The sequence below is a fragment of the Dryobates pubescens genome, chromosome 25 (genome assembly GCF_014839835.1).
Source record: "Dryobates pubescens isolate bDryPub1 chromosome 25, bDryPub1.pri, whole genome shotgun sequence".
Taxonomy (NCBI): Eukaryota; Metazoa; Chordata; class Aves; order Piciformes; family Picidae; genus Dryobates; species Dryobates pubescens.
This window is the reverse complement of record NC_071636.1, coordinates 54,024-191,986: the sequence shown is the minus strand read 5'-3', so window position 1 is coordinate 191,986 and position 137,963 is coordinate 54,024. Positions and strand designations below refer to the sequence as shown.

Sequence of the window (137,963 nt, the reverse complement as noted above, 5' to 3'; positions counted from 1 at the left end):
GTGGTGTAGGAACCTGATGACACTTTCACACACGCTTCAGGGACTAAACCCACTAATTTTAATCACTGCTGCCCCATTTCTGGGTTTTAGGAAAAATAAGTGTGCCAGGAACACCCTGCTCCCTAACAGGTTCAGGCAGCTTAGGTCTTAGGCTCCTCAGGAGCTGCTGTGTCAGCAAGCCCAGCCGTTTGCAATGACAGGCATCACGCTCGGCTTAAGGGCCAGGTGAGCAAACTCTCTGTAACCAACCCGAGCCGCTGCAAAGTAGGTTACTCAAACACGGGCAGGAAGGGGACTGCTGTGCACCGATAGAAGGCCTGCAGATAGATGGGCACGCTCGACTTCAGCAGGGAATGAAGCGAAGGGCTCTCCCAACAGGCACTGGCCAACGTACGTTCTTACTAGAACACCAGAGCTCTGGCTCTGGGGCTGATTACTCCAAGGCTAATGGAGATAAAGCATCAATCCTTAAGGGAAGAGAAGAGTAGGAACTGCAGCTCAGCCAACAGGAACAAAGCCAGGAGAGGAAGGAAAAAGAAAGCAAAAACAAACAGTGACCTCAAACGGAGCCTGTTAAAAGCCAGCTGAGAGACAAGCAGCTCGACAGGGGCAAGTTCAGCTTCGCCCAAACCCATGCTGGACACAAGGCCATCGGCCCCCGCAACCTCTCTGCTCACTCGCTCATGGCTGCCCCGTTTCTTTCCCCTGAACTCAAATGCCACTGAGGGGCCGCCGCTAACGGCCTCAACCCCCCGGTACGTGGCTAGACCCCACTCTCGTTCCCGGGCCGCGCCGCCGGGCCCGTTCCGGCTCTTACCGCCTTTGGGCTTAGACTCCCCGGCGGCGGGCCCGGCCGAGGCGGATCGCGGCTGCTGCGTTTTGCTGCCGGCCGAGGAGCCGGGCGGCCCGGAGGCGCAGGGGCTGCTCTTGTCCATGGCGGAGGCTGGGGCGGGCGCCGCGCCGGGCGGGCTCTGCAGCATCAACGGGCGCCCCGGCGGGCGAGGGGCGGCCCTGGACGGGGGGAAACGACGGGCGCTGGCGGAGCCGGTGGGGGCCCAGGCTCATGGCCCGCGGGGGCGACCGGCGGGGGCGGCGCAGCGCGGACTCGGCCTCCTTCATGGCGACATCTTCTCGCTGCTCCGCTCGAACCGGGGAAGGCCGCGGAAGGCCGGGCCGGGCCTGCGGGGCTCCGGGGGAGGAGAGAAGGAACTGCTCAAGGAGCCCCGCGGGGCCCGGCGCTGCCTGCCGCCCGAGTGGTCGGCACCACCCAGGCCCCCACCAGCTCCTCGGCGCCGCCCCGGCCCCGGCTCGGCCGCCGCTGCCCTGTAATGGCGACGAGTCGCCCGCAGCAGTGGCCGGGACCCGGATGCAGCCGTTCCGGGCGGGCCCCACGGAACTCGTAGTCCTCGCCCGCCGCGAAGCACGCCGGGAGCTGTAGTTCCGCCGCGGACACCCCCACGGCCCTCGGCGCCATCCTGCCTGCGGCTCCGGCAAGACCTCGGGACCCGACCCCAGCTCCGCCGGCGCTGCCCCGCAAACAGCCCCGCACGGGGCCCCGCGCGCGGCGGCTTCACCCAGACCGAGTCAGCTGCTACCACCGTCCCGAGTGGCAAAGTGAAATGATGAGCTGGGGGCCAGGGTAGAGCTTGTCCTTTATTTTCCAGAGTGGTTCTCCAAGGGGCATCAGCAGAAACAGAGCTCACGCTGGGGGGGCAGTACATCCAGCAGAACGAGAGGGGGGGGGAAAAAGTGTCAAAACACAAATCAGAAGAGTAGGAAACCTTTGGAACTGAAAGAACTAAACAGTGTCACATCTTAAGCAGGTAGAGTACCAGAGATTAAGCTCCTGAACAGAGGCCTGAAAGGATATAAAGAGCCAGGAGTTTCCACATGTGGCACACACCAGTGAAAGTAAAATACAACTCTACCATGTCTGATTTAAAGGATAGTTTTAAACTCTTCCTGAAAGGAAAAACAACCCCCAACAAAGCAACAACAAAAATCCATCAAAACCCCCAACCCAATAAAGTAACACAGATTAACCCTTAAAACAATATTGAGAGCTCTGGAACACACCTGCTGATCTCTTTCACATTACTTTAGGGATGACAGTTTCCGACTCAGTGGGAGCACAGGTCCCAGGTTTCTCACAAGAAAATCTGGGGATGAGCTCTGCAAAAGGGCAGAGCTGCTGTAGAATATTTTAGAAGCCTCGTACAAGTCCTTCTTTTAACTCCAGTTTGCTCCCTGTTTAGGTCTATTCTTCTTAGAATTACTGACCAAATTTCAAGGTTGTTTTACCACAGTGCTTAGATACTCTGGGCTTGAGAAAAGAAGGTTTCTAACAGAGCCATCCACATGTGCAGGGAAATAGCACGAGCAATACAAGAACAACAGCAAAAAAAAGGTAGATGTCCACAAAACTTTTAAAGACAGAATGCCACACTTTTATTAGCAAAGCAGCTGTGGAGAGAAAGTAAATGCAAGGAAATTGTGTGGTGGTTTGTTTTGGTGTTTGGTTTGTTTTCTTTTTTCCCCCCCAAACTACAATAAAAATACCCTAGAAAAATCCCTGCCCTTGAAGGCCAAGGTCTGCTTCCTCAGTACGGCTGGAGGCACCAGGCTGACGCTGCTAGTGCAATTCAGTAATTACACAAGAGTTTGAGACTCGGGTAATGGCTCTAAGCACCTTAAGAAGAACAGGAACAAAACCCAGGCAGATGAGGGTGAAGTGATTATTCTCCTGAGTCACAAAGTTGCTTCCTGCATTGCCCTGCCAGGTAGGATTCTATTTCCTGTCAAACTCTTGTAGAATAGACCACCTGGAACTCGACATTACCATTCAAGCACTGTCTGTGGAGAATGGAGAAAAGGACTCAGAAGGAGTTGTGAAAGAAAAGGGAAAGAACTGCCTAAATATGTACAAGGGGTACGGTAAGGAATGTTAAGAGCCCCAGCCTAGAGAGAAAGTCTGGCTGTATCATCTCGTGTCAAAAGAACTTCCTGCCCTAGATCTGCTTACCAACAAACATTTTTGCTTGGCTGTTGAAGTCCATACAGAGTTCAGTAGGAAGGTGAGCAACCCCCTATGCTTTTGACATGAGCTAAAATGGCACACTCCACACTGCATTCTCCCAGACTGAATGGCAGACTTCACAGCATCCTGCTGCATCTCTGCAGACGTGTCCTTTGTCACAGCTCACTCATCACCTGTAGCTACCTGTAAAATACAAATAGTTCCAAGCTGCAGGAGCCTCTGCCTGCCAGGGCCACCTGCCAAGCAGTCACACAGGGACCACCATCCCCAGCGAGGCTGCAGGCCTGCGCTGTGCCCACAGCCGGAGCTGTGCAGCAGTTTTGGCCAGGGGTCAGAGGGGCAGGCGCAGCCTGTGCTCAGAGCCAGGAGCAGCGGCTTAAAGCCCGGCCGCCTGAAGCAGCTGCTCCCCAAGCGCTCCCAGGGCCCGGAGCCACGCAAGCCCCGCCGGCCCTTCGGCAGCTGGGCGGCGGCCCGGGAGAGGGCGCAGCGGCTCCAGCGCCCGGCCCCGCCGGCCTTTCTGCACCGAGAGAAGCGCCCAGGCCCGGCTCCAGCCTTCCCGCTGCCCGAGGCCGACCTCGGCCCTTTTGGGAGCAGCGCCACGCCGAGGCCGCGCGCCCAGCCCTTCCCCACCGCGGGGCCGGCGCTGAGGCCGCGGGCCGGCGCGCGCTCCACTCGGCCGCGTTTTAACGGACCCGCGCGCGCCGCCCGCGCCCCGGCGCTGCCTGTCCCGCTCGGCCGCAGCCTCCGCCGCCCCCGACCGGCCCTTACCGGCCTCCAGCTCACAGCCCCCCGCAGCAGGCCCGGGCGGATCGCCGGTGCTGCCCTGCGCTGCCGGGCGCGGTGGAGCTGCAGAGACGGCTCTCGCCCGTGCCCATGCAGCACACCCATGGCTGCGGCACCAATGACAGCGCCGCCCTGCGCCGCTGCCCTGTAATGGCGACGAGTCGCCCGCAGCAGTGGCCGGGACCCGGATGCAGCCGTTCCGGGCGGGCCCCACGGAACTCGTAGTCCTCGCCCGCCGCGAAGCACGCCGGGAGCTGTAGTTCCGCCGCGGACACCCCCACGGCCCTCGGCGCCATCCTGCCTGCGGCTCCGGCAAGACCTCGGGACCCGACCCCAGCTCCGCCGGCGCTGCCCCGCAAACAGCCCCGCACGGGGCCCCGCGCGCGGCGGCTTCACCCAGACCGAGTCAGCTGCTACCACCGTCCCGAGTGGCAAAGTGAAATGATGAGCTGGGGGCCAGGGTAGAGCTTGTCCTTTATTTTCCAGAGTGGTTCTCCAAGGGGCATCAGCAGAAACAGAGCTCACGCTGGGGGGGGCAGTACATCCAGCAGAACGAGAGGGGGGGGGGAAAGTGTCAAAACACAAATCAGAAGAGTAGGAAACCTTTGGAACTGAAAGAACTAAACAGTGTCAGTACTTACACAGCAGAAGTAGTAATCAGCAATACTGTAGATTGCAATAAAACTCCCAAAGGCAAAGCTGCTCCAATAGCTCTACTAGCAAAGAAGCAGCTGTCCGAAAAAAAAAATAAATACAAGGAAGACTTTTTTGGCATTTTTCCTTTTTTATAGCCACACTATAACATCCTCTGCTATAGCACAATCCCTGCCATTGCCCTTGAAGACCAAGGACTGTGTCATCAGGAAGGCTGTGGTAACTAGTCAGGAGTCAGCACACAGTCCTGTAACCAGGTGCAAGGGGCAGTACCAGTCCCTGGCTCTAACCAGACTTGAACAGAAGAATGGCAACTTGGCCGAGGTAGAAGTAGATGAAGTGCTTGGTCTCATGAGTCACATAGCTGCCGAAGTTCCTTCCCACGATGCAGTGCCAAGTGGGATTGTATTTCTTGTCAAACTCCTGCAAAACAGATCATCAGAACTTCAGGTCTCTTCTAAACAGGTATTCCATTTCTGAGCAAGGCAATTAGAGCAAGAGCAGATGCTCTGAAGAACAAGGATTATCTTATTTACATCTTACTGTTCACCTGCTGTTTAGTCAGACAAAGAAGACACACAAAAAGCCACAGTGCTTCCCATCTGAACAGCAGTAAATGTAAAACATTAGTTTAGGGAAAGTCACCTTTCTCCCTCTATAATTCATAATATTCACTGAAACTACAGCCCTCCAGTAAAACCTTCAGCACTAGTTTTACACCCACAGAGACTAAGCCATAATTTAGACTTAATTGTTCCTCTGCAACAGGAGTGCCAAAGGGAAGTCATCAGGTAACATTCTCTGCCATATTCTGTAACACCAATACTAACAACAAATCTAAGACCTGGTGTTTTACTTTCATTCAAATCCTCTACAAATTCCTAGTGGTTATTACAAGAAATCTCTGAAAAATACTCTTGTCCACTGTCACAGACACTTCTTGCAGTGGAGGGGAGGGAAGCAAAAAAACCCACCACCTTTCTCTATTGTGGGCACAGCAGAGCCGCTAGAGGAATATTAAAGCAATCCTTCGGCTTAGATCAAGTGCTTTTGAAACAGCTCTTCCACTCAGATCTCTCTAGTTTCCAGCGACACTCCTGAGCTGATGAAGCAGGAAATTTAACCAGAACTAGATCTTTCCCATGGTCAGAACTGTTAATCCAACATGAAGAGCAATACAGAAGTTGGAGACAACAGTCAGCGTCACCAGGATTTCTTTTGCGGAGCTTTTTAATCCTGCTTTGTGCAGATCGTTCCACAGGGAGAGGTGTGATTGCAGTGGACCTGAAGAAAGCCACTTTGCCATGCAATTTTTGACCCAGCTGGCCAGAACTGTGAACAGATCCTTAAGATTAAGTTCAATAGAACTGAAACCAAGGACTATGTAAAACAGGCTGTCTCAGAGGAAAACCATAGGAGAGCTCAATAGAGCTCCTGTGTTTTGTAGCAGCTCATGGGTCACAGGGACAGTCAGCTGCCACTTGCCATTCACCTGCACAATGGGACAGAGACAGAAAAGGCTTGAGTAGAAGGCACTGCAAGAGAAAAACAGAAAGACCTGGAAGAGTTCATGGAAAAGGTGGGGAAAGGAACATGAGGACAGCAGCCTGCAGAGAAAGACCAACTTGATTATCTATCGTTTCTAGAACTTGTTTCTCTAGAGCTACTTGCTCAGCAGCATTCTCCCTGCTTCATTTCCCATGTGCATAAACATTTCAGGACACTCCAAGCACACATTTACCTTCTTTATGTGAGCAGCAATATCCTTCTCAATATTGTATTTTTCTAAGGCCTGAGTAGCACACTCCACAGCATCCTGCTGCATCTCCTCTGACATGTCTGCATTCTTGATCACTGCCTTTCGATCACTCATGATTACCTGTGTCGAGCAAAGAAGAGGAGAATGCAAAGCTGCAGGAGCCTCTGCCTGCCAGGGCCACCTGCCAAGCAGTCACACAGGGACCACCATCCCCAGCGAGGCTGCAGGCCTGCGCTGTGCCCACAGCCGGAGCTGTGCAGCAGTTTTGGCCAGGGGTCAGAGGGGCAGGCGCAGCCTGTGCTCAGAGCCAGGAGCAGCGGCTTAAAGCCCGGCCGCCTGAAGCAGCTGCTCCCCAAGCGCTCCCAGGGCCCGGAGCCACGCAAGCCCCGCCGGAGCGGTTTGAAGCCCCGCCGGCCCTTCGGCAGCTGGGCGGCGGCCCGGGAGAGGGCGCAGCGGCTCCAGCGCCCGGCCCCGACTGCCTTTCCCTGCGGAGGGTGCTGCATGAAGCCCGGTGCCACCGGAGCTCCACAGGGCTTCCTGGGGGGGATGCTGCAAAAGCAGAGGCGGGTTCCACAGAAGGGTCCTGGCAACAGAGGAGACGCTTCTTGCCCCGGGCACCGGCTACCCGGCCTCAGCCTTCCCAGGTCGCAGCTCTCCTCCAGCGGCAGCTGCCCCACCCCATGGTTCGAGGCCCTCAGGCCGCTCTCCTCACCGTTGGGCGCTACCGCGGGACCAGCCCTGTGTGGAAGTGAGCGGGCGCGGCTCGGAGCAACGCGCACAGGCAACTCCCTCCGCGGCCGCGTCGGTTTAACCGACCCGCGCGCGCCGCCGTCGCCTCCAAGCATACCCAGCCACACCCACTCCGTACTGTCCGCTAGCCATTGGTCAGCGCTACCACCCCCCCGATCGCTCATTGGCCAGAATCCGGCGATCTCGTAGCATTTTACTTCAGCACTTTCTTTCAGACCAGCATGCCTTGCGCCTGCCCCCGTTCCCATGGCTACGGGCAGCCGCCGAGATACAGACCGCGCTTAGGCGAGGCGGCAGCCAGGCGGCTAAGGCGGTCCCGGGTCCCCCGGAGGCTCCAACGAGGCGAGTCCGGGGCCCGGCACATCCGCAGGACCGTGCTTGCGGGCATGCCCGGGCTGGCTGCTTACAGGCGGCGCGCAGCCGCTGCTCGGCCCTGCCTTATATTCCGTCCCGGCTGAAGTACCGGGGCAGGGCTGGTTGCGGAGGTCTCTGCAGTGTTCTGCGACCGCAGCGCGAGAGAGGCTCTCCGAGTCGCTCCGGTGGTAGACAAAGATTATTTCACTATCTAGTTGAGTCAGACACAGAAATACAGCCAGAGCACAGAACAAAGCTCTCACCCAAACAAGCTCAGAACATCGTATGTGATGCTCTGCAAGCTGTCCTGCAAAGAGCACGGAGGAGAACAAAAATTCAGACTGGGTTTTGATAAATTCTGCAGCTACGGGAGAATCGCGATGGGGCTGGCGATGGTGTTAATACATCTCAACGAGGAGCAAACGTCTTGGCAAGCGAGACCAATCCATACTCGTGGAGCACAGCCTCTGCTCAGATTTCCTAACTGATTTCTCGTGAGGACAGGATCAGGAACTCTGCCTACGAAGCTGAGAGTTTCTGGATGATTGCAACAGCGTGGTGAGTGAGGCATCCTTTGCCAGCCTGCAGCAGGACAGCTCCCTAGGTTCTAATAATGCACTAACTTCTTAGGTGCTAATGATCCTATCAGCAATCAGAGGCAAACTTTTCGCTTCTCCGCTCAGTTCATTGGAATCCACAAACCAACCCCCGTGAGGTTTGCCTTTAGCCTGGGAACTGTGGAGTTAGATCTGGAGGTTACAGGTTACTCGCAACATCTCTCCAGCACGCGGCGTAAGGGGTGTGTGGGGGATCGTCCCTGCCGAGGGTCTTCTTACCAGGACAGGCTGGGCTGCTCGAGGAGTTTTAGGCAGCACCCACCAGGCTTTGGAAACCCGCCGGCGTCGGTACAGCCGAGCAGGGAGCCCGGCCCCGGCTGGGCCGCCCCGCCCCGCCCCGCCCCGCCCCGCCCCGCCCCGCCCCGCCCCGCCGGTGTGGCGGTCGCCGCGGTGCCCGGCGGGACGGGGCGGGCGTTGTGCCCTTGCGAGATGGCGGCGCTCTGCCCGTGCCAGGCGCTGCTGGCCCGCCGCGGCGGGGCTCTGCGGGGGCTCTGCGGCGCCGTGCGGGGCCTCGCCGGGGGGCCGGAGACGCATTTCGGCTTCCAAACCGTGACGGAGGCGGAGAGGAGGGAGAAAAGTGAGGCCGGCGGGGTCGGGGCGGATCCGTGCGGTCCCAGGGAAGGGCCGACTGGACTGGGCCGGAACGGAACGGTGGTCCTGGGCAGCCGACGCGCATCGGCTCTGGAGGGGTGCTGGGGATGTGATGGGAGCTGGGCCCTTACCGGGAGTCGCAGTGAATAGTGTCAGTATTGGTCCGGCTGGGTTCTTCCCCTCCGCTCCGTAGGGCTCGCGGACGGAGGCCGTGTTTCTCCAAAGCGGCGTCTGTCGGGCAGCGTTTGATCGTCCGGTTTTGAAGGAGTTTTTTGGTTGCAGGTAGTGACAGACCTTCAGGAGGCAATAAAGGACATGTCTAAGTAAATTGCATCTCATTCTCGTGTTGGGTCCTTTGCAGTTTACCAGGTGTTTGAAAGTGTGGCCAAGAAATACGATGTAATGAACGATTCAATGACTCTAGGGATTCATCGAATATGGAAGGATATCTTTGTACGTAAGATGAACCCTTGCCCAGGAACCCTTCTTCTTGATGTTGCTGGAGGAACAGGTAAATAATTTTAAGTCCTGCATGACAGTGCCACACCAGTTTTGAACTGTTTGAGTCTGCTCAGACTAGAGTTGTGTGTCTTTTCCCCCCTCAGTTCTGTCTTGAAAACTAGTGAAGCATCTGCTTAACATTGAGAGAGCCATTGAGAGCTGACCTCTTTGTTTCGAACTCCCTTGCTCCAAGGCTCTGGAAGTGTTACAGCACTGAAAAACTGTTTCCATTTGTAGGCAGTCAGAGTCCTTGCTTTTAGTGTGTTCCTTTTCCATGTGTTTATACACACGCTGTACACTGAGCTGAAACTTAGGAGTCAGAAGGCATTTCAGAGCATCTCTCTCAAAACAAACGCAGGTGACATTGCCTTCAGGTTTCTCAATTACGTCCGCTCGGTGCGGGAGGGCCAGCTCCGGCGAAAGCTGAGGCAGCAGCAGAACTTATCCTGGCAGGAGATTTCCGAAAGTTACCAGGAAGACAACCTGAAGTCACTAGGGGACTCCCAAGTGGTGGTCTGTGACATCAACAGAGAGATGTTAAAAGTTGGGAAGGAGAAGGCACGGCATCTTGGCTACTCGGAAGGTAGGTCCTGCTCTGGGTGCTTCAGTGGCACTGGACACGCTGCAGCTGTCATACCAGCAGCAGGTGAAGATGAGGATGTCCTTGTGCAGGCAGGATGTGTGCTGTGTGCTTGCAGGTTTGCCAGCACTGAGTTACTTTGGCAGTCCAAGAAAAATGCAAGATCGAAATCTTGCATTTTAACAATCACCTTAATAATCATTTCCTTCCGGATTAAGTTCTAGCGTTTCTGGAGCAGTCTGAGTTACATAAGGCTTGTTCAATACCACGTCCTTGGCTTTCATTACAGGTTTGTCCTGGGTACTTGGGAATGCTGAAGAGTTGCCTTTTGATGACGAGAAGTTTGATGTTTACACAATTGCTTTTGGGATCCGAAATGTAACTCGTATTGATTTGGTAAGTCACTGCAGTGCTTCCAACCTGGAATGCCTGTGATTCACCTGAGCCTTTTTATTCTAGCACAGGAAGCAAAGGAAGAATTGCTTTGGATAAAGGAATAGCTTTGTTTACTCCTGAAGCATTTGAAATGATGCCTTGTCTGCACCCTTCTTTGTCCCTTGGGAGCACGAGAGTTGAAGCCAAGCAGGTGTACAACCTGTAGAGGTTCTTGGCTACAACTCTGAAGTGCTTGTGTATGAAAAACCACACAGTTGGAAACAGAATTCTGTCTTGATTCTTCTTAAGCATTTGGTTTGGGTATAGGATGGGATTTTCAAAGTAGCCAGGGATTTTCTTCTCCTCTCTCCTTCCTTCCTGTTCTCACAGGCTGCTCATGCAAAGTCCAGTATCATTTCTCCTTTGATCCTTTGGGTGTGCCTCACACTTGAGTAAAATCTTTACTTTTGTTTTAAAAAAATGAAATCTTTCAGGTCCTCTTTTCATTTTCAGCTTCCTGGAGCTGAAGATCCTTCTCCCTTTTGGCCTTAGTCTGTAATTGTAAGAGCTCTGCTGGCAAACATTTCATCAATGAAAGAAAGTTGCAAGCCCTGCATCATAGTCTCGACACAAAGCCTGGTGAAAGTCTGTTAATGCGACAGCAGGAGGGTTTGGTTTGGTTTTGTTGTTTGGAGAGGTTTTTTGTACTTGTCTTGGGATGCTTCTCCACAAGTAAACAGTAAACAAGTAAACTCAATCAATGAGTTGCCATCGTGTGATGTGGTAATAGGCAGGTGCTGTTCTACACAAACAAAACGATCGGCATCTGCTTTGTCTCAGGCACTTCAGGAAGCCTATCGTGTGCTGAAACCAGGAGGAAGATTTCTCTGCCTTGAATTTAGTCATGTCAGCAACCCTGTTCTTTCCAGGTAGGAAGATGCTGATGCTTTATGCCATGTCACAAGGCTCTGTAGTTTGTACTCAGCCAGAATAAGAGAGGGAGACTCTTGGAGGCCGCCTCACTGTGCACTTTAAAAATCAGATACAGCTTCCATAGTGTATTGAGGGAGAGCTCAGCTTGTGTTGCAGAGGGCTGGCTTCAGATTTGTTTGTGCTGATCTGTATTTGCTGTCTGTCTGTGCAGGCTCTATGATCTGTACAGCTTCCAGGTGATCCCTGTTCTGGGTGAGGTTATTGCTGGGGACTGGAGGTCTTACCAGTATCTCGTGGAGAGCATCCGATGCTTCCCCCCTCAGGTCAGATGATATTCCTCTGAACTCACAACACACAAAACAGTCCCAGCATAATCTAGCAAGGAGCTGTCTTTGAGGTCATTAAAATGATGGAACTGTTCTTTTTCAGGAGGAGCTGAAGGCAATGATAGAAGATGCAGGCTTCTTCAAAGTGGACTATCAGAATTTGAACTCTGGTATTGTTGCCATTCACTCAGGTTTCAAACTGTGACTCGGCTACGGAGCAAAGCGCAGGAAGGGCAATTCTCCTGAGGAATGTGAAAAGCATGGGATTTTAAGGTTATCAAGACTGACAAGTTCTAAGAACTTGTGCAACAGGGACTTGCTCAGCAGCCAGACCCAGAAGAACATCAGCTACCCTTTTCCCCCCTCAAGAAACCTATGGATGGAGTGACTCCTAAGGGGTTTCTTATGCTGGCATTGCCCTTCAGGTGAAACATAAAGGACGTGGCCAAAACTTGGTGGTGCCAACAAATAAAGCAGATGCAGTTGCCAGTGGTGTTGATGCAGAAATTGACTGACTGGTCTTTGTCTCACAGCAGTGAGAGCTTGGGTTTATTAGATTTTGATTAAGCTGTCATTATCTTTGTCCCATGGACTTTTAAGGGTTTTTCCCCATGATTCCTGCTTTCAAGGGCAAATGGAAGGCTGGCAAAATAAACCATCTCTGCCTCAACTGGCTTGGGCTTCAGATGCTCTGGACTGGGGGAGGGCAACAGAGGTGGGAAGGTTCCTTTTTCATTCACAGCAGAATAAATAGGGTAATGCAAGCACTAAGGGGGCAGAGAGGTAGAGAAATTGTTAAAGGATGAACTTCCAACAGTTTTACTAGCAAAGAAGGCATCTTTGCAAAGAAAATAAATACAAGTAAGACATTTTTGCGGTTTTTTGTAGCCACGAGGAAAATATCAGCTGCCACAGCAAAATCCCTGACCCTTAACAATGCAACAAGAGACCTGAAGATCACGGCCTGCTTTCTCAGGAAGGGTAATGGTAGGAGGCTGTTTTGAGTTCACATGCAGCCCTAAGACCATGTGCAAGGCTCAGTAACAATCTGTGGGTCTAACCAGACTTGAAGGACAGTGATTTGGCCCAGGAAGAAGTAGACACTTGGTCTCTATACATCACCTAGCTTCCAAAGTTCCTTGCCACGATGCAGTGCCAAGTGGGAGTGTAATTCTTGTCAAATTCCTCCAGGAAGAGAGACTTAGAGCAGCCTTTTGGTGAGAAGGGTACCAACACTGTCTGAGAGGCTGGGGTTTGCAGTCATTCATTAGCAAGGACAGCTCTGGGGAGAAGGCAGCAAGGGAGCAGCACACCCCCTCAGATGCAAGGACCATCTGATGAGTCAGACCCAAAACAGAAGTGCTTCCAAACTAAGCAAGAATAAGCTTAAAACATATGTTTGGGGAACTAACTTCTCCCCCAAAAGTCACATGCTGGTCTCAAGCTGTAACTTGCAAGAGCTTCACCTGTTGATCTGCATGTCTACAGATTGAGACCTTGCCTCCATTAGCTGTGTTCATTTCAACAAGGACAGTGAAAGGACTCTGTTGAAAGATCTCTGCCACATCCGTGATATTACGTCACAAGATAATGTTCTTCCTCCACAGTGTACTCAGGAGCCTGCGCTGACTTTGAGATAAACTCCTGTGTGCAAGGCAACCGTGACTAAAACAGTGCAGACAGCAGTTACCTACTTCAGGATCTAACACCTGCCAGCTGAAGAGATTTTGTGAGGGTGTACAATAGTTTGGCTCTGCTCAATCGAACTTTTCCAACTGTTTGCAGCTCAATGAGCTTCCAGTGAGAGGAAGAGAGACAATCTGACAAACTGTAAACTATGGACCATCTGTTATGTGTTAGCAGAGCAGTTTGTCTTGCACATAATGGGGAAGAAAAGCAAATCCTCTTATTACCACTTCCCATTAGCTGCAAAGAGCTCCTGTGTTTTGTAGCAGCTCGTTGGTCACAGGGACAGTCAGCTGCCAGTTGACATTCACCTGCACAATGGGACAGGGGCAGAAAAGGCTTGAGTAGAAGGCACTGCGAGAGAAAAACAGAAGGACCTGGAAGAGTTCATGGAAAGGGTGGGGAAAGGAACATGAGGACAGCAGCCTGCAGAGAAAGTCCTACTTGATTATCTATCGTCTCTAGAACTCGTTTCTCTAGAAACTTGCCCCAGTCCCGGGGCAAGTCTATCCGGGGGGGGGGGGGGGGGGGGGGGTCGCCCTTCTCTAGCGCCCCGCTCCCTGCCCGTACTGCGGGCGCTGCGAGACCGGCGCTTTGCAGGCAGCGCTCCAGTTCCGCCCCCCGCGCGCCGACCCCCAGCTATTGGCCACCGCGACCGGCCCCCGAGCGCTGATTGGCCGCGGCGGGGCGTACTCCCGGGCTTTCGCTGACACGGTTTCTCTCGGATGCTTCGCGCCGCCTCCGTTCCCATGGCGACGGTGCCGCGGCCCTTCGGGCTGTTCCGGATCCCGGGCAGGAAGGCGGCTGTCATCTGTGTATGGAGAGGCTGCAGCCCCGGCTGCCGAGCTACTCGGCTCCGATATTTTCTAGTGAGTACCTCGGTCTCCAGTGGATTGTATTGGTGTCCATCAGTTTCTACAAAACAGCTTTCCACAGCTAGTGGCTTGCCCCCAAAGGCAAACTCAGTATTCCTTGTTTATCTAAGCATGTTTCCATGCCTAACCCTAGAAACTGGACCAGAAGAAACAGAGCATAGGTGATGACAAAGCTAAATCTTTAGTATTTTAGCTGAGGAGTTTTCTGATATTCTTGAGTCAGACAGCTAGAGGAGAGGGAACACAACCATTTGTGCATGTCCCCATGCACACACAGCAGCCACTTCAGTCTTACAAAGATATTTTTATTTAGCAATTGTGTCTTCAACAGTCATTCCATTATTAAGATTTCTCTTAAATAGAAGTTCAGCTTTCCATAAAGAAAAGCTCTCATTAACAGAAATGGCTTTTGCTCTTTTCACCTCCTTTTGTGCAATGATGTAGAGGGAACAGCATGCTTAGCAGAGCCAGCTTCTTCCTCATTTTCATGGGGACGCTTTCTAGTGGTTGGCTAAAAGGAAGACAGAGAAGGATGGCTGCAGGAAGCCAGCTAAGGCAGAGCCCCAGAGCTCACTTGCTACAGAGTTACAGGTGTTGGATAAAGCCTTTCTGTCACCAAAGCAGCAGCTTGACTGATGTTTCTGTACCAAGATCTAGCTAATTATGTTTGATCCTCCTCTCATGGGACACTGCCCCCAGCTTCATCTTCTGCTACTGTTTAAAATTCTCCTAATTTACTTCTGGTAATGGCTGGTACAACACCATTCTAAACTGTCACTAACAGGAAAACTTCTCCTTGAATACCAAACATTCATGACTTGAATCCATCACAAGCAAACACATTCAATAACTTAATTGTAAATATATCACTAATTCTTTAAAGCCTGGGAGACTGTTTCCTATGCATCCAACGTGCCTTGCCCAAGCACAAAAGGAGAGGTCACTAGCAGACTGCTGCACACAGCCAAAATGCACATTTCTCTAAGTCACCAAAATTAATTAACTGTCTTATTATGGACTACTGAACAACTTAGTTTCTCTCTGCAGCAAGTGTTAATCTGCCAGACATACCATTTTCCATGTCTGTGGAGGGTTCATACTGGCACATGTCTGAGCAAGGAGCTGTTGAAATGTACTCTTCATATCTTCATCCTGTGGGAAAAAAAACAAGGCAGCAGCTCTCAGTAGGGCATGGAATATTCAAGGTAAAACCCACATTTTGGCTAATTAAATGGATCAGCAATTATCAAATGAATGAATGATAAAGAAGTAAAGGAGGCTTCCCCACATGCCCCCAGATAAACACCTGCCTAATATGACTTTACCAAGGGTAAGTCTTGCCTGGTCAACCTAGTGGCCTTCTGTGATGAAACAACTATACCAGTGGACAAGGGAAGAGCCATGGATGCTGTCTGGACTACGTAAGGCCTTTGACATGGCTTCTCACACCATCCTCTCTGAAATGGAGAGAGATGGATTCAATGGACGGATTGTTCAATGGTCAACAGCTCAGTGTCTGGATGAAGGTCACTGATGAGTGGTGTCCCTCAGGGCCAGTACTGTTCACCACCTTCATCAAGGACATAAGCAGTGAGATTGTGTGCATGCTCACCCAGCCTGCAGGTGACACGCCTGAGGGATAGGATATCATTCAGAGGGACCTGACCACATCGAAATTAGTTTAATCTTCCTCCCACAAAGAAAAAACAGCTGTTCTGATGGAAAGGCCTGAGGTGACAGTCTGCAGGAGCCCTGGCACACTGCTCAGCTGAAGGGGAATAACTGGAACAGGGCCTAATTCCTCAGTTCCTACCTGAAGCCAAGGATGCTCTAAAGCTCCCTCCGTTGTGAGACGCTTGCTTGGATCCACTACTAAGAGCTTCTTCACAAGGTCCAGAGCTAGGATAACAATTTTTGGTTAGATTCACTCGTCACTGTATCTAACTATGCTGTTACACATCCCATTAGGATGAGGCATGACCTTAGAGTATGTGCCCACAAACTCTATCTTCTGTAGTTAATAAAGCTAAACATTACTAAGAATTCTCTGCAGTGAAAATGTATCTGTTCTAATGCTTCAGCTCTGAACTCGAGAAGCCAGAGCACATTCTGCAGAGCCTACTTTAAACTCCAACCCAGCAGCATGCAGTGTGCCACACAGCTGGAAGGAGTCTAAAGGCAAACACAGATGTTCTGCTCTGCACCGCAAGGGAGCCACACCTGTGTCTGAGACGTGCTTCCACTCTTTGGCAATAAAGATGTATTCTCCACGAGTGATCTGATCTCTCAGAGACAGCTGAGTGTTCTGCTCATTGAATGGTGGATATCCACACAAGCTAGAGAGAGGAACAAACCAAGTTAGCCAGCACAGGTTCTGCCACAGCAAGGGAACACCGAACTCACGCATTTGAGACCACCTGCCACCAGTGTCCTTTACACGTCCACAGCCAAACGCACTCTCACTTCCTGATAAAGGTTCTGGAGTGGCCAGTCTGGAGCCATGCATGCCAGTGCCTGCCCAATGAAGCTACCATCAACACAAGATCTTACCATACAAAAAGAATAACTCCCAAACTCCAGCAGTCCACAGCTCGGCTGTATCCAGCAGTCCCAAGTGAATTTAGAACCTCAGGAGCAAGATACGTGGGAGTACCACATAATGTTTTCATAAGAGAAGTTTCTCCAAGAATCTTGGATTGTCCAAAATCTGTAATCTTGTGTTTAAAAATGGTAACATCACATTACACACTGGGATTGATGGTACTAGAATATGTCATACTGCCTACATGCATTCAGTTTCTTCCTTCCAAGTCAGTTCCACAACAAGAACATGAACAAAATTAACCCCAAATACCACAGAATGCTTATTCAGTAAACAACTGAGAATGGGAGAGGAGAAGTAGGAAGAAATATTAGAGGACCATGCTTTACATTAGCAAAAATACTCTCAGATTTGGGTGGAATTAGACAGCCACAGAATAAAGGAATTGTAGCATAGCAGAAGAGATCGCTTCAAAGATAAGCAGTGCAGCATGCAAATCTACCTGAAAAAGACCCTACTACCCCAGCCCCCCCCCCAACCTCCCCTCCCCCAGAACAACAAAACCTCCCCAAACCAAACAAACAAAAAGAAGAAATCCTGTCAGTCTGTACAGCCTGGCTGTTTGTGGAAGTGCTCTTTGGAATGCCAAAATTTAGATGCTATTTTAAAAAAAGCCAGCAAACATATTGACAGCTGAAGCTGTGCACACAGTCAAGTGCTCCACGAGCACAACTGCTGTCAGAGAAGCCTTGGAGCATCTACAACACAGCACTAAAACCACACACAAAAAAAATCCTCAGCGTTTTAAGTTACTTTGTAGCTTGTACAACTCACTCCACCTTCCCCCCGCCGCGAACCTTTAACTTAATACTGGGAGAAGTGGGAAGGAATACTCCCAAAGTGCTAGCTGGAGAATCTCAGCTTCCTTACCTTTATAAGGCATGCCTCTTCAGGAGATGACAGCAGCACGTTCTCTGGCTTCAGATCTCGGTGTATAATTCCATTGTCGTGAAGATACTGGACAGATGCAGACAGGCAAAGACAGACTAGTAACTAAGTGTAGCCTCCCCATTTGTACTGCAGCAGGGGCAGGGTAACTGAAACGGCCCTGTAAGAGGCATTTAGTGCCAGGACTCCCTCAAAAAAACCCAGCCCTCCCAACCCCCCTGCAACCAGCCCTATAAACCATTATGCTTCAAGTGTCAAATGACTGCAAGCACAGCAGGCAGGCCTGACTAGGCCTGGCACCCTCCCCATTCTCTGCAAGCTTTCTTCAGCTCAGTAAAAGCAGCAGAGCTAAGGAGAACCAAAGCTCTGCCTTGGCTTTGGAGGAACTCTGGTTTTCCATCCTTCTCTCTTTCAGTCTTTTCTAGTGTGATCACACCCAAGCTCACATTTCACTTTGCAGAGACGATGAAGCTCACCATGCCACAGCTGTCCTCACACTGATAAAGAGCAGGCTGAGGTAAGGAATCTTGTTAAACCAACTTGTTAAGAGTGCTGTGCTGATTGCTTGCACAGGTTTCAGAAGTGCCAATTGACAGAAGAACTTATCTGGCTGATGTTCATGTGCAGAACCCTATTTTTCTGGATAGAATTCACCGTTGTGTACCTTTACTGCTAGCAGCATCTGATAAAAGTACAACTTGCAGATAGCTTCTTTCATCTTGACTGGCCTTGACACTCGGTCATACAGTTCTCCTCCTTCCATTCTAAAGCAAAGGCAGGTAACAAGTCAATATTTTACTTCCAAAAGATTAATCTTGTTAGGTATGACAGGGATCAAACATTTGGCTATTTTGGCTACAGAGAAGGAATACATTTCCTGCAAATGAGTGAGCAATGCCCTAACCACAGCACACACAGTACTGAATTAGGTCTAATCTCCTCAGTCTTCACTGGGAGTTGCTACAAGACTCCACTTACAAGCTCAAAAAAGTAGCAGCAACCCACAAGAGCAGCACAGTCGGCAAGCAGGCCCCGAGTTGCCTCAGAGTGATGCCTCCTGGTGATCCTAGTTCCTAGTGTGCAGAGGTGTCAAAGAACAATGGAGGCAGCAAAGGAAAACCAAACCAAGCAAGCAATCAATCCCCTCACCCAGAGTGCAGAGACAGACACGTGGCTTTGTGGCTATGGGAAACACTTCATTTTATGCATTTGCTTTCAAACAAGGTACTTACAGTTCCAAAACAATGTAGTAATCCTCTGCTTCAAAGAAGTTTTTGATCTTGATTAAACAAGGCTAACAAAAAATGGAACAGAAATGAACACAGAGTAGAATATTTGTAAAAATCAAGATTATCAATAGTTTATCATCTTAGTTTTCCTATTTCAGTATAACTGCAACCATGCCAGTTCAACAAACACCTAGCACCCCAGGCTTTGGCAAACACTTCATGTTCAAGTCTGTTGTCTTCTGCCCCTGTAGCCCTCCCCACAAAAACATTCATCTCCTGCAGGGACAGATCCACAAGCAACCTTGCTTTCTGCAGGTGGGAGCTACCCACCCCTCACCTGCAAGAGCACACTGGGGAGCCAGGGGAAGTTCACTGAGCTACACCAGCTTCCTACTTCACAAATGTGGAAAAAAAATCCTTCTCAGGGCAAGGGAGGATGCAGGGGGAAAGGGGATCCAATAACTGCCAGTCGAGTCTAATCTTTGTGTAGGGTTATCCAGCAGTATTTGCAGAAACACACACAGAAAGATTTTGCAGCAGTCGTTCAAGATAAAACCTCTCCTGTGATGTTTCTTCTCAGATTTACATTTCAGTTAATCAAGGTTCTAAAACCCCAGATCTGAGAAGATGCAGTGTGCTTGAATGAAGGAAAAGGAACAACGTTCAAGGTTTCTTCACCAGAACAAAATACATGCATCCTTTAATGTATCTTCTAGGCAGAATTACTCCTCAGCTACTCCTCTTAGGTCAACGAATTACAACAGCACAGCAGGCAACGAAAAGGAATAAAATGTACAGTAGCACTCACGTGATCTATTTTCTTCAGAATTTCAATTTCTGTATTGATATTGAAAGCTGGGTTCTGTTAAAAGAATCAAACACCAACACTAGGTAAGACAGTGCTGCTGCTCTGCAGCAAGACACAACAGAAAGAAGAGACAGGACCACAAGAGCCATCGCTACTTGAAGTGACCAAAACACACAATCTTTTTCCATATTCATCAGGTGCCTTCAGGGCAATAAATGAACAGTCCTGCTCTCATGCCTGTAGCAAGATGTAGCTCCAGACTAAGTCATTTCACTGCAGGTCAGAAATCTCCACCTATTTCCAAACTATAAAAAAAAATACCTTGGCAAGTGTGTATCAGTGTTGCTCTTCAAGTAAAATTCCTCCCTCCAGATTGCTTTCCCTATGGGCTAACCCTAAAACTACTCTCTCCCAGCCTTTATTTCACAAGACAACATAAACAGATTGTTTTAATCTGTGGCTTAGACTCAGCTCACAAAGTCAACCTAGCAGTTCGGGTTTTTTTTTCCTCTTCTAATCCAAATCAATCACCTTTGAACACACAGGACTAAAGCCATACACAACATTCCAGATGCAATCCTATTGCCTATCCAGCTGGCAGCCAGTCACCAGTGGTGTGCCCCAGGGATCAGTGCTGGGCCCCATGCTCTTTAACATCTTTCTTGATGATCTGGATGAGGGCATTGAGTCCATCATCAGTAAATTTGCTGATGACACCAAGCTGGGGGCAGGAGTTGATCTGCTGGAGGGTAGAGAGGCTCTGCAGAGGGACCTCAACAGGCTGGACAGATGGGCAGAGTCCAAGGGCAGGAGATTGAACACATCCAAGTGCCGGGTTCTGCACATTGGCCACAACAACCCCATGCAGAGCTACAGGCTGGGGTCAGAGTGGCTGGAGAGCAGTCAGGCTGAGAAGGACCTGGGGGTGCTGGCTGATGGTAGACTGAACATGAGCCTGCAGTGTGCCCAGGCAGCTAAGAGGGCCAATGGCATCCTGGCCTGCATCAGGAACAGTGTGGCCAGCAGGAGCAGGGAGGTCATTCTGCCCCTGTACACTGCACTGGTTAGGCCGCACCTCGAGTCCTGTGTCCAGTTCTGGGCCCCTCAGTTTAGGAAGGAGGTTGACTTGCTGGAACGAGTCCAGAGAAGGGCAACAAAGCTGGGGAGGGGTTTGGAACACAGCCCTGTGAGGAGAGACTGAGGGAGCTGGGGTTGCTTAGCCTGGAGAAGAGGAGACTCAGGGGTGACCTTATTACTCTCTACAACTACCTGAAGGGAGGTTGTAGACAGACGGATGTTGGTCTCTTCTCCCAGGCAGCCAGTACCAGAACAAGAGGACACAGTCTCAGGCTGCGCCAGGGAAGGTTCAGGCTAGATGTTAGGAAAAAGTTCTATACAGAGAGAGTGATTGCACATTGGAATGGGCTGCCTGGGGAGGTGGTGGGGTCGCCATCACCGGAGGTGTTCGGGAGGAGACTTGATGGGGTGCTTGGTGCCGTGGGTTAGTTGTTTGGGCGGTGTTGGATTGGTTGATGGGTTGGACGCGGTGATCTTGAAGGTCTCTTCCAACCTGGTTTATTCTATGTATTCTATTCTATACAATGGCATTTCTTAGTCATTACAATTAAGACAGGTCTTAATCTCTATTTGAAAGGCTCCAAAATTGCAGCATTCCTGGTAACCAAATGCTCCAGGCCCAGTGCAGATGGCCAAGAGACAAACACTCACCACCTCTTTAATGCCACTGGCCATAAACTTCCGTTTATTGATTATCTTCACTGCAACTTTGTTACAGGTGCTCTTCTCGAAGGCCAGCTTGACCTCTCCACAGGCACCACTGCAGGAAAGCAGAGCAGTCAGTGCTTACAGACACTCCTCACCAGCCTGCACAAGCACAGACACACATCCAAGCATTGCACCACACCTGGCTTCCAGCTGCTGCTTTCTAACCCTTTGAGCACTGCCTGTGGCCAAAGCCTTCTCAGAAAGCACTTCCCATTTAGGCAGTCCCATTAAAAACAACATGGCCAGGGCCACCTGGTTTTGGTGAGGTTTTTGGTTTGGTTTTTTTTGGGGGTATTGTTTTTTAGTAACAGGAGCTCAATTAACACTTGATAGTAATTCCAGCAGGAGATACTGAACACAGCAATAAAACATGCTTCATACTGTGGAGAGCAGGATGCTTACCTTCCCAAAGTCTTTGACATGATGTAGTTCTCTCTGAGTTCTCTAGGAAATGCCAATTGATCATCCACCATAGGATCAGAAAACACAAACACTAGGGAGATGAGTGGAGAACATTTTCCTGTTATCTCTAAAATGGTTACAATGAGCAGGTCAACAACAAAACAGGAGAAAATGCTGCCTGCTAGATGAAAAAGTTGACTGATGCTGTCATGACATCAGCTATGGGATAGCAAGGTGAAACCTGACATCCCTGGTGTTAACTTCACACCAGTGATTAATCAACTAACACTGCATTGAAGTACTGCATAGGCAAGAATTCCAGTGTCACAGTAGGAAACAGAGAAGTGAGAATCAGATTCTTAGTGGGAAGGCAAACCCAAAGAAACAACCCCACAACCCTGCTCATTTTTTAAGATTTTTTTTAATCATCATGCAGCATCTGCCAGGCACTTGGGTGTTTCTAACTGCCCTTGCATAGTCTGTTTCCACCCTCGCACACACAGCTACTGAAGCACAAAGATTGTTTCAATAATAGAACAACTAAATCCCTACTCCAGTAAGGTGGTTCCTGATGCAGCTGCTTTTACATTTTTTTTTCCCCCCATTTTTCCCTACAGTTGAGGTGGATACAGATAATTTTTATGTGAGTTCAAAATATCAATTCATAGCTGTACTTTAACAGCACTCATGAAGGAGCTCAACTTGCCAGAAACATTCAAATCACTGCAGAAACCACCTCTTGGTCAACAAGTGAAGCACCTACTCATGCCACAGTACACATTACCCTTATTAGTCTGTACAGACAGTGCAATTTCAGAGTTGTGAGTCAGTGGAAGCCTCTTCCCCTTTCCAACGAGCTCTCTATTAACAAAAGTTCCATTGGCACTGTGGTCTTCAATGTAGGCAACATAGGAATTTTTTGGACCCATTTCCTCAAAAAGGAAAAAAAACAGGAAAGATAATAGAAGGAAAAAAATGTAAAGACATGTCAGACTAGAGAGATCTACTGTTATTGGCTCAGGAAATCAGACTGCTGAGGCTACTTCACAAACTGGGTTAATGGAGCATTGCCTAGAGCCATGTTAAAGGAGTCAACAGTAAGGGTACTTAAAGCTGGCTGTCCTTAGGATGCAGCCCTGCCCAGAGTCACTGTTTCTCAATTAAGCCAAGAAGGAAGAAGGTAGTTCAGCTGTTCAACACCTACCCTGAAAATCCGGAAATGCTTCTTGCTGTAGTTTTGGTAGAAGCCAGTCTCAGACAATCCCAGCTTAGAAAAACTATAATCACAACTTTTGTCTCGCCCAAACCAGTATTCATCATTCACACAGTCTGCAGAGCACAGGGAGTAAAGCAGGGAGAGAACACAAAGTTGCAGGAAGTTATTAATATGGCACAACAGAACAAAGCCAAATGGCAGCAAGTAGAATAATGAACCCCAAGATTATTCCTACACAGTCAAGTTTATTTGTCTTGATTTGGACAGGTGCCATACACTATCAGCACCCTGCGTGAGACTTTAATACTTTTACTCTCTTTAGTAACAGCAGAGTTTTCAGCTTACCTTCAGCAACATAACAGATCACAGAATGGAAAAATGAAACAAGGAACAAAGACCACAAAAGCCTCAGATTCTCTCCTGTTTTACGGAAGTCGTGTGCAGGGTACTCAGTATAAGCACTGGGATGCAGCATGGAACAGAGCACTACTGCAGCAGCTGCAGGCTTGTGCTTCAGTGTGACCCTGCTCAATCTGAACAGCCACTGCTCAGAGCCTTCCTGAGGCACAGCAAACGGCCCCGAGGGGCTCAGCACACCCTGCACATACCACAATTGCTGAAGCCTTTTCCAAGTGCAAAGAGTCGACCCCAAGGCTGAGGAACGAGCTCTTCAGACTCCTGGTCCTCAGGGATGGGCGGAAGCTCCTGAGTGGGAACAGTGTCCAAAGAACTGAGAGTCCCGGAACTTGAGGAAGACTGACTCGTACTCTGTGACCCACTGGAAGAGGAACTGGTGGCACCCTGTGACTGCTGGGCACCCTGAGACTGCTGCGCTTCACTTCCAGTCTCTCGAGACATGTTGGCTTCAAAGAGGAAGTTTTAAAAGCCCATTACTACAGCAAACCGAAACACGCGAGAAACAAAAGACTACACACCGACACGTCAGTGCCAAAGCCTGTGCTGCCTTCAGAGGCAAACTGTCAGCCCAAGACTCGCTGCATGCAAATCAGCGAACCGGGCAGCTTTTCCCGTCCGGAGCGACCCTGCTGCTGTACAGCCCAGAGGCGCTGCAGCTCCGGCAGAGCCTCCGCGCCAGAGCGGGAGCCGCTGCCGCTCCCCCGGCACAGGCACCATGGAAGGGAAAACAAGGGCTCCAAAACCGTGCTGAGGCTGGAGGCGACCTGAGGAGCCGGCACAGCGGGAGCCGAGCCAGCGCGGGCTGAGGCCCATTAACGCCGGCGGTACCTCAAGGGCTGTCAGCGCCCCAAACCGCGCCGGGCACACCCGGCAGCTGCTACCGGACAGCGGCACGGCACGGCACGGCACGGCACGGCACGGAACGGCCCCGCGCCCCGCGCCCCGCGCCCCGCGCCCCGCGTGGGGAAGGACCGGCTGCCGGCCGCCCCATCCTCAGAGCCGCCTCAGCGCCGGGCCCGCGCTCCGCGCCGGGCCACAGCGGAAGTCACGCGCTGAGCCGCCTGGCGCGCTGCGCCCCCTGCCGGCCCGCCCGCGCACTGCTGTCCCTACCCGCGCACTGCTGCCCCCTGCCCTGCTAGGCGGCGCGGCCAGGCCGGTGGCGGCCGGCACCCCCGAGGCGGGCGACAACTGGGCCGGGCCCGGTACCCGAAGCAGGGGATTCGAACTCACGGGTGGCAGGGCCCGTGCAGCTCGCTGCGCGGCCCCGATGCCGCCTTTCCCGGCGCGCATGCTTCGCACCGCCCCGGAGCCGAGCGGCGCCAACCAGGGCCCGGTACGGCGCGGGGGCCGTCGGGAGCTGCAGGCCGCGGGATGCAGACGGCCCTCCGGCGGCTCGCAGGGAGGCGCTGGGCCCTGCGCACTCCCGAGGCGACTCCGCGGCCCCGCTGCGCCGGGCCGGGCTCCGTCCCAGCCCTGCGGTGCTGGAGCTGCGGCAGCCCCCTCCCTGGCGCCGAGGGCCCGCCCCGCTTCTGCCCCGGCTGCCGGGCCCTGCAGCCGCCGGAGCACCGGCCGGACCTCTTCCGCCTGATGAACTGGTGAGTGCCGGTGGGGTGGCCGCGGGCCCCGCCGGCCGTGGGCCTTACTCTGCTTCTGTTCCCGCAGTGACCGCTCCTTCCGCGTCGATGCGCAGCAGCTACAGCGGCGGTTCCGGAGTCTGCAGCTCGCCGTCCACCCCGATCGCTTCGGGCAGAGGCCGCCGGTGAGTGCCGGAGCAGGGGTGCCCGGGCTGGCTCTGCTGGGGCTCGGAGATTGCGCACAGAGCGTGCGAGCACCGCAACCCTCCCTCTTAGTGCCGGCTTTAGCTTTGCACACGCGTGTGGCGGGGATGTCGTTTCTCTGCAGGTAAGGATGGGACCGCTGTTAACTTGTGACTGTTGTGCCTGGTCTGTTCGCAGAAAGAGCAGCGTTTCTCCGAGCAGCACTCTTCCTTGATCAACAAGGCCTACCAGACTCTCCTGAACCCTCTCAGCCGTGGTCTCTATCTAGTAAGATGTCCGTTCGGTGTCCCACCAACACTCTCTGATGGCAGCTGGTGGGGCTGCTGCTGGGCACCTAACGAATTGCACCCCTGACTCCATCCTTAAGGAGCTGATTTGTGTTCCTCTGAAGAAGAGGACTATGAGATTGAAGAGAGACTGAAAACAAGCTTGTCTGAAAATTAGCCAGCTTTCCCACTAGCTTCTGTAACTTTGTACTGATCACCATCTTATTTGCTGCTCATGTTACACTAATTTGTTCCCTGTTATGTTTGGCTATGGCTCTTCCCTTCAAATTTCAGTCTGGTCCTCTGCAGCCTTTCTGGCTTTTTTTTTTTTTACCTTTGGTAAACTTTATTTTATGGTCCACCTGTGGAGTTAATTTTAAGACTGTCTCTATTTATGCACATATAAATCAGAAGCTTATCAAATACGAATCTGAGTGAACGCTACTGAAGGACTTAACATTCAGGAAAATAGTTCTCTCTGAAATAGACCTAAGAATGTGCATTTCCCAATTCCCATTCTCTCCACCAGCTGGAGCTGCATGGAGTAGAGCCGGCACAGGAGACAGACTATGATGCAGACTCAGTGTTTCTTATGGAAATCATGGAAATTAATGAGAAGTTATCAGAGTCTGAAAATGAGGATAACCTCCAAGAAATGGAAACTTTAATTAAAGGTAGGTTATGACTTGAGGGATTTGTGCCCATTTACTGCCCCTTGTGTCACAGGAGTCTCTCTGCAGACTTAACTTTTTCCAGCACATTTCTTTTAGGATCTCTCACTTGCAGTACTCTTAGACTGACAGACTGCAAGAGCTTCCCCTCTTGAAAAAATACTGTCTTTACCAATTTGTGCCACCTAAACATCAAATCTACCTAACTGCACTGTGCTGGTAGTAGAATAGGCACAGGTATTGTGCAGAAAAATGAACTGCTTCAACCTGCAGCAGATCAGGGCAAGCAAACTGTTCTAAGAGATAGAACACTCAGAGTGAAGTTTAATAACATGCTTGAGTGACTACACCAAATGTCATTTATACAGATCCTGTGTTTCCTTCTTCACCTTAGCAGTGATTATCATCCTTACAGCAGCACCTTTCTTGTTTCCATTGTTGGTGATACCCAAAATATTGCCTGTATTGGTGTATTTAGTTCCTTGACATAACAGCAGCGTGCCAAAAACAGATAACCAGAATAAAAGTAGAATAGAAGAAAAAAATAGAAGAAAACTAGCAGGGCAAACTGATACACCAGAATCATGTTGGATTTCTGGGAAGTTAGTGACTACTGACTTGCACTGACTTGCTGTTTGTGAGGCTGTTTAAACAAAGATGCCTCTCTGAAATCATAGCTTAAAAACCAAATGCCAGCAATATCCTGAAAAGCTCTTTTAGCTCCCAGAAGACTATGAGACTAACAATGAAGTTTCCCTCTGGGACAATCAGAATGCAGTGGTATTCATAGGTGGTATGGATGCTAAATAGGTAACAAAAAGTGAACAAAGCTATTTGTTTTACAGCTAAACAAGAGGAGCTGACCAAAGAGGTGACTGCAGCATTTGAAAGAGGTAGCTGTTTCTGTTTGGTGTTTAGCTGCCACCCGTGCCACGTGTCAGTGCTGAACAGACACGTTCTCTCCTTGGCAAATGTCAGGAATACTGCTTAAGCAGTGAGCTTTGGGTGGGTGTTTAAAGTAAGTGCTGCTAAGGTGACCTCTGCTGAGGCAGGAAATCCAGGCCTTCACATTAAACCCTTCCCCACAACAGGAGCAGTTCTGCTGCCACAGAGGTTATCTGGCAAGAGGAGCCTTGATGCCCCAATTACCTGGGGCTTTTAGGGGCTTTATTCCACAACCAGTTGTCAGCAGGTGAAAAACCACCTTCCCCCAGTTGTGTATTAAGGGCAAACTGAACTGATGCTGTCCCTACCAGGCAAAAGGGTTGTTCCCTACAAACCTTTTGCATTTTGCAGTGGTGGCAGCTGATCCAATTACATACATGAAAAAAGTCTGTACTTCAAATTCCCAGTGGCATTCCACAACTAAGGCACCCCCCAGCACAGTCATCAGGGGGTGTCTTTGTCACCAGTCTGTACTGAACTGTACATTTGAACCTCTCTTGTGTAACAAAAGCACCCCAGATGCAAAGAAGCAGCAACCTGGTGTGAGTGAGTGTGCAGCTCTTGGTACTGCCACAGGTGCTGCCACTTGCAATCTTGAGATTTGTGTTGGAGATGGAAATTCAGCCCTCTGTAAACCAGTAATGTTTTATTTCATTTCAGATGACCTTCAAGAAGCTAAGAAGCTTCTAGCCAAAATGAAATATTTTGCAAACTTACAGGATAAACTAAAGCAGAAGAAGATCCCTTCCTGATACTGCCTCCTGTACCATTCAGAGTTAATGTTATTTTCAATTAAACAGCCGATTTCCTAAAACTGGGAAAATTACGTTTGCTTCCTCTGTTTTCATTAAAAGCTTTAACTCTGAGAGAAGGAAAAGAAACATAAGATTCAGTGCTTGCTGTAGCACTTCAGTAGCAGATGGGAGGTGCTTACAGCTGGGAGAAGATGGAATAGGTAAGGCAGGACTGCAGTCCTAGCAGTGACAGGCATGGCAGTGAGCACTGGAGAGGCACACAAGTACCACAGATAATTAACATTTCCTACTTCTTGACTGGTAGAGTAGGAAGAATTTATTTGAAGTTAAGAAAGAGGCCAGGACAAAATGTGGGAGATGAAGCAGAAAGCTTGTTCAGGCTCTCTGTCCTCCCTGTGTGTGTCCTGTCAGACCCTCCTGAAAAACTTCCCAAGGTGGAAAGTGTTTAGTTCCTGTTGTGTTGTCTCTGCTACTTACTGGGTTTTGTGACACTGATCTCAGTCTGCCAGGTACTGATCTTCAAACCCAGAAGAGATTTGCACAGTTAAAGTGTTAAGAGGTGAGGTTACGGAAACAAATAACCCCAAACTCACTCCCCAGAGGTGTTCATTAGCACTAGGAAATGAGGCTTCTAATCGATGACAAGTAACAGTGACTCAGGTGGGTGCTGTACTGCCTTTGTACAGTTACAGCACTAGGACTAGATGAGTAATATCCTTAACCTCTCAGAGAACTGAGACATGGCAACTAAACACCTAAACCAGAATATTTCCAGTGCTGGTTTCTCAGCAGGTCCATTCTTGTTTGGGCTTTAAGGCCTCAGAATACTTTCCTCAGTAAAACATTAACATTGCTTTGTCACCCCCTCTGAAAAAGGTGCTTAGAAACAAGAGTTATTGGATTGATTAGCTGAAGTAATCTTGCAGGGGGAGAAATCATTGCACACCCTCCCTGGCATCTCTGTGTCCCTACCACACTGAGCTGTAACTAACAAAGCCTTGCGTGACACAGCACAGGTGGTTAATAGCATCGCAGCAATAGGTGTTTAGCAGCGCTCCAGAAAGATCAGCTTGTCTTGATTAAACTCCCCCTAAACACACAGCAGGGTTTAAGCAGCTACTTGTTTGTGCTGTACACTGCTAGTTTAGAAGAGGCTGTTACTAAGTCTCATTAAGATTCTGTTACAGCAGTGAAATTACAGAGAATGTTTAAACTCCTCACGAAGTTGTCTTCTTTCATTCAGTTCTGTTTCCTTTTTCCTGCTGTTTCTTCCAAAGTTGAGCTTGTGAAACTCCTTTTTGATTTCCAGAAAAGATTTGTTTTTTGTCTCAGGAATCACAAGGAAGATGAAAGCAGCAACTGAGGAGCACTCCAACAAGAACACCAGAAAACAATACTGCTTCAGTCCCTTCTGAAAGGAAAATGTACTTCATTGCAACATATTCCAAGCATAGCAGGGTGTGTGGGAAAGCAGAGTGTGTTTTGTTTCCATCCACACCTACCAGTGCTGCTAGGTGTTTTAGTAACAGGACACCCAGCCTATCCTTCCTTTACAGGTAACTTCATTCATTGCACAGCCCTTGGCAGTCTTACCTACCCTGGGCAGTCATTTATTAAACCCCAAACAAATCAGCCATTTAACCCCCCTCCCAAGCAGTGTAATAACAAGGCAGCATTTGCTGCTTAGCTGTCTCACACTGTGATGGGAGAAAGATTTCTCTCTGAATGTCTGCAAATGTTTTCCAACACTATACCTTAAAACCCAACTATCCTATTGATGAGCAGAGTTCAGCCAAGAAGAAAGGATTGTTCACATCAAGGTGCCCTGCTGCCTGCTTTCTGCATGCTTTGGTCTCCAGAGGAAGTGCTAGAACAGAACAAAGCTAGAACTTCATTCCTGTGTTGGTTTTCCTGTTCAGAGCCTAGAGGAAGTGGGAACCACCTGCCCCAGGCACTGCTTTATTTTGACATCAAAGCACAAGCCACTACAGTGAATCTCAGTGTCTGTTTTTCTCTCTATTTTTCATACCTTCACCTTTTTGATTTCTTTAGATCTGAGCAGTAAAACTACCCCCATGCATTCTTTTTACTTTTCCTTTATCTTAGTTCATTATTTTTTATTGATACCTACAAAATACTTTAAGAGGGACTGAATCCAGTTGGCTGAGGGGCAGAGTGCAGCCTGTGGTTAAGTGTTACTGGGTAAGGGAAAGCAGTTTGATGGAGCCTGAGAGAAGATGAAATGGTAGGGGGTGCAGTCAGGAGAATTTTGGGTATACTTACCACGATAAAAGGAAAGAGCATCCCAATTGTGAAGAAACTAACCCAGCTAACAGCCCCTGCTATCATGTAGGCAGCAGGACGTGAGGACTGTATGAAGAGCTCAGCTGTCAGGGTGTTGGTTATGCCCCCTGGGGAAGAGGTTCAGAAATGAAATAGGTTAGTATGCCAAATGTCCATCTGCAGTGCATCCAACCACAGAACAGCCGAGGTACTCTGGAACATGCCACTAGGTGATCTAATTCTACTAAACCCAACATAACTCTTAGCAGCACGTTAGAGAACCCACTGCCCACATGCCAAGAGTCCTCCTGAGAAGGGACCCCATCAGCAACGCTGCTCAGGGAGCAAAGGTCCTCTGCAAGTCTCTTGGGCTGCTGCTTGTAGAACTGGCCTGAACTGAAGGCCAGCACTGAGATGCCACCACCTCTCAAGCAGTTCACAATAAGCCTCAGGTTCAAGCAATGGGCACTAAACTGTTCTGATGGGATGAGCCCACTTGTGCCCTTAACCAGGGTATCAGCAGCCCCACAGCTCATCCCTTCTGCCAGGCTCACCCCCCACCAGCTGCTGACGTGCCCTGGCCCCAGATATCAGCCCTGCAAAGCTCCATTGGTGTCATACCTGGCCCCAGCCCAAAGCTCAGGATGAAAGCAAACAGAGCTGCCATGCTCATGTAAGGCACCCACGGGTATAGCTCCTGCAACAGAATTGGAAGGGTTAGTTCAGATTCTGAGATCCACTGTTAAAAGTTTGGCTTAGCAACTCCATCTCCTGTTGCTGTTTTATTGCAGCCAAGACCAGCAGTCACTCGTGGCTGCTTCCCAGCTGATGTATTGAACGGGACTGCTTCAGAGGAATGAACAGTTGTTCATTTAACAGTTTCAGTGTCTTTAAAAAACAGAATAAATGCTGTGTTGTCATCAGTTTTGTCAGCATCAAACCCAGCTGCAGTTTTCAGACCAACACATGGTCAAACTGTATCTGAGAGCATTCTCTCATTTTGGGGAGCTCTGACTGCAGAACTATTCCATCTTTCAGCTGCTGCCATTTTTTAACTTTAAGCTTAAGACACCTCTTGTCTTCCATCTTTCTTTGAGTGTCTCTCACTGGAGTCCTATCACCTAATATAAAAGAGCCCTTCTTCACACCTGGTAGGTCAGGGAGAAGGTTAGAATGATGCTCCAAAGGGTCATGAGGAGATAACCCCCAATGATGAGGTATCTCCTTCCCACGTAGTCTATCAGTAAGCCCTGTGGACAAGACACAGTTTCCTGTTACCACCTCATAGAATCATTGCTCTCTGTGGCAGGAGGGAGAACAGATTGCTACTCACACAGGTGAGGGCTGTGAGGCACTCACAAGCTCCAGTACCAAGCGTCACGTAGGGGATTTGCTCTGATGAGATCCCAGCTTGTTCAAAAATGTAAGTTGCATAGAAATAAATCTACAACAGGAAAGAAGAAAAACAGCTACTCATTGTATTCCTGGCAGTTAAATAGTCACCTGAAAACAAAAGCAGGGCGATACCAAACACACAGCTCAAGGTGTCCATTGTGTGAATTTCAGATTTGCCATAAGCAGCAAGAGGAACCTGTTCAATTTGTGTCCAGGTAACATGCACTGCTGTTTTCAAACACCAACTCACTGAACAGCAGACATAATGGCACAAGCTGATCCACCCTTATTTACCTTCTCAGAGCAATGTGAGCACAAGCAGCCAGTCACTCCTGAGAGATTCTTACATACTAGAAACACAGAAGTGACCAAAGAATCGACAAGAGAGAGCAATGAGACAAAGATGCTCCTCCTCACTTGTCCCCTCACTCCAGGCTCCTCTGCATGGATCCTGTGTGTGAGCAGAAGGCTGGGAGTCAGAAGGGAACGAGACCCTTCCGGCCTCCTGCAGGGCTGGCAGCTCACCGCATTGATGCCACTGAGCTGCTGGCCCATGGTGGTCACAATCACAGTGACCAGCTGCCACCTCACACCACGGTCATGGAACAGCTGCCAGGGCTTCTTGGGCTTCTCCCCGTCCAAGGCACAACATTCCCGCTGGATATCCTCCATCTCCCGCCGGTACTCTGAAGAGCCGTGAAACCGCTTCAGTGCTAGGAACAGGATAAAGCCTCTTGTGGTGACCTACTGACCACAGCTCCAGGCAAATCATCTCTTCCTAGAACCATCTGGCTGTTGCCAGGGTAGGAAAATCTGCTTTAGGAAGCTGGGGAAAAAGTAATTCATTACCTTTGGCACAGCTCAGCTCATCACCTCTGTCTATAAGGAGGTATCTGGGGCTTTCAGGAAACCATGGCAGGAATAACAGTTGGGCAAGTGCTGGTATACAGCTGCTGGATAGCAACAGGGGCCAATGTGTTTCTCCACCCAGTAATTCCCTGGGAGGGGTGTGGAAAAAGAAGGGGGGAAAAAAAAAGCTCCAAGCAATTAGCTATTGATGAGTACTCAGAAGACTTATGGCAGCAAAACGTTTGTTCTTTGAGAGATACTCCCTTGTAACCAGTCCCCCAAAGCTTGTGAGCCTCAGCAGAGAGAAGCTGGGAAGGTACCTCCCAGCCCCTCTGAAAGCAGTTTCACTCAGGAAGAGATAAGCAGTGTTGCTTTCCTTGCTGCTCCTAGGCATCACTTTCAGACTGGCCTAGCAAGGCCAGGACAGCAAAAGCATGCAGGCCTCACCTGAAGGCCAGCAGCCTTTGAGGACTGAAAAGAGCCCAGGAAGGCATCTGAGACTGCTCCTAACAAGGTGTGCTGCACAGGGAAGAGTCACTACAATGAGTGCCCTTAGCATGAGACTGGCCTTAGATGAGGTACTGTGGGCAATGTAAACTTTCTAAACTAAAAGGGGATGTTGCATTTGAAACACTGACCCCAGGCTATGAAGTTGAATTTATGTTCTACTAATGTTCTGCACTTCCCACCTGAGATATCCAGCCAGATCAGTGAATTCACAAGCCAGTAACCAGGGCAAGGAAAGAGAAGTCTGAGTGCTTTTGGTAAAAGGACAAAGCAAGAGGTAACTAACATTGCTGTGACTCAGGCTGCCAGCAGCTGCTCACAGGGCACTGGAAGCACTCTAGCAGACTTCATGAAAGAAGCTTGGAACAGCTTAAGGTGCAAGTGGATACAGTCCATACCAACTTCATCTGCTCTCACAAGAGATAAAACCAGCAGCAGTGCTGCCAGACAGAAAGTACCAGGCCTGTGCTCTCACGTCCTGTCTTCTGAACCTTCATCCACTGTCTCCAGCAAGAAACTGGATGAAAATACCAACTCAGAAAAAATGTGTCTGCTTTGCTGATGCTGTTCTGGCCAGCAGCACTTAAACTGAGAACACTTTTCTGGGGAGACAGCACATATGGTTTGAGCTGTAGCAAGGAGGTGACAAAAGCCAGGTTTCCACCTTAGAGGCAGACCTTCTGTGAGAAGCTGATTCAGTATTGTAACAATGGCCCCAGTGAATGTTTTGCAGAGAACTGCAGGGAATTGCAATTCTTTGCATGCCAGTAACCCAAGTCAGGGAAAAAAAAAAAAGCATTTCTAACCTCAAGCCAATTATTTGTCCTGTCAGAATCCCCCCAGTCAGAAAGATGGAAGTCCCCATGGCCATGCCGCCTCTAAGATGTTTTGGGGCAACCTCTCCAATATACAGAGGCTGCACACAGATCCCAATACCTGGAAGAAAATGGAAAAACATTTTCCTATTAACAGATTTTGCCTCGAAAAGAGTTACTGAACCAAAACATGGAGAAAATCAGGGCTTAGCTGATTTCCTATTAATTTAGCCACTCTGGGATGCCAAGGGTTTTTGTTACCGTGTCCACAAAGCAGCATACACACACAGTGCAATGCTGACAGTCACCAGTAAAAACAATTCATCATTCACTGTACTTTATTCAAAGGGGGAATAGGAAATGATTCACCTGAATTTATGCCAATCAAAAACCTTCCAGCAATCAGCAACTCAAACAATCCTGTAGGAAAACTGATGCCCATTAAAATGGAGGCCAGTATTGCTATGAGGTTATTCATCAGAAGAGCTCCTTTCCTAAAGGGGAGAGGGAAAAAAACCAAACACATTAAGAAAACAGAAAGCTTTCCTGTCTGGTAACATGGAAAGCATGGGCTTTACACTGCAAGGATGTGCTGTGCACTGGCAGTCCAGGTATCTGACACAACCAGTTACTCCCACAAATCAGACCTTCTCTGTGGCCAGGGGCTTGTCAGAGCAGGCTGAGTTAACCCAGGACAGTCCCTGTCAGACCTCAGGGGCCAAGGTCTTCTGAGAGCACAAGGCTGCAAACAGGGACCTGTGTTCCCTGTTGCACCATGGGTGCCTGTGCTCATGTAGATAAATGCAATGGAAACCCCAGACTGGAGGTTATTATTCAGGACTCATCTTTTAAACACACATTGGAACAAACTGTAAAATTCTACTAGAAAACTCTGCTTTGGAGTGAAAAAAACTTTTATAGTCACCGAAGGTACCTTTCCCCTCATTCTTTTTACGTTTATTTACTTTATGTTCCAGTGAGAAAGTGGGAAAAGAAAAGAAGCTGCTGTGCCTGCTGCTGTAACTCACCTGCCCAGCCAGATGGCCATGCTGCCTCCCATCAGGGCTCCACACAGGCCTCCAAGTGAGAATATGGAAGCAATGACAGACCAAAGAAAAGTCAGCAGATCAGGGTTGAGTGCCTCGTGGTACCGCCTGGCCCAGGTTTCATTTAAGAACTTGTGTATGTGCTGCAGCAGCAAAGAATGAGGGATGCACAGCATTAGGTGGAGCCCTGCAGCTCAGCACTGAAAACAGCTTGCACCTCAACCCTGAAAGCTAATTCTAGGCACTAACAAAAGGTATCATCTCAGCTGTGTTAAAAACACCAAAGACTGATAGAACCTTCCTTGACCACTACACCATTTCCCAGGCTCCCCACATCTCAAAGACTGCTGGGCAGCTCTTCTTTTGTACTCCCCCTCAGCAGAGGCTGCGTTCCACCAGAGGAGAAGCAAAACCTCTCCACGTACTGCTGCGAGAGAGTTCCGAGGGCCTTCTGAATGGAGGGGGAACAGGGTGGGTAAGTCCTTCTGGTTTTTAGGAGCATCTCAGAACACAGAGGTCTCATGTAGTCTAAAAAAATTTTTACAGTCAGGCGACTCATTCTGGCACTTGATTTAAATCTTGCTGCCTTGGTGCAATCCAACAATTCACAGTAAAACCCTTTCTGCAGCTCTAACATTCCTCTGCCTTTCTTACAGTATTCATGTGTCAGAACTCAAACTGTTCCTCCACATGCTTTTTTCCTAGGAAACTCCTAAACTGACCTGTGTCTGTAACCAGAGGCTCCTGCTCTTTGCCAGAAAGCACAGACTTAACAGAAGAACAAAGCTGGACTCTCTGTTTCCAGCATATTACATCTTCTTTCACAAACAGCTTACTTTAGCCTTTGTAAAAAGCATACAAGGTTGTAGAAAATTCAGTTCCACAAGGGAAAAAAATATCTGGCTACAGAAAACATTGCTAATCACTCTCACAAGATCCACTCCAGTCATCCACGAAACACATAGAGTCCTCAAGGCCAGAACAATAAAAGTAGATGCAAATAAAGGAAATATGAGGAACTCAGACACTACAGACTAAGATCTTTCTCAGCAAGCCTTGTCGTGGACAACTGTAACTATCCTCTTCCCTGTCATGCAGTGATGGCAGCTATGGGAATGACTCCAAGCTGTGTCAGGGGAGATTTACTCCTGACACGAGGAGAAACAGTGGTAAGATTTTACAGGACAGGTGGTCACATGCTGAAAGAGGCTGCCTAGAGAGGTAGTTGGTAGCCCAAGACTGTCATTAGAGGCATCTGGATGATGCCCTTAATGTGCTCTAGCTCTTGGTCACGCAGTTGGACCAGCTGATCATTGTAGGATCCTGACAACTGACAATGTTCTGTTCTACTCCATTCTGCACTGTTCCCTTCTTAATGTTCTGGGCTACTTCAGTCGAACGTGCACCTGGAAGACGTTACTGACTCAGGTAATTCTTCTAAACCAGACTGAGGTATTTGTGTGGCACACTTGGCACTTTTATCTGACACACAATACCTCTCATGGGAGGCACTCGCACACAAATTCACATGAAACCATTCTGGCAGTCAGCAAGAGGCCTTCAGATGAGAGGAAGATTGCCTTGGCCCCTGCAGCCATGGCAGCGAGAACACATTGGGCCACTCAGCCAGCTAGCCAGGACACCTCCCGTGCTGTAAGCAACTCTGTGAACAAGGGAGGGTATTTTACCTGGGTGGGTGCATTGATAATGGAAACATTATATCCATACTGAAAGGTCCCTCCGATTCCAACAGCACAGACAGCCAGGAACAAGGTCCAACTGGGGAACTAGAGCACAGAAGAGAGTATTGGCCATGAAAAGCAACAGGGCCTTGAGCCAACATGCATACAGTATCCAGGAGAAAACCCTGGTGAAACACAGAGTGCAGTTAGCTTTGAACAGTGAAAATAACAACTTAGAAAACTGCATAAACTCTCACATGTGTGCAGCAGCACTCTGATCATGGTCACGAGCATCTTTTGGAGATGCAGCTCCAAGCACACCCCTGCCCTGCTTCCAGTGTGGTCACTGAACTGGTTACGTGATCTGGGCGTGAACTGCTCATGGGATCCATTTTGGATGAAAGAATGTCAGAAATGCTCACGGGTGGTGCTAGAGGCACCACTCAGTACAGAATGAACCAAATCACAACTTCTAAGGCTGGGATGTGAGAATTAACTTTATTTTCTGTCCCTCAGCAAGTCCCTAAGTGAATTACTGGATGCCTGTTAGCAAGTGCTAAACCATGATGTTTTAGATCAGCACATGCTGCTCACTGATAACAGCATTCAGTCAAGAGTCTGTTGCATGCCTTTTTAACATTTTCAGCATTGAGCACCTAGTTGCATACCTAAATTGGAATTTAGGAATTAAGATTAATAGATTCACAGGCTTTTAGGTTTTAAGGTCAACAGGAACCATTACTGTGGTACATTCTTATCTCAGGAGAGTTCCAACTGGTCATAAAAAGGCCTCTGAGACAGAGAAGATCTCCAGAGACTTATGCAGTGTCTGGTTCTGTGATGCTCCTCAACTCCAGCTTTTACTGAATACAACAGCACTAAAATCCAGAAGAGAAAACAGGCTAGCAAAAAGCCCCAGAATCATACACTCCCCCCTACCCCCCCTCATAACTTAGGCTTCATTAGGGCAGCTCCCTCCTTCCTGCCCAAAGCAGCCTGCTCCTTACATTCACATGTGTGTCCCACTGGAACTTGGACCCCCATTTCTCAGAGCCTGATCTGTTCTGCAAGCTGCTTAATTCCTGACAGCTCATAAACACTTTCACCTCACTTCAGAAACACATCACAAAAAAACCCCAACAATTTACATTCAATGTCAAACACAAGAATCAGAAGATGTGCTTTTACAGCTTCCATCTGGGAACACCGCTGGGTGTCTGAGGAAAACAAAATTTTAGCAACTGGATCATTTTTATTTAAAAGCAAACACAAAACAATCTGAGAATTTCACATCTGTCACCACTGTTAAAGCTACAAACTCTGCAGAACTTATCCTCGGGGCCAAGGCCATTCTGCTTACCTTGCTGTGCGTGCTATACCCTCTCAGCAAGGGCTGGTGCTCCATTTGGAGTACGGGCAGAGTTTCATTTCCTTTGCAAAATTTAGTAAACTACACTACAGGAATAAAAGGTGTCAAAGGAATGGAGTTATTATTGTATTAAAACACAACTTTTGCCTTCTATCTCTAGCCACTGGGATTCTTCTCAACGGTTCACGACTTCTTCACGCCTGCCGCGCCCAGCTCTCGCCAGGCTTTACAGCGGCTGTGCGGAGCGCTCCCGCCGCAGCCCCGGCACTTTCTTCGCTGAAGCCAGAACAGAAAGCAGCGGCCGGGCTCCGGCAGCTGCAGCACTCAGCTCCTACCGACACTGGCAGGCGATTACCTGGGGCTTCGGTGGCATCTCCTGGCAACTTCCGACGGCAGCGCTCGCTCGCCTGCCCGCTGCGTCCCTGCGGCGCAGCCCGCAGCTGAGGGAAGGCAGGGCCCCAGCTCCTCACCTGACTGGGATTTGGCTGCTGCACGGCAGCCCCCCCCGCCCCGGCCCCGCGGCCAGGCCGCCGGCGGCGGAGGAGATTAGCCGGGCCGCGGACAAAAGCGGCTCTGTCTCGCCGTCCCATCGGGAGCTGAGGTTGGGCCGCCGCCGGCGAGAACAGCCCTGCCGCGCACCGCACTGCCCCATGGCCGCCGCAGTACCGCCCCGGCTCTGACGGGGACTCCGCACCCCGCGGGCCGCCGCCGCCGCCCGGGACTACAGCTCCCGTCGTGCCCCCGTGGGCCGCCGCCGCCCGGGACTACAGCTCCCGTCGTGCCCCTGCCTGCCTTCTCCGAGCGCGGCGAAAGGCCTGGAAAGGACCTGGGCTCTGGCGACGTCGTCCCGCTCCGGGCCCGGCCCGGCCCGGCGGTAAGTGCTGCGCGGGCAGGCGGGCGGCTGCTGGCGGCTGTGGCACCGGGGCGGGCAGCAGTGCCGCGGGACAGGGTCACCTGCGTCGTCCAGCGGCGCCGCTCTGCGCGGCCTCCCCGCGGGGCGCCGGGCCGGGCCGGTGCCAGCAGCGGGAGAGCGGCCTCGGGCCGGGGCACTGCCGGAGCACGGCGGAGCGGACGGCCTCGTTCATGTTCTCTCTTTCTCCGGCAGCAGGAAATGGCAGCGCTAGGAAGATCCTGTCAGGGCATTCCCTCGGGCCCCGCCGTGGAGTTCCCCCAGGTCCCCGCCGGGGCCCATGACCGTCACGGCCCCGCGGCGGCTGTGCGGGACGACCTGCAGCCCGGAGCCTTCGGCCACGACCGTCTGCCGCCGCCCATGGTGGTAATGGCAGGGAACGGAAACGACGGCGGCCGTTCCTCCGGCCTGTACCTGCAAAGCGGCTTCGACGTCGCCTCGCTGGCCGCGCTCGGGAGTTACAACGAGGGCCTGCCGGTGGCCCCGGTGGGCTCCTTCACCAGTGCGGCTCGCCCGCACAGCCTGCACCTGCCGCCGGGCCACGGCCAGTAAGTGCCAGAGCAGCTGCAGTGGTCGGGGAAGGGGGCAGGTGTCCGGGCACGGCGGCAGCCTGACACGGGTGTTGTTTTCCGGGCGGCCTGTGGTTTCTTTGCCCCTAGTAACGCTTGGTGTGTACCGAGCTGGGCTGGTGCTGTGTGCCTGCCAGAGTGGGCTTGTGCTGTACTCATTGGAGGGGGGTGAAGGGGCATTCAGGAGGAAAGAGGTGTGATTAAGATGATCTGCCTCTTGATGTGCTTTTAAGCTCATGTACCTTTTTGTCCTTTAAAATTTTTTTTCTTTCTCATGAGCACAACAAGTTTAAATTGTTCTGTGAAAGGTTGCTGCTGGGTTGTGTTAATTTGAGTCTGTCACTGTGAGACAGTGTACGAAGAGGCTGAATCTGTGTCACCAGTTACTTCTTGATGCATTTGAATTTTAGCAAAAATTGATCTTACCCCTTGTGGAAAAGAGACTTTCCCATATATTTTTGTGTTATTTAGCACAGGATTCTGCTTGAAGAACTGAGCTATTACAGCTTTTTTTAACTTTCTGTAGAACAAAGGGTTTGTTTATTGTCCAGAGCTTCCACTTCCTTCACAGCTGCTGACCTACTGTGACTGTGGCTCTTAGCTGCTGGTGACATTTTAAAAGAGAGGGAAATACTGTTTATAAACCCCAGTGTCAGTTGGAAGGTATAATTAGAAGCTAAGTAACCATTTGCTTTCTTTTACAGTGTCTCTGTTCGCTGTGGAAAGAAGCATAAGCTGGAAGAAGAGGCAGAAGGGTAAATTAAATTTGTCTTTTATGGCCTGAAAAACCCTAAGTTGTTTTTTGTTTTCTCTGAAGGCCTGGGCACATCTCATCTACAGCATACACAGGAAGAGAGCTTCTGTTGTTGCTGCCATTTACAACTCTCTCCCATAATTGCACATGAGCCCAAATCCATTTCAGTTAATTAGGTGTGAGCATTGGTTTTCTTGCATGAGCATCTAGGATTTTAATCCGAGCATTGTGGATTTGTCTCCTTGGTGCAGATTGTGTTTCCGTCGTGTGCCCAGGCTTTGGCAACGCTCCCGCCGCTTGTAGCGGTTTGCCCTGCAGAATGCCACCTTCCTCTGTTGACAGCTGTGACCTTACTTTGTTTCCTAGTTGTCCTGTGCGGAAGAAGAGGCTGACAGGAGCCGAAAATTGCCCTTTGAATCCCAGCACTGAAGAATGGATTCTCTGTGCAGGTCAGCAGGCAGCTGGGGAGGTAGCCAATCAGTGTGGTGGCAGCGGTCCTGAAGCTGCCACGTTAGAAATTCCCTGTGAAGAAATGGATCAGACACTGGGGGAACAGCAATGCGAGGTTGCTCGCAGGAAGCTTCAGGAGATTGAGGACAGGTAAATGCAGGGGTTGAGCAGACTGGCTTTGAGCTTTCCCTTTTTGGTGGGCGTTGAAGGGTTAACATTAGCAGTGTGATCACACTGCTGTAAGGCTGAGATGAGCCTTCTGGGCAGGGTATCTGGAAGTGGCGGTGCTAGAGCAAGAGATGCTAAACACAGAGCTGCCCTTTGGTGATCACTGTGCAGCGCCAGTGTGCCATAATTGGGTTTTACCCTCTCTCGCGAGTATTCAGAGCTCAAATTTTAACTGATGTTTCTTGGTCAGACTTGAGCTTGGCCTTTATCCCCCCAAACAGCAGCAAGTTCTGCGATTGCTGCTTCTGAGTGCTCCAGCAAGTGCATTTGTCAGTGTAGAGCAGCGTGAACCAGAGAGCTCTCTGCACACCTGCGGCAAGGCTGAGGTTCATTTTGCTGCTGAACACCAGAGCCTGGTGTCAGGGTACTGGGGTAGCTGTGGGTGGTCTGTGGTAGTTACTGAATGAATGTTCTGTGCATTTTTGCTCTTGAAAGATCTCTGGGAATGTCAGGTGTAGACCTCAGCTGAGTCCAGCTGAGCTAGTGTGCTGAAAGATCTCAAATGACCACTGTTGGCAGCTGTTTGAAGAGCCAGAAGTTCTATAAATTGCAAAAACAAGATTATTTTTTTTTTGAGATGATTACTCCATAGATGGGTGAAGGGAAGCAAGGTACTGTTAGATTATTTTATTTTGTCCTGGGTAATCAGTCAGAGCAGTGATGTTTGTCTTTACTACTTGTCTAGATCTGCTTTACAAAGAATTGTTCCCCACCCTTCCCAGCTCTTGCTGAATTTTCTTTAAAAGGTTTATGAAAACAAAGGAGATGCCTCCATTGTGTTGTAAATTTCTTCAACTTCTGGTGCCCCTTTAATCCCTGACATCAGTAAAACGTTGAGAGCTGTACTCAGTGGCTTTACAGCAAGGCTCAAATAGAGCAGGTGAAGCCACTGCACAGCTGAGGCTCTCTCCTGTGGCATGGCTGAACCCTGCAGCTCCTCTCAAGGGACTCCATTGGTTTGCTGTTGGTATCTGCTTCGTGTGCTGCTGGGCAGTGCAGGGGTCACATGGCCAGCTCAGGTACCAGAAGTGCTGTGGCACAGCTCTTCTCAGGGTCCTTGGCCCAAGAGCTTCCAAGTCAGCAGGGCCCTGCTGCTTCTGGTACCATCTGAGGTGAGGTCTGCCCCATGCAGCACGGAGCACCTGGATGGGACTGTAGTCTGCAGTGGATGTGCCTGCTAACAGTGTGCTCAATAGTGTTTATCTCCCTCTTCCCCCTCCCTTCCTAGGATAATTGATGAAGATGAGGAAGTTCATGCTGATGGAAATGTTAGCAATCTGCCCACTCTTATCCTGTCAGATACCCTTAAAAAAGGGATGAAGAGGGATTTTGGTGAAGTCCTGACAAAGAAAATAATAGAATCTATGTAAGTTCTGGAGGAAATCATGGTACTATGTAGTTAACGTGCAAATGAGAAGAGAGACCCACTCTCTGTTTGTGGAGATGTCTTTAATTACTGCGTGATGCAGCCAGTGCTGTGTAACAGACCGTTTCTTTGGTCAAGAATAGGAAAATCCATCTTGATAGACAAGAGAAGTGTAACTGTAGCGGTCGTCAAGCTGCCTGCTGTGTAGTCCTCATTTGTTCAGAGTGACATTTGTTGAATAATCCATTACATCTCGACCTGTATGTATGTGAGCTTCTAAAAGAAGCTCCTGAAGCATGACTGACAGTGGTCATCAAGTTTGGTGCAACAGAGAGAAAATGCAGGGTTGGAATTAGAAGCAGTGGAATTACTTAAGGAAGGGGAAACTTAGTAGAGGGGGGAAAAAAAAAAAGGAGGACTCTGGAATACGCTTCCAGGCTAGCACAAAGGATGAAGATAATCTCTGGTCTTCTGCATTGAGTAGCTGTGATTGGAGAACTTAAAAGTTTAACTGAGCCTCTGTCCCTTCTAGGAGCCGTCCCTCGATGGAGCTGGTGGTTTGGAAACCTCTTCCTGAGTTTCTCACAGATAAACTGAAGTCTGTTTCTGTTAAGAACATCAAGAAGCAAAGTACAGAAGGGTGTCAAGCTGAGCCACCAGCACCAAGAGCTGCTTTTGCCCCACAGACTGACACATTCCCCGAGTCACGACAGACTGCCATGTCTCCAGATCCATATGCTAGTTTGGGAATCTCTGGGTGTGCAGAAGAAGAAATGGAGTTATAGATGCCAGATTTTAGGAAGTGGTGAGCTTCTGATGGTTTTTGTTGCTGTTTTTCGATTTCCACTTTCTGCCTGGTTTGATGTGTGAATCTGAAGTTTTGATGTTTGCTTTTGGTTTTCCTACTAACAATCCTAAGAACAGGGATTGGCCAGACACGACTTCATGGCGCCGACCCCCGCCACTTCTGTACGCAGGTCTTGTTTTGACTGAGCAGGTAACCCAGAGGCCTTTGGAATGCAGATGTAGCTTTCCCATCTTGCTTAGCAGTGAAACATCCTCTTAGTTGTCCTTGGTAAAGTATAAAATCTAAATATTGAATGTAACTGTGGCTTAAGCCACGTCTCTCACTTACTGAGCCATTAAGGACTTTGGTGCACATACTACACTTGTCAGTTCAATTTGAGTTACACAGAGGTGTGGAAAGGAAGGAACAATTCAGAGTCCAGTCACAGCTAGCAAAGCAACCCCTATGGAAATGCAGCTTTTCACACTGCCCCACCTGTGTCTGGTTTGTACTTGATGCAAACATGTGGTGATAAAGGGAGTTACAGCTGAGATAAGCCTCTTGCTTTGTAGAAGCTCAAACCAGCTGCCAACCTGCAAAATATTTACTCACTGTAGTCATCTCTGGGTCCTTGGCTCCTGCATTGTGGGGCTTTTGTGCTCCCCTCCTCACATGACACAGAGTGTGCAGAAAAGTGGTTCTCAGCCAGCTGACTGACATTTGACCTTGTGCTGTAGCTCCTTGTGTACATCAGCTGGCAGTCTGTGGCAGGCTGCATTAGTGCTGCTGAAGTAAAGGGCATGGTCAGTGCAGCAGGGAATAGGGAGCTGGCTTACTCTGACATGAAGAGGAGTAGATGCTGATTGTTGTCTGTAACCAAGCCCCAGATTTTGAGACTGCTGATGGTGTAGTGTCTTCCCCTGTGGGACTCTGGACTTCAAATTTAAGTCAGAAAACGTGCCATGGACATAAATTACATACAGAAGGATGCCAAAAGGATTTTGTACCCTGCTTGGAGTGTTAGAGAATCTTCAGAGAGTTACTGCTTGTTCCTTTCCTTAATGCACAGCAGTTCCATTATCCTTAAACAAAGCAGAGCCTTCTCTGAGAAAGCTCAAGGGCTTAAGAGCTGTGTGCGAGTTGAGGCTTTTCCTAAGAGATCCCTCTCCATCTGATAGGTTCTGTTCAGAGTTGTAGTGGTGCTGTCTGGTTTTAACATCTGCTTAGGGTAAAGCCAGCAAGCATGCAGCAGTGCAGCTGTTGGTGAGAAAAACCTCTTCCTGTGCAGGGCTCGTGGGGAAGCTTTGTGCTCACATTCTTTACTGTTGGAGACCCCAGAGCTGGTACTTCAGAGCTGAGCTGCTCTTTCTGCAGTCACCCTTTCTTTTCTCCTAGCTGCCAGCAGCAGCTTTCTTCAGAGGGTGTCCTGCTTGTTAAGTGCTGTCTCGCTGCTCTTCTCCAAGCTTGGGTGACACTTGCTGTCTCTTGCCAACATGTTTCAGAGCTCCACTAAACTCATTCCAACACTTGAATAGGTACTACTGTGGAAACTGGCCTATAATTGTGCCAGTCTGGAAGCTTTATTAGCTTGGAGAATGCGTGCAGCAAGCTTTATTAGCTTGGAGAATGTGTGCAGCTTTATCTTGCCACTGTGGCCACTTTTGTTTTAGGGTCTGCTATAAATCTCTTGCATGTGGTATGTAAATTTGCCCCCCCCCCCCCATATTATTATTATTACTAAGCTGCTGAACATGCTTAAAACCCCACAGCCTCTGATTTGCTACATTGCTTGAACCTAAAGCAATGCTGTCTGGAGAAGACTGTAGTCAGAGTGATTAGAAAATGTGGTCCCTCCACAGCCTGCAGGATTATAGTGAAAGTTCAGTGTTGGAACTGTATTAGTTGACAGCTCTGAATCCCAAATAAACTGAAAATAAAGGATTGAAAGTTTTGATTTAACCATCTCAGCAACACTAAAATTGCAACAGAGGATGTAGAAAACTGGGGGCAACCTTAGTATGTCAAACCTCCATTTTGCTCTTGACAAGACAAATGAAATGTACAGATTGCTTCCAAGCAGTTTTTCCCCTTAGGTTTGTACCAAAGGCTGACTTTCAGAGGTGTGTTTCCTCTTAGTCAGTTGATGGTAATGTGGTATCCCTGACCCCTGTTATTCTGCCACCTCAAACAGGAATGTAGTACTGGGCTGCTGACAACGACTGAGATGGGGAAAACTGTCCAAGACACTTGCTTTGGGAGGAAACTTTTTTGGGGGGGTCATAATTCATTTCTGCCCTTGTGTTAGGAGAGGACAGGGTTCAATCTTTTATATTTGGTGAAGAGCAGGAACCAAGTCTCCAGGAAGACTGAGCATGAGCCTTGCTGTAGCAGTCATTTGGAGAGGGTAAGAGAACTTTCACTGTGTTCTCGCTCTTCTGTGTTTGTAGCAATTTGCTTTGTTGTTGGGTTCCCTGAAAGACTTCTAATGCTGCTGTTTGCAGGCAGGCAGATGTAACACAGTATTAGGGAAAAACTTTATTTTGAAATACAGAAGATCTGATTCTGGTCTGTGTCTTCTTGGGACCAAATCACCCTTTGTATGTCAGTTTTCAATAAATTTTCTAAAATATTTTTCACATGGCTGTGTTTCATTCCTAATAGAAGGTAAAACCTCAAGGGCTCTGTCCAGACCCTCAGCTGGAGGGTGCAGTGTTCTTCTAGCCTAAGAAGAGTTTTGATTGAGCTGCATGCCACTTCTTTCCTCCAAGGTGACCAACTGCACTGGGGGACAGCAGCAGGTGGAACAGAGTGCAGGTAAGATAGAAATGTGACTCTTACAGAATCTTCCATGAGTTTTCTAGAGATTAAAAAGCGTTGCTGATCAAGACCCACAACGTGTTGAGCTGTAAGGGAGGCTAACTGCTGCACTCCTGAAGGGGGCAGTGCTATCTGTGCCTACAAGCAGGCACTGCTACCAGCATTTGAGCTGGCAAAGGGCAGCTGGGCAGCTCCTCAGGCACCAAAGCATGGGAGCGAGTTCCCAGCAGGCAGTGCTGAGGATTATCTACTTCACTTCTTGCATCACCTTCACAGTTCACCCAATACATGTTCACCCTTTGAATTGTAAATTACTTACTGAAAACAAAGGTCATGATTTTCCCAAGAAACCTGTTGCAACCAGTTTGAGAAATTTCTCTCCTGAGCAGGTTGCCAGGAGAGCTCACACTGTAACTCTCAGCTCCACAGCCTCTGTTAATGTTGCCATGACTTCACCTGAGCTAGCATGAAAAGAGCTGCCTTAAGCATTGCTGGAAAGGAAAACACAACTGTGCAGCTATCAGGTGTTGGTCTGTGAGCTTTGATCTGCCTTTGATTTTGGCCTCAGTTGAGGTGTAGAAACCCTGTCATTTCCTGAAGAAAAGATAAAAGCCAGAGACAGCCCAAACCAACCAGGGAGGGCCACAAAGAGACTCACATGTTTTTCCAGGGGGGTTCTGAAATGCACAGTGAAGCCTTTGTGCTGTGACACTGTTTCTTGCTGTACTCATCAAGCTGAAACTCAGCTAAGCCAAGCAACAGGAACACTTGCCCTTAGAATATTTTTTGTAATAGAAACTGGTTTTAAATCAGCCCTTAATACATGGCAAGCCCTCTTACCTCTGGTCACTCTCTCCCCAAACACCTTAACAAGGGATAAAATATTAGAAAGCTAAGCAGAAGTATTAACTTCATGCACTTGATTTCATCAATTAGTTGTTTTGGGAAAGGCCTTCTTGCAGTAGCTGTTCAAATGGTTGGTTAGCTGCTGTTACACTTGGAAAAGCGCTCAGACTAGTAGTAGCTCACCTAGAAGCACAGGAACTGCAATCCTGAGTGCCTGGAGGGAGACGGCACACATCAGCAAGACTTCCCCTTCTACAGCTGGGATCACACAAGAGCAAAGAAGAGCCTCTTACAGAACACACTGGCTGGGTCACAAACAAGAACACAAACCTGGCCCAGGTTCCCAGCAGGAACAGCTACTGAGTGGCCCATGGTTACTCTTCTAGTGTGGTACTCTTTAGAGGCCAGATGTGTGAGACCTGGAGAAACAGCTGCACCTCTCTGGTGTGCAAGTCTCGACCTTCCTCTAGCCCCAGGGCAGGTGTGTGAGCAGCCCTTCTGCAGGTGCTGCTTTCAGCTGCTTCTACTCATGCCTCCAACTTCCAGGCCAGAATACATAAAGCTGAGTTCTAGAGAAATGAAACTTCTGCTCACACTGTTCTGCTGTACTTCATTTCAATTTCACATTAGGTTCCAATACTACTGACAAAACCAATGCAGACCTAGGATCCAACTGTCAGCTCTCCCTTTGCTTTTTGGCCTTACAAAACTCATCACATCCTAAAGGGTCCTCCTGCAGTCAGTTCTGTTTTCCAGCTTGAAAGTAAAGCAAGGTGGACTGCTTATTGGTTTTTTTTTTTATCCAAGTTCCTGCTGTATTGCACAGTTGTGGGTTTTACTGCTCTCCAGCCATCAGACAGAAGGCTTTGTTGCACCAAGCTAGGTTACTCAAGTCTGTAACCCCAAGCTGGCCTGCCGCCTCGACTGGCAGTGACCAATACCCTCCCCCTGTCCCACCCCTATTTCCTGCCCTCCCCCATGCCAAGTTATTTTAGTCCAAGTTTAACACAAGGGCTGAAATAGCACCAAAACCAAGAACAGTTGTGCAACACCCAGGACAGCTTCCATGTTCAGGGTAAGATTTCAACAGTGTCAGATGCTCCTAGGAAGCAGTTGAAGCATCCAGCTGTGTACACCATGGAAGTGCTGCTGGACTGCTGCAGTAAGGTGGTACAAGGACAAGACATTGAGAACTACTCTCTTCAAAATTCTGTACTTTCAAACTTTGCAAGGCCCAGGAACTAGTCCCCTCCCCACCGAGATCCAAGACAAAAAAAGGTCAGTGAGCCGCACTGCACTTTAATTGCACAAATACAGTTAAATATTAAATGGAGAAAGCAACTCTACATAGCAAATGGAAACCAAGCATTTACACAGTGATCTGGGAGGGGTGCAGACTATCCAGTCCTAACCCAGCTGTCCCTGCATATGCTGCTGCAGCATAAATTATTTTCAATGCAAACCAAAATGTTCACTTTTAGGTTCATGTAGAATTGGCAAGTAACTGAGACACAAACTGTCCTCCCTCCTAAGCCAACCCTGATGTGAGGGGAAGGGAGGACAGGACAGGCTCTCTCATACCACCAGGAAAGTATTGGCCATGACCCTTTTGCTAGCAGGGGCTGAAATACACACCACTTCCCTGAACACACTGGATGTCCCTCCTACCCCCACAAAGGGGCAAATCCTGCTCTTCTGCCAGGACAGCTACACAAGGGGAGTTAACACTACTGAGTTAGACACTGATCAGTTGGGGAAAGAGTTCATTGGCAAAGCTATCTTCCCAGGCATGGTCAGTGGCAAGTGGAGAGGACATGTCACTGAAGGGCGATGGGGACCCTTCATACCCAGAGTCACTACAGGCATCCAACAGATAGCGTGAGGCTGCAGGGCTACGATGAGAAGAAAGCAGATGAGAGAAACCCAGTTCAGGCATGAAGCTGTCTATAGGTTCCTCTTTCACAGATACTGGGACCTCAGGGATAGCTTTGTCTTCAGATGGAGAGAGAGATGCTTCTTCAATTTTCACTAGCATGTTGGTTTGGTTGCCCATTTTAACAGGAATCTCCAGTATTAGGGGCTTTGTGTACACGTGATCAAACCTTATCAGTTCATTAATGGCCTCCAGCTTAGCTGATGGGGACCCCAAAGAGGGAGAGGAGGAGGGTGGTATGGAATTTGTTTCTCCACAGATCTCTTCCTCCAGCTTCTCCAAACAGACTGACTCCGGATCAGCACATTTGAGAAACATATCTGGGTCCAGACTGTCCAGAAAGCCCAAGAGCAGATCAGGCTGCAGAATGAAACACTGTTTTAGAAAGACAGCCTACTCCTGTTACAGCAAAACATCAGCGGTGGCAGCTACTAACCCTGAACCGGAGGTTAACGCAATCAGAGAACCAGAACAGATATGCAATTATGTGAACAGGCAGTAGAGGCAGTTATCTTTCAGTTGCACTGGCAACCACTACAGAATTCTACATGCATTTGATATTCACAGCCTCTACTAGGAACTCCAGCCTGGTTTTTACTGAGCAACTACAGTGCCTGCTGGCCTCACAGAGCAAGCAGCAGAGCTTTGCTCCAGCAGCCCTATCCTTGCACTCCTGGAAGCCATTCACAATGGGCAGGCTCCAGGTCTGAGCAGCTGTGTCAAGTGCCAGCCCTTCAAAGTGATCAAAGTTTGCTTTCAACAACAGCAAAAGCACAGCATGTTTCTGGTATTTGTGCATTGCTGCAAGGAGCTGAAACACTGCCTCAGGCAGTACCCTCCCAGGTTTTATGGGAGCTGGACTTGAAGACGTGGCACAAACTCCTGCACACACCAAACAGCTGCTGATACAGCTGCCTTAAGCCACAAATATGTATTCTAAGCCAGCCAGCTGGGGATGACTGCACATCGTAAAGTTACAACACGAGTGTTGCATTCACACTGATTCCAAACATTACAGGCACTCCGCACAGGACTGGGTGCTCACCTCTGAGTCTGAAGAGTCACTGCCATCAGAATCCATATGGAAGTGATCAGGAATGGTGACTGCTGGGCCTGCACCTGCTGCAGAGGAACACGTAGTCTGAGTGCTGCGGACTCAGCGGACCCGGTCACCAGCCTGATCTCATCCACCTGTGACTCTGTCACAGCCTGTGCCAAGGGAAAGAGTCCAGTCAGCTACCAGCTGTGTAGGCAACAGCACAGAATCCCAGAGAGCATGCTCCTTCAGCAAAGGCTTCACAGTCAGATTCTCCACTTGCTCGTGCAGCAGGGATCTGAAGGCAATGCCACCTCCAATCCACTTCAGGCTTCCACAGATTTACTGATTTATTTTCTTCACCATTTTTAAACGGGAACCTGACTCCCCCACCCCGTACTTGAGTCCCTGCTCCCTTGAGACAGGCACATGCACCTAGAAAGGTTAGCACTACACCTCTGTAAAATACTGCAGAAAAACTGATGAAACAGCTTTGGAAGAGCTTGGAACCACCACCCCACCACCACCCATGCTGTCCGTGGCACCCACTTAGGGCTCTTCCAGTCCGGCCTGCGGGAACAAGCCACACCGTTCCCGTCCCCACCGCACAGCAGCGAGCTCCCGCCGGGGCTACTCCTCCCCGCCCACTGCCACGCAGCTCACTCAGAGCTGGGCAGTTCCTAACAGGTTGCGCCCAGGAGAGGGAGGCGAGCGGCAGACGGCTCACCTTGGATTCGTTCTCTTCTTCCGTCTTCAGCGCATCTAAGCCCAGGCGGCAGCGAAGCTCCTGGTTCTCCAGGGTGAGGTTACACGTCCTCTCTCGCAGAAACTGGTTTTCCAGCAGGAGCTTCTGGTTCTGCGGAGCCAGCCGTGAGCCAGGAAGGCCGCAACACAGCTCAACCCCGTCCCACCCAACCCCTTGCCCGGCCCCTCACCTCCTCCTCCAGTTCCACCACCTGCTGCTCCAGCTCCGTCATCCGCGCCTTCTTCCTGTCCCGGGCGCTCTGGGCCGCCACGCGGTTCTTCAGCTTCCTGCGGGACGGCACAGGGCAGGGCGGCCGTCAGCGCGGGGAAACACAGCAGACAGACATCACCGCACACCACCACAGCCAGGCGTCGCCGCCGGCCGCACTCACCTCCGCAGGGCCTTCTCCTCCGGGCTCAAATGCGTGAGCCGCTGCCGCTTGCGGGTCGGCTGCGGGGCCTCTAGGCCCGGAGTGCTGGATGCGGCTCCTGCTGGCAGGACCACGGAGAGCTGCCGACCCGCCGCGGGGCCGGGCGGCTCGGCCCCTTTACCAGAGATGAGAAGCAGCCGGGGGGCCACGGCACCGGGCAGCGCTGCCATAGCCGACACGCACACAAGGAAACCACACGCTGCCCTGCGCCACGACGCGCGGCGCTCTGCGCTCCCCACGGCCCCGCCCGATTTTCTACTATCGTGGCTCTTCCTCATTGGCCGGGACGGCGTGACGTTGCGCCCAGACCAGCGTGTGATTGGCCTGTGGCTTAAAGCAAGCAGGGAAACGAATTGCATCAGATGAGGGGCAAGGGGCGGAGGTCAGGGACACAGGAGCTCGTGACGAGCGGGAACCCCCTGGGCTCGGCTGCTGCGTTGCAGTGGAGGCCCTGGCGGGGGTCGCGCCCGGTCAGAGGTAGCAGGTAAAGGTCTCTTGGCCACCTTTCTAGAGGCGAGTGTCCTAAAGCTGCCCCGAGCAGAAGCCGCGGGAGATGCACAACTTCTGTGGGCACACAGGTGCCAAGAGCGGAGCTATCGCAGGTGCCGTGAGACTGGGCTGAAAGCTGAGCTCAAAAGAATCAGAAGCAGTGAGGAAGTCAACGAGTTATGAGCGGGAGTTGTAGAGAGCGTGCAAAAATACCTCAGGGTTGTTCTCTGAGCCCGGCCTGCCCCTCGGGCAGCAGCCGTGTGTGAGGAATGATCTGTGCGCTGCTGGGGCTATCGGTGGGGAATCTCGGCGTACCTCGACGGGTCAATGCCGGATCTGACAGGCTTGGGGCCCAGGCAAGGACAGGTCCTGCCCGGGGACCGGTGCACAAGCTGTGCTCATGGGCATGCTGCTGTTCATGCCAGCAGCAACGGGCGGCCCCTGCGGGCTTGGCCTCAGCGCAGTGCCTGACACATGCCATGCTTCGCAGGTGGCAGCTGCCCACGACCTGAGTAGTTATGAACTGTTGAAACTGCGGCTGTTTTCAATTAATTCTGAAATCCAGTGCCGCTCCGAGTTGAGATTAATGAAGGCGTTAAGCTGTAAAGGGCAGACGTGAGCTCCTAGAGCTCGGAGGCACTGGGTGCTGGCTTGGCAGGACTCCACTGCTGGACCTCGGCCAGGCTTTCATGATACAGAGAACAAACTGCATTTGTAAGTTTGTATTTGTTCTGTCCCTGCTCCGTGCAGCCTGACATTCAGTTAAGGCTGGGAGTTCACCTTTTCTGCTTTGATACTTTTATGAAACCCCTGACTTCTGATAAGCCCTTCAGGCTGAGTGCAAAAATGTTGTTGGTTCTGGTTTCCACCATTGAAAAGTAACAAAATGCAGGTCTAGTATGAATACTATTTTCTGATTTCAGGGTGGTGAGACTCTGGAACAGGCTGCCCGGGAAGGTTGTGGATACCTCCTCCCTGGGTGTGTTCAAGAGCAGGCTGGATGAGGCCGTGAGCAGCTGAGTCTAGTTGAGCTGTTCCTGCCTGTGGGGGAGAGGTTGAAGCAGATGATCTGAGGTCCCTTCCAACCCGAGCCATTCTAGGATTTCACATTGCCTTTTTGTACAGCAAACAAACTGCCCCTGTTTGTGCTGCTTTGTGATATCTGTGGCCATGCTGTTGAGACCAGCTGTAAAGACATTGGTCATATGGATATTCATACTTCTTACCACTGTGGCTGTCTGTAAGTGGTGTACTTTTCCTGCCTAATTTTATACAGAACCAGGGCACAAGCGGGTTTGCCCTTTTGTAACAAACAATTGTGATCATGAATAAACTAAGTGCAAGGACAGGCATACTGGTAGCAGTGGGTGAGCCATGCCACAGTGATGTGTGACCAAGCACAAAGCTGGAAGTTGCCCTTGGCACTGGCAGTGTCCCCTCTTACTGAACACAACAGTGGCAATAGGAGGTGGCAAAGGAAGGGCCTGGCACCCTGCAATCTTGTCCTGCTGAGTCGCTAGGACTCGCTGTGGTACAGCAACTGAGGATGTTTAGGCTCACAAATATCATGGCATTCTTCTTAAGATACATAAAGTCTTTTATTAGATATATGGTAAGAGTGGCAAAGGAAATTTCTGTAAAGCTGGTCTTGCACTGACATACTCAGAGAGCTTTAACTGAAAGGCTTCAAGTTTAATTCTTACTTCTACCTCTTTTTTTTTTCTTTCTTTTTTCCTTTTTTCAAACTCTCTGTTTATACATCCTGTTTTTTCCATTTTTCCTTTTTTCTGTTGGTGGCTTCCAGCTCAAGATCCACATGACAGTGCTCTAGTTCCTCAGGAATGCTTCTCGCTTTGCCTTTCAGTTCAGCACCATGATCCATCCAAGGATGTGCTGATGAGGATACTGTTGGTTGTCCTGCCAGAAACAACATTAGTTCCTGCTAACACAGCTTTCCTGTGTGTTCCAGGTGGCCAACCAACCAAAGGAAACAGTTTTGTTTACCAAAGATTTGTTTAACAAAGGCTTTGCCCTTGTGTGATATCTGATACAGAGAAAGGAATGAGTTGAATGCTATCTACTTATGAAAAAGGGAGAACAGAGAAGGAAAAGAAAACAGAAGGAGAAGGTATGAAGACAGTTTAACCAAAAGGCACAGTCTGAGAAAGAGTTTGTTTGCCCAGTGTGTCTTGAAAACACTTGGAATGTGGCCCAGGGCCTCAAGCTTGTGTCAACAGCTGGAGTATTCCCATATCTGTACCACTAGCTGAATAACTGAGAAGGGGAACTGTCTGCAGCATAAAAGGAGGTTAGTCTAAGCCTGTAATGTTTGTAATAAACTCTGTATTAATGTCACTTGTTCTTAAATTTCATCCTTGCACACAGATTCAAGAGTGCAGCTCTCAGAATTCTCCTGCTCTTAGTCTCCAGGTAGAAAGTGACCCTCACCTTTCCATAAGAGACTCTGCTAACCTAGCTGCTGAGCTCCTTGTCAGCTGAACAGGGGAAGAGCTTCACTTTGGCCACCTTATCCAGTTGTCTGGCCAACACTTCCTTCTGGTCTTAACAGCTCAGGCTCTTTCTTCGGAAACATACACGGGGTTGGTGCTGCTGCTCTTGCTCTTCGTTGCTGTAGTAGACGGGGACAATTTACAGACAAGAACTTTTCATCACTTTTCAGCTGTTCTGGTAGCCTGGCAGGAACAGTGACACATCTTTTCTTCAGCAAAAAGGCAATCCTGCTAGGCATGAGGAATCACACAGGCTCTGTCCTTTGCCTGCCCTGTGCTGCTGCTCACCTGCCCACCTGCTGTGGCACAGCATGTGGGCTTCTCCCAACACTGCCACAAGCAATTCCTGCAGAATGTGACTCTTCCTTCATCTATCATCCCTTCTCCATTAGTACTTAGAAAGTCTACCTCAGTGGACTCTTATGTTCCACCAGAGAAGTGTGGAAAAGGCCCAGTGAGCCCAGCTTTGAACTCTGAGTCTCCTGCAGGCATCTTACAAACCTGTACACCTTCCATCCCAGTTCCTTGTCTTTGTGTTCCAGCTCACATACGTTACTGGTACCTATAGCTGTCCAAAATGACAGGCAACAGTGGGCAGATCTGTTTCAGTTCCATCTTAGATCTGTTTAGTGGGTCACAGGCATAGGCTGGAAATTCTTGCTTTGATTCTCTGTGGCTCAGCCCTCCGACCTAGCTGATTTTGTGGTGAGGCAGAATTTCTATCCCAGTTGTACCACGAGTGCCTTCTGTTCCTTCAGAACTCTGTGCTGGAGCTCTTGTCTGTGTTTTCCCCACAGCAGTGTCCTAGCCTCTGCAGGCAGCATCAGTTGACTCGGGCAGTGTTTATCTTGTGACAAAGATCACATGCCCTTGCAGCAGGCTTTTCTCTCTCTCTGTCCCAAGACAATTTGTTCTCCCATCAACACATTAATGAAGTCTTGCTCCCAGTTCACCAAGAAAGTGTTTCTGTGACAAAGACATTCTGAAAGTTGGCCAGAGGTTGAGCCTCTTACAAGGCCTTTTTCCAGGGGAAGAGGATCGCCTGTCAGTGTCCCTGGAGCTGCCAGCAGCCACAGGCACAGCCACAGGCGAGCTCAGCTTGCTCCTCTTCGGGGCAGCTGCATTCAGAGAGGCTGTGCGCTGTTCCAGGTTCAGCGGCCATTGGCTGTGTGGTGTCTCTGGGCATAGAGGCAGGTGGGAAGCACACCTCCCAAAGCTGTAGATGTATGTACAGCAACTGATTAGCTTAATTATGCACAGGGGAACTCCCACTGATGCCCTCTCCTGTACTAACCTTCCTGCATCACATACTTTTTGGGAGCAAAGGTGAAGGTAATGCTCTTAGTTGAGAGGATGCAGTGAGGACATTGCTGGGGGTGATGTTGCAGGACACGCTTGGCAGATACAAGAGGAGCTGAGCTTTTGCTGCCCCAGTGAACTGCCTGCCTATGCTCTGCACGCCCTGTGTTTAACATGTTGAGCAAGCTTTCTGAAGCCAGCCAACTGCTGAAACCTCACATGCCTAAAGTTCCTGTTCCAGTAAGTTGTTCTGTTTGCACATCCTGGTTCAGAACTGGAAAACACTGCGAGGTAGACAACTGTGCTTAAGAAAACTTCATTAAGACTACTTCCTATTGGCAGAAGTTAGGTCATCTTTGGAGCAGTGCCAGCTTTTGACAGAAAATACCTTCTGTTATTTCTTAGTCATTCCCTAGGCTTTGAAATGCCTTTAGAAGTTCAGGGACCCTGAGAATCCTTTTGGCTTTATTGTTTTGTACATTTAAAATTTTCTCCTTGTATTCTTCCCTTTGGGTGCCTTCACCCAGTTCTGCCTGTCATACACAGAAGCCTCTCTCCAGCTGCCATAAGGGCCCCTGTGTGACAGAGAGGGAGGTCAGGAAATGCCAGGTGAGGAATCAGTTCTGTCTCGACAGAGTTTCATCCAGACTGGGAGGCTACTGTCCAGACCCTGTGTCTCCTGCCTGCTACGTTACTGGTTTGCTGGGGACAGGTGGCAGCTGGTGCTCACAGTCTGCCACCCTTCCTTCCTGGCAGCCTCATTTGTTTGCTCTGTTAGCACCTGACTTCAATGATAACTCTTACGTAAATGATCAGGGACAGCTGAAGGCCTTTATATACTAACTAAATGGATCAGATGCTGTACTTGAGCATGGAAAATGCAGTGCTGTAAGGTGGTTAATGGCAAGAGCCAGCCAGGTCTGTAATTCAGTGAGTCTTTAATACAATAGAGAACCTAAGGTGAAATAAATTCCAATCTAAATAGTCGCTTAGCTCACCTTCACGTGAATGAACTAGTTGTTAATGTGGTAATGCCTTTGTTTTGGTCAGTCACATTGTAAGGCTGTAATTTGCTCTTGGTACTCAGAAGTGGTCCAGTCTCTTTGTTGGCTTCAATCCTAGGAGCTCCTCACATTCCAGGGTTTATCCTCTGCAATTAGTGTTCAGTGTGCTTCAAATGTATCTGGCGTGGTTGACACGCTGTTCACTTTAAAAAGCGCACTGCTTCCAGCAGGGCCGCACGAACAGCACCCTGTCCCGTAGGCTGGCTCCCGCAGCGGCAGTGCCGGTGCCGAACTCACGGCAGAGCGGCGGCGCTCGGGCGGCGCTGTCCCGGACGTCTGCTTGGCTCCCGCGGGCTGCGCCTGCCAAGGGCTTGCTGGGCCGAGGACGCCACCTGCTGGCTGCTCTGCCGCACTGCACCTCGGCAGCTCTGCCTGGGCAGCGGCGTCGCGGCGACCTGAGGAGTGATGGAGACAGCTCCGCGTACCAGCGGATGAAACCGCCGGTGCTGCTTCGGGAGTGGAAACTCGGAAAGCGCTCAGATATCTGTGAGGAAAGCTTTCGATCCGTCCTGGGCATTTGTGCTGTGCAACCGTGTCTCCAGAGGCGCAGAACAACAGCTTAACATGGTGATGAAAAAGGGCAGGCACATCCACGGCCTCGAATACACTTGGTAAGGGATGGCTTGTCTCCATCGCTTACTGGGAAGCACAGCAATCTCCTTTGCTTATGAAATAAGCTGCAGTAGTATTGGCCTCTGCAGAGCACCGTGTTAGAACCCGTAGGGAACATGGACAGCAGTCAGTTACTGAAATAATCTGGAAAGGCAGATGTGGGGGTGTCAAAGGGACAGACAGCTCTCCCTAACCTGCCTGTGGGCACTTGATCTGCTGTGAGGGCTCCTCAGGTGCAGTTAGCTGTAAAAAGAAGGATCTCAAGTGTAATTTAAGAAATGCTTCAGTGAAAAACTCTTTGTTCCTACCTGCCCTAAGCCTCCTTCTCACACTTTCTTCCCAGCTCTCCAACACTGCATTGTGAGACAGAGTTATATGAACGTGGAGTAGCACACCTCATTAGAGGAAGCCCTCGAATTTGTTGGTAAGTGCAAAAGGAAGTTGTGCCCCTGCTCTGTCCAGAGGGCCAGGGCAGGCAGCACTGCAAGGAACTGGACAGCATTCCTGCCTGTGGGATGGTCCTGCCTGTGGGATGATTCTGCCTGGACTCTTGAACCCCAGAGGGACTCTGACTGCATGCTTAAAAGCAGTTTTTCGCAAGCTGTAGAACATCAGCTGCAGTATAAAGTACTTCATGCTGCAGTCTTTCCAGCTTTCTTCAGGCCACTGGTTGTAATCTGTTCATAAAGTTCTCATTTTATTCCCCTGCTCTGAGATTACCAAACCATATTTCATTGCTTGTGCTCTTCTGCCTCACAGGGATGTCAAGCATGTTTATGGAAAATACATCTCAGACAAAGATTGTGTTTTAAGGAGTCTTTTTATGTGGCTAATCAAAAGTAACTGTTCTAAGCTCAGAGACATTTCACATAGAACTCATCCTTAGCCACAGCCCCTATTTGATGCTGTGTGTTCAGAAGATTTTTATTAGTTGGACTCAGCAGTGATGGGCTGGAGGGATGGTGGCACATCAGTTTGGGTTTTGGTTTTTGAGGGCTTTGTTCAATTTGGTTTGGGTTTTTAAGTGGTAGCTTGTGAAGCTTATACTGAATATCTGGTAGTTAAAGGGAAAGCCAATCTCTCTCTCTGGGGGTACAGTGTAATTTGCAGGTACTTGGCAGCCTGAACCTGAAGAGGTCACCCATGGGCAGAGGCAGCCCTTGGGCTCTGCAGCCACAGGGTACCCTCACTGTTCTGAAGGAGCTCCCCATTTACGTGTAGCCTTGCTGGGTTATCTGCTGTTATTGGGAGGAAGAACCACCTCTTCTTACTGCTTAACATATCTGAGCAGCCTCTTTTAAGAGATTTTCTTTTCTCTTTACAAAGTGAATGAGAGATGAACTGTGTCCCAAACAAGGTCTGGCTGATGCTGGGGACCATGTCAGGCAAATAGAAATTAAAAATTCACAGTAACTGGAATACTTTCAATCCATGCTCATTGGTTAGTTTCTTTATTTGAAAATGGGTCATAATTTCCTTTGTTATGCTAGAATCTAAGACAATATATGAGGGAAAAAAGGTTTATTTAAGAATTGGCAGTTACTGGCTGAAAGTTGTTTTTGCTATACTTATGGCAGACTGGATCATCAGAGCCTAGCATCGCTGGAGACTGTCAGGAGGCTGAGCTTTGGTGATGTGTCTTTGTGACCGTTTGAGGCTGTGCCTTTAAGAAAGGGGCACACTGGCTAAATGTTTATAAAATATTTTGGTATTCTAAACGAATTTCATTGGTAGAATTGTGGGAGGTGAGGTTAGTCCTAGTGCAGCTGGAACTTTCTCTCAGTCTTCCTTCCTTTGCTGTCCCTTTTCGCTGGATCTGCTTCTTGCCTTGGCTTCTTGCCAAGAGATAAGAACTAACTCCCTCCCTGCAACAGGCCTGTCCGCTTCTTTCCCTGTCCTGCTAACCATTCTCGTCTCTTCTTCTACCTCTTTGGGGGAGAAGGGAGGTTGGGGGGTGAAGGGGGCACAGGGGGAAGCCCCCTCTGTGGGGGGTCTGGTCTCTGATTGTGTTTATTTGCTGCATATTTCTGTATATATTGTAAAATACCTGTATTTGTTGTGTTACATATAATCTGTTTCCTTGTAAAATATAATCTCATTTCTCCGACTGGGTTTAGCTGTGGTCTCTTTCTCAGTGGGGGAGGGAAAGCAGAGCCTTTCCTTTCAAACCAGTCTTAAGAAAACACTTAGCTGAAAATTTACTCTCTGCTATACCAATAGCTGATACTGGGTGTTGGGGAGGGTCCCTCTGTACTAGAGGACAAACAGTTTGGTGCCTAAACAGCAGAGCTAAAGATGCTTCGGTTCCAAGATATTTTTTTCTTAATGTGCCTGGGCCCTTGCCCTTAACATCTCCCTTCAATAACCTGAGTTCTTCTTCCCTTCCTTTCACATTCCTTCAGCATCCTCACCAGGCAAAAGACAGCACATGCTGTGCCCTCTCTGCTGTTAGGCACAGGTGGGTGTGCTGGTGACTGTCACAAAAGATGTGTGGCAGCTGAGCTCCACCAACCTCTGCCATGCCACCAAGAGACACTGTTCTGTTCCAAACATTTCTATGCACACACATTCACTTTATGTCCTTTCATGACACTAACCCCTTAACATGCAAATATAGTTACATAAGTTCCATGTTAATGAAGTGGAATACAATTAGACTGGATGTAAAATAAACCCCAGAACGTTCTTCAGACAGTCGAACTGAAAATGCTTTACTTATGTATTTTCCTGCTGCCCTAGCTTTCCCCAAGGCCTTTTGGGATGCTGCTGTAGTACCCAGCATCCAGAGCCTCTGATTTTCACAAAATTGGCAAGAATGCTCTGCCCTTAAGCTTGGTTAAAATTAGCCAGCAAGTTCAGAAGAGCGAGGAGGCTGACAGGCAGAGAGCATGTGTTTGTTGTGGAAAGAGGAGAAAGGAGGCTCTAGAGAGTGCTCTCCAGGCTGCTGTGCTTGTGGTGACTGCAGAGCTATGACACAAAGCAGCCTTCAGATGTCTTCAGCCAGGAAAACTCTGTTCCTGCCTCATTTGATGGTGAGAATGGCTGATGGCCGTGACGTGAGTGGTTACTCGATGTGGTTTTCCTCTTGCCTGATGCACAGAGCTGTGCTCCTAGTGAAGTATTTGTTCAGGGCTGTTTTGTATAACATTTTGTATAACAGTGGCATGTTGGTGCTTCACTCTTCTCAAGAGCAGCATGAGGAAGGAGGGTTCTATAATATCCATCTCTTTGCAAGGGGAATGAGATGTAGGAAGATTTGCCTCAAAATCATTCTCTAATGTTGATTGTTCTCCTCTGAGGTAGAATCCCAAAATCATTTAGGGTGGAAGAGACCTTTACAAACATTGAGTCCAACTCTTAACCCAGCACAGCCAGGTCAGCACTAAACCAAGTCCCTCTGCACCAGATCTACAAGTCTTCTAAACTCCTCCAGGTATGGAGACTCCACCACTGCCCTGGGCAGCCTGTTTCAGGGCTTGACAACCCTTTTGAGGAAGAAAGTTTTCCTAAGGTCCAATCTAAATTTGTCCTGGCACAACCTGAGGCCATTTCCTATTGTCCTGTCACATGTCACTTGGGAGAAGAGACTAGGGCATGCTTTCTCTGACCAGTAATCTCATCATGTTCAAACTGTGGCTCTTGCTGTCCTCAGCTGCAGTTAGAGATGCCTGAGACTTCTGCATTTCAGACCCAAAGCCTCAGTTTGTTATGTAGGAAGGTCTATTCTATTCTATTCTAGCTCATTAGAAATACTGGATCGCTTTAATGATGGACAGTCTGTTCTCTCCCTGCAGCCTGGATTTCTGCTCAAGCAGAGGGAACTTGGTGACCTGAGACAATATGCCTCACACCACTCCTCAGCATCCAGCTCTGCGGCTACTGCAAAAGCAGTTGTGCTGTGTCTGTAGGCCAGGGGCATGGAGAGCTTAGTGAGGTGGATCCAATCTTCAGCAAATTTTATTTTAGGGGTAGGACATTGCCCTCATGCCCATATTTTTTGCTGGTTAGTTGACAGACTTATTGGGCTGCCATTTCTGCATTCCTAACTCTCTGCCTAAGCTGCACAGGCCCTACTTCTCCTCTGTCTCCTAAGGAATATGCCCAAAGTGCTGTCGATTCCATTAACAACAGAGGCAGGGAGCTTACCTATGACATTGCTTTGCTACATTGCTTTTTATCTCCAGTGGAACCCTCCTGGGAAGCAAGACCTTGTAGGAAGGATGTACCCATGCAAAAGTATTTCACAGCACATGGGGTCAGGGCACAAGATTACTGTTGAATTGTCTAGTCTGGGTAATCCCCGATTTCTTGATAATTCAAGTTGAAATCTAATCATATCTCAAGGTGTGATGTTTATGTAATTTTGGAACATTTAACAGGAAAAAAAAAAGAAAAAGAGGGAGAATGAAATGTCTAGTCTTCACTGATGCCCCATGAGGGGCATTTAAGTTTGATGCAATAAAACTTATAGACCGTTGGCTGTCATCTGAGCCCCTACTCTGCTGAAGCTTTATTGCCCAGAAGGAAAGGACACAGCATTCTTGGCTTTTCAGTTTCACAACTAAGAATCGGGAATCTCAGGACTAAAACTGTGTGCTCCACACACACTGAGCTCTTCTCTTGGTTTCTTAGAACTCCTATATTTTCAATTCCCATTACTGCTCCTGGAGCTGCTCTTCCCAATACTATTGTAGCTTGTGGATTGAGTTTGAGTTTAAAAATAACTTTCTTCACTCTGCCCCTGCCCCTCTGCCTTTAGGCCAGGTCTCTTTCCTTATCCAGTTTGCTACACAGAAATTACCTTGGCATGAAACAAATGGATGAGAGCAGGACAGCTGCAAGACCTTGACCTGCAACAGCCCAGGACATGAGTCTTTTACCTTTAGTGACAGAACATTGACAAGTCTTGAGTACAGTGGTGCAGGGACCTTTGCAAGAAGGAAGACATCCTGAAGCTGAGGTACAGGGTGTAAAAACCTGCCAATGACTGCCAGGCACCTGCTGGTGGCTCCTCTGGAAGGGATGAGAGTACAGCAGGTAAAAGAGTCTGGATATCATTTGCCTGAAGCACTGAAGTGAGTGAAGAAGAGAGAGACTTTGTCCCTCTGACACCTGCACAGTTCTGGTTAACAGTGACACTCTCACCATCCCCTCAGAACCTCTGCCTCCAGCTCTGCTTTTGCTGCAGGTTGTGAAATTTCACTGAGTCCGCAGGGAGGAAAGCTACAGATGAAGAGACTGGAGCACTGCCCTATGAGGAGAGGCTGAGACCTGGGGATGCTTAGTCTGGAGAAGACTGGGGGTGGGGGGTGGGGCCAGATCTAATAAATGTTTATATATATCTGAGGCCTGGGGGTCAAGAGGCAGGGCACAGGCTCTGCTCAGCTGCACCCTGCCATAGGCCAAGGGGCAATGGATGGAAACTGCAGCACAGGAGGTTCCACCTCAACATGAGGAGGAACTTCTGCACTGTGAGGCTCACAGAGCCCTGGAGCAGGCTGCCCAGACAGGTTGCAGAGTCTCCTTCTCTGGAGCCTTTCCAGCCCCATCTGGATGAGTTCTGTGTGACCTGTGCTGGATTCTATGGTTCTGCTCTGGCAGGGGGCTTGGACTGGATGACCTTTGGAGGTCCCTTTCAACCCCTAACATCCTGTAATTCTGTAACCTGTTCCTATACTGATGGGTGATGTAGAAAACCCTGTGATAAGCACTGGCCATTTAGGGAACGTGAGGAAAATCAAGCAAGCTGTTTCCAACACCAGATGCTGTGCACTTCTGAAGTCCTAGTGGTACACAGCTGTCCCCTGAAACTGGTACATGCTGGCCACATCTGCTGGCACAGTGCATTTTCTGTTGTTGCTAGGCTGGATCAGCACAGCCAGCCCGCTGCCAGCTCCCTTTCTGTGCACACCATACTGCTGTGGCCTTTCATCTGCTGTGCTCGGGCCTTAGGTTTTGTAGGGTTGTTGTAGGGCTTGCGCTGGAAGTGCAGAGTATGTTCCTTTGTGACACTTCCTCACTGCAGATCGCACCTGTCATTTGTTAAGCTGATGTGGCTATCTCAAAGGATGCCACTATCTTCAGTGTGACAAACTATAGTTAGGAAAAGAGCTGGCAATTTCTAGCCCTTCTGCCAGTTGTTTAGAGACTCACCCGAGCCAAGTTTGCTTCCAAAAGCTGTGCTTCATAACAAGGGCTCCCACTGATCTCAAGGTATCTGTTTAATTCCCCATTATCACTAACTTGTACTTTTAGGCAACATAACATCTTGCGTTAGCGAGTTTCAAACCGTGCGCACTTCTAAAGCTAAACTCTTGCTGCAGCCTAGCTCTCGTAGCGAGATTGAAGGAACTCGTGCAGGTTTCCGCGGCTCGCCCCCGCGGGTCGGCCAGAGCGGGCTCCAGGGATGCGGTCTCCGCGCAGCCCCACCTGCGGAGCATTGGCTCCGCGACTAGGGACCGCCGTGCCTGCCCCGAACAGCTGTGAGGAGCCCGCGGGATGCGGGCAGGCTGCAGGAGATGGCAGGCGCTGGCGGAACGCAGGGGCGCCGCACAGCAGCATCTCTTCAGAGCGAGCCAGGGACTGCGGCACACGCCGTTACCGGAAGGGCTCCTGCCCGCGCCAAGCGGTCCGTCCGGGACGGCAGCCGTGCCGCGAGCACGCCTGGCATGTTATGCCTAACGGACTCTGGCATTGCTCGGCGCCGGAGAGGGGCTGGCTGGCGGCAGCGAGCAGCAGCAGCGTCGGGATGCGGCTCCGGCCGGCGGACCTCGGCCCACGGCGTTCTGCTCCGGCATCCAGCCCGAGGGCCACGCAGGCCGATAGCCTCACTACCGGCGGGACGGGTCCCGACCGACGCGGGCCCGGCCGTGCGCCACAGGCCGCCCAGGCCGCCACTCGCGTCCCGGGCGCGCCCGGCCCGGCCCTGCAGGCCCGGCCGCGTGGAAGGCCGACTTCTAGCGGGGCCTTCCCGGGCGCCGCACCGCTGCCGGCGCTCTGGCCTCACGCGTAGCCGCGGCTACGAAACCGGGATCCGCGGCTGGCCCCGGCCGTGCGTGCGCCGAGGGAGGGCCAGAGCGGGTCAGAGCCGCGCGGGGGGCGGGGATAACCCCGCGGTGGCCGTCACGTGGAACAGATGAAAGGGAAGCGGCTTGGCAGGGCGGAGAGCAGCCGGGGCGAGGGACAGGCGGCGCGGGGCAGGCGGCGGCGAGGAGTGGGGCGCAGCGCGGCGGGAGGGCTACTGCCATGGGGCGCTGACCCGCCCAGGACCCCGGCCCCGGAGCTGGAGCCGCTTGGGAGCGATGTGCGGCGGCGGGGCGCCGCTCCCCCCTGCCGCGCGATGAGGGGCTGCGGGGCCGGCGCGGGGCTGGCCGTGCCGCCGCCGCTGCTGCTGCTCGGGCTGCTGCTGGCTGCGGCGCCGGGCGCGGCGCTGGGCAAGGAGACGGCGTTCGTGGAGGTGGTGCTCTTCGAGTCCAGCCCCAGCGGCGACTACACCACCTACACTACCGGGCTGCAGGGCCGCTTCTCCCGCGCGGGGGCCACGCTGAGCGCCGAGGGCGAGATCGTGCAGGTGAGCGCCGTCCGGGGGGTGCCGCCTGCCCCAAGATGGCTCCGCGGGCCCGGCCGCCCGTCACCTGGAGGCACAAAGCCCGCGCCGGGCCGGGCCCGTCGCCCCACGTGCGCCGCGCGGCCTGGGGGCGCCGCGGGCACGGTGACAGATCCGCGCTCGCGCACAAAGGCCGTGGTGCCGGCGTGGCCTTCCAGCCCCGGCCCTCACCTTGCCGGCGCGGAGCCCCGCGGAGCGCGGCGCCGCCGCTCGCCCCATTTGACAGCCGGGCGTGCGGAGCGACGGGAGCGGGTCGGGCCGAGGGGCAGCGCGGAGCCGAGGGCCGCCTCCGCGCGCGGCCGGTCCCGCCGGGCTCTCCGCGCGCGCCCTCACACCTCCGGCGGCGGCGGGGCGCGCGGTGCCCTCGCGGCAGGGCGGGGGCAGGGACCGGGGCCACCGCGCGCTCCGCGGGGGCGGGGCCCGGTGTGCGCGGGGCGCCGCGGACTGCCGGGGTGGGAAAGCGCTGCGCGAGCCGCTCGTTGCCGGTCCTGGCGCCGCGTTCTCAGGGTACGGGGTCCGCCGAGGTCCCCCGGGGTCTCGCGTACCTGCGTCCGCTGTCCCCGGAGCCGGTTTCCAGGGATCCTTACGCTGGGTAAGGCTGGTTCTAGAGCCGAGCTCGCCTCGCTCGTCAGAGCCATCACCGGCGTGCGTTTGAGTGCAGCCAGGCTTCGCTCCTGCGAAACTCCGGAGCTGCTTATCTCAGGCCTTTGTAGCCGCTTGTAGTTGTTGACTTTATTTTTTTTCTCCCTTTGGCTAAGTAAAGAAAAATTACTTAAATGGTGTTTTAATAAGTTTGACTGTTAAGCAATTGCCAATAGCAATCCTCCTATCTTATTAACACCGAGGAGTTTGTTTGCTTGAGTTCTACGTGTGTACACACAGACCCACACACGCATATATATATATACACACGTACGTTTAAAAAGCATTAGCTGGGGGCAAGTAAGTTCGAAATACACCTGGTAAAGCTCTAAAAGCAGAAATGCAGTAATGTCGAAATTGGTTATTTTTCATCTTTTAAAGTATCCTGCTTCTGAGTGCTTGTTATTTTGAAACAGTTTCCACAGGGAGGTTTGTTATAAAAGTTTGCTTGTGAGGAGAAGAGCTGTGAGGAGCAGTTGCTGACAGAAGGGTTTTATTTATTCTTCAAGAACAGAGAGCTTGACCAGTGAGTTGTGTTCCTGACATCCCATGAAGGTGGTGCTCGCAGGGGCTCAGGCAGGCGTCGGGGGTTCTCTGCTTTTGGTGCAATATCAAACAGTGCCTCTGAGACTTAGCACCTTGCCTTTGGGCTTAGCCAGAGTCTCTGAAAGTACTCTCAGGTGACAGTGTTAGGAATGAGGTAGAGGCCATTGCCTGAGGTTGTGCTTGCCTTGAGTTTTTGAGTCAAAGTGGAGAATAACAAGACTCAAATTTGCACAACTTCAGACAAATGTATTCCACAGGCAACATTGTGTAGCTCTTGTGATGTTGTGACGTCAGCAGTCTGCTTCCTCCTCATACCTAAGCAGACAGCCTGCCTCTAGGAAAAGCTACAGGAGTGGCTGAATTTTGTGGCAGGTCACTGAGAAACTGCTCTGCTTGTTCATCTCTACATGTGTCACGATGCCGTATGTCATGAACAGGCCATTTCTTGCGCCGAGCCGGACTGTGTGCTGGGTTTCTTCAGAAAAGAGAATGTGGCAGATACTGTTGCAGAGCTGCTGGACTGAATCCTGTCCATCAGAGCTTCAATTACATGCAGCATCTCTTGTCAGTGTCATGCTTCAGTCCCCTCCTCATGATGGGTTTTTCATGGACAGAGTTTGTAAGAGTTTTCAGAGCCGGGACTCGCCTCCCTTTATTCATCTGGGCTGTGCGTTTATGGACCTGTGTGAATCTGCTGCTCTGGATCATTGAAAGCTCACTGTGAGCCTTAGGAAAGGATCGTGTAGCCAGTGCCACTGAGAACCTGTTCAGCCGCAGCTGCTGGTGGTACTCAGTGAGGGAAGCAAGCTCTCCTTGTCCCCACATACCTTGTTGGTGCACACAGCTCTTTCAAGGTTAAGACGTGTTTTTCTATAGAATGAAATATTGGAAATTCTTGAAAATCAGGCACACATTAAAGAATGGATCAAAGGAACTGTGGGTTTGGGATTACACAAAGACTTGCTTTTGTTTATGTTAATAGCATCAATTACTCATTGGTCTTGGAAGTCTGAACAAAAAAAACCCAAACCAAACCCCAACAAACCACCATAAGAAACAATGCACTTTGAGCTTTTGATAGGTCATGCACTCATTCCTAAGCTGGTTACTGGTCAGATTCCTATCCAGCAGTGGTATGCTTCTATATTGTTTCTCATGTTGTTGTGAACAGGTCTTATTAGGGTCAGCTGTCTACCCAAACAACTCTTCAGAGAGATGAAATGGTTGTGTGTCCTCTTTCATGTGGCCACAGTTTGTGTTCAGCAAAATCATCCTCAGGTTGTTGTGTCAGCTGCTTCTTAGGCTGCTGGAAGTTATAACCAGCTTGGTGGTAACTGGCATACTGCACTGCTATGTGTTTCTTGAGGCAGTATCCTGGCCATTAGTATGGTGGAGATTGGAAATGGAAAACATCTGATTGGAGAGTGACTGTGGAAACAACTTTGTGAAAACTCTAAAATGATATTTTGCTTCAAAACAATTTGTGACTGCTGAGCTAATGGTTGAACCTTGTTGTAGCATTCAGGCCAAAAACTCAGATGTAGTTCTGCATCAGAGGAGATTCTGCCTGGCCACAGACCTGCAGTGCTGGCACAGTAAGCATCACTGATGTGACCAGCAGTGGCTTCTGTGCCCAGAGCGGGAGTGTGAGTCTCAATCCTGCTGCCAGATGGCAAGATTCAGTTCCTGTTGCTTGTTCTGCTTTATCACTGAGGTGTGGAGCATCAAATGCTGTGCTTCTTAGAAAGCTGTGGTGGTGATGGTACTGCTCCAGTGAGATGCTGGGAAAGAGGATCAAATTTAACATGTTTTAGGTTGCATAAAACCCCTTGACATGTCAGGTGTTTTTCTGTGGCTGTTGTTTCATGAACAGGCAGGTTAAGTTTCTTCTTGCTCGAGTTGAGTGCCTGAAGGCCATTCAAATGGAGGAAGTGGAATTATTTGTGGCTTTGAGTCACTGTCTTGTTAGATGTTTTCTTTGTTAGCTCTCCTCTTAGAATATGAAGACACCTGTGACTGGGTTTATGTTGTTCCATGCTTGTTAACTGTAAAGCTGTGGCTTATAGGAATGATCCTGAGGACATCAGGCATAATGCATTTCTCTGGTAGAATTGAGTTCCTAGTACCAGTTTTGTGGCCTTCAGTTTTGCATTGCCATTATGTCCTTGGAGTGAGCGGTCACTGACAGGTGGCACTTTTATTCTGATGGCAGACAAAGAGCTGACACCCTGTGGATGCTGAGAAAGGGATGAGAAGGGCTGCTCAGCACTTGCTGTCTCTCTGGTTGGTACAAAGACAGGAGACCTGCAGCACTGGGACTAGGTTACAGGCTGCATCCTCTCTGATGTTATGAACAGACGCTCACAATTGGGCTGTGTTGTGAGGCAAGTGAGAACAGTCATCTCCGAGATGTCTGCCTTCAGCTGTTGAGGCTGAGACTGTCCTGCTGGAGCTGCTTGACTGAGCTGGTGTCCGGCAGAACTGGCAGTCCTGTTGCTGTTCTGAAGGCTGCTGAAAGGGAAGAGTCTGCACTGAACAGGTAGCAAGGATGAATCACCAACAAAAGAGACTTTAAACAAATAAATCCTGAGCTTTCCAAGTGTTTATTTTGGGGTTTAGTTTGCATTTGCTAGTTTCACCGCGGCTCCCTTTCGGTTATCACAGCATCAGGGGTGTCAGTGAGTCATTTCTCTGCTCCTTGCTTTGCTGCCTTGGGCATCACAAACCTTATCCAGTTGAGGCTTTCAGTTCTGCTGCTTTCTGGTTGTTGTTTTCAGTCTTGACTACCTCTCTGGTAGGAACAAGCCTCTTCTATACTCCAGCCTTGGTATATGCATAGAATAGCAAAATAGTTTACAAGTTTGGGTTGTGCATCTTGTGAAATCTGATTTCTTTAAAGCATGTGGCCAGGTTCTGGAAGCTGAACTGGATGCTGAGGTTTTTCTATGAGTTGGCAGGGCTTGGCCATCCTCCCTGTTCTGGGAGAGAGTTGCTAGAGTGAAAAAGAAAAAAAAAGATTAAAAATGCAGGTTCAGTCCTGTGGACAGCAGGCTGCTCTGGTTTCTATGGTGTGCTGTGTCTCATCTGAGCTTGTTTGGTGCTTATTCTTCAGTAGTTTCCGACAGAAGAATGAAGGTTACCCACGCCCAGAGCTGCTTGGCTGCTTTCAGGGCTGGAGTCTCCTACTCCATGGCTGCCAGTTGAGTTTTTCATGCTGTGAAAGGAAGGTGCATTGTGGGACTGCAACAGGTGTCTACAGCCCTGGATCCTTTATGAGAGAAGGCTAAGATGATCAAGGGAGGGTAATTCACATTTAAAATAAGTTCTTGAGGTAAAGACTTGCACAGTTAGTGTACCTGGTCAGCCTTTGTGGAGGGTGTAATGCAGAAGCAGCTTGCTTGCAGCAGAGGTCTTGTCCTGGCCATCATCTCATGTTCGACCAGTCTGCCTTTTCCCAGCTTCCATCCCTCCTCCTCTTTTTCTTCAAGTTTAGTCATGCTTCTGTCCCTGGTATGCTGTGCTGTGGGCGGTGGAACATGGGGGCAGTTGGAGGCAAGCCACCCGAGTGCTCTGTGAAGTCGCTCATCCTCCTGCGCTGTTTTGTTGCAATGCTGGGCACCATCTTCAGACTGTGAGCTCCAGCCCAGCCCTGCCTTTCTGCTTTATGTCACGAGGAGTTGCCTGTTCTCTTTGGCTTCCCAATGCAGCATCTAAAATAAGGATCTTTGGTTTTTATTAACTCTTCAATATTGCAGTATCCAAGATCTCTTTGAGAACAGGCTTGTTAACTCTTCCTGTCCAGCTGTTGTGTGATGTCAACTTGCAGCTGTAGTGCTTTGCTTTGAGGATCCTGTGCTTGTGCCATCCTCTTGAGGTGCACACTGTAGGAGGATTTAAGAGGACAAGATTGTAGTTAATTGGTACCTGGCTGCTTAAACCTTCTGCAACAACTTCCTTCTCTCTCCTTCAGTTGGGCAGTTTCATGTCTTGTGGCCTATCTTTTGGAAAAAGAAACACCTTATGAAGATAGTTAATATAACCCCAAAAATTATCCTGGATTTTGAAGGGCTGGTAAATAATACTTACCTATTTGAAAACTTTGGACTGTGAAGCTTTAGACTATTACAGTACACTATAACTATGAATGGAGAGTTAAGGGCACCTGTGCAGAGCATCTCTAAATGAGCCTATGGCAATACTAAAGAAGTGTTTCTAGGTGTTACTACAAGGGAGAGGGATGCTCATAAGGTACCGACTTCAGTGAGGAGTTGCTGGCTTTGGAGGAGGCTCCAGGGTCTGTAGTAATGCCGGAGTTCTCCTACCAGCACCTTGCCAGCGTGCAAGGCTGGGACGGTCCCTTGAGGAGAGGGTGGGAGGTGCAGTATAAGAAAATGAGGCAAAAGATATCGAGGTACGGAGGAGAAGGGTCAACATGGAAAGAGCCAAAACCCCTAAAGTCATCTATTTAGAGGAGTAACAATAAAGTAGGTTACGAAAGCTAATGGAAGCAGAAGGCTCACAGCACTGTGTCTTCTTGTACTCAGGCCATCCAGAGCAATTTCTGGCTGTTGGCAAGTAAAGGTGCAGGGAGAATCAGGTGGGGGGAAAATCAGTTTGTGGGAGTTCGGGTAACCTTTCCATGTAGTCTATGAGATGCTTATCTAGGAAGAAAACCCTGAGAGGAGTGGCAGGCAAAAATTATTAAACATGGAGCCACTTGGAGAACTTTTGTCCATTGGTCTGTGTTTATGTTGAGACTGCATTCTGTGTGACTGTAATGGTTTAGGTATAATTACAGCATGCTGCCCAGTGTTAGCAGCACTTGTGCCAGCTGTGCCTTATGGCTGGGACTGGGACAGGGTCACTTGGGTTTGATTGCTTGGCCTGGTGAAGGGCTTCTGAAATGACTCCAGGTGAAGAGTGCAGAGGTCATAGTTTAGTGTGGCATAACTTGGTGAAAAGGAAGCAGGGACAGCTTTCCTGCAGGCAGAGCTCACAGGCAAGTCTCGAGGAGTTTTATAAACCCCTTGATTAGCACACATAGTAATTTTCTTCCAGTTTATACCATCTTGTGGTAGAGCATCTATTTAAAAGTGCTCCCTTTTTTATTACAGTCTTCCAGTCCTTGTTTTGGAATTTCAAAGTGAGGCTCTTCTGGACCAAAATAACTTTCATAAACATAGTTTTTCAAAGTGTGAATACTTCTAAGAGGCCAGCATCTTACTGGTTAAGGAAAGGTAAGAAGTGGGGGCAGGAATCTGCTGTAACTCTCCCCAGTTCTCTTGGTGGTGTGTGTATTTGCATTAACACACTTGGTACATTAGAAGCGCTCAATTTAGGAAGTGTTAAATATTAACTTGCAAATATTGTCTCTTCTTTTGGACATCTGCACTTCAGCATTCAAATGTGGTCAGGCCAGAGCTTGTGGTATCTACATGTGAGAACAGAATGGGTGCACGCTGAATGCTTGGCCTTATTTCTCATGTTTCCTGGCTTAAAGGGAGAGCCCTTCACAGCGAAGGAGATTGTTTTGAAACAAAGGCTTGTTTTGAAATTGTTACAACAGCAACAGAAGATTCATATAAAAAAACATTTTTTCCCCCCCGCATTTTTCTTCACTGTTTGACACTTGAACTAGAGGTGACCAAGGGAATGTGGGCCCAAAACTGCACTTTGCTGCGCTCAGCCCAGCGGTAGAGCTGCGCTTATGAGACAGGGTCTGGTCGCTTCGGGTGTCCTCTTCACAGAGACAAATTGCTTTCATTCATTCTTTCCTGTTTGTTTCCTTTTCATGCTGCCTTAAAAGACTTTGGTTGTTGCTCTTGGCTTGGAGATGAAAAGCCAGTTTGCAAAGGTTGGTGAGGTGCCTGTTAGGTTCCAGACACAAGTACCTGCAGCATCTCTGCTCTTCCCAGGCCCACGTCACTCTGTGCACTGGTGTGAGCATTTTGGGTGTTTTCTAAAGCCGTTGGTTTTCCTGAGCTTAATCTGTGTTATTTTGCATTGTTTTCAGTAGTAAAGCAAACTGAAGGATCCATGAGGAGATGAGTGGCCTGACAAAGAACTAAGGGGCATATTTTAGTCTGCAGTCATGACTGGAGTGCAAGTGTTTAATTAGTTGTAGGGGCATGCACATTGCAAATACGTGCCTCCTGCCGTGAGTTTATTGCATGTGCTTGGTAAGCAGCTTTCAAATGCTCCTGCTTGTAGTGTTTGAAAAATTGCTTTTAATTTAGGAAAGACCCTAGTGTGTGCCAAGATCTGTTCTCCTACTTTAAAGCTTTTGATGCTTTTCCTGCTTTTCAAAACACACAATAAAAAGTATATTAAGTGTGGGTGGGAAAAATCCTTCTCTGTTTCTCTCTATCCACTCCCCTCAGCCCAGCAGAACTTCTTGTTGAATTCACTTGGACAGATGAAGAAGTGCCTTTTTACCCACTGATGGGTCAGTTCTGGACCTCTATAGTTTTTGGAGAAGAGCCTCTTTTAAAGGCTGTGGGTTTTTTTTTAAACCTAATTTTTCCCCTGGCAGGGGCTGCCCTTGCAGATGTACAAACTTACCTTCTTGGTTCAGGGTTGGCTAGCAGTGGCACTCGCCACTGAGCCCTGGTAGGTTTTCCCTTAGTGACAAGCACAGTGACAGTCTCCACATCTCACAAATGGGACATCAGTGTTGTGTAGGTACCATGTCAGCTGGGCATGCTGATGCTGGCTGTTCTTGCTGCACTGGAGCTTTGCCTGTCCTTGCTGGCTTTGGGGATAAGGGTGGATGTTGGGATAAGCAGTGTAGCAGCTGCTGGCCTTTTCTTTGGCAGGTCAGGTTTTCTTCTAGGGCAGGCTTTAAAGGGTGTGTTCTGCTATAGCAGGAAAACAGAATCAAAGAATGGGTTGGGTTGGAAGAGACCTCTAAAGGTCACCCAGTCCAACCCCCCTGCAGTCAGCAGGGACATCTTCCACTACATCAGGTTGCCTGGAGCCCTGTTGAGTATCTCCAGGGCTGGGGCCTCAACCACCTCCCTGGGCAACCTGCTTTAGTGTTCCAGCAGCCTCCTGGTGCAGAACTTGTTGCTCACATCCAGTCTCAATCTGCTCTCATTTCAAACCATTGCCCCTGGTCCTGTCCCTGCAGGCCTTTGGGAACAGTCCCTCTGCAGCCTTCTTGTAGCCCCCTTCAGGTACTGGTAGGCTGCTCTTAGGTCTCCCTTGGAGCCTTCTCTTCTCCAGGCTGAACAGCCCTACCTCCCTCAGCCTGTCCTCACAGCAGAGGTGCTCCAGCACCCTGATGATTTTCATGGCTTCCTCTGGACCCTCTCCAGCAGGTCCATGTCCTTCCTGTGTTGGGGGTTCCATATGTGGACACAGCCCTGCAGGTGAGGTCTCCCCAGAGCAGAGGGGCAGGATCCCCTCTCTCCATCTCTGGCCACTCTGCTTTGGATGCAGCCCAGGCTGACATTGGTCTTCTGTGCTGCCGGTGCCCATTGCTGGCTCATGTCCAGTTTGTTATCAGCAGAACCCCCAAGCCCTTTTCCGTGTGGTTGCTTTCTGTCTCCTCATCCCCCAGCCTGTTCCCCTTGCAGGGCTGCATTTTACAAGGTCCATCAGCAGGCTTTCTCATACCTATTTTGTATTTATGTAGAAGCCTGTTAGAGCAGATACCGCCTTGCATGCTGTGAGGATAAAGGGGAGATGAACTCTCTGTGGTCTGGATGCCAAGCTGGCAGATGTCCTGAATGATGTGTAGCAGGACTGGCAGCAAGATGAACTCATGAAACAGAGCCAGGAGATGCTACTGAGTTCAATATTTACTAGTAGCCAAGGGCTGGAGACCTCTCTTTGCTCAGGGGCAGGGTATCCCCAGTCTGCTAGCTGGCAGTGTTCTGCCTCTTTGAAAGATACTATCTTGAGCATCCCCAAGGTATCTGAGGAAAAGGCACTGTGAGGTAGTAAATGCAAAAGAGCTCCCAAGGTGTGATCTCATTTGGATTTTTCATTATGCTGTGCTGCCAGATCTCCTCTTTGCCCACCACATCTGTAACTTGAAGGAATCATCTTGGTAGCTTTTGATCCTGGGAATTTGCAGAGATATTTCTGTAGAGAAATACCAGGGCTGTAGTTGCAGGTTAGGATAAATTTCTCAGCCCTGTGTATTTCATTTGTATTCAGTTGCCACTGGGAGCTGAATCTCCTCAAATAGCAGAAGTCAAATGAGGTGACCTGGTCTCCTTTTTTCTGCCTCTCTTGTTATCTTCAGGCAGGCAACTCTGGGAGTATGATGAAGATCTGAAATCTTTTGGGGCAGCTTTAGTATGAAATGTAAATGCCTTGTGGGGCATAGTCACCAAATGTCTTCACAGCTCTCTGTGTGTGGTATGAGTAAATTCAAATTATACTAAGGTGAAACCAACACAATTTTTGCTGTTTCTGAAGATTGCATGGAATAGAATAGAATAAACCAGGTTGGAAGAGACCTTCAAGATCATCGTGTCCAACCTGTCATCCAGCACCACCTAATCAACTAAACCATGCGACCAAGCACCCTGTCAAGTCTCCTCCTGAACACCTCCAGTGATGGTGACTCCACCACCTCCTCGGGCAGCCCATTCCAATGGGCAATCACTCTCTCTGTGTAGAACTTCTTCCTACAAACCCTATAAAGGGTTTGTTTTGTTTGGATAAGAACCTTCCTGGAGCCATGCCAGCTGTGGAAGTAGCTTTGGGAAGAAACTGTTGTCCTTGTCAGTAAAAAGGCTGAAGTGTCCCGAAAGAGTTAAGCTCTAATTAGCTCACTCATAAGGTATTTAATATCCTTATTAAACTCAACTGCTGGTTTGCTTTTTCCCCCCCCTTCCTATGGTGAATAAAGTTTCTTGAAGAGCTGAGGCTCTGCCTCTCAGATCAGAGGCTCACATGTTGAAGCTGGCAGTGCTAGAGGCTAGTTCCTATCTGTGTGACAGCATTTTTAATTTAACAAGACCGGCTTTGATGTGCTCAAATATTTATAGGCAGCTTCAGATCCCTCCAGTCTGTATTCTTTTTAACTGGAGCAGAAGTTCCTCCTCACACAACACAATTTCTTTCCCTCTGTTTACTCTTGGGTCCCTTTTGGATTTGTAGTCAGAGTGGTTTTATGTTACAGAAATACTGCTTAGATACTTACTTGCAAGAGGAACCACTTAATTTTCTTTGTAGTTGGTACAGCTTGGAGGTAGTCTAGTGACTGCATCCTAGCTCCTCGTTGGAGCCTCCCTGCAGACACTCCCATGGTGGAAGGGCCAGATGCAGAGAAATGGAGTTTGATAAGAACAACTCAGGTGTGCCCACAGGGGGTCAGGCCTGAGGTCCACATTGGTCGGAGCTGTTCCGGGCTGCCTCAAAGACAGAGGTGCCTCTCAGACACCCTATAACCAGTGCAGCTTGTAGCCTTCCTTTGTGGTTTAAAGAGGAACTGAAAACTTCGGGTTAAGTCTCTCAGTGGAAGGTGATCAGAAGTGATGGTTGAAACTTGCTGAGTTATTAAAATGCATTGTTGCACTCAGGGGTTTACTTGCGTGGAACTGACCAAAGTGGGTCAAGAATCCTAAAAGAGGTCCCTGGTGGGGAGGCATGGTGGGGCTTAACCTCATCTTAGCTTTCCTTGCCTCACTGGCTTGCTGGACACAACATCCCTGACTCCAGCCCATCTTGGGTGTCTGCAGCTCAGGATGTGGCTGCCTCGGAGCTGGTGCTGTGTGTCCTTTCCAAAACAGAGATGTGGGGGTTTCTGCCACTTCAGATTCCCTAGTTTTGGTGTCTTAGGCCTCATTGTGGTTTGACTCTTTGCCTTGATTGTGCCACAGGAGGAAGTGTCTATGTCGTAGGAAAGCATTTCCTCAGATGAGTTTTTGTGGTAGACTTCTCTTGTTCCTCTTTTCTATGCCATGATTCTCTTCTGCTGTGTCCTGCTGGCACTCTGTTGTGGATCTCTCATGCACTGTCTTGTCTTTGATGTTCCATCCCAGAGAGACTGCCACAGGGAGGTGGGACATGAATGCTGTGGAATTTTTCCCTGGAACTCCTCCATGTGGGTGCCAGAGCTCAGGCAGATGTCTGTATCCCGCTCTGCTGTGCTTACTGTCATCTGTGTGGTTGGCATCCCTCGGTGATCTCCTAACTGGGGTTCTTTTCTTGTAGCCTTACTTGGAACTCTGCTGTTGAAGTGGTAGACTTGTCATGTACTGATTTGGATGGTTTCACTTGCAAAAACTCTCTTTCAGTGATGATGATTTGTTTTAATGCATGGCCTGCAGCGGAAAGGATTTGTGGGTTTAGACCTTCCTGCTCTAGATGCACTTCTGGGCTGGTTACAGCCTTTCCTTGTCCAGCAAATGAAAGCGATTGTGCCACTGCCTACATAGCTAAACAGTGTTGGGAAGCAACCATGGGAGAAAAGTGCTTGGTTGTCTGTTTGATGTGAATGGTTTGCTCAGAGATCAGGACCTGTTCTTGCTGTGAAAATTCAGTAGGAAAATAGAGACCTGTAACTTGTTGCTGTAGCAGTGGACGTTTCTAATGGGTGCCAGTGAACAGGACTTTACTGACATACGTAAGTGGGGAAAGATCCTGACACTGCTTCTTCCAGAAGAAAAAAACACCCTGCCTGTGGCATCTAAATGCCCCTCTTCCACAGTTCATATTAAGAGACCTATTCAGAAAGTGCAGCAACTGTGTGTTCCCTTCAGGAACTGAGTTTCATATGTGTTCTGCTCACGCTGATGTGAGGTCACTGTCTGAACTGTGTGGCTACATCTAGGGATGGGTGGATGTGGCTGTGACTTTTCGTTAGTTCCCTCCTCCAAACCGTTGTTAACGAAGGTAGGTTTCCTTCTCCCTAATGCCCTGCAGTGTCCTTGTGAGTCAGTATGGAAATAGCTGATGTTCCTGTCTGTGTGCCACTGTGCGTCAAGTGCTGTCCTTCAGCTGGGAAGTTCTCAGATCACATCTTCAACTCTTCCCTAGTAAAATGTCATCCTGAAGCCACTGCAGTTGTTTTCTCCTGGTATTTAACTAGCTGCTTGAGCTCACACCTCTGGAAGGGCTTTAGGAGTGCCAGACATGGGTTTGTGGCAGTAACCCCTTCTCATGGAGGCTGCTTCCTCTGCACGTGGGTGATGTGTGGCAGTGTTCATGCTCTGTCACTGAGGCAGATGTCTTCTCATCCTTGTTCAGATGCGTGCTGGTCCCTCCCTGCTGCTGGGCAATCTTTCCTGAAGTCCTCAAAACAAAAGGCCCAAATGCTCCTTAGGTCTTCTGGCATGTGGTGAGCCACTGTATGAAGGAGGGAAGGAATGGAGCCACTGTGGTTGAGTAGTCTTCTTCCTATCAGGTTCCACCCTGTGAGTGCTCTGAAGGGCACGTGCTGTGCTGCAGGAGTGGTGCTCTGCTGTGCTGTTCAGCGAAAGACTGGACTTTGGAAAACTCTCCTAATTTGGAAGGGTTACTGCTGTCTGAGGAAGGCAGTGGAGCAACTCCTATGAGTACAGAGAAGTTAGTTTGGAAAGCACAATCTTCCTTGAGAATGTTTTTTGCTTGGCTTTAAACTCCTGAAGCTGTTCTAAGCATGCCTTTGTGTGGCTTACATGACAGAGCTGTCCGCTTTCTGACCCAATGTGTTTGGTCAGCTCTGCTTACACTGTTCTCTTAATTTACTGTGATTTTAGTGTCACTTAACAATATCTCCTTCCACCCTTTCCTTGTTGGATCCTTGTCATGCACAGGTCAGAAGGCTATCATGCACTTGCTGTCTTGCTGTTCTCTAACTGGTTACCTTAGGTTAGAGACTTCTGACTCTGCTTTCTTTCAACTGTACAGATCCCCTGACATTCTTTCCAGTGAGGGTATGAGCTCCAGTGTCTCGAGCTTATCAGCAATAGGCCTCTTGTTACGAATTAATGTTTGTATCTTCTTTTAAAGCAATTCACAAGGTGCAGGCCCATGTCTTCCCTTGAGGATGTTCTGTGCCATCTGTGTTTGGGACAGGAGTGACAGTCAGGTGAGGGCTTTAGAGATGCTTACACCTGGACTGATGTGTGGGTTTGGCCCTGCCAAGACCCAAAGCTGAGGATATTTTGAGATGTTATGGGTCAGGACTGATGGTGTAGATGCTGGTAGTCTCCAACAACTTTTAAGTAGGCTCTGTTGTTTTCAGCTCTTGTTGTGCTTGTGAGTCAGGAAGAATAGACAGGAGCATGCATCTAATTCAGTATTGCAAGGAGCTTTTTTGCAAATAAAAGAAAAATTATTTCAAATCACTACCTTGCAGCTGGCATCTTTGAATCGGAATTGGTGAAGCTAGGAAAGCCTTCCCTGTGTAGGTGATACAAGTCACTGTTGTTGATATTGCTAGTAAATAGCCTTCTAGGTGTTAGACTGTGTTGCAGTGCCTAGGAAGTTGAATTCATATTTTTTTAGCAGTTGTACTATCAAAGTGCTACTGAATCTTGAAATCTCATCTTTAAGAGCATATTCCAGATGAAATGGGCAGTGCAGTCTTCAAAACAGACCACAGAAATAGATGCAGGCTGTTCTGGAAATTGATGCCAAACATATTCTTAAGGCAGCAGGATTCCGACCTCGTTTAGGACCAGTCCCGTTAGTTGGGAAAGGCTGAGCAAAGGAGTAGGGATCCTGAATATGGCAAGGCATGGTTGTGGGGCAGGCAACTTCACTTTTTTTTTTTTTTTTCTGTAGCATCCTTGCCAGAAAGAGAGTGATAAAATCTGTTCAGAATAACAGAGAGAACCTGACCAAGTCTCAGAAGAGAGCCATCCTGAGGCAGTGTCTGGGCACCCGACCCCTGCAAAAAGTGAGCAGCTGGAAAATCCCTGAGCGCTCTGAGTGCCTGCAGGGGCATGGGGGCTGCAGCCGCCCCGCTGCAGGGAATGGTTCATCAACTTGGGGCAGAGGATTTCATCTTTGTATCAGTATGATAATGTGGCATATCCATGCCCAGCCATAAGGCTCCCGTTCTCAGTGCAGAACAGCATTTCCTAGGCTGAGGGGGAAGCTGCAAAGGAGTTAACAGATTTTCACTGTTTGTGTTGTATGGAACTGAGACCAAACTGCGCCTGTGGGAGGAGGAGTTGGGTTTGCTAACCTTTGCAAACTGAGGCTGCTGGAAGAATATTGCATTTTATGTTATTTTTTTTAAAAAAGCTTTCTTAGAAGTAAAGTGACTTACATTTGCATCAAAAGTGCAGTTATTTTTCAGAACAGTTTCAGGCATGTTCACTGCTCCTCCTTCAGCTTTTAACTTCTTCATAATACAGCACAGTCATTTTGAAACCAGTCAAGAATGTGCCATTTGCATGGAACTTTATGGTCACCTGTGGTTTTGATCTTGTTATGTTTTGTTTGTTTGTTTTACTGTCTATTTAGAAGCTGGTCAGTGTCCTTGCAGATGCTGACGGATGACTGCTAACAGTGGATGAGAGGTGGATTATTGGAGGGATGAACAAAATGGATTAGAAGCAAACGTGCTTTGCTTTGCTATGGGGAGCACATGCTGCCTGCCTGAAGTGCTAAAAAAGGAGGAGTTCTGAATTGTGCATGTTTTAGGAAAGTATTTGTAGTACATCTTCTGATGTTGACCTGTTCCTGTCTCTTATTAGCTGGTAGGGAGTTGCATCTCTGATGTTAAGACTCTAGGATCATATCTCTAATACTGAGGCAGGTAGTGGGTGAATAAACTTCATTCATGCTGCTTACAACTTGGCAGCTAATCCTGGCAAAGCAGCAGAGCTTCTCTGCTGTCCTCTGGACGTCCAGATTGCTTTTCCAAGCCCACATTTCTGCTCTCCCGGCTGGAAGTGGTGTCTCAGCCGAGGGCAGAGGGGAGCAGCTTTCTGAAACAGGTTGCTCCATGGCCCCTGGTGGCAGGGCTGCATTGCTGCTGGGGCTGGCAGCATGGCTACAAGAGCTCTGATGGGTAAAGAGGGAATGACGTTAAATGTGGATGGGTGAGTAAGGGATTAAAAAAAGTCTGGGCTTGACCTCTGATTTCTTTCCTGGTGTCTTTTTCTTACCTTTGATTTCTCACTTTCTGATTCCTGTGTGAGGTCTCAGTGCATTACCTTCAAGCACATGGTACTGCCTTTGAAGCTGACTTGTAAGGTAGAAGGTCAGTTAAGTTCTAATACCTTTGCATGAGTCTCAGTTAATTGGATAAATAATAGATATTAAGAGCCAAGACAGCTGTACAAGGAGTGTGATAAAGAGGAATGGTGGATAACCAGTGGTGTACAGGCTGAGCTCTGACACAGTGTGACTCTGGAGCTTTTCATGCTATGTCTGATTTGGACATTGCTAATGAACTAGAAGCAAAACACAGAAGCTCTTTAGCCGTGTAAACGAAGAAACTGGCACCAACGCGCAGCCAAAACAGGCTAAGAAACACAGCAGCAGACTCAATAGGGTCTCTTCTTGCTGTCCAGAAAGGATGGTGGAACAGTGGAGAAAGATTGAGGTACAAGGCTCTGTATCAGAGGTGAAAGTATGGAGACCAAAGTTTTCTTTTAGCTTGTGTTGTAAAGGGATAAAGGACTGACTCTGATGTGACACCTGCTGTGTGTCAGTTGTTAGCTGAAGATGGGTAAGTGCCAGACCTGTGTTCTGAGTTACTGTGGTTCAGTCACAGTTCTTGTTCCATGCACGAGGGAGGTGACCCTGGCAAGGACACACCTGAAGGTGATAATGTGACTTAATGGGTTCTTGTTCTGTAACATTTTTGTGGAAGGTCTGAGATGAGGTCAATTTCTGGTGCGAGAGGACAGTTTTTATATGCTTTAGCTGTGTGACAGAGCAGGCAGACAGGCAGCATAAATGTCCTATTTCTTCAGTGCTACCAAGCTTCCATAGACATGTGGGCAATTTCATATGGAAGGTTATGTTTACTGGAAAGAATCTAAGCTGTGAATCACTTAATTTCTTGATACAAAGATGCACTGGAGCAGGCAGTTCTAGAGCAAGGAAGAGTATCAAGGTGATAGGTGGGATTTGATGATCTCAAAGGTCTTTTCCAACCTGGTTATTTTGTGAAGGAGTCAGGTGTGTTGTGCTCTTAATTTAAACCTGAGGTTCTGTAGGACAGCATTTGCAAGTGTTTCCCTTGAACAGTGAAGTACAGGACAGGAAGAATGATAATAACCTCTAACTAGTTCAGAGTTAATCCTTGTGTGACTTAGTGAATTTCTCTTTCCCTTTGTTTCTGAGGGTAGAGAAGGAAGCTTTGATTTGTTTTGAAATGTGGTATCTTTAATCTCATGCAGTTGGAGGTATCTGATACAAGTGAGTTGCCTTTGTTGTATCTAGGCACAGATGTGCAGTGAAGAGAATTAAGCAGAGATTTTCTTACACGTGATGCTCCTTCAGTGGCATACTTCATAGGATATCTTATCCCTGGTCCTTTGATGTGGACCAGGACACTGAAGAGAAATGCCTTGGCATTCTCAGCCCAGCCCTGCAGGGCCTGTTGTTAGAATAATCACTGGTGCCTGAGTCATGGGTAGCCTTCCTGGAGATTTTATAGGTGGAACTTTCTGCCACATTCCAATATTTCATGTTGAGGTTCCCTCCAGATAGGTTGCAGGCAGAGAAACCAGGGTTGGTATTTCTTGCATCAAGAGTCTTTGCTTCTCTTGATTAAAGCTAATTAGCAGTGCTTTGGAGATAATTTTTGTGCACTTCATGAAGTAAAAATTAGGGGTTTAATAGAGAGAATTAAAGTTCAACTAAAGCAGATACCAAAGGTAGCTCCTTGGGCATGCATGTGTCAAAGGTCCAGCAGAGTTTGCCATTGTTCTGCTATAGTGTTGCACAAAGGAAGGGTCTCACATGCAAAGAGATGCATCAGGGTGCAGGATACTGCTTCTGTATCACAGAAAGCTTTCCTTTCGTTGCAGACTTAGCAGTCTGAAGTGTTTACCTGCTCGCTTTCCCCAACCTCTTTGCCCAAGCCAAGTTTCTGAAACTGTAGTGGGAGATTGTAACCTGCATCTTGGATTGAAGCCAGGTCTCAAATGAAATAGACAAAGCCAGAGCTTCATTTTCCCACAATTAAGTCTTAAAAACAATCTTTTAACTTTCAAAATATGACTTAATGGCTCTTTTGGACCTGACTCATCCCTTGCTTCAGTTGCCCTTGGAAAACTGTTAATCTGCAATGCATTTTTTTTTTCTTTTATTTTCCTCCTTTTTCCCACCCATAATAATTATTCTGCTCATAAAGGCTGCCTGTGTAAACTTAATACTGCTCCCAGGTAATGGTGATCTCCTGTTATCTTGCCAAAGATTTTGCATTCAGTCCTGTCTGCTGGTTCAGTACTGGTAGGGCTTGGAGCATGAGAATCCGTCTTCAGCACCATGCTGGACAGTCAGCCACAGATGCCTCTGCACGACTTCCAAATTCCTTCTGTCTGTCTTTCTCTTGTAGTTCTCTGTCCTGGCACTGCAGTTTGGCAAGCATCCACAGCTGTGTTTTTCATGGTGTATCTCAACTGAGTTCCCTCTGGTTTATCTGTGCAGGAAACCTGCTGTATTGGTTTGTCCAAAGCTGCTCTGGTAATTGTTGGAAGAAAGCAGCAAAATTGTAGGGCCTCCTAATGGTTGGGTTTGGTTTGGCTCTTTGGACTCTGCCAGTGAGTGAGTGGTGCAGCTGCTGTAGATTTTAGCCAGTAATTGGGAAGTAATCCAGCACCTGGAACACAGAGTGTTCTGAGTTGTGGTCATATCTCTGTGTTCTGGTGGGAGCTGCCTAGGTTTTGTAGAGAAGGTTGCTGAAGAAGCTGTTTAGACAGCCATGTGATTCAGGGTACTGTTGATCATGATTCCTGCACAAGATTCTTGCAGTGCTTAGTTAACCTGTTTAGTTGTAAATCACTGAGTCTGTGAGCCGTCTGTGCTCAACATTCTGCTTGGGAAGTAGGAAAGATGGAGATGGCTGCTGCACCTCTGGAGTATGGGAAGGAGAGCGATGACTGACAGGAAGGGGTATCTAGAGACTTCTTCTGAACCTGTAGGACAGGATGACCCCCCAGAGGGCAGTGCCAGAGACCATTCTCTCTGCAGCAGTTGCCTGAACAGGCTACCAAAGTGCTATTGGAGACTGACTCCATACCCAGAGAAATGGGAAGAGGCAGCCTGTGGGCTGAGTGTTAATGATTCTAATAGTTTGAGAAGCAGAAGTCCAAACTGCTCCCATTCAGTGGGTTCAGATGTAGAGCAGAGGCACTCAGCTGTGCTTGGTTGTTCAGCCCACCCAAAGGATGCTGTGGTGTGTTATTCCTTGTGCTGCCCACAGGCATACCTGACTGCCCCAGTTACCATTCTGTCCTGCTCCTGGGGCTCTGGGACTCTCTTCCAAGTATCTGAGACTGCTGAAATGGAAAGGGAGGAACAGAGACACTGTAATGCCATCAGGCAGGAGGCGATGTGGGAAGCTAGCTGGCTTGCAGTTTACTGTGGCAAATTCTGAATCCTTTTAAAAGCTCTTCATAGTAGGTTCTGAGTGAGCAGCACTCAGGATGGAGGATGATAAGAAGTCCCATTTGCCCCTGCCCTGCAGGTGGTGGTGCAGCCACAGCCATGCAGCAGGGTACCTGCTGCAGCACAGAGTGCTTGGTTTGCCCCTTTCGGAGAAGGGGACTTCCCTGCAGCACTCTCCAGAGGAGCCCCTGTGCCACGCTGCTGGTACTGGCGACACCTGGCACAGCAAGGAGGAGTGGAATGCATCCCAGCTCTCAGCCTGTCTGTCATTACTTGAAGCACTAGCAAAATGTACGAGAGGAAAAAGCCTCATTTCAGAGCTAATACATCCAAATGAAAACTGCAGATATCCTTCCCTGTGTGGAACTCTGGAGGAAGTGTTTGGCAACCTATCTACCCAGGCTGTGAGTGCTCCCAGCACAGGTGTGCCTTAGTAAAGAAGACAGTGCTGTAGTGTGAGGGTAACACTGCACATTACAAAAGTCAGACAAGCTCCAGTACAGAAAACAGAATACAAGCATAATGAAAAATAGCACGGATGGCCTCACTGTAAGCAAGAGTTCTGTGTGTCAGTAGTAGACAACCTCTGTTGTAATAACCGTCACAAAGAAGGTTGGGTCCAGTAAATGCTGATGAGTTCTGCAGATGCTGTAACTGGACAGACTGACTCTGACTGGACAGGCTGACTGTAGCTGCTGACATCAGACAGAGTGAAGCAGCTTGTGTGGGGCTGGAGTTTGCCCCTCACCAGCTTTCCCTGGGTTCTGTGTGTGGATGGAAAGCCAGGCAGAAGTGTTTGCAAACCACTGGCTGCCAACCAGCTTGGCCTGAAACAAACCTGAGAACCGAGAGAGCAGAGGAGGTGGTGGGCAGTGGTCCACTGGTGTGCCTCAGGTGGTGGGGAAATAGCTGCAGAGCACAGGAATGCAAATTCCAGGAGGAACTCCAGAACAAAAGACTTTATTGATCCCATTTTCCAGTAAGAGCATCATTTAGTGTCTTTCTGTACCTTTGCAGTTGTCTCTCAACAGAAAGGAATCCGTCCCATTTTAATATTTTCTGCAAAGAGTACTTTGAAGATTCCTTTGTGAGGAAGCTGCCTGAGCTTGTCACTACCACGAGAACCAGTGACAGGCTGGGGGTCAGGAAATGTACCGGAGCTTGCAGCAAAGTGCTGAATTGGTTGGGATCTTTTGGTTCAGCTCGAGAAGGGATTTGGATGTTTGTAGCTTAACTGCATTACTGAGAGGAGCATCTCTGCTAGCCCTTCAAGCAAAAAGTAGCTGTGTGACTCTCATGAATTTGGTTTAGAAGTTCTTCCCTCACAAAAAAGGGAGAGGGGAAGCTCACTGTGGGCGTGTTGCTTTGCAGTGAGGTCATTAACAAAACAAAAATTTTTGGCTGCTGGTGATTGTAAGTTTTTCCCTGTACACACACATCCCCTGCAAGGACATGGTGCACTGGGTACCGAAGGGTTAAATCATCTTGCTTTGGAAGCAGCTGGGCAGTTTACACTCCTTGCTGCGCTGTACAAAAATACTTTGCCTTTGAAGTGCTGGGAGGAGTGGCTGAGGGTAAAACCTGGAGTGGGGCTGCAGCTAACAGATCGTAGTGGGCTCAGCTGGGAGTAGGCAGCTGCCTGCAGCTGCAGTACGAGGGGGCGGGGGACGGGCAGTCACATCCTCACTGTGAAGGCTTTCCTTTGAAATTCTTCAAATGCTATTTAGTTCTTGGAAAATTCTGGGATTGGGACAGGTTGTAGGGGATATAGATTGAAAATGTGCTTTCCCATAAAGCCAGGCCAGATATTGGGGTCCTTTTGGAAGTTTTGGGGCTGCTTCTGATTTGATCTGGTAGTGAAAAACATCCTGCTGCAGCCTGGGATGAGAAGATTCACCTCTGCTGAATGGAGGGAAGGAGGCCGCAGTTCTTTAAACAGTGCAAGTTCTGGGAAGAGCTTTCAGAGGTCCTTTTCTCGCAGTTTGCTAGAACCTGTGAAAAGTCAGAGCAGATGCCATGCTGAACCCTGGTTAGCCATAAAGGAGCTGGGAGGACAGCAGCTCTGGTACTTGCCCCTGCTGGCTGAAACCAAATTGGAAGTCATCCTGAAAAGCCTCTAGGTCTGTAGTGCTGTCCAGCAGGGAATCTTCTCTATTGTGTGCAGTGTGCTGCATGATCATGGAGGACATGGCTCGACAGAGCTTTAAAGCAGCTCTTGGCACAGGTGAAAGCTGATGCAGGCTGGGTTGCAGTGCACTTGCTGCTTCCTGCCACTGCCAGCAGTGGAACTCTAGAGACTAACCGAAGCTGCTCCCTGGGTTTCTGTGCTTACACTTTCCCTCTTGGTAAACAATGTCTTGATAATATTTGTATGCATTTTTGGGAAGGTCTGAATCTGAGGGGTCCTGCTGTTAACATTATGTGAGACTGAGCAGGCAGTGCCCCTGAAGGGACACCCAAAAGCAGCTTCCCCACTGGCTAATGAGTGGTATCTTAAATGCCTGGCTGTGTCTGTTGGGTAGATGATGACAGTGCTGCATGCCACATCTCCAAATTTCAGCTTAAGTTTATCTTCACTGCCTTTAATAGCTGTGTCCTTTCATCTTTACTCATGTAAGGATCTGACCCTGAGGTAGGATCTCCTGCTTTATTTCCCTGCTGGACTTCTGCTCACTCTTTAGCTTCCTACCTCTGCCATTTTACTGAACATGAGAAGTGTCAAAAAATTGGTTGCTAAAATAAGCAGAATTTTCCTCTGGGGTTTATACTGTTGTATGAGTTATATAAGGAGTTCTGTCCTTGAAGTGCTTGCTCATTAATACCTGAAGTAACTTGCTTCCCATTTAATAATGCAAGTGCCCGGAAAATCTATGATGATATAGGTCTAAGAATCTCAGAGAACAGACTTCATCCTAGAGCTGCTGCAGAAAACCTTTGCTCACAATCCACACCCAACACATTCTTTTGATAGATAGTGAGGGTTAGTGCCATGGCAGAAGTGAAAGCAAAAGACCTCAGAACCTTTGGATTATTGTCTTGTATTTTATTTTCTCAACAAGCTGTTCCATGTGTCAGATCCCTGATTGCAAACAGGAGTTCCTGGCTCCTTGTGTGTCGGCTGTGCAGAAGTGAAAGAAAACCTCCAGCCCATTTGTCACATTGGGTGATTCCTGATAACTGGCACACTTCAGCTTGATGTCCAGGATGTTTCCCACATCTGTGTGGCAAGAGACGTAAGCTGGTGGCCCTCTAAATACCCTGAACAAAATGGAGTCTGGAGAAGTGAGAAGGCAGGACAGTGTCTAGGCTGTGTGGCTGGCACATGGTGACTGTGCACAGCCAGAGGGCTGGTGAGAAGTTGTCCCCCCAGCACTGCTCCCGGAGCAGAAGACACATCTGTCCCAGAGTCACTGAGAGGGGTGAAGGCTCTGGCTACTGCTGCTCTGGGGGCACACAGGCTGTGTCAGCGCCTTGGCAGAGCTGCCCCTGGACAGGAATGGGTGCTGCTGCCCTTCCCAAAGCTGTGCAGGCAAAGCAGATATTATCAAGTGCTGGCCCTGGGGCATAAATGGAAAGATCAAAGCAGATGGCAGCGGCACACAGAGGCTCTTCAAAGCCCGAGTGAGGCAGGATTGACGGAGAAAGGAGAACTCTTGCTGATGTAATCGCAGCCTGGCAGACAGGTTGTTTTGTTTGTTTTGTTTCTCTCTAGTTAAACAAAGACACAAAGCCCGTCCTTGTTTGTTTAGAGAGGTGAAGCATGTGCCACAGAGACGGAGCAGGAATACCTGAGTGTACAGAAGGTGTTAATTGCAAGCAGGAAGCTCCAGCACTTTGTAACTGCAAGCCTGCAGTTGCCCTTACTCCCTTTGCACAGCTCCCACCGGTGCTGAGCTCTCACTTGTGGTGTCCTTGTGGGACGGAGTAGCGCAGTGGCAAAGGAAGGAATTCTTGTTCTCAGGCTGCCTTCCTTATTAAATAGGAAACTATTTTGTTTTCTTTTGAGAACTCCAACTAAAGATTTCTGGGATTCATATGAAGAGCAGTTGAGTGCAGGCAAGGTGGAGTTAGAGGGAGGTTGGTAGAACTTACTGCTGTTGAGAGGCAGGGGCTCGTTCAGACACACACCATGGGTGGGAAAGGAGCAGCTCTGCTCCCCCCTTCCTGTGTGTGGAAGGGAGTGAGAGAGGTGTGACTTTCCTGGAACAGATGTGCAGGGATGGAAGGAGTTTCCAGTCTTCTCCTTCAGAAGTCTTGTATCTCTGTAGATGCAGCAGAAGTATGTTTCTGAACCTTCATTTTGACGATAAAGTTGAGGGATAGAAACCATCTTTGGGAAGGGAACCTTGTGACCCTGTGGGCTAAGGACATGGCATTGCAGCTCTCCTGTCCAGAGGTGTCTGTACAGTGTCTGGGTAGTGACCTGCAGCAGTCTGGTGTCCAAAACCTCTGTGTCCTTGCAGGAACCACGCAGAGCCCCAGGAAACCAATGTGAGATCAGTTAGTGTAGCTGCTTCAATTTCATATGTGTCGGGAGCTCAGGCAGAACAAACACCTCTGCCTGGATGGTGAGCAAGCTCTGCCCGCATCTGCTCTTGGCATAGACTGAGGCTCTGTCTGCATGACAGAGGGCCCAAGCCAGTCCCTGCCTGATGGAGAGCTGCAGCCCTTAGCCTCTGGGAACTTGTTAGCTCCAAAACCGAAACCCAGCTGCACCATTCTGCATTGTTTCACTTAGGGGTTGTTTTAGAAGAAGGATCTAATGGGATTATCTCAATCCCAAAATGTATTCCAGGGTGCCAGAAACCACAGTGGTTATTTTTGTCTGGCAGAATCTCCAGTTTTCCTTCCCCCATAACCATGAGGCTACTTGCAGCACGGTTCAGATCAGTACCCAAAGCTGTGGCACACTGAAGCCTGAAAACCTTACCAAGAGGGAAAGGTGACTGCGTACATTGTTCACTTCCATGCTCTGGGGTGGACACTACACTTATGGTCTGCTAAATGAGTTTATTACTTTAATAAGAGGTCTCTGCGCAAAAAGCAAGGCAAGCTCTTTATTGTGGAGTATGTGGGATGCTATTGGCATTCTGTGTTTTCTCATGTGGAAATCTCTCCATTTGCTGGTCGACATCAAAACTACTTCTTTCCACCCCCATGAATCGCTCTTGGGCTGTGCTCCTTCCACAGATGTGTCTGATTTGATACTTGACACTAGTAGAAAGAGCTTCAATACACTTGAAATACTCTTGATTTTTGGTTTCTCGTTACCAAACCTTCAGGCACTGGGAAGTGTGCACATCTTACAGAGCTCTGGGATGGGCTCTGACATGTCCTTTTGTAACTGCTGCAGGCACTTTTCCCTCATGGTACTGAGGGGCTAGAGAAAAATTCTGGGCTGGGAACTTGGATATCTGCTATAAAATACTTCCTTTTTGGGAATCCCACCCAAATGTGTGGCAAATAGGCCATTTCAGCCTGCTGTAGTAGACAGCAGATAATGAAGTAGAGGTTCCCCTACCCATGGAAGATGAATTGGAGGGTTCTGCCATGTCTTTGCTTCTAGTAAGCAAGAGAAGGAGAAGTTCTGACCTGATTCCCATGTGCTCTGCTGAGGTTGTACAGCTGCTCTTGGCAGCAGAGTCCGTGCAGCCAAAGGCATTAGCACAATTGCCATGCCAGCCAGAAATTTCCTCTGCTCCGGTGACTCTGGCAGAAGCCAGCGGCAGAAACGTCTTCAGGAAGATTAGAGCAAGCACATGGTGAGGGCTCTGCAGGACATGCTGCCAGGCTCCAGCAGTCTGTGCCTGAGGACTGCCTGTGAGCACCGACTCCTGCACCAGAGCTCTCCGGGGCCGTTTTCTTCTGCCTTTCCCCCCCACACCATTACATGACCTGAAGCCTTGCTGGAAGCTGGGGCAGCCCAGGGAAGATCAGTCTGGGTTTTGAGGCCCTTGTGAGGGTTACTCCATCCTGTGGCATTGCACTTACCCTCACTTTTGGAGAGCAAAGCAGTTGGAGGTGGTGAGTGTAGTGCAGGAAGGCTAGGAGATGTCTGGTAGGCACCCAGTTAAATTGCTCAGGAACAGAGGGAAGGCCACCGAATCTCTGGAATGTTTCTCCTCCTCTTACTGTTCAGCCTAAGTTCTGTAGAGGTTTTTTTGAGCTGCAGGGGGAAGAATGTTGTCAGGAAATAATTGTTCTTTCTGACTCTAATTCTGTGTAGCAGCTGCCTCGTCTTTAGCTGCTATTAATGTTCAGAGCTCTTTGAACAAAGGGGCTCGGGGCTGATGTAACTTCTTCCTCTGTCAGACATTCCCTCTAAAGCCATCTTTTGTCTTGATGGCCCTATTGTAACCATTCATACACTGATGAATGAACAGGAAGCTGATGATGATAGTGAGCAGATGAGTTTGATCTTGAACAGGTTTTACTCAGACCACAGCTTGAGGGGGTTCATAGGAACTGAGCTGTGCCACTGACTGCAGTGTCTGATTTGTTCAGTCAAATTTTCTTTTGTTTAATGAAAGATTAATAGTCCAGAAGCAAATGTGCTTTTTATACTGAACAACAGCATGGAAGGTTCCAGTGCAGGAATAGTGCCTGTAAGCTCTTTGTGCCAAGAGAGGGTTACTGGAGTGGCTGCATGTTTATTTTTGTGATCCTGAGTCCTGTCGGGTTTGACTGGAGGTGATGTCCTGAAGATACTGGGGGAGATAAATGATGGCACTTCAGGTGGCAGTGATCTGTGCGGAGGAAGAGAGGGAGAGCTCCTTCCTCCACACACATTTTAAAGCATGCTTCTTTAGGCTGATGGCAAAATGTGTCCCTAAAGCCTAACAGTGTGAGATGTGCTGGAGGTCTTTTCCTTTTCCTTCTGCTCTAGGAGGGGATAGCAAGAGTTGCTTACCAGCTGAAGTGCCAGCAAACATGTCTACAGTGCACAGCATTAACTAATTACTTGTGTGAGGCTCCTGGGGCTGCCATTGCTCTCTGTTTTGGCAGTGAAAGGTGAATTGGAAGTCAGTAATACATTATTTTAGTGCTGTGGTGGCTGTGATGGTTTGTCCTCTGAACAAAAAGGCAGAGCTATCTTGGCATTTTAGGTACTAGAAGGAAGTAAAAATATGGTAGAGGATGTTTGAGCTGGATTGCCTGAAGGCCGATGATAAATACTTCTGTCTGTTGTTAGCTGCCTGACAGAGGCCATGCACAGTGTGCCAATCGGCAAAGCATCCTTACAACAGCTCCTGTTCTGGCTGTATCATCTGCAGTGGGTTCTGGATCAGTGCTGATCTTGGTAGGGACCTTGTTAGCTGCAGTGCAAGCTGGCAGCATGCACCAGGAAGAATGGAAGCAGGATGGTGAAAGGCTTCTCAAAGCTGTGGCTAAAGTTTCTTCTTCTTCCCAAGAATAATTGTGAAAACCTTATCCTAGTAGAACTAACACTAAAAATGTAATTTTATTTTTTCATCTTGCTGTTACTAGGGAATACATAGAATACATAGAATAAACCAGGTTGGAAGAGACCTTCAAGATCATCGCGTCCAACCCATCAACCAATCCAACACCACCTAAACAACTAACCCGTGGCACCAAGCACCCCATCAAGTCTTCTCCTGAAAACCTTCAATGATGGCAGGGAGGGACCAGAGAGCAAAGCAGAAAGACCTTGTGGGCACCACTGGGATCCCAAGAGCTTGAGTGTTGTGTGCAATTCAAGTCAGTGCATTGTAAAACTGGAAAGGGAGACTAGGAAAAGGAGCAGGCAGATCAGGAGCTGTGGAGCAGCCTCACCATGCAGTGGAGTGACTGAAAGAGGCTGAATTTTACCAGCTGTGAAAAGAGGCTGTTGACAACAGCATGATGTGGAGACAGTGACTAAGGAACAACTGCTGAGGATTGCTCGCAGGATAAGGACTGTCAAAGAGTGCTTAGTGCAATTCAGAGAGCAGCTCTGAAGTTAGCAACAGAATGTGTATTTAAAAAGAGTAGAGTGTGTTGTTACAGGATGGTGTAAAAGCCAACAGTATGGGTGTCAGCCAAAAGGTGAAGTCACAAAACAGATGCATTCCTTGCAGCTGGAAATCTTTTTATCACTGGTAGCTGTAATTGAGGCTGTATCAAAAGAATAAATGTTCTGTATCTGTTCTGCTCTTTCCTTTCTCCAAAGGTCTGCAGTTGGGCACTGCTGGAGATAAGACACTGTGCTGGTTGGATTTGGGTCACACCTGCTGTAGCTGCTTTTATGACTTGCCCAATGTTGCATAGGAGCTGTGTGGCAGAGGAAGCGATCAAGTCCTTTGGGAAGCATTCAGCTGCTTTAGCCACAGTGCTATTTTCTCACAGCATCTCACCTTGTTCACTGCACTATCTTAACTTTTCTAACATGGGATTGAAATGTCCTGCAGACTGCACTTGTTTGTCCCACACCGCTGCATTCTTGGAGTACAGTTTACAGCATTAATTTCCCAGTCAGTGAGGCATACCTCAGCGGTGAGGTGTGCCAGCAGTAAATGCACAGCACTAAGGTCAAGCCAGCAAGCTCTGCTGGACTTGGTAACGCATGTGGGCTGCATGCCAGGGCTGCAGGAGCTGGCTTAAGGAAAACAAAACAGTAAAAAGGGGAATGGGGTGGATAAGAGGTGGTGAAGGGGTGGTCCGGAAGAGTGGTGAGGTGACAAATTAGTGGCTGTAGGAAGGAGGAATCTGTAAGGAGATCAGAAGCAAAGGGGAGGAATGCTGCTGCTGCATCCTGAAAGAGAGCATAGCTCTCTGAAATGAGGGCTCAATTGGACTACCTTAGATCTCATGCTTCACTGTAGCATTCCTGTACAGCTTAGATCAAAATTAACATGTGTGGAACAGCAATGTCAAATTATTTGGACAGAAAAGCTTTAGGCAGCTTTTACATTTTATAACTTGTGGTACCTGGGGGCTTGCCCTGTCTGCAGGATGCTGCAGCAGGCAGGCTGGTGCCTGGCGGTGCTGTCGGAGAGGCTGAGCAAGGCTGGCGTGTTTCAGTTCAGTAAATCAGGTTTGCCATTCTGCATTTAAAGTGAAGTTGAATTTTGCTCTTAGATCAGGGAATTAACCTCTCTGTAATGAAATGGGAAAGCATAAGGTCTCTGGAATTTCAGAAACTCTTCTTTTTTTGTAATGTGACTTGAAAGAGTGTACAGGGAAGCTCTCGGGCACCAAGTGCCTTTGAAAGATGGGAAAGAAGGAAGGGCTGTTCATGTCTTGATTGCAGAATGGCATGGTGGTTCCAGGTGTCACAGCACAACTGGGCAGGGAGTGCCACTGGCAGTGTTTGGAGCAGGGCACTGGGCTGAGCTGTGGGAACCAGTTCACGGCTGAGCAAAGGGAAGCAGGTTGGTGGAAGCAGGAGGAAGAATTTCACAGCCGATGAGATGGGAGTATTTGCAGTGACTGCTTCAGCAACGTGCTACATTAGAATTAAGAATAGCTTTTTACTTTCAAGTCATTCTCCCTACTATAGAACATTCTTCAGTGGTGGCTCAAGAATGTGGAGCTAATCTTGCTCAAAATGGTTGCCAGTTGCCCCTGGGAGCGATGGGACCGAAGCCACAGGCTGCCATCAGGTGGCTGTTCCTCAGAAGGGCATTTCCCCACTGGATCCTAGGGTTTCTTCCCATCTACAGTCACGGAAGATCTCACTGCACTCTGCTAAGGGAAGAGGCTGAAGGCAGTGCTCATTACCTGGTGAGGAGAGCACAGTGCACCAGGTGTTCTCTGTGCACCGCACCTTAACCTGCTGCCAGGAGCAGCCCTCTGCCCCTGCTTTGCATGCCATGGTACTGGCCACCACTCTTTGTTTTTTCAATGCTTCTGGGCAGAGGCAGCTTTGCCCTGTGCTGTGAATGAGGAGGCTGAACAGAGGAAGGAAAGATTTCCATGCACTTGGAAATGATGTTGCTGGAACAGAAACCAGGCCACCTCCATACTCCATTGGAGTGAGATCTGGCGAGCAGAGTGGTCTGTCCAGAGGAAAAAGGAGAATGCCTTCAGCTCCTGCTCAGACAAGCTGAAACATGGTGAGGTCACCTTCCAGTGCAGGAGACAAGGGACCTCTGCCTGCAGCCTATTGGGAAGCCTTGGCCCCTGTATCTGCAGCAGAGGCTTTGACTTCCTTCTATTTGCCTTTGCAATAGGTTGGAGAGGCTGTGTTGGGGTGGCCAGCCTGACAAATGGGTATGGTAAGAACTAGAGGTGATGTATGGACTTTGCCCAGTGAATGGGGGTGCAGAGCAGGGGCAGAACCTGAAGGAGTCTATGGAGGTGATTTCTTCAGTGTAGGAACAAACAGAAGGCTGTGGCTGTTTGGAGAGCTGGGCTTTCAGAACCAGCTGGCTCTTCAGCCTCTGGAATTTCCCTAACAGCTTGCAGTGCTTTCACATGGGCAGAGGCAATAGATTGGAAAGGTACACTGAAGCGTGCATGAGGTTGTCAAATAGAAAAAGAGGTCAAGTGATAGGTCTTGGAGAGGAGAGCTAGGGAAAACTTGGAGCACAGAGTAGGGAAAATGAGATGTTTGGCAGCTGGAGTCTGAAACAGAGCTTCTGTAAACTCTACCTGTTTGTGTGTTGCCCCAGGGTGGCTTACAAACAGAAACGGGATCTGGCCAAAATGTAACCTTTGACAAACTACTCAGGATGGACCTCACTGTCTTCAGATTGTAAAAAACGCCACAGGCTTTTTCTTCAGCATTTTTCGTTTGCTGCACTGTAAGGTAAAGGTAGCGAGTGGGAGAGTGCTTTGTAATTTACAATAAAATTCAATGCAAGAGTGTGATAGTTGCCTTCAAGTCAGCTATGTATGAATCTAGAAAGAGATGGTGACTCTTTTGTTTCCCCAGAGAGTTAGCCGTGCTAGGAGTGCTCAGCAAGTCAGGCTGCTGTAAAGTGCTTCAGTTCCCGAGTTCTTCTTTGGGCCACTCAAGTGTGTTGAAGCCATGGTGGCCCCACAGCTCCACATTCGTTCATTGCATTGTGTAGGTGGAGACCAGTTCTGCTGTGTGCACTCAGCAGTTCTTTACTCTCTTGGACTCTTACAACTCTCTTAGAGCTACAGAACAAATAACTGTCCAGCACAAAGGGTTTTCAACACATCCTTGGTTTGGGGCTCTTTCTGGTGGTGATGCAGATGCTTATGTACTGACAGCAGGCTTGCTTTCTGTGATCAGCTTCAGCAGATCACTTTGAGACGCCCAAACCCAGTGCTCTGGTTTAGGCTGCTCGGCGATGCCTTGCCCTGGTAGAGGGCATCGGTAAGCCTTGGCAAAGCCTTGGTGTGAAGGAGGCTGCAGCTCTGGTGCAGTAACAGCATGAGGTGCTGGTACGTCCAGACTGACTGCCAGTAGGGTGGAAATCAAGAACATTCTAAATATTAAAACCTTTCTCCCTGTCAACCTTTGTACTTCCAACCCAGAGGGACTCTGTGCCATCTGAGTTTTCCCTGAAGCTGCTCTCGCCTGCTGCTGTCGGCTGAACCTCGGTGCTCCATGCTGCTAAGTGCTGAGGAAGGAAGGTTGTCTGCTGAGCCTTGGCCAGGGCCAGCTGCTGCTCTTCCTCCTGTGTTTTGGGGACAGTTCTAGGCATGGGGTGCAAGGTCAATGTAATGAAATTCTTTCTGCCCTACTGCTACCTGATAATTCAGCAGCTATATTTCCAAGTTCTGTTGGCTAATTAAGCTGCTTACTGGGGGAGGTTAGCAATCGTTTCTCTGAAACAGAGTGACCTCTTGCTTCTGAGAACTGCAAAAATCAGAATTGACATTTTTAATTCTTTGTTCATAATGGAGTGACTTTGGTTCCTCTTTGCTGCTTGGTTTTACTTAATCTGTTAGATTTTACTGCTTGCATTTGCCGCTTCTCTTCCCACATGCTCATTTAATGCAAAGAGCTAAAGCTCTGTGGATTCTGGGGGCTGGACTCTGTGGTTCCTACACTGGCTTCTGAATTTTTATTTTTAATGTAAGTGTTGCAGCTGTAGGACTCTGTGTTACTGCCTCATACTTTGTCCAGGAATAATAATCCATGCTTTACTGGATATTACTTGCAGGCAGTTTTTATTGTGGGACAGTCTCCCAGGCTCCAAGTGTGAAGATGTTTGTATTTTCTATGAGAAGTAATGAAACCACAGCTGGCTGTGCCTTATCTGCTGTACCTTTCCCGCTATGTTTTGTGTGTGGTCGCTGAGCCAAAGTTTTCATTGTGAACTGGGGAGAAAGTGGTCCTTGCTGCTGCCTTCTGCCTGCTGCTGCAGTGATTCTGCAGGGTGGATTTTGTTGAGTGTGAACAGGAGCTCGAGTATCTGAAGCACAAAACTGGGCGGAGAGAAGGATTAAAATACCATAACCCTTCTCGCTTGTGCTTTCCCTGGTGCAGATGCGAAGCTGCCCATTTGACACTGCAGCTAGAGCAGCTCCAGCACTGCCCTCCATCTCTGAATTTCATTGTAGCCCTGGGGGAAGCTGCACCTCTGTGGCTCTCTCACAGCTGCTGGACTTTGATGGGGACATGCCTTCGCTCTTTCCACTGGCCTCCCCTGGCAACCAGCCCTTTGAAGATGACCTCTTGCTGTTTGCCTGTTGTCTTTCTTGTGTTGGATTATAGATGAGAGGTTGGCATGGGGGGGGGCGGGGGATGGGACAATGTTGTGCGTTTTAAGCCTTGTTTCTTTCTGCATTCCCAACTTTTTTCCTCTGTGACTGGCACCTCTCTGTGTGGATAAAATGTCTTGTGTGGAAAATGATTTCTGGCAGGAATCACAGTTTCTGCTTGGCATTTGTGTGTAGCACAGAGGCGGTTTGATCAGTTTTGTGGTGAGGACATTGCATTCTTGCTGTGACAATCTGTGTGCATTAGCTCCCTTCCTCCATCCCTCTTTTTAAGTTCAATATTGTTCATAGTTACAGGGCAACCATTCTCTGTGTGCATGTTGTGTGTTCCTCTTCTCTCCCTCTGGCCCCTGTGGGATGTACCCCCTTGGGGATAGCACAAAACGTCACCTCGTCAGCAAAGGAAGGGACAGGCTGGAGCCCTGTGACTGGTTGCATTCTGCGCAGACACTGACTGCCTTTGGAGGTCCCAACAGTCAAGCTTTGCCAAATACTGACAGAGTCCCACATGAGAGTCTTGGGGTGAAGTAACAGCTATAGGGTAAGAAGCAAGAGATCAGACTGGTACAGGAATAAATGTCCCATTTCCATGGCAGTGAAAGGCAAACATGTGAGGGGTGCCAGTGCAGAGCATTATAACTAACAGTGTCTGCAGGCTGCTAAGACTCTGCCATCTCCTTCCTGCCTCACTTGTTTCTTCAATGATGAGGTCACTATGATCTACCTCTGTCAGCAGTCTGTCTGAGGGTTCATTAGGCTTTGTTGAAGTCTGGATGTGCAGAGCAGAGTGGCAGAGAGCGCTCTCTTGGTCGTTGTAGTACCTTACAGGGCATTTTACGGCAGACATGGAGCAAATAGCTTGGATGTGGCTCTGTGCGCACTTGGAACACCTTAGTGCAGCACACCACCCATGGACAGAATGGAAAAGGAGAGAGGAGGAGAAGAGGCATTGTGCAGACTGGAAGGTTTACTGAGCTTCTCTGTGGCAAAAGCAGTACCCTGCACTCTGTTGTGGAGCGAGATGATGGCTGTGTCCTGTCTTTTCAGGCAGTAGCAGATCAGAATGGAGTTCGCACAACAATATTTGCTCTGCTGCATTTTCAGGTGCACACAGAGCAGTCTCTCCTCTGCTCAAGTGTAGGCTTTGAAGCAGCTCTCCTGATACGAACGACACTTAAGCTACTTCTGTCCAAACCGTGAAGCAACACAGCCTTTTGTTCCTGTTGCTTTTCTAGTCCGCAGAGGAGCTGAAAGCCTCTCCTGAATCACAACTGTGGCTTAGGAAGAAACTCTTTGTATCTTTAGGTCAAGTCATTGTGTCTATATTCCCCAGCGTCCTTGCTCTGGTGGCAGTTAAACTGCCTCATTCCACATGTCTGAAGAAGACTGAATTCTTGGAGCTGACTTCAGTGTTTCCCTCTGTTGGCACATAACTCCAGAAAAATAAGTCATGGAAGATAAGATTGCTGGATAATACAAGGTTTTACCACCAAACAGTGCAGGACACGAACAGATAAGAAAATGCAAAAGATTTTTCTGTAGTAGACTGAAATTTGACACAAGTTTTTTTTCTTAATTTCCCCAGTATGAGTTGCTGTTTGAAGAGAGGTGATTTTTCTCTAGGCATCACAGAATGGTTTGGGTTGGAAAGGTCCCTAAAGATCATACAGTTGCATCCCACCTGCCATGAGTGGAACTTCCACCTGTGAAATTAGGTTGCTCAAAGCCAACCTGGCCTTCAACACTGCCAGGGATGAGCATCCACATGTGGCCTCTTCCAGTGTTTCACCACCATCACAGTAAAGAATTTCTAATCTAAATCTCTCTCAGTTTGAAACCATTACCCCAGGTCCTTTCACCATCATCCTACTCCTGTGTTTGGGATTGCCCTGGCCCAGGTGCAGGATCTCGGCCTTGTTGAACATCATGAGGCTCACATGGGTCCACTTCTCTAGCCTGTCAAGGTCCCTCTGGGCTAGTATCCCTTCTCTTCAGAGTATCAGTCACCCCACTCAGCTTGGGGTCTGATGCAGGCCTGCTATCTGTACTCGGTCCCACTGTCCACATCCCTGACAAAGATGTTAAATAGTACTGGCCCCAATATGGAGCCCTGAGGGACACCACTCATCACTGGTGTTGATCACAAATCATGAATACGACCGTCCCATATCCTCTGAGGGATCCACTTATCACATGCACATCTCTCTATTTTGCAGACAAGGCTGTGGTGCAAGACAGCATCCAGGGCACCTGCCAGGCAGAGGACGTCAGTTCCCTGGAGCAGCTCTGCAGGTGCTGCTGTCTGCGTGCCACTTCGCTGCTTGGCATCCTTCTGAAGTGACTTTGCTTAGCTTTCCTTAAAACTTAAAGGATGCCTCAGAAATAATCTGTGTTGTTTTAAACTCCTCTTTCTCTTCTCCTCCACCCTTCTCCCTCCTTCCACCAGAGTTTCCCACAACTAACTGCAAGCAAACCAGCCATGCCTGTTAGCAGCTTGCTGCAAGACACACAGACTTGTGTCTCCTCTTGCCAGGGGTCCTGGAGGACTCTGGGGAAGCAAGTCAGCTCTTACACTCCATGTAGCATTGAGGACTTCCTGGAAAGCCAGGGTCTAGACCAGATTCCATGTCAGAAAATGAACTGGGTTCTGGAGTCAGTCACAGATCAGTCTGCATACAGCACAGTTCTGACTGGTCTGGAGGCAGAGCACTGTGAAATTTGGGGTCAGTGTGAGATCTTTCAAGCTGCTTGCTAAGCCTGCTGGCTAAAATACAACCTGTAAATGAGCAGCCATGAGATTTTTCAGTGGTGTGCTTCTGGAGGATAGACTCCTACCTTCTCTGCTGTGTGCACACCTGTGTCCTGTCTGATAATTCTCGCCTAACACTCCCAGAATGTTTGGCCCAGCCAAGTTCCTTCAGTTTCTAAGTGTGCACCATGTGTGCCTTTGGTGAGGGAAATGTCTTTTAGAGTTCCTTATCCTTCAATCAGCTGGGGTTTATTTTGGCTGTTGAATAGTTACCTTCATTCTTTCAGGGCCCTAAGCTACCCCTGGGGTTGGACAAACAGACCCCATCATGTTGTACGCTGTTTGTCAGGGTCTCTTCACACTTCCTTTGCTCTTTGTACTCTGTTTCCTGCTAGAAAGCTTACTTGCAAAGTATTTGGTGCTCCATGTGTGGCCTTTACCAGGGAGATGATGTGGCACTAACCTGATACTTGCAGCTTACAGTCCCTCCCTGAGTGGCATGTGACAAATGTAGCTGTTTGTGAGGTGCAAGGGAATCCTACTTTCCCCAGCCAGTTATGATGATGTCTAAGGCTCTGGCCAGTAGTGCATTTTTGGGGCCTGTCTTGTTCTCTATAGGGCCAGAACTCTTTGGTTTTACTATATAGCTACTGGCTGCCAAAATAATCTATGAAGGTATCATTTTACTCCTAATTTTCCCTCCAGTTTCCCCTGTCCTTAATGGCATTGTGCCTGCATCTTTTGCCAGCATCTTTCTACCCATTTAAAGAGGAAAAAACCACAACTATAAACCTGACTTTGTTCCCCTTTGCTCTGTCGATACTGTGGTAGGAGAATTCAGTACAATCAAAGCACTTAAATTCTTGAGAGGAGAAATCTGCCCTCAGATTGTCTCAGCTGTGCACATCTTTTCGTGGAGCCTTGCTTCTAAGACCCTGTGAAAGCAAGAGAGGCCAGCTTGCTGTTTGAGTGGGCCGGGAGGGTTCCTGGCAAAGTGTTTGGGATGGTCGGTGTCCAGCTGCTGTGCTGCAGCAGATTGCTCCGTGGGCAGGACACTTGGTCTGTGCCTGGGTGGTGACTGCTGCAGATGTGCTGAGTGTACAGTTCTGTGTGTAGCTGTTGCTGTTTCTGGGATCTGCAGCATCTCTCTGACCTGGGGCAGCCCTAGCGGGAGGATGGCTCGGAGCACACTGCTCCTGCCAGGTACGGCTTTCAGCTGGCAGTTTTCCCCCTCTCCTGAGGGGTTTGAGGCTGGGCCATGACACAGCTGAGTTGCTCACAAGCAACCACAAGATAGTCAAGAAAGGTGTACTGCTGCAGTGCTCCGGTCCTCCAACCTTACCTCTTGTGGTGATTTGGTTTTTTTTTTTGGCAGGATGCTCTTCGTCAAACAAACAAGCCTGAAAGTGCAAGGAAACGGACTCTGTTTTATCAGGCTGCAGAGACAAGAGCAGAAATGCCAGCCTGGCTTTGTGCAAGCTGGCACAGGCCCCAAAGCAGTGTGAAGGGATCATCCTGATGTGTGTGGACATGACTGTCTGCTTCTACAGCCACACCAATGGATACTCGGTGGCATGATACACCATGTGGATTTAAGGGCTTGGAGGTCCAAGCTCATTTGTGATCGTCACATGGTGTGAATGCAGCCTTTGTCTTTTTTCTTTGTTTGCTTAAGCCCCTTGGGATCCTTAATTGTAGTCTGAATTGGGAAAAAAGCCCCAGGCAGTGGACCACTGAAGCTGACTTTCCTCTTAGCCTTTGGAGTCTTAATGTTGGAGGATCATGGTTGAGCACCAGACTCGTTGGAGTTAGATAATGGTTGGACTCAATGATCTTAAAGGTCTTTTTCAATCACAGTGATTCTGTGACTCTGTAGCAGGAAGTGTGAATGGAGCCTGTTGGCTGGGCTGGAGCCAGAGACCTTCCTTCGGAGAGGAGATTCCTAGTTGGAAATGGCTCTCAGTGATGCACACCAGGCATGGTTCCAGCAGTGCTGGCTAGAAAGGCTCCTGCAGGGCTCAGTGTGTTCAGGGAGGAGGCAGCTGCACTAGGTGAGATGGAAACAGATGAGTTGGTGTGTGGAGATGTGCAGTCCCTGCAGAAACAAACATGGTCAGAGGTTTTTGGAAGAGTTGCGACAACATTATGCAAAATTTTGAGAAAGGTGATCAGATTGGCATTGGTAATTTATCCATGAGTCATGAGATCAGGACGAGCTTGCTGGAGAAGACTGGTTTGAGTGAACTTTAAATGGTCTGCACTGAAAACCTGAGCAATGCAAATAGCTGAGAGCACTCAGAAAGAAATGAGAAGACATCTCCTGCTATGGGGACAGGCTGGGACAGTTGGGGCTGTTCAGACTGGAAAGGAGAAGGCTCCAGGGAGACCTTAGAGCTGCCTTGCAATATCTGCAGGGAACCTACAGGCAGGCTGGGCAGGGACTGTTCAGAAGAGGCTGTGGAGATAGGACGAGAGGCAGGGGTTTGGAACTCGAGCAAGGCAGGGTCAGGTTGGACATCAGGAGGAAGTTCTGCACAGGGAGGCTGGGGAGACACTGGGACAGGCTGCCCAGGGCTGTGGCTGAGGCCCCATCTCTGGAGACATCCAAGCTCAGCCTTGCTATGTCCCTGTGCAGCCTGCTCCAGCTGGAGGTGTCCCTGCTGCCTGCAGGGGCTTGGACAAGATGCCCTTGGAGGCTCCCTCCCAACCTGATACAATCTGTGACTCTGGGCTGCCACAGAAATCCACGAGGAGTGCAGAGGAAGGGATGCTGGTGCGTGAGGGCAGAGGTCATGCTCCTAAGCTCTGGTCATGCTGAGATTAGTAAATTGGTAGATTGTACAACTTGTGACTGGCTTCATAATGTCATATATTAAAAGAGCTGACATGAGGAAGTGAATGTTTGTTCCCTCAATGTGTTAATGGCAGTGCAGAGCCCATGACTGATGCATTTGACTTTATCTATCGCTTCACTCTGCATTGGTGCTGATCCTGTAGCTCTTCAGACTCACTGAGCAAGCAGTCTGGCCACAGCTGGCTCAGCAGGCACGTTTTCAACTCAGTGTTTTTGTCACTTGTGCCTTCCAGAAGCATACAGACTTTGAGGGAGCTACTGGTTTAATGTAATTTGTTTTGTTAATTACTCTGGTGAGATTTCAGTGTGATGCAACAAAATCCTTTGGAGTTTGTAGCCTGCAGATGTACCTAGCAAGTTCCCTCCATCTGCCAGCACGGAGCCTCCGGCACCCTATTAGTTTTGCTTACTGCATGTACTGGGGTTTGCATTTGGGTTTGAGGTTTCCCATGTGCAAAATCAGTTTGCAGTTGTGTGGTGGTTCAGTGCTCTCCCCATTTCAGTCTTCTGTGCGCTGGTAGGAAACACAGGGTAGATGTTCTGTGCCTGGGCTGTTGGAGTACCAGCTGGAATTGGCTTGCTCTGGTCCCATCTGTCCTCACTCAGCACAACCATCTGAGAGGAGCCTGAGGTTGCTCACTCACGGTGCTTCCCCTTTATTTGTGTGCAAAAATATAGAGATTGTTGCATAATAGATGGGAGGTTTCTTGTCCCTTCCTTTGAACTATATGGCAGGCATGTTCCAGAGGATGCCAGACAGTTACTGTTGTGCAAATACTGAGAATAAAAGGCAGAAGTACCTCTCCAACCTGGGTTCTGAAGCTTAGTGCATGTCAGGCTTGGATGAGTCACTCTGCAAGACTGTTTGTATTGTTGCCGCCAGCTTGCAAGGAGAAGTGGTTTGCAATACCAAGGGGAGGTTTGTATTTGTTTCATACCTGAGAAAAAGATTCTAACCACATTTAATTGTGAGCCTTGTGTGGTTTCTCATAAGACAAGTTTGTACTCAAGGCTCATGTCAGCGACAACCCCAATGCTTCATACCTGCAGACTTCAGTTTTTGCCGGGATCTTAGTAAATAAAAGTGAAGTTGTGATAAATGAAGATATTCAAAAGCAATTTGTGTGTGTTTTTTAATTCTGCTGATTGGTTAAAGGTTTCTTTCTGATTCTATTTCAGATGCATCCACTTGGACTATGTAATAGCAATGATGAAGAAGACCTCTATGAATATGGCTGGGTAGGAGTGGTGAAGCTGGAACAGCCAGAGCTGGAGCCAAAGCCTTGCCTCACTGTCTTAGGAAAGGTAATGGGGTGGTCAGGGGTGTATGGTGCTGGTAACTGTTTGTTGGAAGGGTTAGCTCCATTCTGAGAAAAAACATCAAGGAATAAAAGAAAACTCCCTCTAATTAACGAAACGCTCCCATTTTGCCTGTTTTGACACTGGATGTTTCAGAAAAAGATAATGTCCTAACTTAGGCAATTTCTTACACTGGGGCCCCAGAGCTAGACCCAGTACTGCAGCTGGGGTCTTGTGAGAGTTGACTGCAGGGGCAGAACCCCCTCCATTGACCTGCTGGCCACACTGCTTTTGATGCAGCCCAGGACCTGGTTGGTTTTCTAATATGCAATGGATTAAAAAGTAAACCAGAAAACTACCCTTGTTTTGAGGATAGAGGTGGTTATATATTGATATTTGAAGTCTGGAGTGGTTGGCAGTGTGTGAAAGAGCACAGTCCACAAGTTGTGCCAGTAACTGAGCATCTGGAAGCAGTACAGTGCCTAGGGCTCACCGAAGTGCTGCTGGCCTGTGCCGCTGAAGCTTTGCTAGACCATGGTGGTGCCTTCAGGGGAGCAGTGAAATTGTTGTCTATCATGCAGAGAATAAAACCTGAGGGTGCCATGTTGTAGGTAAAACCTTGTCTCTCTGTGTTTACAAACAAAAAACTTCCAAACCTCCATATCTCAAAGGCAAGGGGAAGCCACCTGCTTGTCTAAAATTTGCTGCGGGTGTAGCTTGTGGTAGATGGTGCGAAACATCTCTGTGAGAGGTTACTGCCCTGCCTGTTGACTTTTGGCATCTTAGGAGGCTTCTTTCTAGCTTGGAATCCTGGTTTTATTTCACAGAAATTCCAACTGATGCATCTTTACTCTTAGGAGGACAGAATCTGAGCGTAAGGTCTCATGAGGATGGGAGTCAGAAGACTGGGTATTGAAAGATGCATAGTAATCCGTCAGTAAGCTTCACAAGTAAGCTGAGTCCTGGGGAAAGCCATTTAAGGAAGGAATTTGTGAGGAAGTGGGTGTGCAAAAGTGGATGAAGACACTGGAACCCACAGATACTCTGAACAAACAGTGTTATAAATACTTTCTGATGTAGTGACCACTGCTTTCCTGACCCAAACCCCACCGTGCTGCTGTGTACCCAAATCCCCCATGTCCCTTATACTCGCCATGTCCCTGCAGGCACCCCAGCCTCTAGGATGACAGATCAGTATCTGCTGATCCAAGCTGGCTGAAGCTTGGCTTGCTGAACAGCAGCCTCTGGCTTTGCCTCAGGTGCTCTGCAGTACATACTGGTGGTGATGCGACTCCTTCATCCTGAGCAGGGTGTGCCCAGAGAGTCTGGGCACAGTGTTTCCTGGGTGCCAGTTTATGTGCAGTAATTGTAAGGGGTGAAAAAGAGCTGGTCAAGGTCCTAGGCAGCACTTTCTTCTCAGAAACTGCAGTGTTGCTACTAGGGCTGTGTTTTCATACTGCCATTTATCCTTCTCTGCCTGAAATACCTGTTCCCTATTTCATGCTTCTCCTGTCCTGTAGTTTTCTCTGCCCTTCTGCTTGGTCCTCCCTGTGCTCCAGTTATATCCTGATCTGGAAGGACTTCTTGAAATATTGTTGAGTGCAGCGTCAGCCATGACCTTGCAGGTCTGTCAACTAAGCCAGCCTGGTTACCCTCCCAGTGGGAACCACTTGAATGCAGAGTGTCTGGGTCTCTGAAAAGTTCAGTGTCTGTGTGTACTCAGTCTGGCCTGCAGACTGGGTAAGGATCAAACCTGTTGCCTGTGTCTTCTGGCTGGCTTTTAGGGTTTGGCAGCTGTTTCGCTTAAAAGAAAGCATGAAAGGACAAGGCAAAGGGAGGGAGTGGGTCAGAAGATGAGGGGAGAGGGAAGAGGAGAGAAGACAAGGAAGGCATGAAAGGGGAGGAAAAACAGAATGAAAAGGAAAAAGAAAAGCCATAGAAAGGAGAGGGGAAAGAAAAATTATAAGAAGATAAAATGGGGGAGGGATGTCATGGAACAAGGAAGGGAAATGAAACTTCTTCCATTAGAAAAGGAGGAAGAAATCAAGGAGTGCAAGCCTGCTGTTCCTCATTTAGCTGGTTTGATCCTGCCCCCAAGGTGGCTGGTCCTGCACTGTTTGGCCTTCCAAATACTGTGTTTGCTGTTCTGTGGGGTTGTGGTAAGCTGCTGCTTTTCCAGGTTCCTGGAGGCAGGCCTGCCCTGCTGCAGCATCTAGTGCAGGGATAATGTGGATGTCACAAGGTGCAGGGCTGAGGGAACCTTTTAGGAACACACTTCAGGAACATCTTGGGCACATGAAGTGGAGCATTGCAGCTTTGCAGGTGTGGCTGTTGTCCAGGTGTTATGCAGGTGAGATGAGTGGCAAAGCAGCACCGCGGTACACACACGCCTGAGCGGCTGGCATGGGCAGCAGGAAGGCTTGGCTGAGCCTGAATGTTCTGACCTCCAGCACAGGAATTCTTCCCCCTTCAGTTCCTCTCTATTCCCTAAAGCTGGAATTGCCATTGGGACTTCTAGTACCTGCCCTTAGATCCTCATTCCATCAGAAGGCATTCTGTGACATGCCAGACAGATCTTGTGTGTTGGGACAGACAGAGATGATGCTGTGGGAGGTTTGGGACAGTGTGAAGCAGAATGCAGAGGCTGTGTCAAAGCTGCCCATGGGGCTGAATCCCATGACACACAAACCTGCTGCAGAGGTGTACGGTTTGGTGGTTGTGGCCTTTTGGGATTTGTGGTGGTTTGGCGGTTGTGGTCTCTTTAGATCTGTGGTGATTCAGTTTTGCAGGGCTTGTTTTGGTTTGGTTTGTTTCGGTTTGGTTTGACTAAAACCCTGGTCTGTGTTTTTCAGAAGCTTCACTGCTTTATCCATGTGCTAAATGGGATTGGTATCTGCAGAGAGTTTGCATACCCTTTTTTTCTTTTAATTGCTTGTCCTTCTTAGTCAGATTTCTTTGGTGCAATGGAAGTGCAGGAGTTTCAAACACGTCTCTGCTGTTGGAGTGCCCAGGAAAGCTGGGCCCTGGTGGGGAAAGGGGTGTGTGTGGCAGCTGTGATTTTACATTGCCTTTGATCACAGCGCAGCCCTGTTTGAAGCAGTGCTGCATGCAGGCAAAGCAAAGGCCTGGGTTTTACTGATCTCATGAGCTCCTGAATAGGGCTAGAAGGGGAATGACAGAGGGAGAAGAAAGCTTTGGAAATGAAAAGGAAACCCCGTGAACCCGGACAGCATTATTGGCTGGATTTGCCTACCAGGGAGCCGTTCCATTTCTGCCAGGCTAATTCTGCTCCAGCTTCTTTCCCCCACACCCTCGACCCCACCTCCCCCTCTCTCTTCCCTTCTTTCAGAGTGTTTTGTTTTTGAGGCATGGCTGTAGTAACTTGGTTCTCAGGCTGGGAACCCACTGAGCTGTTGCCATGGTCACTGGGAAGCTCTTCGTGCCATGTGCTTCAAAGGGAACCTTTCCCCTCCTGGAATTCCTGCCTTCTCTGCATACAGCACAATGAGACTCCTTCTCCTTTGCCTGCCAGCCTATGCTCCAGCAGGGTAACTTTGCTCTGCAGGAAGGGAAGAGCAGAGCTGCCTACAGTGCCTCTTGCATGCCGGCTTCTGTTGTATTGCAGTGGCAGTACCTGCATCAGACCTTCATGTTCCAACATGCAGCCCTTGTTCTCTCCCCACCCCCAGATGTTTTTGGGGTAAATGACATCTATCAAGACAGTGAAATACAACCCAGCAATGCCATTGGGTTTTATTTTAGTACAGGATGGAGAGTGAGAAAATGCTGAAGATTTGCTTAAAAGTGGCTTCTCTTTGCTTTCTGCAGGCTTGAAAGTCCACAGGGAAGGATTTTGTTCTTGTTTCTCTTCCAGGGACTCTTCTCCTGTATTAATAGGATGCATGTATTTGAGGATGTGCATCTGAGTAGAGACTAACAAAGAGAGGAAGTCCCTGCTACTACAGCTTCCTGTTTTCTTCAGATCAAAGGAAGCTGTAATATGAGGAAATTCCTACCAGTTCTTCCAGTATCCATTCACTTTCCCCCCCCTTTTTTAGTTTATTTACAAAAAACCCCCAAATACTAACTAGAAGAATCTCTTCTTTTGCCATGTCATCATTGTCTTTATGCTGCTTATGTTGGGGCCAAAGTTGGCATAGTCTGAGTCTGTGTTAAGTGGTCTGATGGTGACCTTTTGCCTAGCAGTTTGGTTCAAATATAAAGCTGCCTACAAGGTAGTCAACTGAGAAATCATGGGGCTGCCTTAGTGTTTTTTACTAAGAGTGATCTGCTCTAAGACTTGAGGAACAGCAGGACCTGTGGAAAGTCCATTTGAATCTTATTCTTTCGGAGTTACTGAAAGTAATGAAAAAAGGAAGTTGGGTAGAACAGAATTTCCTTACACCTTTATATTAGCAGCCTCAATGAGGGTGCTGCAGTTCCATGGGGCAGTTGGGAGTGCAGTGCCCGTGCAAAGCCCCTCTGGGCTTCTGAGAAGCAGGTCTGGGTACAGCTGGAATGGTTTCCTGTGGAAATGGATTCAGCTCAGTTGTAGAAATGCATATGGACCACCCTCTTGCATGCCAGATATATTCAGTAATGAAGACTGAGCTGTGGAGTAGATGAAGATGTACAGTTAATGAGGGAGATGACTAAAACCATTGGTCAATGTGTCTGAAGCTTTGTTAGTTCAGATACATTCAGCTGGTAAGGGCAGCGCAGTAGCCCAGCCCCTGCCACGTGCAGCAGAGATGCTGTCACATCAGGAGTGCTTCTTGCATCCACTGAAGCAGCTGACATTCAGCTTGTGGTATCTGTGCCAGTCTGGTGACCTTTGATGGCTTCTGTTTGTCAGCCCAAGTAGACAGCATCTAAAAAGCATTTGGAATGCATTTCACAGCAGTAGTCTCAAAATTTGCAGTAAAATTTAATTGGTGACTCTGAAGCTGGTGGAGTTTTTTTAATTTGCTGGTTTCTTTGGTTGTTTGACTGTGTGGCTATGTTTGTGTAATGCCCAGTGGAGGCAGGAACAAGTATGAGGAGGAGGGTAAAAGGATCTCCTCTTTCTGATGGCAGTGCTGGTGCTGTCCAACTGCAGGTGGAGAAGAAACTTAATATTGGTTGTTTTGCACTCCCAGGCCTTCTGTATTATGAAGGAAGTTACAAACATCTTTACAGCATTGTATTTTAAGTGATGCTGATACTTTATCTTTTGACATTTTTCTTTCTTTCTTCCCCAGTGCTAGCAGTGCAGCACACAGACACACCGATTCCTGGGAGTCTAATCAAACTGCATAGACAAGGTCAGAAAGAGAGGGTAATAAATGTTTTTTTCAGGAACAACCTGGATTTTCACAGTGACAGACAGAAATAGTTGGTCCTCATAGTCTTCCTGATAGGACCAAGTGTGTATTTTTTAACCCCAAAAGGATAAAAATGGCGTAAAGCGAGTTGCCTTTGCCAGCAGCTCGGTGCATTTCTGCCTCCCATCTCCTTGCCTCTGCTTCCTTCCACTGCAGACCGTGCAGCACCTCCAGGCCTGGCTCACAGATTAGAGAAAGGATTTGAATGAGTATGACAAAGAAGTAGTGTTGCACGTAAGAGTGTTTGGATGCAGAGAGGATGGGATGTGGCACAAAGCAGCGGTCTCATCACTGTAGCTGAAGTCTGGAGTTTGTGTGAACTTTTCTCATGTCTTTCCTCTTTCAATCCTTTCATCTCCTGACTCCTTTCTGTCTTCATCCCTGTGAGAGGAGGAGGGAAGGGTTGATTGTACGAGAAAAACTGACAAGCAAGCCAGTTGAATTGTGGAGAAAATGGGAAAGGTTTGTGTCGTGTATGGGTCACAGAGTGACAGATGTAGAGGGAAAGAAAAGAGCTGCATCAAAGTCTGAGGGGAGCGCTGAAAGGAATGGACAAACAAGGGCTGAATCAGGTTGTGCCGTTCAGAAGTGGATCTACCAGGGTTTCATTCACGACTGGTGGAGGCCTTTCCATCGGCAGCCAGTGCCAGCAATCTGCTGTTGCATTGTTTTACCAACTTCCTCTCTGTGTTCTCTGCACCATTACAAAAGGCAACCATGGAGAGAGGCTGTCTCTTGTGTTTCTCCCTCTGGGCACTCCTTAGACTTGCTGCTGTTGGATTGATTACTTTAAATAAATGTCCACTTTTAGAGTTGAGTCCTTAGCAGTCCCTGCCACCATCTTCACTCCTTCCCAGCCAACTGTGGCACACAGCTGCTTTTCCCTTAAGCTAAAGGAGCAGCTGCTGCACAGCACATGTTACTGAAGGCTCTGCTCAGGCAGAACTCCCAGGGAAAGTAATGCAAGTCCAGGCTGAGTGAAAACAAAGGAAAATTTTTTTTCATGGGCACCACATACAAATAATAATACCTGAATGTTTTATGACCCTCCTGATGCTGTGTGCCTTGTGAGCCTCTCAGCCATTAGGGGATATTTTTCCTTTACACACAGTCTGCCTGTTTCTCTGAAAGGAGAAATGCAGTGGCAGACCTTTGAATGAGGACACAAACGGAGTTTGAAGCAGAGAAGCAAGTGGGCAAGTAAGTGCAGCTATGTTAGATTACAGAAATGAGCACAAGAGAAGGCTGGCAAGCAGAATAAGATAGATGGATTGGGAAGCAAAGAAAATAAGGAGCAGAGAGGAAGGCAGGGGATGGAATTATGTGGGACTTCAAGAGATGAGTGACAGGCCTAATTCTGATGTGCCGAGAGACAGAAGGCTCTGCAGGAAATCGGAGAAGTGGGGAATGTGGTCAGAGTTGCATCAAAGGGACTCCCAATGTTCAGAGTAAATGACGGGCAGATGCAGTCAGCAGTGGTGGAAAGCAGTGGATCATAAAAGCTTGTGAAGTAGGAATGTTTTGCAAATATTTTCATGAGATTGAAAGAGCAAAACTTACATGAAACACTCTTTGTGTTTCATGTCCTACTTCATTTGAGCTCATTTGCCAGAAGCTGTTTTTCTGCTCAGAACATTTTGTCTTCACAAGGGCCAGGTGGATATTATCTAGAGGTGGCTGTTTGGGTAACTTGATGGTTTCATGCTTGTGCTAACTTACGGAACCAACTCCAAGTGAATCAAGCGATTGCATCGTGAGCTCAAATGAGTCTGCAGTGTCTTTTTGGTCAATGTAGCCCTTTGTGACTGTATGTCATGGAGTGTAGAGCTGGATGTGTTTGTGGTATGAGTTCTCTAGACAGATCAGGTATAAATTACCAACGTTTGCATAGCTGTTGCCTTAGAATTGCCGAATGCGAAAAACTACTAAACATACCGAGTGCTGTAGATACTCTAATGCATTCATGTCTCAGTTGTCAGCCCCGGGGGTGTTGTGTTTACTTGGTAAGCCCAGAGATACATTACAGACATGGAATTTTTCAAAATGCTCAAAGAGTTGGGTTTGGGTAGGAGTAAAGATTGTCCTTAGCCCCAAGGATCCCAACAGCGAGCTCTGAAGAGTTAGCCAAGGCAGGGCAGGCGTTTTTGAAGAGCACAGAGGGCACAGACTCTCGAGTCCATGAACAGTGGTGAAACGCCCAGAGGGTCCCTTCAGCTGACTGCAAGGGACTAATGAGCCAGCCTGGCTGTTTATGGGCTGTGGTTAACCTCTTGCAAGTTAGGATTTCCTGTCGCCAGCAATGAGCTGTGACCGCCAGCACCGCAGTGTTAATGACGAGGTAGGGGCTGATGAATGGCTGGGCTCCAGACAGCAGCCCTCACTGGCAAGGAATCAAGTGGCTAGAGGGGGAAAAACAGTGATGTCTGCAAGGGAAATAATGCAAACTCCAGAACCTATAATTCCTATGTTTAAAAAAAGGGAGAGAAAGAAACTGGCGACAAATTCAAACCAAGGGAAGCTTTTATCTCTGCATTCTGAATAGAAGATTGTTCTTCAGCAAAACTGGCTGCAAAAGCCAGGCCAGTTAAAACAATATGCAGGCTGCTTGCCTCCAAGTAACCAGAAATTGTTGGCTCAGAGCAGCCTGCTCTGAGGAGCCAACCTGCTGGGAGATGTTATCCAAGCAACAGCCTGAATGTAATTCCTCCTGCTGTGGAATGACTCTTTGGCAAATGAAGACCCTAATTAGAGATGGAAGGGTTTCTATTTTGTTTTTCTTTAATCCTTACCCTGAGGCCTCTGCAATACAGCCATGTCTCTGCTTGTGTGGAGAGAAGTTTCCAGTTCCCCTTTGTAACAAAAATTCTGCACCTTTTTTATTCTCTTTTTCCTCTTCTGTTTTTGTTTGTTTAATTTTTATTTTTTGTTTTGGGGACTTTTAAATATTTTTTTTGTTATTTTTAAAGACTCAATGAACTAACAACAGGGAACCATCACAGTTTGGGACCTTGAAGCTAATCTGATTCACAACCCAGGGATCCCTGCTTGAAAGCAAGTCTGTGTCATCTTACATGAACCAGCCCATGGGAGGGTGCTAGATAAACTGGAATCCGGGCCCCTCATGCATACTGAACTTAGCCGGGCTGATTCTTCCAGGGTAGAGAGAGGATCTCCTAGAATCTGCAGTGCTCTGCTGGAAGCCATGGGAGCTTTACACACCTTTGCTCATACAGAAAGATCGGAGTCCCTGGCTGGGGGGTTCTGACTACATTCTCTAGTCTTGGGTGCAGATGCTACTCCCTGACAGAGAGGACAGAAGGTCTAGGGGGGTGCACTACAGCATTTTTGTGTGTGTAGAAGTGAAAATATATTTGCTACCTGGCAGCTCAGCCTGGTGTGAGTGACCTGTCTGAGCACACTCTCCTAGGCACTTAATGAGCCTGCAGAGAGCACTGAGGTTTCTGTCAGTACTGACACTTGGATTCGCTGTTCCATCACCTCAGGTGATGACTGTGTTACCCTAACGTGTCTGTCCCTGGTTACTGTAAATAGCAACCCTAAAACTACCATATCAGTGGATGGAAGCCAGCTAGGCTGGCTAAGGATGAGGCTAAGCAAGACTTGATGCTAAGCAGAGGATGCTATGAATTCTGATCAATTTCTTACATTTTAACATAGGTTTGTAGCCCAAAGTGGGCTGAATTTAGTCACGCTTGCCTTAGTTTCTTTTCAGCACTTTTGGTGTGCTGCGGTCATATTTGTACCTTGCCTTGGAGATAGAGGACAGCAGTATGATAATTAATGAGCACAAAGATCTTCAGCCTTTTGAATGATCTTTTGGTTAATTGTTTCAGTATACCTTGGGCAGGCTGCTGTGAATGCCTCGGACCTGTTCTGTGCTCCTTCCACCATCTCACACAGGCTGAATCTCTTTCTCATCTTTCTACAATATTTAAGTATTTAGCTGAAGCTGTGGCTTTGGAACCATGGTCAAAAACTGTTGTTTTGTTGAAAAGAACTTTCCGCAATCGTGTGAGACTCGCTTCTCAGAGAGATTGAACTTCCCCAAGGAATTGACTGAGACTGGATGGAACTCCTGCAGGACTTCACATTCTTGCAGGTTTTGCCACCTCCCATTTCTTTCTCACAATTCTTTCATTTCCCTTTTGATGTTTCTACATGCCAGCTTTGATTTGAAGGTAGGACTCTGCTGGAGCAGATGCCTTGGGTATCTGAGTTGGGAGGAGCTCTGGTATATGCTCTGTACACAGCTTGGGTGCTATAGGGCTGGCTTCTTATGGCTGTCTGGTTGATAGTGCTTTTACTTTACAATTCCCCCAGCACTTCTCCGTATCTCCATTGTTAAGAACTTCTCTCAGCACCGCAGCAGGGTGCTGTGTCTGTACTGAATTATCTTAGAGCTAGTTTGCTGTTTCTAGTTCATCCACTTTCAGTATGCCTTCAATGCAAGGATGAGGTTCAGAGTTACCTGGGTCAGCTGCAGGCTGATCCTTCAGTGCACAACGTGTGCAGTGACATCAGCTTGCAGCCCCTGTATTCAGGCAGTAACTCTTTGGAGGAACTGTTGCCCTGAAAAGGCTCCAGGCCTCACAAGATGTAGCAGCGTTTCTATGTGACACCATCAGCTGTCCCACACTGCATCCAGCCACTTCTTGCTGAGGTGCCAGGTGTCCTGTCAGTCTGTTACCTTCTTCAAGTCCGAAGACCCCTCCCTGTTGCTCTGCTACTGCTGACCCTTCTCTTTGTGCCTGGTTCCAGCAGCAGGGAGTGCTCTGCGGTGGCAGAGGACAGACCCCGGGGGAAGGGAGTCGCAGGACTCTGAAAGGCACCATGAGCCCTTTCCACGCAGCAGGCTGGGCTGTGTTCAGGATTAAATGTATGTCTTTCTCATGTTGTTTTCTGCTCACAATGTTTCTCCCTAACCCCAGTGAGAGCCTCTCAATACGGAGTGATATGGATCACACATAATTGATGTGATTACCTACTGCACGGGGTGATATTTTCCTTAAACTACTGCCCCTGTGCACTGCACTGGTTAGGCCACACCTTGAGTCCTGTGTCCAGTTCTGGGCCCCTCAGTTTAGGAAGGATGTTGACCAGCTGGAACATGTCCAGAGAAGGGCAACAAAGTTGGTGAGGGGCTTGGAACACAAGGAGGAGGAGAGGCTGAGGGAGCTGGGGTTGCTTAGCCTGGAGAAGAGGAGGCTCAGCGGAGACCTTACTGCTCTCTACAACTACCTGAAGGGAGGTTGTAGACAGGTAGGGGTTGGTCTCTTCTCCCAGGCAACCAGCACCAGAACAAGAGGACACAGTCTCAAGCTGTGCCAGGGGAGGTTTAGGCTGGAGGTTAGGAAGAAATTCTACACAGAGAGAGTGATTGCCCATTGGAATGGGCTGCCCGGGGAGATGTTGGAGTTGCCATCATTGGAGGGGTTTAGGAGGAGACTTGATAGGGTGCTTGGTGCCATGGTTTAGTTGATTAGGTGGATTGGATAATCAGTTGGATGCGATGATCTTGAAGGTCTCTTCCAACCTGGTCTATTCTATTATGCTATTCTATTACATAGTTTTAAAAGGTATTATTATTAAGAGAAGTCCATTGGGGTTTATTTGTGAGTGTATTTTAAAATGTAAAAATACCACTTTGCCATCTTCTGTTGCTGTATTTCTTAACTGGTAAAGCAACTGTTGCCAACCCAGCGAATGCAGTATCTGGAGGGCACATGCGTAAATCATATCCCAAAGTGCCAGGAAGGAAGGACTTTGTTGCTGGGGTGGTTGTGATATTCTGTCTTTGCTTTCAACTAGAAATCTGACAGGCAGTTCCTTTGTCATTCTCTCAGCAAAGGTTTGAGATGGCATCCTGCTGATGCGTGGCTTACCTTGGTTTCTGGAGTTGCCAGGGCATTGTAATATTAACAGAACTGAGGCATCAGCTGGTTAATTAGTAACCTCTGCTGTTTGCAGAGTAGAGGATGTCCTTTTCTCCTTCCTCCTCTGCCCTGCAGAGCTGGCCTGTGGCCTTGCTTTCTAGCTCCAGTGGTGGTTCAAGGGGCAAGGTATTTGTGGTGATTGAGGCTGATAGCAGTGTAGGAGAGAGACTGGGGATGCCAGCATGGTTCAGATGTTGTGTCTGTATTCTCAGTAGCTCTGAGAGAAAAAGGTTTGACGCTTGTAATGAAAATGTGTGTTTGACATAATGCTATGGGGTCTGTGCGGTGGTGAGCAGGGTGGAGCAGACTGCAGCACTGGAGAGTCTGATGTTGAATGCTTTTGCAAGTACAATTGTGAGTCTTTGCCAGAGATGGGGTTCGTTCTGCCCGTGATGTTTTCTTTTACCCAACTGCAGCAGCTGCTTACTGAATATATGTTGAATAATCTGGTGCCATTAGGAAACACACCCCAGATCTATGTTCACCATCAGATGAGCAGTAGTACTCATTCCAGCTGACATTACAGAATACAGAATTAACCAGGTTGGAAAAGACCTTTGAGATCATCAAGTCCAACCTATCACCCAACACCATCTAATCAACTAAACCACGGCACCAAGTGCATCATCCAGTCTCTTTTCAAACACCTCCAGTGATGGTGACTCCACCACCTCCCTGGGCAGCACATTCCAATGGCCATTCTCTCTTTCTGGGAAGAATTTCTTCCTAACATGCAGCCTAAACCTGCCCTGGTGCAGCTTGAGACTGTGTCCTCTCATTCTGTCACAGGTTGCCTAGAAGAGACATTTGAGCAGCCACTATGTTCTTAAACATACTGAGAGGTTTTACTGAGCTGGTTGTTTGTTCCCCCACCCCCCCCCCACCCCGAATGGGATGCCTCTTTTGTGCCCAGTAGTGGGGAGGAGCACCCAAAGTAGTCCAGTGAAGAGTACTTCCCTTTTTGTTGTAGTAAGTATAGTGCCGTGAAGCCTGCTGTGCTGTGCTATGGAATCACTGGATGTATCTGTGGGCTTACACAGGCAGCCGATACTCCTAAAGCATCGCTTTGTCCCTTCAGTCCATCGTTTTTGACTAGGCTGTTCACTTAAACAGTATTTATAAATAGTAATCTGGCTTTAGCAAGAGCAATGTTCAACAGAATTTGAGTTACTACCTTAAATGTGTGATGCTTTGCTATGTTGATGTAAATGGCAAAGCTGTAAGTGATTTGCAAACTTTAATTTCCCCACCTGTGGTTCCAAGTCCCAGTCCTTCTCTCGCCTGTAATTTATTCACACTCTGCAACCCATTAGAGTGCCATGTCCTCATACATAAATACAGCTGTGTATTGTGAGGGAATCCCAACTCTGGCAGAGTAGTAAATGTCATTAGTAAAGGTGTGATTTATCTCTTAAACCACAGCCCTGCTGAGCAGCTTTGCTTCTTTGTGGTGTTTTCTTCAGCACTGATGTATTAATTTGACTTAGGCCATATCAAAAAGCACTGGAGGGGATACTTAGTGTTCATATCTGCAAGCATGTAAGGGCCTTCAAGCTGTCAGCAAGTGGCTGACCTTCTTACTGGTTTGGTTGTTGCTCTCCTACCTGGTTTCAGTGAATGAGAGGTAGCAGTGCACCTGTTTAATAATCATCTGGTCCCTCATTGAAAGTTCGTCTCATCAAGGAAGTTGTTGCTTCCTTACTGTGTTAGTCTGGCCCACAGGAAGGGAGTGCAGAGCTCTTCAAATCTTCCTGCTTTTCTTTGAGGTAATAACTAAAATTTCCTCAGGCCCAGAGGTATGAGATCCTCACACTTCTGTAATATGCATTTTCTCTCATTCACTCTAGGTTGCTTGGTCTAGTAAATTCTTCCACACTTTAATCTGAGACAGTATTTAATAGGCATCTTACTGGTAATGGTTATCAATGAGTTCTAACAAGTAGCTGGCTAAAATGTACTAAAAAATAACTTTCCATCAGCCTTCTCCATGAGTAACAACAATCTTTGTGAAAATCCTATCAAGACCTCCATAGAGCTAACCTGTTCTGTGTTTTATTATGTTTGTACTTAAGGACAGAATGGTTTTTGAATCACAGTTTCTACATGGCAGGCAGGCAGTTAGCTGCTGATCTGCGGTGCACATAGCTTCCCTGGAGCTCACCTTGGGACCTTGAAACCCTAGAGAGAGTTGTGATGGTGGTGCTTGCAGAGGGTGGCCATTTGTAGGCTTTTGGAAGAGTGAAGGCTACTGTCACTGTAAACAGAGTGGTCACTGGAGTTACTCGAAGTGCAGTTACCAGTTGCTTTGTTCTGGATTTTTTATTACTCTAAACCCCAAACAAAACAACAAAACAAAAAAAGGAAGAATACTGCTATGTAGTAATTTATTTTAAACCACAGATGACAAGTGACCTCAGAAAGGGCCACGCCTGGCACCATAACTGCTTTGTCAGTTGCACGGAACCGAGGAAATGGCCCTTTGGTACTGTGAGGGTAAAGCAGGGACCAATGCAACGTTAGGGTTTTTGTTTCCCCCACATCCAACTCATTTCTGCATTTTTTGGATCTAGGTTTTGGCCACTTTGCTTTGAAAAATGGCTTAAGGAAAGCCTTTAAATGCAGGATAGTCATCAAGGAAGGATCACATGCATCATTTCGAGCTGTCCCGATTACCGAGTAGGAACAGGGTATTTTCAAAGACCTTTCGGCTTTAATTCTCCTACAGGGCTTGGGGGGATGAGGAGAGCGGCGGGGCCTTCCGCGAGCCGGCCGACCGACCGACCGACCGCGGTGGGCAGCGGGGCGCCGGCACCAGGGGCGCCTCGGCTGCCCTCTGGAGCTGAGTGAAGGAGGCGAATCCCAGACGAAACGATGTCTGCGCGCAGGCTCCGGCCTGCTCGCACTCGTTTGCTCCGCAACAAGGTGCAGTGGTTTTAAAAGCGAGCTCGGGGAGGGAGCGGCTGCGGTTCGTTGGCGGCGGCGCTCTCATCTGCCAGCCAAACCTGGAAGGTCAGGCGTGCTGCCACCAAGCCGCGGAGCTGGAGCCGCGGAGCGCGCCCCCGCGACACCCTCCCGGCGCAACTGCGCTGCCGCTGGCGGTCTCGCCGTGCTCGCGCAGGGTGCTCGGAAGCTGGGAGTCACCTCGCAGCCGGCTTCTAGTGCCGAGGTCCCGTTGTACGAACGAGTCTCCTTAGCACCTGGAATCTTGCACAGGGCCCGACTCCCCAGCGGGCGCCGGTGAGAGCACACACGGGCCGGTCGGCGCAGCCTCCTTCCCCAGGCCAGGCGTTACCCGCAGCAAGGCCGCGGCTCAGCCTGTCCCAGCCCCAGGACGTCACTTCCGGGGCGGGGCCCGCGCCTTCCGCGGCGCAGCGGCGAGGCCGTAGCAGGGGTGCGGCTGGCTGCGAGCCGTGGTTTGGGCCCGGTAGCACCTGCGGGTGGCACTGGGCCGGGGCTGAACTAGCTCGGCAAGTTTGCGGAAGAAGGGAGGTGGCAGGCGGCTCGGCCCATTTGCTGTTACGTTCTCCAGCGGAATCCTTTTGATGCTTCTCATCGTTTAACATCTGATTTTGTAGTGCAAAACAAGGAGTGTCAATTACACCTTGGGGGTAATGAATTGCAGCACTTTATACTGCTGATTCAGTTTGTGCACAAAATCAAGGTTTTTTTCTTTACCAACCTGCAGAATTTCTGTTCAGAGATCAAAGTGCTTTGCTTGTTGACTAACCACCCTGAGAGAAGGACCCGAGCCGCCCACGAGAGTTCAGCAAGCACTGCCTGGATGTGAAAGGTGCTTCCGGGGAAACCTGGCTAAGCATGCACCACAGGCATGTGCAGTATGTGTTAGTATACCCCTTTAAACTTTTCCTCCCCAACAGCTATTAGCGATTAGCCAGGTGTTCAGGACTTCAAAAGAGACAAATACCTGCTGGGCTGAGAAGGAGCCCTGTTGGGGGTTGGGTTCCTTCAAAATGCTGTCAGATGGGTGTGGTTTATTTAAAATAAAGTACATGAGGAAAGCAAAGGAAGTTACCTGTGGGGGTTCAAACTAACTGTCCTGGCCAACATTCTTCTTGAAAAACACTGAGTGGTATTTCATAACTTAGCACTTCAATATGTTTCTTTTACATCTCCATTTAACTACAGGTTCTGCTAAGTCTCTCTGAAGAGCCTGTGTCCTCTTGTTGCTGTCACCTGTGTTATGACAGCTGTCATCACCTGCAGAAATTGTTACTTGCATTCTGCATCCAACAAAGGCAGTAACAGCTGTGAAAAGTCACTGGGAATATTTGCTCTGTGGAGCCATTGAATAACATTTAAACAGATGTACAGAGGCAGACACAGATAAAAATACTCTGTCTTAAAATGCTGTTTTCTCTAAGTGCTCTCTACCGGGTGGGAAGCCACACACTTGAGTAGGTGTGGAACCACCTCCCGTCAGAAGTGCTGCATGCAGCAGTCCTGACCTCCGATGGTCAGAAGGAGCAGTGCTCTCCCAGGGACTTGGTGCAGGGCTTGTGGTGCACTGGTTTGTCAGGACTGCTAGTGACACTGAAAAGATGTGAAGCACCTGTCCCGCTTTTTTTGCTGCCTTCTTTTTTTCCACTATGCTGTTGAGTTTGTCTCCCCACCCCAGTCACAGGGAAGATTGATGTTAATAGCACTTCCAAGTAACATAGAGAAAAAGAACACAATTTAACCAGAATTCTTACATTTAGAGGGTCTAAATGACATCTGAATTTAAAAGCTTGTTGAAGGAGGAGTTTGAGATGAAAGAGGCAGAGAGATTGCAGAAGCTATAGCGAGGTTTAACTGCATTCCATGCTGGCCCAGGAGTTCTTGTGTTTGTGATTACTCTGTTCTAACTACGCAGAAACACAACATGCTGTGTTTGATACCTGGAGATGAGGAAAGGGAGGCATTTTTGAGGTAAGTCGTCTTCTGGGGTGGGACTGAGGAGACTCTCTCTTATTGCAGGCAAAGCGAGCAGTACAGCGAGGAGCCACAGCAGTCATCTTTGATGTTTCTGAAAACCCAGATGCCATTGATCAGGTATGGAGAAGGGAGCCTGTTTCTATTACAGCCTCTGCTGACTTCTTTTGGAGTTGCTGAGGCAAGATTTGGGGACATACAGATCACATAGTGCACTTGCCTTAACACTTGCAGCTGCTGACCCTGGGGAACATAGTGCTGTGGTTTTTCTTGCTCATCTTCTGGCAGGCAGAAAAGTGGAACTGTTGAGAATATGATAGAAAAGTTTGGGGAGCTACATTTTTCTTACAGCCTTTGCTGGAATCCAGGTCCAGGATTGAGGTTTTGAGAAAGGATGGAGGCAAAATTTTAATGGCCCATTATGTAGTGGAAAAGCTTTCATTTGCCCAGCTCTGAGCATAAAACATGGGGTGTTTGGCCCTGCCCAGCTTGTGATCAGTAGTGCTGTTAGCAGCTACTGTATCTGAGGCTGCAAAACTGTTTTCAAATCTGGTTCTAAGCAAGATGCTTACAAAACTTACATTTCTTTCTTATTCACAGCTGATGATTTGTGGTCTCTTTTTTTTTTGGGGTGTTGCTGTAACTTCCATCTTTTCGTTTGGAGTGGGTGGGGTAATGTCTCTGTGAAATGCTCTGGCATGGTCCTTCTGAGGCCAATTCTGAGTTACTTTAGTAGGGATAGCGAACGCAGCACGCCCAGAAATAATCTGCATCTGGTTTGGTTTTGTCCTGAAAGAAGACTACTGTTGCTGCTGCAGCAGAAACAAGTGGGGCTGAGCATTTTCAAGTGCAGCCTGATGGTTTTAGGGAAAAAGAGATCATCAGCGTTTACATTAAAAAAGTCAGCTTTAATTCTGAAATGAGGGTTGGACAAGGGAATGCAGGCTCTGTGCGATGGATGCCTGGAGAGCTTTGCTCTGTCTGTACATCAAGTCTACAGCCTTCATCTTGCAGATGTGCTCAGGGATATTTCCCCCCCCTTTTATATACAGAACAATTATCTGCACAACGTTGTAATCTTTTTCTATTCTTTTTCCCTCTGTATTACAGCTTCCAGTTACTTCCAGTCACCCTGCTCTGAACTTGTGACACTGAGTACTGCCTTTTGCTCTCTTCCTTCTAGCAGCAACAACTTTCCTTTCTTGATAATAAACTGGGTGCAACTGTCCCAAGTAGCTGGAAAATTAGTCTAGTGGATGACTGACTATTTTGGATGTACCAACAAAATGGAGGGAGGTTCATGGTTTGGTGCAGTAGCTCACCAAGTAGGCTGTTAGAGGACAGAGCAGCAGCCTGTGTAAACACTCAGAAACAGGAGTGGCTGGACCTGCTTGGCTCCTTTCTCACACTGCTCTGTCTGGATACCTGTGTTTCATGCATTGTGATTCATAGTCAAAGCTTTCAGAACCCTTGACATCAGGGGATACTAGCTAATTTGTTTTTAAAATACCATATTAGTACTCACAGTGGGATTGTGGAAAACCATGACAGTAGGGTAACAAAGGAGGAAAAACTGACATCAGTTAATATGGAGTGTCATTAATTCAATGGAAGTGTCCTAAGAAGTGTCTAGAAAGCTTTCCCGGTATGCTTATTAGGAAGCAACAGAGCAACTAAAGAGACTGCTTTGAAAGGCAGGAGAGGAGTGTTAGGAAAGGCCATCCTTGCTGCCAGCCACCAAGCAGAAATAGGGAGCAGGCCTGACCAGGAGAGGAATTGTGCCGGGACAGTTCGGTGGCAACGTTGCTACCAGGTGGAAGGGCTTTCCGTGCAGGTTTGTGGGCTTCTGTCCCATTCATCTGAGTGACTTCTACTGCACACTGAAAATGGAACTTGTTTTTAGAAATGCTCTGTGAAGCCTGATTTGTTTTAGTTTTACTTTTGCATAGTCCGAAGGGGAGTAACAGCACCCAGAGCAAGACCGTGGCAGTGTGCAAAAGCTACTGAGGAATCAGGTGAATTCTTTCTTGGACAAGACGTGTTGAGGGAGAGGGACAGGGACAGGGGATTGGATTTGGCCTTAGGCCAGCAAGCCTTGTAGGCATATAAGATCTCTGGGCTGAATTCAAGTACTTCAGGTCTTCAGTACTTTTTAGCTCTTCCAAAAGCCATCTGTCTTAAAAAACAGTTTTATCAGTGTTCTCAGCAGCCCAGTCAAATACTAGAAAGAATTTGGTTTAAAGTCTCAATGAAATCTGTCAGCATCATCTGCACAGATTGAGTACTTTGTAAGCAGGAAAGCAGACCATTCCATTGGTAATTTCCTACATGTTTTAGCCAAATTTTAGATAGATCTCAACTATGTAGATTAGGTATCTGGTGTCATGCACTGTTCTTGTTCAATTTACTAATGTTACTGTCATTTCCTTCTTTTGCCCTGTACTATTTCCATCTGCTTGTCAGCAGACTTGGAAAGCAGCTCTAAGGTCTCCCAGGAGCCTTCTCTTCTCCACGCTAAACAGTCCCAACTCTCCCAGCCTGTCTCCATAGGGAGGTTCTCCACCCCTCTGATTATTTTCCTGGCCTCTTAATCCTCTCCATCAGCTCCATGTCCTTGGACATGGAGTGCTGGTGGCAGTTCTGCAGGTGGGGTCTCAGCAGAGCAGAGGGGCAGAATCCCCTCCCTGTGCTGCTGTTCTCCCTGCTTTGGATTCAGCTCAGCACACAGCTGCTTGCTGGACTGATGGAGACCATTACTGGCTCCTGGGGAGTTTGTCACCAACTGGCACCCCCAAGTCTTCCTCTTCCATTGAGCCATTCTCTTGAGCTTTCATGCTCGAGCCATTCCTTGTCCAGCCTTGCTCAGCTAGCAACCCTAATTGTTGTTCAGAAAGATCATTTGCTTATCCTTAATCTTAGTTTTGGTCTGTAAAAAAAAAACAAAACAAAACAACAAAACAACCCACCACAAAAGCCCAACGAGCAGCCTAAGTAAAAAGTTTAATTCAGGTTTAATTGTAGAAGACTTAAGCGGAGGTCTATGCTAGAAGAGAGGAGATGGTGCTTGAATCAGTTCCACAGTCGTGTTCCATTTCTCTCCACTGTCCAAAAGAGAGGTAGATTTCCTGAAATGTGCCTTTTGAGTAGATGTGTTGTTGCTGTTCTAGTTGAACCAGGGCTCAGAGGACCCTCTGAAGAGACCAGTGGTGTATGTGAAGGGTGCTGATGCTGTCAAGCTGATGAACATAGTTAACAAGCAGAAGGTGGCACGAGCGAGGATTCAGCATCGTCCCCCACGGGTGAGACTTCGAGGGTTTTATGTAGGTGTTGCTCTGCTGCTAGTTGATACAGTGCTTGCCAGCAGCACTGACTGTGAAGATTTTTTGATGCTCCCCATGAGCATTCACACTTTTGAAATTCTGTTGGCCTGAATAAATGGAACTGCACTGTGAACAAGCAGCTACACTCAGTGTAAGTGTAGAATTCACAATGTGGCACCGCTGTCTTTCATAAGGCTATTTTGAATATATGAATGACCACGAATGTTATATAGTAAAAGGGGTTTTTTTCTTAATTAAATGATTGCACTCTCCTGGAATGTCAGTTTGATAAGGTAATCTGCCTTTTGTTAACTAATAATTCTCTGTGTTATTTTAAACATGAGTTGATTGTTTGATAGTTTGTAATACAAAGTAGTTTTTCTTAGAGCTTTTTTTAAACACTCTCTCCACATAGTTATCGAAGAGGAACAAAACTAGAGGTCATCCATCTCCCAGTTACCACTTTGGTTTTGTTTTCTCATGGGATTCTACTCTTAAGAGATGTATTTGAAAAGTGCTCCATTTGCTGCAAGTGCAGATGTTGGGCTTTACTCACTTGCATGTGCAAGCAAGCCAGTAACTCGGCAAAGTATGTGTTGAGATTCACTCCCTTCAGAGCCCCAGGCTGTGTGGGCTGGGTTCAGAGACACTGCAAACCTGGCACCGTGTGCCTGGCATTCTGTATATTTGATCAACATGCAGTGCGATAGGAAGCCCAGGTGCTGCCTCGTGGCATGCTGGCTGATGAGCAGAACACGAGGGCTTGGCTTTGGCCACTGTGGCTGCCTGCATATGCTGACAGCCACCGAGAAAGCAGAGTAGAGGAAGGAACAGGCGGTCAAGTGTGACTAGAAAAAGAAAAGATAACGCTTTTGTTTGAATTTTTAGCAACCCACCGAGTACTTTGATATGGGGATTTTCCTGGCCTTCTTCGTGGTCGTGTCTCTGGTGTGCCTCATTCTTCTGGTCAAGATCAAACTGAAGCAGCGGCGCAGTCAGGTAAGGGAGCTGCTGGGGTGGGGTAGTCACCGAATGATGAAAGGTAGGGTCTCTTACTTTGGCCTGGAACCTGCTTTCTACTTCTGGAAATGTCAGACACTGGCTTAGAACAGCTGTCTTTGTGGAAAGGGTTTTCCCTATGGATGTATGGCTTTGGAAGAATTTGGAAATGTCTTTAAAGATCTGCATTGGTCTGTACTGTGCATTTAGTTAAATCTTGAAAAGAGTACAGAAGCAGTTCATGTAGCCATTGGGAAGGAAGAACATTGGTGGTTGTTCAGAGGTTGGTCATCAGTAGCACTAGAGTACTTCTAAGTAAGTCCAAGCTCTTGCTGCTATATTGTGGAGAGGATATCAGGACTGAAAATAAATTGCAGCTCTAGGTGAGGTACTTTGGTGAGACACTTTGGGTTTGTCCTGCCAAATATGAACTGGAAGGCAAATGGAAGCTAATAGATTCTGAAGGTTGTAAACCAAAGATGTGATGCACCACCAGCAGTATTAGAAAGGGAGATGATCAGTTCTACAAGTAAAATGAAAACAACTCACTGCCTTCCTACACTTCTACTATTGATTACAATTGGAAGGAGGAGAAAATGGTACAGCTAATTTCAAAACAGCTCACTTGACTTCCTCTCTCAAGAACTGCTTCTGGCAATGTGGTGGTAACAGTGTAAGGGGACACTGCAGTCGGTACTGATAGCTCAGGAAAGGTTTCTGGCCAAGTTGTGCACGTTGCCTTGAGGAGCTGCTGCCTGCCAGCCAAGCAGTTGTAGTCCTAGCGTCAGCTCCTTCACCTCGTGTCAGTGGTATGCATTCACAGGCTTCTGATCTCAGTCCTAGCTGTTAGCTGTTTGATTTATGAAGTGGTTCCTAGTCTGGGCCTGCCATGAGTTGGGATGAAATGTTCATTTCATATGGTGGTGTTTCTGGGCTACTATGCTGTAGTCCCTTATGCAGCAGTGCTGCCTTTTTTGTTTTGTTTGTGGTTTTGTTTTGTTTGTTGTTTTTGTTTCTTCTATTATAGAATTCCATGAACAGGCTTGCCGTGCAGGCACTGGAAAAAATGGAGACCAGGAAGTTTAAGTCCAAAAGTAAGGGACACCAGGAAGGTAGCTGTGGAGCGCTGGACACACTCAGTAGCAGCTCTACCTCTGACTGTGCCATCTGCTTGGAGAAGTACATTGATGGGGAGGTAAACAATGAATTATTTCTCCCAATTGGGCTGAGCATGTAGCTGATTTATTTTAGCACTGTGTTACGGTGCTGGCTGTTTGGTACATGGTGTACTGAGGTGGTGCTGCTTGCCATGATTGCACTGAGTAACCAGCTCAGCCTCACCTGCATTCTACATCTCCCAAAGAAATCTCAAGGGCTTTTCCCCATACTACAAAGAGGGAGGTGAGGGCACTCACTCTGCATGTTGCTACCTCTATCAGGTGGCTTTTCTGAGAAAGACTCATGAAGAAGTCAGACTTACTCTGGCCTTCAGTTCTCAGTATTTCTAACAAATTGTCTGCTACGATGATTGTGCCTTCAAGATCTGTTGGGTGTATGGGGGGCATTTGATGTTTTGCTTCTCAAGGCTTTATGGCACCTGGTCTTTAAAATGCCAGGTAGACAGAATTGCTGGGAAGCCAGAAGAGGAGATGCCAAAAAGGCTCAGAAACTGGTTTTTGACTCCTCACTTGCTGTCACTGCAATGATGTCGGTGCTTGCCTTCTGTGACACAGTTCTGCCAGAGAAAGCAATGAAAGGGTGAAATAGAAAATGGGCTTCTTATAACAGGCAGTCATTAAGTACAGCTTTAAAACTTCCGTAATAAGAGTTACTGGAGGACATTTGTTTTTAAGTTATTCATGAAAGATTTGTCATTTTAAAGGCAATAGAAGATAGCAGCTGCGGTATTTGAGTGCTACAAGCTACAAACAGAAAGTTAATGAAGTTAGCTGATGGTGAATTACTCAGAGTAGGAAGGATGAAGGCAGAAAAGAACTTCAGAAGGGCTGTATGAAAGTTTGTACAAAGTTTGTAACAGTTTCTGTACAGAAAAACTGACAACCTGGACTGGGACCGTTTAGTCCTAGAGTGCCTGGGGCCGAGGGAGTCCAAGGCCATGAATGGAGAGCAGGGACAGGAAAATCCAGCGTTTGTGTTTTTGCAGTACAAGACTGGGCACAATTAAATGAAACTGCTGGGACCCAGTCTGAATCAACATGTGGTGTTTCTCTCCCAGCACTGTGGAGCTGCTTGCCAGAGCATGTTGCAGACTCAAAAGCCTGGGCTCATAGCGAGACCCGAGCAGTACTTGGAAGAAAATTTCTTGTGCCTGTCAGCTGGTGCATATCCAGCAGGCCAGTGGATAGTAGCTGAAGGATGCAAGTGCTGGGCAAGGGAAGAAGTGTCATACGTGCTGTGCTGGTTTGCTTTGTCATTAGTGTTTTCCCTTGCCAGTAGCTGTAGTGAGATACATCATTAAATGAATTGTTTTGATTTTATGTTTTAAAAAGAGCCATTTAATAAATGGAGAACTGTAGTGTGGGGCTTCCTCAAGGTGTAGGTCATAGGACACAGAGAAGAGAGTATCCTACAGAGATGCAGTGAATCTGCATGGAGCCATAGCATGCCTGTGCAGACTCCTCCTTGGGGCAGCTGGCCACAGCTGCCTTGGCTGGGTTGAAACGGAGGGAATTTTTTGCCTTCTTGTTGCTTTGAGATTAGGAATTAATCAGTTTAGTTCTAGCTGTGCCAAATTAATTCTCTTGGAAGCAGAGCTGTGTCATGTCCCTTTGCCTGTTGCTGCAGGAGCTGCGAGTCATTCCCTGCACTCACCGGTTCCACAAGCGCTGCGTGGACCCTTGGCTGCTGCAGCACCACACCTGCCCCCATTGCCGCCACAACATCATCGGTGAGTGCTGCTGCCTGGCTGGGGCCGAGCAGCTCACAGGGTGGAGCAGCAGCAGTGCTCCTTGGTAGATGTGCACAGAGCTCAAGGTCTGCGCTGCCACGCGAGCTCAGCGGCACAGCCGGGAGCGGTTCCTGGCAGGACAGGTCTTGTTTATGGCTTTCCCTGGCTCTGGGCACCATGCCCAGTGTGGGGCAGCATGTGCCAGCTCCTGAGAGCAAGGAAGGCAGCCAGGGCTGTGAGATGGGTGGATTTCCTCTTGGTAATAATGAAGAAAAGATAATTATTTATTTTTTACCATTATTTTCCTGTGGTGGTGTAACTTGGAACATGATCTCCCTTACTTGCTCTCTGCCTCTTTCATTTCTTCTGTTTTGAAAAAGTGTTCTATTAATTACTTGACATTAATAACTTCTATTAACAATTGGCATAAAACTGTGTGCCATGAAAACTCAAGCAGCGACTGACAGCCTTGCTCTTGACCTGCAAGATCAGAAGCACAAGAATAAATCTGCTTGGAAGAGACCTCCAAGCTCATCCAGTCCAACCCTCGACCCACCACTGAAGGGTCAACACTAAACCATGTCCTGAGCACCAGCTCCACATGGGGCTTGAACCCCTCCAGGGATGGTGACTGCAGCACTGCCCTGGGCAGCCTGTTCCGATGTCTGAGAACCCTTCCAGTGCAGAAATATTTCCTGAGATCCAGCGTGAGCCTCCCCTGGCGCAGCTTGTGACCGTTTCCTCTGGGCCTGTCACTGGGAGACAGCACTAGAGGGGAAAAAGAGAAATAATGTTTAGGCAGAAGGCTTTGCATATGTGAGAACAGTGTCTGAAATTGCTTTGCTTCCTTTCCTTTTTAAGCAAATACAACTGTTTCGAAGGCTTCCAGGCAGATGGTTTTAAAAGTCTGTCTTTGTTTTGTTTTTGTTCCCTCTGTAAAAGCTGGGTGCATGTTTTTAAACCCTGAGTGTGTGTCTGAGTGTGTGTCATGTAATGAAATTCAGAACCAAACGTCCCTCTTCCTTGCATAAAATAGATTAGTTTCTCATTCCTTCTTATTTCTCTCCTTCAGAACAGAAGAAGGGAAATGCAGGCCCAGTCTGTCTGGAGGCCATCAACCCGGCACGCAGCCGGCAGCAGAGGGTGATTCTGCCTGTCCATTACCCAGGTCGAGTGCACCGAGCGGGGCAGATCACAGCATATCCCACCCGGACGAGCATGGACCCCCACGGGAACCCCATCACAGTGCTCACAGTGGAGCGCCACGGGGAGCAGAGCCTCTACCAAGCCCCCTCCTCAGCATACATCCGAAGCTATCAGCCCATCCACTTGGACCATGCTCTGAACACGCACCACTGCAGCCTGGAGCACAGGGCCTACTCTCCAGCTCACAGCTTCCGAAGACCCAAGTTTGGTGGGCGCAGTTTTTCCAAAGCAGCCTGCTTTTCCCAGTACGAGACCATGTACCAGCACTACTACTTCCAAGGCCTTAGTTACCCTGAGCAAGATGGACAGCTCCCAGCTGGCATTTCCTCAAAGGGTCCCTCCCGTGCCTTTCAGCCTGGCAGCAGCATGCTTTTCCCTCCTGTGGTACACGTGGTGCCCTCATCCCGCTTGGAGAGCGGCAGTGCCTCCAGCTTCAGCTGCTATCACGGTCATCGTTCCGTGTGCAGTGGGTATTTGGCTGACTGCCCTGGCAGTGACAGCAGCAGCAGCAGTTCTGGGCAGTGCCACTGCTCTTCCAGTGATTCCATGGTTGACTGCACTGAGGTCAGCAACCAGGGCGTCTATGGGAGCTGCTCCACCTTCCGCAGCTCCCTGAGCAGCGACTATGATCCCTACGTTTACCGCAGCAGGAGCCCCTGCCGGGCGGCTGAGGTCAGTAGTGCCAACAGGGCTGCAATCGTTCTCCTGGAGGGCCCTCACCAGGACGAGCTTCCAGCTCACGGCCACAGCCTGGTGGGTGGTGACTGCCGGCCTGTGCCAGCTTCTTCCTCAGGGGACCAACTGTCCAATTGCAGCATGGATATGAACTATAGCAGCAATTCCTCTCTAGAGCACAGGGATCCGAATGGCACTACCTCAGAGGGAGGACATGAGGCCGCTCCTGGTGCTGCCTTGGATATTAGAAGGAACTGGAAGAGCCCTGAGAGAGCAGGGCCACTCATGGAGCAGGCATGCACCTGCTGCTTTGAGCTGCAGCACTCTGCCCTGGAGCCCAGCAGCGGGGCAGTTGACTGCAGTGCACTCTTCCTTAGCCCTCCCCTCTGGGGGTCGTGTGGCCCAGGCATGGAACCGCAGGCAGGTAACACCCCAGGCTTGTACAGTATTAATTCAGACCACTTACATAGGACAGATGGGGTGAAATATGAGGGGCTGCCCTGCTGCTTCTATGAAGAGAAGCAGGTAGCCTGCAGCAGCAGCAGTGGCAGTGGAGGCAGTGGCTGCTATACAGAAGACTATGCAGTGAATGTGCAGTACACTCTCCCTGAGGAGGCCTTGCCTGGCTGCTGCACGGGGGTGTGTGAGCTGGGCCAGCGCATCCCCATCATACCTGAAGACAGAGACTGTGAGCTGATCCTACCCACGGAGTGCCAAGGGGCCCACACAGGAGTCTGCAGTTCCTGGGATGGGACACCTGAGCTAGACACTTACCTGCACTGCCAAGGTCTAGGAGAGGTACAGGATGAGAGGGAGGTGTGCTACGAGGCAGCCTCCTTCCTGCAGCAGAGCTACTCTCCAGAGGAGGATGCTGGAATGCTCTTTCCCAGTCCCACTCTGAGTTCCCAGACGCTGATGACAACCACAAAGGCCACAGGTAATGTGTATGGGGGTTTGATTGCTTGTTACCTTTCTGTCCTAGTGCATGAAATGCTGCTGACTTCCTAGGTACCTGCAGTCACAAAGGTGTCTGCTGCCCGTGTGTAAGAGCAGGTTGTTGACTGATCCTTCCCCCAAAAGTGTTCTCTTGTTCCCTGGGCTCATTGCTCATAACCTGAGGAACAGAAAATGACCATTTACTGTATAACCATATTCAGGGCTTTTGTGCTCATCTTATTGCAGGGAGGGGAAAATTGACTGCTAGTACCAGGGCCCATTAGAGCTCCCACACCCAGGGACACTGTGCCAGTCGTGGCAGCTGTGGTCAGCTGCCCGAGTAGGCAGGACTGCCGTGCTGGGAGGGGACAGAGAAGCTGAAGGACTGGGGAAAAAAAAGAGGAAAAGGAGTGGAAAAACTTGGAACTGCTGTAGAAGAATATGTGGAGAACATCTCTGCTGTGGACAAAGACAAGGGGAAAAAAGAGCCACTAGCAGAATGGAGGGGATATTCCTTACATGCCTTGCCAAGGCTGTTTTAAGGGTATTCATAAAATCATAAGGTACCCTAGGCTGCAGGGGATCTCCGGTCATCATCTAGTCCAGCCTGGCCAGTTCTGAGAGGAGACCAATTTGTCAGATGAAACCAAGTTTATCCGGCCAGGCCATGACAACCTCCAGGGACACAGACTGCACTGCTCTGGGCCCACGTTCCTGTGTTTGACTGCCGCCATGGTGAAGAGATCCTCCTTATCTGCAGTCTGAATGCTGCATTTTTCAATTTAAGCTCCTTATCTCGTGTCCAAAACGCATCCCTGTGAAGACCCTGGCTCTGTTGTTGTGACAGCTTCTATGGAGGCAGTGCAAAGTTGCTAGAGGTCCCCCCCCAAACCTCTTCTGCAAGCTGAAAAAGTCCTAGTCTCTCAGCCAGCTAAGGCATTTTGACTCTGCTGAATTTACTTCGGTCATTGTCTTGTTCTGGGGGGCCCCAAAACTGGGTGGATTCTTCTAGATGTAATGTTCCTCAGTTTTCCTTATCCTACAGGTGCTGGATCTTATCCCTTGGAGAGAGGCCAGATCGGCGACTAGACCTGTCCAGATGATCCTAGATGGAGAAGCAGAGCTTAGCAGAGACTCCAGATTCTCAATGGACTTAATTTGTTTTTTAAGCTTTGACAAACACACAAAAGTGGTAATGTGGAGAAGCCCCTCCCCTGCTTCCTCTCCCTCTGTGTCCACATCAGCTTGGTTGTCTTTGTTCCTCTCGCCTGAAGCCTACAGGCCTCCATTTGTGCGCAAAGCCCAGATGGGACATGGCATGGAGCACTTCTGAGCTCTGGTGCCATTTCTATATTAATGACAAAGTGTTATTTATATTTTCGTTTAGGAGCAACCCTGTCAGCTCTTGATGAGAGCTAGCAGCGTGTTGACTCAGCCAGGCTACGTGTAGATGCTATTATCTCCTACTTACAGGAGTCCAGCCTTCGATAAGCTCAGGGCTACACCTGCCTTAGAAACCAGATAGCACCTTGATATGTAGTAGTCCAGAGGGATGCAGCTGCTGAATGGATGTTGAGTTACCGACTACTAGTAGCAAATCCTAGTAGCCAGCAAGTTGTATGAGTGATTCTGAGGGAGGTCTCCTTTCTCCTCTCCCTCCTACCCCTTTCATGCTGCTCTGATGATTTGGCTAGGAAGGGTCTCCTGCCATTATGATTAGTTTTAACAGAGTGAGGGTAGGGAATTTGGTAGCTGAGAATGTTCCCATCCTCATTTCCTTCTAAACCATGGACCTCATATCTTCTGACAGATGAAGAATGCTGGGGACCCTTCCCTCAAACAGATGCTAGAAGAAAGTCCTTAGAAAGGGTAAACCCTTTGTAGGTCACAAAGCTTGCCTTCCAAAGGAAGTTTTTCAGGCACCTGTACCCCTGTTAGAGCTGTGAGGAATGCTGGCATATGCAGGAAGACAGCTTGCAGGGTGCTTGCAACTCGGCTGGCTCATTTTGGAAACAGGTCTGAAAGCATCTTTACCTCTTTAACAGACTGCAAGCATGCCTGAGGGGAGCAGTGCTTGTCCCCTTTTGTGCCTGTGGGAAAGTGAGGGGCTCGGCATAGTTCTTGTCTTCTGACTTGCTGTGGTTGATGTAGCTCCCATGGATTGATCTGTTTGAAAGTTTCTTGAGCCCAGCCAGTTGTGCTTCTTTTTTTTTTTTTTTCCTTTTTGCTCTTGTGTACAGAGTGCTGTCTGTACCCCATTAGCCTGGACACACACTTTTGTTCTTGTACCAGTGGGGATGTTTGTTATCATGAGATAATGCAAGTCCTCACTTCTGATAGCGATTGTTTCCTGTGGAAACAGCAGCTTCTGAGTCAGGGGCTACCGTAGCACGGAGTAAACTGCCTGTCATGCTGCACCTGCCTGAGGACACAGTGCCACCCTACCTGGGGCACTCACAGCAGGGATTCTCCTGAAGGGAAGCCAATCATTAATGCCTGCAGTGCCAGTCTTCTGGAGAGGTCTGTCTGAAGCTCAGTGTGCTTCAGGGAGACTCAGAAACAATGGAAAAGAGCTGTGCCATCTCCTGCCAGTCATGTCCCCAGCAGCACTGGGCTGAGTCAACTGATTTGCTTCACAGTCCCAGATGGAATCTCTTAGAAGAAGCAAACATCTCAGAAACAGCAAATGCATTAATTTGTACTCAGTAAGTTAGGAAAACCAATTCTGTTTAAAGGAATTCAGATGAAACCTTTTTAAATGAGCAAATACCAAACCCCATCTGTTCAGAACGTTGGACACAAGGCAATGTCTTGGTGCAAGGTGAGAAGAGAAATCCCAATAAACACATTCTCTGTGTATAAAGCTCATTCTCTGAGTGGCTGATGCAAGCAGTGTGTGTTGGGAGAATAAACTCTCAAGGTTTTGGTTTTTCTAAGTCTCACCTTTTGGCTTCCTCCACTCCAATGCAGTGATGAAGCCATGGCCCACTACCCTGGCTGCACTTGGCATTTTGTGAGGCACTAAGGTCCCCTAAGATGCATTAGACCCTGGGGCAAAACGTGGCTGTAAAAGAGACGTGTGAATATTCTGGCTTACGGTGTTCCTGGATGTGCTGGTCTCATTCCCATGTTGTGGAGATCTCTGCAGGCCTTACCACAGAGGTACCCTCCCCCTGCTTTCTGTGTTTGGTTTTATACTCAGCTTCCAGTCTATTCCCTGCAGACCCACAGGGTGGCTGGCCATGACAGGTGGGGGTTTAACGAAGTACCATTCTACCACTCTCCTGAACAGCTGCCATTGTGTTTGGCTCATGAGGCACTATTTAAAATGTTTTTAATTAAAGTTATCTTATAGCACTTAACGTTGTTTTGTATGAACCTTGTTGTAAAGATTTGTAATAAGGTCAAAGGGCTCTTTCTCCTTCATTACCATTTTTTAAGATGTTTTAAAAGCTAAACAACATCTTGTATATATTCTGTATATGTATAGCAGCACATTTCATTTATGGAAATATGTTCTCAGAATATTTATTTACTAATATATTTATCTTAAGCCATGTCTTATGTTGAGAGTGTGTGACATTATTGTAATAATCATTGAGAATCACTAACATGAGGCCCTGTAAATACATGATAATTGCACACAAAGATTTTTACAGTACTTGCCGACCAAAAATGATTTAAAAGTTGTAGTTACCTGCAGTTTTGTAAGAAAGTGTATAGATTTCTGTATTGAAAAGGAAAAAAAAAAGAGGCAAAACCACACAAAAATACAGTTTTATTGCATATAGATGTGGAAGTTGTGCTTCTTGGGGGGGGGGGGGGGGGGAGGGAGATAGCCATGCTCCTCAAAATGCAGTCCTAGCCTATACCGAGGTGAGCTGTAATCAACACTATTTTTTTTCCCTTTTAAAAATAATAGCTAAATGGAGATGCAAACCCAAACACCTCCTGCCATCCTGCTGCTGTCTCCAGGCAGTCTCACCTGGCACCTCTCTGGCCCTGGGCACACTTGGCTGATGCTGCCCTTGAGGAAGGGGAAGTTGTATCCCTTCATTGCAGGGAAACCGAAGATGGTGTAGGAAGGAAGGTGAAGAAGGTGCAGGACACAGATGGAAAAGTTGAAGGGTTGGGAAAGTAGTGGAGCACAGCATACAGGTTACTGGGAGGGGCAGGGTACTCTCTTTCAAGCCTGTGAAGTCTCCAGGCACATGAGACATGAGGTGGGACTCATTTGCTGAAAAAAATCCGTATTTATGATTGGAACTTGCCTGTTTAAGGAACCTTAGAGCAGGGGAACTTAACTCTGATTTAATTTCAGGTAAAAGTAACGTGTTTTCCTGAAATAAAACTGTTTTGATAACTGAGCCAGCATGATGCCCGTGGACACAGCTGGATGAAATCGTAGCTTGAACGGTCAAGGCAGAGCCAAGTCCTTCCTCTGGATGGTGAAAGGCGCTGCTCTGAATGGAAGTCGTTGCTGTGCTGATTGTGCCAACAAACGTCTTTGTCAGCAGAGGGCAGGACGTGACCAAAGATATTCCTGCAGGCAGCGACAGAGGGGGACCTGGAGCTACGCGGATCACAGCCCCTGCGTGTGTAGGTATGCAGTTTGCGTTCTGATTTTGTACAACCGTTAAGGCTGGGGAAGACCTTTCAGGTCACAGTCCAACCATAACCCAATTATCGTGACCACTAAACCATATCCTGAAGCACCACATCTACAGCTTCTTGAACTCCTCCAGGGATGGCTACTTCACCACTTCCCTGAGCAGCCTGTGCCCACCCTTCACCACTCAGTAACACAATTTTTCCTAATGCCCAGTCTAAACCTCCCCTGGCATAGCTTCAGTTCGTTTCCACTCATCCTGTCACTGGTCACCTGGGAAAGGAGACCAACCCCAGCCTCACTGCAACTTCCTTTCAGGGAGCTGTAGAGAGCAGTGAGGTCTCAAGCCTCCACCTGACCAAACCCCCCCAGCTCCCTCAGCTGCTGCTGGTATGATGCCCTCCAAACCCTTCCCCAGCCTCGTTGCTCTTCTCTGGACACGCTCTCACACCTCAGTGTCTTTCCTGTCCTGTGGTGCACAGAACCAAACCCAGTGCTCAAGCTGTGGCCTCAGCAGAGCCAGTCCAGAGCACCATCACTGCCCTAATCCTGCTGCCCACACTGGTTTTGGTGCAGGCCTAGGATGCTGGTGGCCTTAGCCCTGTGCCCCACTCCCCCCCCGGCACACTGCTGGCTCATGTTCAGCCATCCAGTAGCACCCCCAAACCCTTTTCCACTGGGCAGCTTTCCAGCCACTGCCCCCAGCCTGCAGCATTGCTTGGGGTTGTTGTGACCAAAGTGCAGAACCTGGCTCCTGGTCTTGTTCACAGTATCACAGTATAACTAAGGTTCGCAGAGACCCCAAGGATCATCGAGTCCAACCTGTCTCGGTAGACCTCACGACCAGACCATGGCACCAAGTGCCACATCCAATCTCCTCTTGAACACCTCCAGGGACGGTGACTCCACCACCTCCCTGGGCAGCACATTCCAATGACGAACGACTCGCTCAGTGAAGAACTTACTCCTCACTTCCGAGTCTAAACCTCCCCTGGCGCAGCTTCAGACTGTGTCCCCTTGTTCTGGTGCTGGTTGCTTGGGAAAAGAGACCAACCCCTTCCTGGCTACAACCACCTTTCAGGTAGTTTCAGGGCAATGAGGTCACCCCTGATCCTTTTCTTCTCCAGGCTAAACAATCCCAGCTCCCTCAGCCTCTCCTCATAGGGCTTGTGCTCAAGGCCTCTCACCAGCCTCGTTGCCCTTCTCTGGACACGTTCAAGTGTCTCAATGTCCTTTGTAAACGGAGGGGCCCAGAACTGGACACAGTACTAAAGGTGTGCCCTAACCAATGCAGAGTACAGGGGCACAATGACCTCCCTCTGCAGAGCCTTTCCACCCTCTAACTGACTAACATCTGTGCCTAACTTGGTGTCATCTGCAAACTTGCTGATGACTGAGTCAACCCCCTCATCCAGATCATCAGTGAAGATGTTAAAGAGGATGGGGCCCAGCACTGTTAAACCTCATTGTGCTGTGCTCAGCCCAGGCATTGAACCCGTCCCGATCTCTGCAGAGCCTTCCTACCCTGGAGCAGATCCACACTGCTGCTCAATTTAGTAGTGTCTGATGGTGCCCTTGATCTCCTCATTCACATCATTAATAAAGATATGAAAGGGGCCTCGCCCCAATACCAAGCCCTGGGCACACTGCCTGTGACCGGCCACCAGCTGTATTGAACCCCACTGATCACAGCTCTCTGGGCTCACGCAGCCAAGAGTCCCCATGGCTGTGCCATGGGCCACAAGGTTCTCCGGGAGAATGCTGTGGGGACAGTCACAAAGGCCTACATCTGTCTTCTCCCTCTTAACCCTTCCCTGCAGTTTGCTGTTCCTGAAGTGTGTTCTCATTTCTTGGTCTGATGCAAACTGAGGTGATTGAGCTTTGAAGAGCCTTTGCTGTCCCACAGATGAATCAGTGAGGCCTTTTGCTGTCTCGCTGAGGCAGTTGTAGGCTGTGGGCTGAACGTGAATGTGATGCTTAGCTCAGGGAGTGTGGGGGTGAGTGTTCTGTCTCTGTTGTGGCTTTTAGAAAAACCTGCTAAATACATGGATTTGCTGTTAAAATGTGGTAATTTTATATTTGGCAGTGGGGTGCTCCTTTCACTGCTGAGGTTCAATATTTAAGGAATTATTTGTGACAAAATGAGAGTCCTGTGGGCACCACAGACCCACGTGGAGCCTCCAGGTAACAGCAACAAGGCGACGTTGGCAGCAGAGTGTTCCAGGGCGGCCCCTGCAGGACAGCAACACCTGGTGCTTCCGTAACAGTATCTCATTTTTGCTGGAGCCACACTAGGTGCATCTGTCCAGTCCTGTGACAGCTGGGAGGTAACTGTGCTCGTCACTGAGGTGGTGTGATTAGAGAAGAATCCTTAACAGGGTGGCAGTTTGCACACTGTGTGGAACCAGTCTGGATGAAGCCTTTGGCCAGGGACAAAACTGCCTACCTGAAACAAGATCTTTTGTCTTGCAACTGAAACCCCGTGCTCCTAGGGCTCAAACCCTTGGTAGGAAAGTGGCTCTGTCAGAACAAACAATACACTTCCCTCACGGGGAATGGAACTGTTGCTTAGGGAACAACATTAAAAGAGGCAACAGTTCCCAGAACAAACAGAAGTGTAAGAGGCGCCCCACAACCTGAATGGCAAGAAAGGAGAGCAGAGTAACCTCCCCTGTGTACGGGGAGGCCAATCCCCTGTGTAAGCTGGAAGCAGATTTGGTGTCTGACATTGGCATTCAGCTACTCACACAGCTGAAGATTTCTTTGAGTGTAGCACTGGTTTTGGTCAGGAGGAATTAATGTAAGAGCGGTCTTGCAAGAAAGAGCATTGCATGTTGCTGTGATTTGTAAACACTGAAAGAACTGTTGAAGTTCTTTCACACGCTTTGAAAACTCAAACTCAAGAGGTCAGTTTACAGCTACCTCAGAAATTGCCTCTCACAGCACTCACACATCCCCTATGTAACCCTGCTCAGCACTTTTAGCTCACACAGTCTAGCCTCCACAGCGGACAATCCTGCTGTCCTCTCCTGGTGAACTGCAGTAGGTTTTGCCTCCTCTAGTTAAAGCTTGTCTACACTTCAGCAGCACTAACCAAACTCCTGCAGAAATTCACTGTCTTTATTTTCTTGGTAATTATTACTTACAGCCATTTTCTGAGTGCAGAAATGACCTTGTATGAGCACAGCACGTATTTCAGTGGTGAGTCAGTTCAAGTTTCATTTATTCTGTTTTCTTGTCAGTTTTATTTGGTTCATGTGATAGCCTTTGGATTTACAGTAAGTTGTCTAGAGACTGAAATTCAGAATGCCAAATTTCATCCCAGAGCTCAGAGGTGCTCAGCAGAGGAAGTGTGAGTTGCATAAAATGCATGTGTTGGGGGGCAGAGATGTCGCAGGAAAACCAGCACAGTCTGCAGGTTGTGCTTTTCATCATTTCAAGGCAGCAGAATGAACCAGGCTGCTCATAAACCTCCAGAATAATATTCAGGTGAAACTATCACTGGACCATATTTGGAAGATTGTGAAATGTCACTGTGGCAAGATATTAAGAACGAGTTGGACAAGTATTTGTCAGGAGTTGTTTTTGTAGCTCACCCTTCCTCTAGGCAAAGTGGTGTGCTTGAAAATTCTGTTGGCAGCACATCCAAGAGTCTGAGAAGGCTTATTAAACAGAGATGAAACGGGAATAGCTACTCCTCCTCTTCAGTAGCAGCCAGCTGTCTGCTGGTGTGTTTGGACTGTAGTCACACAGGCTGCAGATTCAGTAGTTTCCAGGGCTATCAGCAAAAAACAAACAAAAAAAACCACCTCCCATTTATACCACTGCCAGGGAAGCTTGGAACACAGAGACGGCAACTCTGCAAAACCACTGGGTTGTCTGCAGGAGCAATGTGCTAAACCTTCTCGATGTGGTACTGCCTGTATAGAAAACCTGGCAGAAAGAAGCCCCGTAAAAGATGACGTTCACGCTTGAGTGAAAGAGCAGCTGACGTGTTTGATGTGAAAATGGCCCTAAGAGTACTCAGATTTGCAGACTCTGATGAGCAGCCTACTATGAGACAGAAAAGAGATCCAAAGTAGGAAAGTGCATTGTTCCATTGGCATCTGCTCTGCCATGAAACTCAATCCGAGTCATTCCCTTCTCAGTGTTATTCTATCATATAGACCAATGAATTATCTTTGATTTTTTCCTACTGTTACAGTGTATAGAAAATTTTTCTCAGAGTGTAAACTAAGATCTTTTCTTCCTATAAAATGTTATCACAATGCAAGCACTGTATGCTGTATCAAACAATGCATTTCCTATACAGATATAAATATATATATTACTTTTAGAACATATCACATATTTTGAAACAACACATTCTCTATTCCCCCCACATAACAATACCCTGACAACATTACATATAAAATCATTGACTCAACAAACTAAGCTGCTTTTAAACATAGATTTTGAATTAGGGAGGCCACTTGTCCATCTGCCCCCCTTCCACCTGAGGTCCACATATGCTGTAGGCTACTGTAACTGATAAGCTGCATAAAGTAAGGAGCCAAGTCTCACTACTGCTGCAGTGGCAGTGCCAACCTACTGGGGCACTACTGCCCCAGCCGCTGGGGCCAAAGCCTTTCTTTGGCTGATTGTGCGCTGAGCTGTGCCAGCTTTCCTTGCTGTGTGACCCAAGCGACAAGATCAGAGAACTCATCTCTGCTGAAAGTAAACTCGGGGAAGAAGGAACAATGGTAATTTTTAACCTGACCAGTATATTGCACCACCACATGGCCGGTCGGACCAACACAACAGAGTGAGGAGGGGGCCAGAGCAGGGGCTGG

The 137,963-nt window shown here is 48.7% G+C and overlaps 9 protein-coding genes across 12 annotated transcripts in view; 4 read left to right on the top strand and 5 right to left on the bottom strand.

Moving 5' to 3' along the window:
* RNF10 (ring finger protein 10) overlaps positions 1-1,369 on the bottom strand; it is a 17,477-nt gene extending 16,108 nt beyond the window's left edge. For both annotated transcript variants that reach the window (XM_054173305.1, XM_054173306.1), the window contains exon 1: positions 818-1,369. In XM_054173305.1, the coding sequence (XP_054029280.1) occupies positions 818-980 (163 nt within the window). In that variant the 5' untranslated portion in view covers positions 981-1,369. The remainder of the gene's footprint in view (positions 1-817) is intronic.
* A 3,024-nt stretch (positions 1,370-4,393) lies between these two features.
* On the bottom strand, positions 4,394-6,623 carry LOC104309008 (dynein light chain 1, cytoplasmic). The gene is made up of 2 exons (XM_009910268.2): positions 6,216-6,623; positions 4,394-4,897 (listed from the first exon to the last, which is right to left on the bottom strand). Exons 1-2 carry the CDS (start codon positions 6,345-6,347, stop codon positions 4,760-4,762), a joined length of 270 nt encoding a protein of 89 aa, XP_009908570.1. The 5' UTR covers positions 6,348-6,623; the 3' UTR covers positions 4,394-4,759.
* A 1,760-nt stretch (positions 6,624-8,383) lies between these two features.
* On the top strand, positions 8,384-11,798 carry COQ5 (coenzyme Q5, methyltransferase). Its single transcript, XM_009910314.2, has 7 exons — positions 8,384-8,531; positions 8,907-9,056; positions 9,405-9,629; positions 9,916-10,022; positions 10,842-10,930; positions 11,146-11,257; positions 11,364-11,798. Exons 1-7 carry the CDS (start codon positions 8,384-8,386, stop codon positions 11,463-11,465), a joined length of 933 nt encoding a protein of 310 aa, XP_009908616.2. The 3' UTR covers positions 11,466-11,798.
* A 1,987-nt stretch (positions 11,799-13,785) lies between these two features.
* CHEK2 (checkpoint kinase 2) lies at positions 13,786-23,793 on the bottom strand. Its single transcript, XM_009910269.2, has 14 exons — positions 23,360-23,793; positions 22,740-22,864; positions 22,320-22,467; positions 21,536-21,626; positions 21,077-21,185; positions 19,349-19,402; positions 18,544-18,605; positions 17,976-18,075; positions 17,294-17,380; positions 16,372-16,535; positions 16,042-16,157; positions 15,635-15,720; positions 14,893-14,973; positions 13,786-14,332 (listed from the first exon to the last, which is right to left on the bottom strand). Exons 1-14 carry the CDS (start codon positions 23,607-23,609, stop codon positions 14,240-14,242), a joined length of 1,566 nt encoding a protein of 521 aa, XP_009908571.1. The 5' UTR covers positions 23,610-23,793; the 3' UTR covers positions 13,786-14,239.
* Positions 23,794-24,369: 576 nt separating this feature from the next.
* HSCB (HscB mitochondrial iron-sulfur cluster cochaperone) lies at positions 24,370-27,647 on the top strand. The gene is made up of 6 exons (XM_054172826.1): positions 24,370-24,763; positions 24,831-24,927; positions 25,124-25,213; positions 25,742-25,886; positions 26,729-26,776; positions 27,489-27,647. The coding sequence occupies exons 1-6, from the start codon at positions 24,540-24,542 to the stop codon at positions 27,578-27,580; spliced, it is 696 nt and encodes a 231-aa protein (XP_054028801.1). The 5' UTR covers positions 24,370-24,539; the 3' UTR covers positions 27,581-27,647.
* Positions 27,648-27,675: 28 nt separating this feature from the next.
* LOC104309056 (solute carrier family 2, facilitated glucose transporter member 11) lies at positions 27,676-37,931 on the bottom strand. Its single transcript, XM_054172825.1, has 12 exons — positions 37,885-37,931; positions 36,167-36,265; positions 34,461-34,621; positions 33,802-33,926; positions 33,424-33,553; positions 32,111-32,259; positions 31,787-31,974; positions 31,200-31,310; positions 31,015-31,116; positions 30,488-30,563; positions 29,867-29,994; positions 27,676-28,994 (listed from the first exon to the last, which is right to left on the bottom strand). The coding sequence occupies exons 1-12, from the start codon at positions 37,900-37,902 to the stop codon at positions 28,779-28,781; spliced, it is 1,503 nt and encodes a 500-aa protein (XP_054028800.1). The 5' UTR covers positions 37,903-37,931; the 3' UTR covers positions 27,676-28,778.
* Positions 37,932-38,286: 355 nt separating this feature from the next.
* Positions 38,287-42,978, top strand: CCDC117 (coiled-coil domain containing 117). Of its 3 annotated transcripts, none has more exons than XM_054173128.1 (6): positions 38,287-38,403; positions 38,638-38,987; positions 39,713-39,763; positions 40,129-40,362; positions 41,669-41,806; positions 42,339-42,978. In XM_054173128.1, the coding sequence occupies exons 2-6, from the start codon at positions 38,641-38,643 to the stop codon at positions 42,589-42,591; spliced, it is 1,023 nt and encodes a 340-aa protein (XP_054029103.1). In that variant the 5' UTR covers positions 38,287-38,403; positions 38,638-38,640; the 3' UTR covers positions 42,592-42,978. The 3 variants fall into 3 exon arrangements, with proteins under 3 accessions (XP_054029103.1, XP_054029102.1, XP_054029105.1); XM_054173127.1 differs by having other exon boundaries at positions 38,635-38,987; XM_054173130.1 differs by lacking the exon at positions 41,669-41,806 and having other exon boundaries at positions 38,635-38,987.
* Positions 42,979-47,535: 4,557 nt separating this feature from the next.
* On the bottom strand, positions 47,536-50,590 carry XBP1 (X-box binding protein 1). Its single transcript, XM_054173240.1, is given in 6 exon segments — positions 47,536-48,549; positions 49,235-49,342; positions 49,345-49,398; positions 49,953-50,081; positions 50,161-50,257; positions 50,362-50,590. Coding segments are annotated over 6 exon segments (1,155 nt in total). The 5' UTR covers positions 50,571-50,590; the 3' UTR covers positions 47,536-47,991.
* Positions 50,591-63,549: 12,959 nt separating this feature from the next.
* On the top strand, positions 63,550-130,156 carry ZNRF3 (zinc and ring finger 3). The gene is made up of 9 exons (XM_054173052.1): positions 63,550-63,944; positions 102,110-102,235; positions 118,524-118,598; positions 121,646-121,777; positions 122,687-122,797; positions 123,825-123,992; positions 125,603-125,705; positions 126,778-128,523; positions 129,568-130,156. Exons 1-9 carry the CDS (start codon positions 63,714-63,716, stop codon positions 129,609-129,611), a joined length of 2,736 nt encoding a protein of 911 aa, XP_054029027.1. The 5' UTR covers positions 63,550-63,713; the 3' UTR covers positions 129,612-130,156.
* The last annotated feature ends 7,807 nt before the right edge of the window (positions 130,157-137,963 follow it).

Coding starts and splice junctions, on each gene's coding strand:
- LOC104309008 (XM_009910268.2), bottom strand. CDS start 6,347: ATGAGTGATCGAAAGGCAGTGATCAAGAATGCAGACATGTCAGAGGAG. Junction 4,898..6,215: donor TTGCTGCTCACATAAAGAAG/GTAAATGTGTGC, acceptor TCTGTTTTGCAG/GAGTTTGACAAGAAATACAA.
- COQ5 (XM_009910314.2), top strand. CDS start 8,384: ATGGCGGCGCTCTGCCCGTGCCAGGCGCTGCTGGCCCGCCGCGGCGGG. Junction 10,023..10,841: donor ATGTAACTCGTATTGATTTG/GTAAGTCACTGC, acceptor GCTTTGTCTCAG/GCACTTCAGGAAGCCTATCG. Junction 11,258..11,363: donor TCCGATGCTTCCCCCCTCAG/GTCAGATGATAT, acceptor GTTCTTTTTCAG/GAGGAGCTGAAGGCAATGAT.
- CHEK2 (XM_009910269.2), bottom strand. CDS start 23,609: ATGTCTCGAGAGACTGGAAGTGAAGCGCAGCAGTCTCAGGGTGCCCAG. Junction 18,606..19,348: donor TTCTGAAGAAAATAGATCAC/GTGAGTGCTACT, acceptor ATTTTTTGTTAG/CCTTGTTTAATCAAGATCAA. Junction 18,076..18,543: donor TACTACATTGTTTTGGAACT/GTAAGTACCTTG, acceptor CCTTTGCTTTAG/AATGGAAGGAGGAGAACTGT.
- HSCB (XM_054172826.1), top strand. CDS start 24,540: ATGCAGACGGCCCTCCGGCGGCTCGCAGGGAGGCGCTGGGCCCTGCGC. Junction 24,928..25,123: donor GCTTCGGGCAGAGGCCGCCG/GTGAGTGCCGGA, acceptor GTCTGTTCGCAG/AAAGAGCAGCGTTTCTCCGA. Junction 25,214..25,741: donor TCAGCCGTGGTCTCTATCTA/GTAAGATGTCCG, acceptor TCTCTCCACCAG/CTGGAGCTGCATGGAGTAGA.
- LOC104309056 (XM_054172825.1), bottom strand. Junction 33,927..34,460: donor ATGGCCATCTGGCTGGGCAG/GTGAGTTACAGC, acceptor TCTCCCCTTTAG/GAAAGGAGCTCTTCTGATGA. Junction 30,564..31,014: donor CCTTCTCCCTGACCTACCAG/GTGTGAAGAAGG, acceptor ATTCTGTTGCAG/GAGCTATACCCGTGGGTGCC.
- CCDC117 (XM_054173128.1), top strand. CDS start 38,641: ATGGCAGCGCTAGGAAGATCCTGTCAGGGCATTCCCTCGGGCCCCGCC. Junction 39,764..40,128: donor CTGGAAGAAGAGGCAGAAGG/GTAAATTAAATT, acceptor TTTGTTTCCTAG/TTGTCCTGTGCGGAAGAAGA. Junction 40,363..41,668: donor CTTCAGGAGATTGAGGACAG/GTAAATGCAGGG, acceptor CTCCCTTCCTAG/GATAATTGATGAAGATGAGG.
- ZNRF3 (XM_054173052.1), top strand. CDS start 63,714: ATGAGGGGCTGCGGGGCCGGCGCGGGGCTGGCCGTGCCGCCGCCGCTG. Junction 121,778..122,686: donor TTCAGCATCGTCCCCCACGG/GTGAGACTTCGA, acceptor TTGAATTTTTAG/CAACCCACCGAGTACTTTGA. Junction 125,706..126,777: donor TTGCCGCCACAACATCATCG/GTGAGTGCTGCT, acceptor TCTCTCCTTCAG/AACAGAAGAAGGGAAATGCA.